General features: G+C 36.6%; 1 protein-coding gene across 1 annotated transcript; it reads left to right on the plus strand.

Annotated features, from left to right (window-relative positions):
- Positions 1-67034: 67034 nt before the first annotated feature.
- On the plus strand, positions 67035-120660 carry NRIP1 (nuclear receptor interacting protein 1). Its single transcript, XM_039480557.2, has 2 exons — positions 67035-67124; positions 113355-120660. The coding sequence occupies exon 2, from the start codon at positions 113682-113684 to the stop codon at positions 117156-117158; it is 3477 nt and encodes a 1158-aa protein (XP_039336491.1). The 5' UTR covers positions 67035-67124; positions 113355-113681; the 3' UTR covers positions 117159-120660.
- The last annotated feature ends 8807 nt before the right edge of the window (positions 120661-129467 follow it).

A 129467-nucleotide genomic window follows, 5' to 3' on the forward strand; every position in this document is an offset into this window, starting at 1 on the left:
AAGCCATATGATGACATCATGAAATTTTAGAAGATACAGCTGACTTCCCATGATATTTTTGCAGTTGAAAATATGTAGCATCTGGTGTTTCGCTTATCATTCTTTGCTGAAGTAGTCGTCATCTTAAGTTTCTTTTTATCATGTAGATATGTTAGGTTTAAAAATAATGTTTAAAAAATTGATAGCACGTTCCATCCCATTTCAAGTACAAAAATTAGTAAAAATTAGTTACTGTTACCAAAACAAATTGTTTATAAGCATGGGAAGTGCCCTGCGTCTTTGCACTCCTAACTACTTTTTACTCTGGATGCACAATTAACCCAGAGAATGATTGTCTCTTATCAAGTATGGGACATTCAGTCATTCCTTCCTGCATGTTTTCGATATTGGAGATAATGCAGAATACAGGTTAAGAGTTATGGCACTGCATGTAGGTTTCTTTGGTTCAAATCCTAGTTTTACCACCTTTAACTAACCATGTAACTTTGAACAAATTATTTATTCTTTCAAGGTCCAGTTTACTTATGCATCAAATAGGAATAAGAGCACTGTTAAATGACACAATATCTGTAAAGCATTTTGCACGATGTCGACATACATAAACCCCAAGTAAATATTATTTATTGTTAGTCACTCATTAAAATATTTATTGAAGCCTACATGTGTGATGGGAACTGTGCTAATCACTGAGAATACTTGACCAAAAGGAGAAAAATAGTCTCTTAGCAATGAACTGATGCGTAAGGATATTCACTTACATTTTGCTTGTTTGATACCAGTCTCCTAGACTCCCTGACCCTCAACTCAGTAGATTCCTGGGAAACTATTTTCCTAGCATCCAGTGCTAGGCATGAGGAAGGATTTATCCAGACAAATAAAATTAAATGGTAAAGTTTAGTAACACCTTTATGACAAAAAAAGAAGGAAAGAAAGAAAGAGAAAGAAACTCCCCAAAACACATAATTGGTGTTACTGTCAAAAATTTAATTCTAGGCGGTGGCAGTGCTGGGGGAAGAGGCATGGGAATGTGTTTTAGCATGTGAGTCTGCTCCTCATGAAAGAGCCAGGGCAATGTCGCTGACTACTCCTCTTGTTTCGTATGTGTCACATCTTTTCTCCTTGCTCAACTCCTGCACTGCTATGGCTGCTGGCAATGTGTCCTCTGCTGTAACCCGTGCTACTCCTGTCATGGGTCAGCACCTCAAATGCCACCTCTACTGACACTGCCTCTTTAGCTGCTCCCAGATTTGTCAAAAGTCCCTGCCTTTGAGGACCTTACAGTTCAACAGGGTAAAGGGCATCTGGAAATGTGATCGTATTCAAGCCTGGATGAAATACTAACAACGTGTAAGAAACGTATTATACAGGTAAAAAAGTTTTATGTAGAGAGTGGTATTTCACCTGACTCTCTAGATAGATAAGAATATTTTTATAGACAAAGAAGAAAAGGAAACCCATCTTGAGCTATGGTAATGGAATAAGAGACTAAGAGGTCATCATTTTGCTCTTCTTTTAATAGTACAAAAACTCAAAACCAATGAAGGGTTGCAACATAATGATCTAGATATATATGGCTTCTGGAAAGGCATTTCAGGTCAGTTCTTCCAAGTATACATGGACAACTAAAGCTTTGGTGTTGTAGGATGCAATACAAAGCTGAAGGTATGACTGTGTGCGTGTGTGTGTGTGTGTGTGTGTGTGTGTGTGTGTGTGTGTTCACTGGTTACTTGCCTAATTGGCTATGAGTAGTAAATGTTACCACAAAACATACTATAATATGTGTGTGGAGTACAGGAGTGTTGTGTGTGTGTGGGGGTGTGTGTCCATTGTATACATGTATTTGCAAACACACACACATACATACATGAAATTTAAAACAGTAATTTAGAAACAAGAACCAATTTGAATTTGAGAACACAGTCTAATTTCTATAAAACGATAGTATGAAGTGATGTTATTTCTATTTTCTACTGATATTACCTGCTGCATTTACTTTGTTTCACATGCCAACAGTATTATATTTCATATGAACTCTCATAGGCTAATCACAAAGCATTTCCACTGTTTTGGTACATTAATTACCAACTCTTTTTTTTGGTGACTTGACTAATATGACTAATCCTCATTCCTCACCTGAGCCTTATGGCCATAGTGCCTTTGATTCAAATGATATACAGAAATAAGACATGATGAAATGAGACAGTTCAGGCTCATGGTATTTAGATATGTCAATGAGAAACCTTTAATGCCATCACAATAACGTTTCTTATCTCTCTTCACCAGAGGAGAGCACAACAGACAGAGCATGAGAAATGCATATGTCCAGGTTTTAACAAAGAGCCCATTACCATATTAGACTTAGCTGTGCTCAGTTAACTCGGAAGCCTCAGAATACAGGCAAATGATCCATTGAGTGCACTTTATTGCCAAATGTTGTCCAAATTAAAGAGATTATTTTAGCAAATGTTTCATTAGTGTTTGACTTAACAGACAAATCACTATTTTCCCTGTGAGCATGTTTTAATCAAAATGGAGAAGGCAACAGATGTTGTTTGATAGTTTTCAAATCTATACTGAAATTCCTCCCACCATCAAATATATTTTAAGTTCTTTTAAAGGTGATATTAAGAATGCTTATGCCCAAATTATATAGCTCAGTTCACTTCAGAGCTTTCTTGCTATTTTATGTCAATTCTCTTTCACATATCTTTCAAACAGGATTAAATTATACATGCTTTAAGCATACAATGCGTGGAAATAATGAGAGTCAGCCTGGCTTCCTGGAAAGATTAATTAAGTGCATCAGCTCTTTCCTGGGTAGAAAGAAGCTGTAAATTTGATTCTTTGATGCAAGATTGAGCTACTCCCCGCAAAATCAGCTGGAAAAAGTTGGTCACAGGTAGTGCTATCCTGAAATTAGAATGTCTTGTTTTAATTACACATTACGTAATTAAAGAAATTTGAAAAAAGTCTAACTGGAAAAATATAACTCCCTTGTCTTACAAAGTGTCCCAAATTTCCAGTCTTCAATTCACTCTGTGTGAATTTTCTAAGGACTCTTCTAAGGAGTCTAACAAAGTAACTTGCCAATTGGATAGCAGGGATTAGTGTATTTGAACCATTAGTATTATCTGTGTACCTGAAAGAGAGCAGACTTCCAGAAGAATGAATAAAATCAAGAGTTCTCATATTTGTTTGAGAAATGTAACACTTGTGGAAAATTTTTTTAATAATGCCTTGAAACGTTGCTATTGTAAACTAAAAATGCCTGTTTTGTGTAAATTCAATAATCATACAAAACAAGATTCTAATATCATCAAATGATAGCAGAAACTAGAACTAAAAAAAGTGATGAAAAAATTTGATTTAGAAGAATATTTGGTAGCTAAACTTTTTCTGCAGATTAAGAAAAGATGACTGTTACTTGATTTAAAAACAGTAAATCTTGAAACAACAATATTTTGGGGGGAATAGTTTGTGAACTGTTGGATTACATTTTTCAATCAGCAAGGATTAGGGACAGGTAGAGAGACTGAGAGTTACAGCGTAGGCTTACGCATATCTAAGAAGTATGATGGGAAATAGCATAAATTGGGGTGCTCGCAGTGACACAGTCAATTAGCACATGGTTCTTATAGGGCAGGAATAGCATGAATTGGTGGAAAGAGGCTTGGATTATGAATAAAATACCCAGGTACTATGAAACATAGTTCCAAATCTACTATTTGTTATCTCTGTGTCATTGGGAGCAGATTACTTAATTTGGGGGACATCCAGTACTTTGTAAAATAAGAACCAATGACTACCTGACTTGTCTTATATTATGATAATGCTAAAGAAACATAAAGTCTGCATTACTACTTTGAAAGTTATCACGTAGTGTCATATCTCTTTAATTCTATGTCATATGCCATTGATTCATCATTTGATATTTTAACAACTCAGAAGTGGGAATGTGTCTTCATGTCACTGTCTGTGGATATCATTTGCTAGTGCATCTACATCAAAACACTTACAATGGAGATCCACAGCTTGGAAAAAAATTTACAGTTATGGTGGTAGAGCACTCTTTTAAGACACGCTGCATCAACACTGCTTGATGGCACAAAAGAGTAAATTGTGTTTTGTTAAAAATAAACGGTGACGATGAAGTCAAAAAGTGATTCTTTTTTTTTTTTAATCATACTTTAGGTTCTGGGGTACGTGTGCAGATCATGCAGGATTGTTGCCTAGATACATACATGGCAATGTGGTTTGCTGCCTCCACCACCCTGTCACCTGCATCTGGCATTTCTCCCCATGTTATCCCTCCTTGACCTCCTCACCCCCTCGCTGTCACTCCCTTGGCCCCCACAACTGACCCCGGTGTGTGATGCTACCCTCCCTGTGTCCATGTGTTCTCATTATTCAACACCTGCCTATGAGTGAGAACATGCAGTGTTTGGTTTTCTGTTTTTGTGTCAGTTTGCTGAGACTGATGGTTCCCAGATTCATCCATGTCCCTACAAAGGACATGAACTCATTGTTTTTTATAGCTGCATAGTATTCCATGGTGTATAAGTGCCACATTTTCCTTGTCCAGTCTATTGTTGATAGGCATTTGGGTTGGTTCCAGGTCTTTGCTATTGTAATGGGACAGGCTCAATGTGAACATATTTAGGAATATATTAAAGAATGTGATTCACTTATATTGTCCTTTTATTTATATAAATGAGTGATAGGGTATTAAAAATCTGTGTGTAAATAAATTTAAAAGGGCCTTTTCAATAACTATAAAATTAGAATTCTATGTCATAAGAAAGCATTGTGCCATTATTTGGTTGGTTACAATCTTCTTTCTTAAGAGTATGTGGGGGCTCACACCTGTAATCCCAGCACTTTGGGAGGCTGAGGCAGGTGAATCATAAGGTCAAGAGATCAAGACCATCCTGACCAACATGGTGAAACCCTGTCTCTACTAAAAATACAAAAATTAACTGGGCGTGGTGACACGTGCCTGTAGTCTCAGCTACTTGGGAGGATGAGGCAGGAGAATCACTTGAACCCGGGAGGCGGAGGTTGTAGTGAGCTAATATTATGTCACTGCACTCCAGTCTGGCAACAGAGCAAGACTCCATTTTTTTTTTTTTTTTTTAAAGAGTACATGAAGCAATTGATGGTGCGTTAGAGTAAAAGGATTTGGTACCTAAATATACAATGTTATTGTGCAGTTGCTGGGCATTGCACTAAAAGTGGGTTAGAAAAAGGGCATATATTGGTACTAAATGTATGTTTGGCACATTTCACCTTTCGTTTAAGGCTGGCCTTGATACCAAAGAAGAGACCATGGAAATGACAATCACCACCACTACTAGAGACACCTGAAAAATTCTGATGTGCATGAAAACTATGTTATTAGAAAAGGATTTTTCAATGCCTATGAAAAGGGAAAGAAAATTTAAAAAAGAAAGGAAAAGAAAACAATTTTATCCCATGGGAAAGAATCTTACTTTAGTTTCAACTGACAAAATACCATTCTAGTGCTATATGTTGACACATTGAGAATCAGCAAAACTTCCTGAGAGTGAAACAGCACCTGTAAAGTATGATTTGATAATAGGATGTTATAGTAAGTGTATAAAAGCTAATCAGTGATGACCATAAGAAAGAAGCTCATTAGTAAATTCATCACTAGTGATCTAGTTCAAAAATCATTACTTGAAGGAAGGAAGGAAGGAACCTTCTCTTCAATCCCCCAAATATGAACCAATGCTTTATTTCCCTGCAGTACTCATCTTTATGCCTTTATTTAAAAATACATTATAGTAAATATTAGCTGTCTCCTTCTGTGGGTGCCTCAAAGTATGTATTCATGATTTGTTTATTTGGCATCAAGAGAACTTAATACACTGTGCCACAGGGTACTTGTAGGCATCAGTAAATAATTAGTGAAAGAATGAATATGTTTAAGGTATTTTGTATATAAGAACCACAAGCATTAATCTGCAAGCAGACAGTTTGTAAATAAGATTAATGATGCTGTTACAATATTACAAGTCTTAATTTATGTGGTATAACATATAATAACTGTACTAGAGTCATTAGTTTATTGATCTACCATGCTCATCTTACCTTGCTAGTTTTACCAGTCCTATTCACAGGCTTGAGAACGTCAATTCTTTGAATTAAGTGAACTTGCCCTCATCTCCACTCAATATAACTGGTTAGACCAGGGCTGGACACCTGCCCATAAAAGAAGTAGTCCATTGGCTGGCCAAAAGCCAATCAGATTTTCTCTTTGGAGAATCAGACCAATAGGGTCTGAATAAATAGAGAAAAAGGGCACATTATTGGTGGAGAGCCAGGATGAAGAGCTATGGTCTCCTGAGGATTGACGGGACAGCACTTCCTAGGCTTTTATGAATTAGAAGTTCTTTTTTTCTCAAATTAATTGGCGTAGGTCTCTCTTACTTACAACCAGAAGTATCTTATCCACTCATCCAAGAGTAAGTACATTTTTTTTTGTATCCCAACAAAATCAATATATGGTATAGCGATTAATAGTGTTAGCCAACTTCCCAACAACTAGAATACAGTGAAATACAGTTAATGCAAAATTTATATTTAATGATCCTTGGGTGAGTTGTTCATTTTACAATCTACAATACTTCCTATGCTTCAGAAACTTGGATTTTGCTCTCTACTGGATATTTGACCTTACCTGCTCCCTTAATTTCAAGCCACTTTTAGCTCCAGCTGATACTTTTCTGTCACCACTGAACAGTTCAGATCCTCAGGCATAATTACCGCCAAACTTCACTGTTCACTTGCTCCACAATTATATTCTACTCCTGTGTCTCCACGAAGGAAGGGCTTGGAACAAAGACGTGCTCCTTACTAGGACAGAGTGTGGAGGTGAGCAGTTATTGATTTATCTGCATACAGAGATATATATCAAACACTTCCGGAATACTATTTGTGGCTTTAAAATAGAAAGGTAGGCCAAACAAACTACAACAGCAATAATGCTGCTATGCCTTAGATATAGTTTGAGTTTGTCCCTATCAAAACTCATGTTGAAATTTGATCTCTAGGCTAGGCAAGGTGGCTCATGCTTACAATCTCAGCATTTTGGGAGGTCAAGGTGGGCAGATTGCTCGAGCACAGGCGTTCGAGACCAGCTTGGGCAATGTAGCAAAACCCTGTTTCTACAAAAAATACAAAATATTAGCTAGGTGTGGTGGTAGGGGTCTGTAGTCTTAGCTACTTGTGGGGCTGAGGTGAGAGGATTGCCTGAGCCCCAGAGGTTGAGGCTTCAGTGAACTGTATTACGCCATTACACTTTAGCCTGGGTGACAAAGTGAGATCCAGAAAGAAAGAACGAGAAAGAGAGAGAAGAGAGAGAAGAGAGAGAGGGGAGAGAGAGAGAGAGAGAGAGAGAGAGAGAGAGAGAGAGAAGAAATAAAGAGAAGAAAGAAAGGAGATAAAGAAAGGATGGAAGGAATAAAGGAAGGAAGGAAGCAAGAAAGGAAAGAAGGAAGGAAGGAAAATAGAAATTCGATCTCAGTGTGGTGGTGCTGGGAAGTGGGGCCTAATAGGAGATGTTTGGCTCATGGCGCAGGTCCCTCTTGGATGTCTTGGTGCCGTATTCTGGTGGCAGTAAATTCTCCTTCTGGCAAGACTGGATTGGTCCTCCTAGGAATGAATTACTCCACAAAAGAGTGCTTTGTTATAAAGGTCAGAAGATCTTCACATGTTTTTGTCTCTTCACACATTTTTTGCTTTACCTTTGACCTCTATCATGTTATGATGCAGCACGAAAGCCCTCTCCAGAAGCCAGGGCTATGCTGTTAAACTTCCCATCCTACAGAACTATGAGGTAAATGAATACCTTTTCTTTATAAATTACCCTGCCTCAGGTATTCTGTTATTGCAACACAAAAAGGACTAATACAAACACTAAAACCAGGCATCCCCAAACTGCGGCCCCCTGAGGCCATTTATCCAGCCCCCCACCGCACTTCAGGAAGGGGCACCTCTTTCTTTTTTTTTTTTTTTTGTTTCTTATTTATTTATTTTTTTATTACTGCATTTTAGGTTTTGGGGTACATGTGAAGAACATGCAAGATTGTTGCATAGGTACACACATGGCAGTGTGGTTTGCTGCCTTCCCTCCCCTCACCTGTATCTGTCATTTCTCCCCATGCTATCTCCTCCCACCTCCCCATCCCCCTGTCCCTCCCCTATTTCCCCCCAACAGACCTTAGTGTGTAGTGCTCCCCTCCCTGTGCCCATGTGTTCTCATTGTTCAACACCCGCCTATGAGTGAGAACATGCGGTGTTTGATTTTCTGCTCTTGTGTCAGTTTGCTGAGAATGATGGTTTCCAGGTTCATCCATGTCCCTACAAAGGACGTGAACTCATCATTTTTGATGGCTGCGTAATATTCCATGGTGTATATGTACCACATTTTCCCTATCCAGTCTATCATCGATGGGCATTTGGGTTGATTCCAGGTCTTTGCTATTGTAAACAGAAGGGCACCTCTTTCATTGGTGGTCAGTGAGAGGAGCACAGTATGTGATGGCCCTCCGATGGTCTGAGGGACAGTGAACTGGCCCCCTGTGTAAAAAGTTTGGGGATGAACTGGCCCCCTGTGTAAAAAGTTTGGGGACGTCCCTTTTTGGGGACCAAAAAGAATCCTACAGAGTAAAGGAAACATAGTTAGTCAATGTCATTCATGCCATTTATTAAGATTTTCCTCAAATTTTAGTATGTCAGTTAAAACATAATGAAGACCCAGAAATAAACATTTGGCCACTGTGCCACATACTGAAGAATGAGACACACTAAATGCTACTCTAATCTCTTCCTAGCATACTTTCCAGGTTATTGGAAAGCTGGATGTGACATTTCTCAGACTCAGGTGAAGCTAAGATTTCACAGGTGACCTGGTCTTCCCTAACCAGATACACCTACATAAGACATGGAAGCTGGATATGAACATTGTAAGGCAGAATCTATAGGGCTGTTTGGCAAGTAAGGTGGTCGGTTGAAGTGTGTGGTTCTTCTGAAGAGTTTCAATGAAGGTTCTAGTACTTAGTCTGTATCTTCATTAGTTCAAAGTGGCAGGTGGTAGGTGAGTGGAATTTCCACGCGGCAGTCCCTTTGTGCAACTGGACATTTCTCCCATGTATAATCCAAGTCTGGTTTCTGGGTCCTCTCAGAAACGTTGTAAACTCTCTTGTTGTTTTAAAAAACCCATTTCTGCCTAAACTAGCAAGAGTGAATTTCATTTTTGCAACAAGGAACCATAGCCAATTGGTCCTGGAAATGGTATGCTGCATGGTACGTGTCACTTACTTAGCAGAAACATTTGGTCAGTGGGTGATGAGGCTCTGTTTTTAATGTGCTAGCAAACTATTTGCTTAAGCTGCCAATAGCTTACCTTGAAAAGCAGATGCTTTGCTGGCTGAGGCTATAATGTTAAGGGAAATAAAAGATAAATTCATACTGTCTGTAGGTGATGGTACAGTTTTGCTATTTTCAGCAAAGTCTTCTGAGTTAGGTGAACTCAGACTAGAACCAAACATTCTGAAAACAAAGGTGGAAGGAAGCAAAGATTTGCTAAGGGAGTTGTTCTCTGCCCACTCTTGGTAACTACCCTGACAGAGAGTCCAGTGATTTGGACCTTGCAGTATTGAAACAGTCATCTAGTCTGCACTTGAAATTGAGGAAGTTTTAAGCTGTGGCCATGAAACTGCCGGCTTAGCAGGAGGTAAGACTTGTGCTTTGTCATAAAGCAGCAGTGATATTGTTAGCAAGAGGTGATAAATTGTATTGCCTCCCCACCTAAGTCTATTATTTCAGATGATCTCAAGGTAGACATTAATTTAAGGGCCAGAGGGATGGGAAGCCTACAGAGCCCAGTAAATAAAAACTGAGAATCTGCAGCCTTGAAAACCATGTCTGGGCAAGAGGTTTAGCTATGATAACCTGTACATGGAATGGAATGGAAACAAATCAAGCCTGCTAAGTGCCTGAAGAAATTAACATCCCAAAGAAACCCCCAATTTGCTCTGCAATAATCTTATTGTTAAACTTTAAAATAATCTCTGTGCTGAAATCTTTCAAAATCCAAGAAATCTCTAAGAAGAACAGCCTCCCCTGTGTCTGCCTCAGATGCATCTGTTGAGGAAAACTGTCAAACAGGAACCTTCCAAAGGGAGATCCAGGAACAGCAGAGGGCAAGGCATGAGAGAGAACATCCAGGAGAAAGAATCAGAGGCTACCAAGTTGGTTAATTCAGGAATTTCCTGTATTGTCAGGGAAAGGAGTCCTGGCTATTCCTGCTTAGTAGGTTTTGATAATTACTATGGAGTGGTGATCAATGTGTGTTCCTCATTCTTCCTTTTCCAAATGGACAGATTTATTGCAATGATCCTGTTCCTTCCTCATGGTTGAAAATGTAAATGTGCTGTGGCTGAAAGCTTGTCTGTTTACCAGCCTTCAAGGAACCTCATCGGGTACTCCTGGGGAGTGCTGCATATCACTCAGAACTCTTAAGCAATAGTTGATGCAGTAACCAGAAGACACTTCAGTCTTGTTCCCTTGAGGGAGGCAGTGAGTCTGTTCAGTCTATGGAAACAAGGACACGCAAGTTGGTTTAGAAAACCAAAGAGGCAGACCCTAGGAAAAATGTGAAGAGCCTGCTGTGGTGGTTTTAAAACCTGTTCACAAATTATTCGCTACTCCTCCCTTCAAGATGGCTTTCCTCTTGCATGTGGAATGAACCTAGTGACTCACTTCTAATTAATAGTGAAGTAACCATGTGTGAATTAGGAGACCGAGTCAGAAAGAACACTCTGGCTTCACTGTCACCCTTTCTTGGACACTTTTGCTCTAGTGGAAGTTCACTGCCACATCATAGGGATACTCAGGCAGTCTGAAGAGAGGCCCACGTGGCAGGGGTCTGAGGCCTCCTGCCAACAATCATGTGAGAGTACCTTCTTGCAGTTCGATCTTCCAGACCCAGGCAAGCCTTCGCATGAGCAGCCCCTGCTAACACCCTGACTGCAGCCACATGAGAGACCCTGTGTCAGAACCATCCAGCTAGGCTGTTCCTGTATTCTTTACCCCCAGAAACTATGAGAAAATAAAAATTTCTTGTTTTAAGCCACTGAATTTTGAAGTGATTCACTACACATCAACAAGGACCAACAATTGAGTGTTCCAATGACTCTACATGCTCACCAACACCTGTTTTCCCCTGTTGTTTCTATTACAGCCATTTCTCTTGAGTGTGAAGTAGCATCACACTGTAGTTTTGATTTGCACTTCCCTGATGGCTAATCCTATGGAGTATCTTTTCACATGCTTAATTTGTATCTTCTTGGAGAAATGTCTATTAAGACACTTTGCTCGTTTTAAAAACTGGGTATTTGTTTTTTATTATTGAGTTTTAAGAGTTTTTTGTATAGTCTAGATGTGAGTCCCTTATCTGATACATGATTTGCAAATACTTTCTCCTATTCTATGGGTCTTTTCATTTTCTCGATGGTATCCACTGAAACACACAAGATTTTAAGTTTGACTTCAGTCCAATATACCTACTTTTTGTTACTCATGCTTTCAGTGTCATAGCTAAGAAGGTTTTGCCTAACAGAGGTCATAAGGATTTACTGCAATATATTCTTCTAAGAGTTTAGCAGTTTAGTTCTTACATTTAGGCCTATGTTTCATTTTGAGTTAATTTTTGTATATGATGTGAAAAAAGGAGTCCAATTTCATTCTTCAGCATGTAGATGTCCCACCACCATTTGTTGAAAAGATGATTCTTTCCACCATTGAATTGCATGAAATCTTGTGTGTGCAAATTCTTTGCGAAAAGATAAATTATACGAGATTTTTATGTTTCTTAAACTAATCTAAAACAGGTCAGTGTCTATGTCTTCTTTTGAGAGTCAATTACATAAATAGTAAGCATACATCATGCTTTCTTCATAGCTTTCTTCCCTTCAGAACCTTGAACAATTTGGAAAAACTCATGCATATTGTACTTTCCTTTAGTCGAAGTCTATCTAAATAAATCTCTAAAAAATAATAGGATCATGTTATTACTGAATTGATTCATAATACGGTCATATGTTTGTGAAATTCCTTAAAGGAAACTTTCATATATGTTTATGACAGGACTGCCTAATGAGAGCTGCAGATGTCATTTCTACATAAAAGGATAGATTTCATGTAGTATTTACTCTCAATCATTTAGACATATTAAACTGACACATCATTAAAACTGACAGGTTTTCCTTGCTTCGTTGGACTCCTTGGCTTTTCTAACCCCTTAACTATACTAGACATTTTCTTGTTTTTGAGAAGGAATGAGATGGTACCAACCACATATGCATTTCCTTAAAGTATCTGCCTTTTTCTTGCACAGATTTGGCTACTTGTACACAATCATTCTCCGACTTTTTAAAAAAGACAGTTTTCAAGATTGATTTTAGTGAAGAAATTGAGTGCCCTGGATTTGCCAGTCTTTGGCACTAAATCCCAACAAAAGCAAAAGGGTCCAATCTCATTAGGGAAATCTGCATAGTAACCTGCAGACAGTGTCTAGGCATGTTCGTGTTAGCTCTTTAGACCTTTCTAGACCTTTCTTGGTACTCAGGGAGCTGCAGCAAATCCTTACTGCAGCTTCAGGTGGGTAACTGCCTCAAGCAAAGGCCATGGGGGGTGGGGAGGGGGTTGTCATCTACAAGTAAATGGGCATAGAAGAATTAAAGAGCAATACCCTGGACAGCTAGGAAGATGCTTGGCAGTAACTGGCATAGAAGAGGTAGTTTCATATTGTAGAGAGATTTTTTTTAAAGCTTAGTCAACCCCAAATCTATAGCATTTTATTTCTGCCATAAAGACAGTTTACATTTACAGTCCGCCACCACAGTTAATAGAGACAGAAGTAGTTGTAACTACAGCATCGTTAATGAGGACACAGTACATAAAATGTAAACTTTGCTGATTCTCTAATTGGTGTAAAAGCCTAAACACAAGAAGGTGGTCTTTATAACCTAGCATAATTCAACACGAATAATCAGCATAAATAAACTCTTAGATTTAACAAGATCTAGATTTTCATCTTAAGAAAATTTTCTTGAACTATATTATTGTTTTTTTTTTTTTAATTGCATTTTAGGTTTTGGGGTACATGTGATGAACATGCAAGATTGTTGCATAGGTACACACATGGCAGTGTGCTTTGCTGCCTTCCGTCCCCTCACCTGTATGGAAACTCATAAAGCTCCAACTCCCTGGGACAGAGACAGACAACAGGTGGATAAACCCACAAAAATGGGAAGAAACCAGCGCAAAAAGGATGAAAACTCCCGAAACCAGAACACCTCTCCTCCTAAAAGGGATCACAACTCCTCACCAGCAAGGGAACCAGACCGGATGGAGAAGGAGGGTGATGAAATGACTGAACTATATTATTAAAGATTTCCTACAATCTGTGGAGCTGCACTACCCAATACGGTAGTTGTTAGCCACATGTGGCTATTGAGCCCTGGATTAAGACTAGTCCAAATGGAGATGTGCTATACATGTAAAAGACACACTGGATTTTGAAGACTGTAAAAGATTTAAAAATATCTAGTTAATAATTTTGTATGTTGTATAGACATTAAAATGGTAATTTTTGATGTATTGGGTTAAAGTGCATTATTATAATTAATTTTACCTGTACCTCTGTACTTTTTTCATGTGGCTACCAGAAAATTTAATATTACATATGTAGCTCACATTTGTGGTTCACTTCATGTTTTTATTGGTCAGTGCTGCTCCAGAGGCTAAGGGACTATAGCTAATAGGGTAACTGCATTGGGGTTCCATTTGTCTGTGATCTATTACATTACACACATTTTCCCTCCTAAGGTGTCATAGTTAGTTCACTCCATGGTGTAAATACTTCTAAATGCATATTTTTGTTTTCTCACACCTGTCTACAGTTAAACAGTCTATGTCTTTTCCTGAGAACTCCTTTTCCCACTTTACCTACTTGGCTAATTCTTTTAACCTTTTAATAGCCAGTGGAAAGATTATTTTCTCTGCTAAATGTTCTCTGAACTCTATTATATCACAGCCAGGATCCCAAGAGAAAGACATATTCTGTCCTCTGGAATATGACAGTATGTTGGCCAATAACTACTGAATGTCTACATGTTTGCTGGGCATGGGATAGGTAGCTGGAAGTCCCCAAATGTGAATGAGAGGGATGTGGACCCTGTGCCTGTACTGCTTGCATTCTGCAGTGGGATACAAATAAGCAAATACCCACTCAAAAAATGGTTTCAAAACATGCTATACAGGAGAGATTTAGAGAACACACCAAAGGCATACCCCTCCAAGACTACATCTTGGTGGCAGATAGGCATACTGAGACTGAACTATAAGCATGTGATCCCACAGGAACCCTGCACGTAAAACAATAATTAGGTGTTTGAGTAATAAACCGAACAGCATGGTTTTCACATTGCAAATGGTTCAAATGAGAATTGACTTCGAAGTACAAATTACCAAATAGGCATTCTTATATTACATATATGCCCTAGTATCCTTGCAATGACTCTGTTAGCTGGGAAATTTAGGTATTGATTTATTTTAAAAAAACAAAGAATGACAACAAAACAAAATAGTTTCCACATAATTAGCATGATAAAGTGAAAATGAATTCCACAAGAGGTGTGCAATTTACTTAACACCCATGCACTATCAAAAGAGTTCAGAATTTCAATGACTGGGTTTTTGTGGGGTTGAGAAAACATAATAATAAGTGAGCAGCTTTGGGAAGTCATCTAACAACATACGGCAGTGGACTTTTTAACACCAGTGTTGGAGGGCTGGAAAATTCTCGGCTTGTTGGGTAACCGCTGTGGTTCAAAACCTGGTTAAGAAGTAGGAAGAATGCATTTAACAGCTACACTTGAGTAGTCCAGATATCTTTCCTAAAGTCTATGCACTAAGGTGTGTTGCACCTTACTCCTTGGTGAGCCCATCAGTCCCTCACCCAGAACCTATTAAGTTTACTTTAGACAGAATTGTGACAAGTGAGGCTATCTGGATTCCCAGTCTGCACTAGAATGGAAGTTACCAATCAGAAGATGAGAAGAATGTTAGTGGCAGCTATGCGGGTAACAGCAAGGACAACAGATTGTCAGTTAGTGAAGGGGGAGAGAGAGAAATTACAAAAGGCAGAGATAATCACTAAGTCATAGCATCCTAGAGTCTTTCAGTGTAGCGACTGATAGCTTTTGTACCTCCTGGGAGCATCCCTAACACCTAGGAAGAATATAGAATAGGAACTTGATGTATTTCCTGAATCCACTACACCCTACTACATAATCACTTTTAATAAAATTGACATTGAGTTGTCAAGAAAATGCTAAATGATGTTCAATAAACTGCTTAAGAGAAACATTTGCAATACAGTATAGAAAAAAATCTTTGTATAATGGTTAAAAACAATTTTCATTAAAAAAGTCTGACCCCCACTAAGGGGCCAGGCTCCAATTATGCTGGTCATCATTGAACTGGAACGGTTTGCTTTGTATCAATTCTGAATAAATGATGCACTAAAGAACAGCAGCCTTTACTAATTTGCCTAAAGCAGATTTTGAACTGTGGTATATGCAAATAATACGCTATTATATGAGGTTTAACTATATAAAATGGCAACAGATTGCATAGTTGAATCACTGGGGTGATGTAAAACAATTGTTTTAATATGCGCCATTTCCGCTAAGCAAAACATCGGGACCATGTGCCCAGCACTGTGCTAGATGCTGAATTTATTAAGCATTAATTTGAAAAATTGCTTTCAGTTTCAAGTCTGTGACAGTATTTTAAAACTCTTATTCATATTTTTAAAGGCTAAGTGAAATTTGAAATACACACTACAGCCATTACATAACAGACATAGAATACAGTTTTATGACTTGGATAGTTTTTGCTTTTTAAGCGCATTAGCAACTCCATTTCCAAATGCTATCAAATTCTTCAGGATATGAAAGCCTACATATAAGAATGCAGTGCCTCATCGGCTCATTTGCCTTATGTAATAAGTGTTTTAACACAGGCATGCCATTTCAGAATTTCGGGTGAGACTAAGCTGTACTTTTAGCTTTTTTGTGTCAAGCAAAAACAATTTCAGCAACAACACTCCTTTCCCTTGGTAAATTTTTTCATGCTTATTACTAAATGTTGGATGCTCAAGTCAAATAGAAACCTAACATCTGGGGAGGTGTTGAGGGGCTGTTAATAGTTCTAGTGAGATGCTTGGTTGGGGAGCGCTGAGGATACAATTTTTAAAACAGCAAATACACGGAGAAGGGGAAATTATGGTTTCGTTTGACTCTCTCCTCCCTCCACTTTCTCGTTTCACCAATCTGTAGCCCCCCCAATTTAGAGGCGGGTTCAGCGAGATTAGGCTGCAGGAAACCGAGAGGCTCCACCGCGCTCCCGCCCCGGCCTCGTGATGTAATTGTCATTTCTTATTCGGAGACTGAACCGCGGCGAGCTGCCGAAGTAGCAGCCCTGCTCCTTTTGCCTTGTCTCCTTGGGTCAGATCCTGCCCGGGGATGATGCAGTTTGGTTGACAGACTCCGCCGGAGACTTCGCAGTGACAAAGCAGCCGAGGATTAACCCTGCTCCTGGGTCCTACGTCTGTCCAGGGAGCTGAGCTGGGCGCTCCTCAGGTCTCCTTCCTAGTTTTCCTCCCGGAGTCGCGCCACATGAGTGCTGCTGGGTGCCTACTACGTGCTGGGCGTGGGGTCAAAGTGACCCAGAGTTCGCGCCCTTGCCCCCCGAGATTTTAAAGCAGGACACACAGATGACAAGGAGGTGGAAATCGGGGGTGGGTGGGTGAGAGGGAGCCCAGGGAGCGCGTGTCGTGGGGTGAAGGGGAGGAGGTAGACGCTTAAGGCGCCAGCACCCAGGCGGGGACCCCGGGGCGTCCCGGCCCCAGGGCTGTGCCCACGCGGGAGCGATCGGCCTGGGTTCCGAGAGCGCTTCCCAGGGTGCCCGGGAGGAGCTGTCCAGGCGCCGGCGGCGGTCGGGGGCGGCTGGACAGAGCAGGGAGCCCGGGGGGCGGCCCCTCTCCCGGGGACGCGGTCCTGTCGCCGCCTCGGGGCCCCGCAGCCCCGTCTGGGCCACACGGAGAGCAGGCGAGGAGGAAAACCACGAACCGGCGGGGGGGCTCCCCGACTCCCGCGAGCGGCCCGGGTCCGCGCGGCTTCCTCCCGACCGGGTGACAATGGGAGGGAGGGGGAGAAAAGGGTTAAGAAACTTGGCTGAAGAGCTGAATGGCGTGGGGCGGCGAGGGGAGGGACTGGGCCGCGGCGGACTCGGCGGCGGAGGGAGGAGCGCGGCTGCGGGCGGGCGGCGAGCGAGGCGCTCAAAGTCAGCCTCGCAGACATTGCAGCAGAGCCCCGAACTCGGGAGGCGGCGGCGGAGGAGGCGGAGGAGGCGCGGCGCGGCGCAGGGACGACCCGGCCCCACGCCCGCCCGCCACTCGCGCGCGCCCGTCCGCCCGTGGCCTCGCGTCCGCCGCTGCGCCGGGAGCGCCGCCGGTCGGAGGGAAGAGCTCGCCGGGGCGCCGGGCCGGGACAGGGCGGCGGGCGCCCTCGCGGACCGAGCCTGACGGAGCCGGAGGCTGGGAGCAGCGGCGGCCTCGGGTGAGTGGCGGCCGCGGCCGGAGCGCTTGGAGGCGCGGGCTCTGGCGCCGCCGGAAACGGCCGGGAGCGCGGCCCGCGGAGGCGCTGGCTGGGCGGGCAGGGCCGCGGGGGGCGTCGGGGCGGCGGGGAGGGCGCGTTTCCGGGGAGATCCTGCCTCCGCGCCCCGGGATCTCGCGGGGGGCCGGGCGGCGGGGCCGGCAAGTTGCGGAGTGGCCCCGGGGCTGCCCGCCCGTCCGTGCCGGGGCCGGGCGAGGGGGCGGCCGCCGCGTGGCCCCCGCGCGGGAGCTCGCGGGCCGGATCGGGGTTGCGCCCGGCTCGCCTGCCCTCTCGGCCCCGAGCCCCGGGCGCCGCTCGCCGCGCCGCTCTCGCTCCTGCTGTCCGGCCGGATCCGGGGCGGCGCCTTTCGCCGGGCGTTCGCGGGATACCGGGCTGGGAAAGTGAATGGGAACCGGGGCCGCTCGCCCGGCCCCCGCCCGACCCCCCGGCCCGCTCTGCCCGCGCTCGCCGTCCTCTCCTGAGGGCGAGGCTCGGACCCGAGGCCTCGGCCATGGTTCTACCCGGAGCCGGCGCCGGCTCCCATGTAGACTGAGCCCCGTGGAAGTCCGGGGAGGCTGCCTTTTCTCCCTTCTTGTGTGTCCACGTTACTACTACTGAATATTGTTTTACGAAGGTTCCCGTGGACGTCTTCTGCACGCCCTCCCAGCCCTTGCAGAGTAGTTTCCCAGTTTTAATCAGGAGTTGGTGTTCAGTCTGAAGGAACAAAGGAATCAACTGTGTCTTAGAGGCGGACAGGCTGGAGTCTGTGACACATGTTGATCTCTGAAGCCTTCCAGGAGTTGCTACCGTTTATCACGTCAGTAATTGGGTTCTGAAAGTAGTTAAAAGAAGAACGGAATGAGAAGCACTTTCGCATTTTAAAAATATTCTTTAATGGCACATTGTACTTTGGGGAAAAAAGAACACGTTTTTAGGTACAAGGATTTTTAAAAACTCAGTTGGTGGAAGTGAGTTAGAGTTTGTCTCTGGTTTTGTAAATTACTGCATGTGGGATTGTGAAGGAAATTGTGTCCTTAGAGGCAGAGAAGCCATCTGTAGGTGTCCACAGTAAAAACGGTTGTCGGGTTATATATGATGAATGCTCTTTCTATTTCTTGGGGGAATTTGTGAAGCAAGGGGCTTCGGTAATTCATTCTTTAAAGTTATGAATTTCATTGAACCTGCTTATTAGTGAATCATAGGTTTAGTAAGTGGGTGGCATTATTCATCAGTTTTCCACCTTTGTTGAAGAGATAGTGAAATAATAGACTTTTTAAACAAATGGTGCTTCATCTGCCTGGCCCCTAAGTATCGGTTGCCGCCTGGAGTATGTTGAAATGTTTTTTAACTTCCAAGTAAGTGAGTTGCTCTGGTTTTGCCCAACAGTTCGGTACCGTCGATAGGGTTTATCTGGTTCAGGGAGCAGTAGCTTTATCAACTATAGTAACTTTACTTTGCCTGGGTATAGTTACTAGAGACAAAGAAGGAGAATCAGTTAGTGGAGCAGATACTGCCCTGCAGGTTATAGGACTGGTTGCTCTAGTCTGTTTCATTCTCTGGTGGAAAAGACCTCTTTCCAAACTTACCCTTAAAAGTGCCCTAGGAGTGTGAGTAAAATATACATAAAAACATAAGAAAAAAAAATGACTGTTTGTTGTTGATTTTATTCATATGAATTAGTTGAAAATCAGATTTAATGCCTGTTTTGCATGGTTTCCAAACTCTGCAGAAAATTTTGTGAATTTTAACACCCTAAAATATTGTTAACTCTGCAGTAATTTGTGAGGAGACCAAAGGCTTTTCTCACTCTTGCAGTTATAAGTGCAAAACATCATGATAAAAAATAACCTATACCACCACCTAGAGTCTGTTTGTTAGTTTATTGCTCATGAAGTTTGCTTAAATTGAGGGGTCTGTTACAGTTCTGATATAGTCGAAAATGATTAAGAAGTGCTGGCTTTCAAAAGGCCATCCAAGAGAACAATTATTTAAGTAATAAACAGCAAGTGCCAGTTTAAATTATTCGTGCCACCGTTAGGATTGAAAATTATGACATATCAAGTTGAGTGGGCTATTCTCCAAGATATTAATTCAAAAGATTTTAAAACGGAGTTCTCAGCTTGTGTGCCAAGGCGTTCTGATTCCTTAACAACTTCTGCGATGTCATCAGAGATTCAAGAAATCTTCCAAATCAGATGCCATTAGAACTTTTTAAAGTCCTAATGAAACACAAGCAAAAATAGAGGAAAGCATTACAAGTACACAAATTCTGGAATTTCAGAAGTTAAGAGAACGCAGCCTATGGCAGAGTTGTGGTTCAGAGATGTGACAAGTAAAATCAATGTGAATTAAAGTGGTAATCTGTTTTGCTGGTAGTCCGTATGTGGTAAAGCAGTCTATTAAATGAGACACCTTAGGGAGGCAGCTTTGTTGCCATGTGGCTTATCACATTGTCCATGGAGGAAGTAATGTTCCTCCTCTAAGTGGTGTAGCCTGAGAGAAAGATGGCCTCCAAGATCTTTAATTAAATACCAGTTGAACAGAAAGAACTAGAGCACTGTATTAATTCTGTCAAACATCACTATTTTAGAACATTGAGGACAACTAAAAATGAATTAACTCATATCTGAAAGCAGAGTTTGATAGAAGGTGACGGATGAGGCAAAATATGCCAATCTAATGGAACAAATAAGATAAGGAGATATGCCATCCTTGACTCTAGAAAGATCAGAGGGAAGAAGATTATTGTTAATTTCACAGATTCTATTGCAGACCAGTGCTAGAAGACAATGCTATAGAAGTAATTTTAAATCAGAGTGGCTTAGGATATATGAGGTTAAAGGAATTCGGCTTTTAATTTTAAAATGTTAAAGAATGTAAGTAACTTAAAATCTCACGTTCTAAGTGTTGTTTGGGAAAAGCAATAATAGTTTGTTGTATCAGGTTAAAAAATAGTTTTGCTCAGAAAAAGTTTAAAATACCTAATTTTTGTCAAGGAAAACATTATTCACTTTAAATTGTGATGGAGGCAGTTTTGCTTTTCACATTTGAGATTGCTTGATACAGTTAGTTTTTAATGTAGGTTAGTAAGAGAAGAGGAGTTCCAGTCTCTCCCCCACCCTTTCTTTCCCTCCCTCCCTTCCATTCTTCCCCTTTTCTAAAATAAACAGCGTCTACATCTTTGGATATTTTCTTCCATGAAAAGTGCATTAGTTGCAGCTTTCCTTCTGGGCTGTGGTTGGGGTGAAGTTTCTTCACTCTTGCACTTTTTCCTTCGGCCCCTTCAAGTGATTGATACACAATCAGAGTCGGCTTTGTTTTGTGTGTTTAATAATGATTTACATGGATGAAGAGTGGGAAGAAGCATTTGCCTTTCTAGCAAAGTCCTGTATACCTGTGTCTTCCAACTGGAGACATATTTTCACTAAAATAATCTTGATTACTATTGAAAAGTCAAAGAAAATTTTCAACAAGATAAGCTTGGGGACTTGCAGGATGTATAAGTTTGAATCTTTGAACTAAATAGTTCAAGTTGCATTTTCTTAAGTTGTAGTTTTTTTCAGGGACTTTCGGGTAGGGGGAATACTACAGCAAGCTCATCCTGTAGTATTTAGATAACACAACAATCAGAGAAATGTAACACCAGTATGGTCACTTAGACTTGAGAAGGTAAAAACGAGGAGTGTCTGATAATGAAACAGGCCATTGGAATGGAACTGAAGATTATGTTGAGAGGCTGGAATGAATAAAAAGTAAATGGAGGAGAGAGATCTAGTTTCTGTATCCTATTTGCATCTGATCCTGAAGCAGGGACATGAATTGCTGTTGGTAATGGATTCTCTATTCTCTTTTATGAGGGCAGCAATATTATATAAATAGTGGTTGTTTGAGGGAAAGGAATGACAAGTTCCCCATTTGTGTGTGTTCACACTTTGTTTTGAATGTCTTTGAGATGTGTCTAAAGTAGAGGATCAAAATTGGGTACCACTGTGGAATCAGGAGTTTCACTTTAGAGGAAAATGAATTAATATTAGATCACTTTTTCTTTAATCTTTTAAGATCTGGAATTTTTCAAAGGGCTTCATCAACAGAGAAAACAGTGTTCTGAGTGCTAAAGTTTGAGTGGTAAACTGGGTAATTCTTTTATAGGATCTCTGATAAAGATAAACAATGTAAATAAGTGCAGAAAGAATGCTTTATTCAAGCACATCACCTGTGATTCGTGGTAGGAGGAAAACTGAGACCGCAGAAACTCCTGAAGTCTTATTAGGGTTTCTTTGCAAACTAGTATATGAATGCCCATCTGTTGTTTTTTCTTGAAATTTAGTGTTCAAGTTGATGGATACTGAATGTGTAGGATTCTGAAGACTGGAGTTAATTTGGAACAGAACTTTCCTTGTTTTACTATGAGTTATGAAATGCAGTTTTAATTTGTTGCAATACAGAAACTGAGATGAGTAGGGATTTATACTAACTTTTGTCACTGTTAACGGTACATACTCTATATCATGAGCCTTGAAATTCAAATTGATCTCTACACTATTTTGTAAATATTACAAATGAAGCATTACAAAATTTGTGGTATTTTAGCTTATCAAAATGCACCTGAAACATAAAAAGTTTTCCTAAAGTTCTTAGAAGAGTAGGAGAGAGTTAAAAATAAATTTGGTATATTTTATCATTATGTTAGGATTTTGTTAAAATTAACACCTTGAATCATGCTAGGGATAAACATTTAGCCTAGAACTTTAAAATACAATGCGAAGCAGATTTAAAGAATTTACAAAGCTGGCAACTCAAAAATAGAGGAAAAAAAACTTGGGGGTTATGAAAAAAGGATCCTCTTAGTATTAAGATTTTTTAAAAAATCTATACACACTTTTAAGATAGATTGTTCTTGAAGATAATGGGGTGAATAATTACCTGCTAAACAAATTATGAGTCATATGATTCTTTTTTTGGTCGAAATAATTTCAAGAACTCCAGCATATGTTGCAACTTCGCCTGGAAAGGTGATTGTGACATACATCCATTCATCCATTCTCCCCTCTCCTTTGCTCCTTCCCTTCCTTCCTTCCACTTTTAATACATAGGTCTGGAGTAGTAAAACAAAAAAAAGAGTTTCGTTAAACTTGATAATAGAATTCTCTGACAGGGTTAATAGTTATGTTTGAAATTCAAAGCTAGCGCAGTTCACTCTCCCCAGAAAATTTTCAACTTCTTACAACTCAGGGAATAAAAGCTCTAAATTAAAACCTATCTTGCTTCTTTAGCTTTGTGTCACTTAGCAAAAATATCTTTAAGGTTGGAAAGAAGAGACCCTATGTGCCTTAAATTCCAAGGCACTGTGTGACTAAGCTCAGAGTTTCAATAAATATTAAACTAGAATCCTGCTGGGAATTTGAGTCATCAGCTTAAACTACTCATGGGACCAAGACAACTCTGGTTGACCTGAAGTTGGTGCTTATTCAGAGCTTTGGTGGACAGGAGCCTCTCACCCTTGGACTTCTAATTAAGAAAATAATTTCTTAGTCACTTGTTAAGTGATAGAGCTACTCCTTGTTTTCAAGCTTGTAATTTGCAATAGGATTGAGCGAAACAGAGAAACTACGTAGTTTGGAGCTTCTGCTGTTAGGAGTCTGCTTTATTTTACTTTTACTTTCTTATGTAGCTATATGAGGGTACTAGGTAAAAGTCTCGTGATACGCTTTAGATCCTTAAGAGAAAAGCTTAGCTGAACTCACATATAGTGACTAAGACGGCTTTCCTTATAGTTACATGTTTTTAATAGTTGAGTTTGCCTATACTCTCCATAACACGTGCACATGTTAAATATGTTACTGCGTTAAAAAAGTATTTTATTAGTAAGATGAGAAATTGTTTATGTACAACCTTGAAATAAGAGTAGTAGTATGATGGTGTGTTTGATAACTAACAGGACACAATGAAAATTTGAGAATTAGAAGTTCAGAATGAAAAAGGGACTTCTCTCTTGAGGAATCTATCTAGAAGTTGAGAGATAGGAAATATTTACCAGATTGTAATGGTTTCTGAAAAGCATGCTTTTTAAGATTTTTAATTCCTGAATTTATGAGTTTATATTATAGTAATCTGTAATAGAGCAATAGATTTATACACTGGAAAAGAAACAAATTAAGGAAAGGAGAGAGTGCACAAGACCATGGAGGACATCAAGAAAATGTGTTTTGAAATATGTGAAACTCTTCAAATGGGAAATAAGAAATATCCTCAAAAGGAATTAATCACAGTTGCAGTTTTTCTCCCAAAGGAGCTATTTGCACAATGGGTCATATAGGCTCAGGTTTGATATTTGAAAAACATATTAAAAATAGTATTCCTGTTTTGTTATTCCACGTTTATTTTTCGAGTTTAGGTTCTGCTACTAAATCAAGATGATACAGATAAAAGGAAAGCCCTTTTATCTCCCCCAGCAGCATCTGTTGAATAAGGGGGTTAGCTTTGATTTCTAAATTCTAAAATTCGATTATATAGCAGTATATGCTGTTGTTGACAGTCAACAGTAAAGATTTCAAGCCTGTGGTTTTAAAAGAAGAATGATTGGGTAGAAACTTGAAATACTAAGAAGTTGTTTAGTTACTTGTCTCTTGCCTTTTCCTGTTTCGTTGGGAGGGGGAGCAGGGAAAGGAAGAGCATTGAATGTTTTGGGGCGGTCGTTTTGTGCCATTGTGCTTGAAGCTTTACACACATTTTTGTCTTGATTTTGTCTTTTAATCCTTTCAATTCCCCTGTGACATATAGGTATCATTTTCCTAGTTTAGAGATAAAGAAACCTAGTCTGAGAAATCCAAGAGTAGTTAACGTGCTTGCGGTCATGTGGCTAATTTCATTGATAATTTCATTTTCTTTAAGAATATGCCATTTTTCGAAGAGAAAACCAGTTGCCATCTGATTTTCAGGAAGCCGTTAAAAAACCTTGCTTTCAATCTGGTAGCCACAAAACTCATGCAGCATTTCCAAGCCTCATAGTCTGGATTCTCCAAGACCAGGCTCACTGGGAAGGAACAGTGTTGCCAGCTGATGATTCTGCAGCAGTTTATGCTGGTTCTTGAAGCACTGATGTGCTGCTGCCTGCGATGCACTGGAGAGAAATGTAGTCACCAAGGGCTGCCACAAAGGCTCTTCCCCCTCCAATGCTAGCTCTTTTGAAGTGTACCACAGAATTACTGCAGTGTTATTTGAGGCAGTGAAAGCAACTATATTTCTTGATAAAATTCATTAAAATAGCTTGCTATGGTCTTATTCTGAGTGTTCCCAAGGCTGATTATGTTTGTCCACTTCAAGGAGTGGTTGTAGCAAATGCAGAACCATGGCTCTTCCTAGTTGAAAAGTTACAACTCTTGACTATTGCACAGTTCTTAGCATGATTTTTCTAAATTACCCTATCTTCACTGACAAGAATTTTGTTGAAGACTATGCTGTGCTGATAAACTGGTCTCTGGAATACAAAGAGGAAATTGACAATACATTTGTGAATTGGAAGGAAGCAGAAGTAAGAGATGAGGAGTAGTTGGCTTCATTTTGGGAGTAGGCTGTGGTCAGGAGGGAGATTTTTGAGCTTTGTGGCACATAGTACATTTTAAAGTACATATCAGGTATGTGCTTTTATTGTTAAGGCCATGAGACATGGAGTTAATGAGTTTCTCCACCTCCTTTTACTTGACTCATTTAAAATTTATGAAATCTTGAACCTGAAAGATTCAAGCTGAGTGGTTCCCTATACCCTGAAAGGTATAGTCACATTGAAACTATGTTGGAGACACAAGGGTGAATAATAAGACTAGTAAACAAAATATTTTCTAGGGTACTTTGGATTGTGAATTGTCAACTCATCTTGGAAAAGCAAGAGATTTGTATAAAAGCTGCAAAGGAAACATTTTGTATCTATCTTTTGTTTAAAGAAAACATCATATTTTGGCCAAATAAGAAAAAAGAGGAATTGTCAAAGTGAACAACAACATGGAGGAAAGAATATCTTTTAAAAAATCAGGTATGAATTTATGTGCCTTTAAAAAATGAATTAAAATACGCTGAATCTATGTGATGCCAAATACAAGGATTGAAAACAGTCTTTTTTTAATTTACCGTCTGATTCCTTCCCAATATCTTGATGGTTGCTATTGTGGCAAAACCCAAGGCAATGCACTGTTAACTCTATTGCTAAAAATCTACTTTTATCTGTCCTGGTAAGACTTGACTGACCTGAGTCAAAGTCACATACTTTTTTTAAACTTTGAATTTCTTTTGCTTGGACTTTCACAAATTGAAGTGATTTCATAGAATTGTTAGATTTTTCAGGTCGGAAGAGAATTTGATAAAAGGTATGACTGCTCTGGATTTAAGCACACTTACCTTGGAGGTACCTCGTCCTCCTTCCATTTATCAAACAAGTTGGTTTATAGATGCGTCTTGCGTATGGAAGAGCACACAGTTAGTGTAGACTGAAAATAAGATAACAATAAAATGCTGCCATTTAGTGCTTATGTGCCATTTTCTTTTCTATTGGGTTTCCTTCTTTCTCTGTTTTTTGTTTCATCTTTACTCTGTCTTTCTTTTTATTTCTTAATATCTCATTCATACTTGTTTTAATTGCCATGGGATGCATGTGATACAATGGGGTAAATGATTACTTATCTTCTGGCAGTTTTTGTTGTGGTTAAGTTAAAATGTCCAAAACAGTTATTATCTGCATTTCACAGAGGAAAGAAATTGAGTCCTTAAGAATTTAAAGAAATTTTGAAAGTCATTCAGCTAGCTGTTGAGTAGACTAGGATAATCAGTCAAATCTTGATTTATTTCACACTTTTTAGTTTATTTTTGTCAAAGCAGTCTCAGAAAGAGGTGTTTGTATACCAGGTGTTAAGGAATAATTAATAACCTTTGATGATGGATCCTGCAGTAAAATCCAAGCTAGCCCCAAGAAGGGATCTATAATAATGAGAATTGGGTCTTGGGACATGGACTGAGAAATGGCTGGCTGCGTCACTTTTGTTCTAGTACATTATTTTCTTCTCATGGTCTTCATGAAACTCTTAGGATCCATTGAATATTCTAGTAGTTGAAATGTAATTTCCAGGCTGAGAATTTTAAAAAAAGAAGAGTACAGTTACGTACATGTTCACGCAGTGGCATTGTTTTACATGTTGCATACGTTTGGAATTCAATTTTAAAATAAACAGGGAAACTTGCTATTTGTAGATAAACAGAGCCAGATACCTTTAGTTGACCAGAACACTCACAGGCCAACTCTACTTTTAATTGCTGAGTAACGTTCTGACACCATTAATGGAGGTGCTTGGGTCTGTTGGTTCAACTGGGAACATATCCCAAAGGTTACACACCCTATTCTTTTATTCTCTTGAGAAAGGTAACAAATAAGATGAGGGGACACTCTATGGACCAGTGGTGATAATGTGCTATGAACCAAGTGCACATTGGTCTATACCCCTAGAAAAGAGAGTGAGAGAGAAGAAACCTGTCTGTAGACCTTTACATGGGCCACACTCTGGCCATGTTCCTGACCTTGGTGAAACAAATTGGAAAGGGATATTCTCCCTCTTGGGACAGTGGGCAAGGGAGTTTGTAGGCTTACTTCTGTCCCCAAGCCTCTAACAAGATCAGATTTTCTTTCACTGTTTTCTGTATGCCCTGATTGTGAAAGTTAAACTTGTGTTATAGCTGTTTTCCTTGGTAGACTGTGAACGCCACGAATAGGAGCTTATTCATCAGTGTACTGTTGGTCTTATAAGTGCTTGGCACACAGAGGGATGTCTATAAGCATTGGTTGAATTGAACTGCACCAGCCCCGACCTTTGGCAAAATTTGGCTCACTTGGTTCAGGGATAGAACCTTTATGTATTTATACATAGCACCTGTTGATTATTATGCATAACTTATGAATAATGGGAGCTCTTGTACATTTTTTTCTTCAGTCTATTTAAATTAGATCTTCTAAAAGAAATAATATTTTTTCCTTAAAAGTTCTCATCTTCTTTCCAGGCATATAAAAAAAAGTGAAACTAACTGTTAGTGACATTATAATTAATTGGTACTTGAAATAATTTGTTTAGTAATGCAACATTTCTTCAGAAATACACAAATTATAATATATTAGAAAACATGTTTAGCAAAACTGTGGGGACAACATTTTTTTTTTAATAAGAAAATGAATCAGAATGTTTCTAAAGCCATCTAGGCAGTTTCTTTAGCTTCATTTCCTGGAGTCAAAAGGACCCACCATCTGGGCACACTTAACTGCATTGGATTTGACGGCCTGGAAAGTAGAAATCTTAACATTTCACATCTAGAGTTAATTTTGGTGTGCAGTAACCTTAAAAGTTAAGAGAGGGTATCAAGAACAATTGATAATTCAGAACTTGGTAAGTTATAGGACTTGAGTAATATGAAGCTCTTTTATATTTTAAAAACTAAAATTTGCTCTCCGCTAGAGGTGAATTACCTATTAGAACACCATTATATTTAACTACATTAATAACTGCTGGTAGGAGACAGAAAATATTTTGAAATGGAGCTCAGAGATTTCTAGATGAGAAATTTATTTTAAAATGCTAATGAAAATATATAAATTACCTGGATATGTATTTATAACATTGATTTTTAACAGATGCTCTTAAAATAACTTTAACCTAGTTCCTTGTTTTGTGAAGACAAAGGGTTTTTATTATTATTATTATTATTTTGGTTTTTTAACAAAGGTAACTTTATGAGTTTGACAGTTATTTCCTTTGGCTCATATTTCTATGTATTCACATGCTTGTAAATCATAGCAAAAGAAGAGCAAGTTAATTCTTGGACTAACGTATGAAGTAAAAGGGCAGAAAAATGAGCACATTTTTACTATTTATGCACTATGTTCTACTGTGTGCTTTCCACTAGTGCTTATCCTGAGTTCCTGAACCACTTTTTTCTTCATTGTTCCTTAGTGTCAGTCAGTATGTTATAGAAATGCATAAATTTCTATATGTTAGTCATGATTGTGAATTTCCCACTGTTTGTTTCCTCAGCAGACACTCAAACTTAATTTCTATTTCATGAACTAAAACTTGTAGCTAAGGTATGATGTCTGATCGAAATTGACATTATTATCCTTTGTGATGAAAAGGGCAGATAAAACTAGAGTTACTGTGGTTGCCCCTGATGCAAGTGTTTGCTGAGCTTTGACTACTCATCCATCCATTTATTTTACATTTTACACACCCATGGGTATTCCTCCCTATAATGCCAAGGAATGCTTTTATTTGAAGGCATCATTCTAATAACACAAACACATTCCCTTTGAATTTTAAACTCTTGTTCTCTTTTTTCCCCCTTTAATAAATTATCTCATTGAAATTATTCATTGTTTTATCAATACTCTAAATGATCTTGCTTTTGCAAAATCATTGTATGTTCTATTTAATGGCATGTTACTTTAAAACTGCAAAGTTCAGAGTGGGTAAAGGCAAAAGATAACAATATTGGTTAATATTGAGAATAGGTTAAAACGGGTCTTTGGGCAGTCAACAAAAGTAATACTAAAATCTGACTTTAAATCTTTTGACAATCTAAAATTATTATACATTTCTTCACACTGATCATAGAAATTCAAATTTTGTTTTGTTGCTAATCCTTAAGTTGTTTCATGTGTCACAAAGAGAATGTTAAAAGTATATATTTTTTTCTAATTGTATAAAGTAAATAGAAGGAAAAAGAACAGCGTACATCACTATGTGGTAAAACTAAAATATCTTTAATGATTGCATGTTAGTTTGGACTACATTTAATTTTATTTTTGAGTGAATTTGAAAGATTTTTTGACTTTATGTTTTGGAATTCTGGTAAATATAAACAGCAATTCATATGCATACAGGTGTAAAAGAGATATATTTTAAAAGATATGATGTGTAAATCTGTCCAGTGAGGATAAGGAGCAAGTTGTAATTGCCTTCTGTAGTTTAAGTCGTTTGCTCTATTGAATACTTTAGTGAAGTATGGGGGAAAAATTGTGTTTGTACATGCTGCCTTGTGAGTGTTATGGGATTTAGTAGTTCTCAATGACCATTGTTACTTTTCAAAAGGAAAAAATTGTAATGAAAGGATAGGATAGGAAGTTTTGCTGTGTGGGTGGGGAAAGGAATCGTTACTTCTCAACTACTGAAGTCACCATTTGTTTTGCTTTAGGCCTCTTTGCATAGCATATTCTAGAGGATGACGAAGGATAATTTGTGGTGAAAATAGTATCCTTAACACACTTCTGGGTGGTTTAACTATTAATCAGAAACATCATGGAGAATAAAGAATTGGAGCTAGGGATGACCTAGGTTTTAGTGAAGCTTTGCCATGGAAAAGCTATGAAATGGGTGAGTCATTCAACGTTTCTTGCTTCAGTATCAGTGTTACTTCCAAAGTGAGGTTTTACTTCCAAATGTATTGAGTATCAGGGTGAACAGAACTTAGGGCTGGGAGGATGTCCCTTATGATTTTTTTAGCTTGGCATTTAATATTTTACAGCAAAGTTTTTAGCTTAACATAATTGAACTTGTACTAGATAGGGTTAATAGGCTAGAACAAAAGGTCAAAGCATAAGGCATTAGGCTTAATTAAGGGAGAGCAGGAGTGGCAGGAGTGTGTGACAGTTAAATGGGTTTCCCACAGACTAATGTCGGTTACAGTGCAACCATGCCTCAACTTAAGTGGGTTATTTTGTGCAAAGGGCAGCAGTGATTAGCAGTTTGACATGCCAGACACTTCTGGCCAATCCCATCTGTTTTAGAGGTTAAAAAAGCACACCTTTATGAGCTGATGGATTGATTTGTGTGCCCGTCTGGTAAAGATTAGAAGTCCAAGGCCAGTGCAGTAAATGTCAGTTATAGAATATTATACTTTCTTGGTTGGCTCATTGTTTTAACCGTCAACTGTTTTATAATGGGGATAACTGCTGTTTATAGAGTTAAATGCAAGATAGGTTGGGGAATAGGTGAGGGAGGAAGAAAAATATTTCCTAGATGAACTTGTGAATTAACATATTCCATAGCAGGTGTTCACATTTTAAATCGAGTGTTTGTGACCTGCTCCTTACAGTTTCAGTCACATTGTTCTTTTCTGAGTGTTACCTGAGCAACACTGCGAGTCCAGGATTCAATTTTGCATACAGAATTGGTAGATTTGTTTATTTAGGTATTTCTCTTTAAAGGTGTAATAATTTTTTACTGACCTCCTGAACAAGGGAAAAGAAAATAAAAATCACACACACACACACACACACACACACACACACGGAGTTCTATGCTCTTTTATGTGGTCAGTCAGGTGCATTAACGAGGAGACACAGGAGAGGCTCAGGAAAACAAAGTTTATTGTACTCGTGAGTTCTCGAAGGCACAGCATTACATTCAGGGCCACATGAGAAAACCTCAGCATTGGTTGAGGGGCCAAAGGGGCAGGAGCTAGGAGAGAGGCCAGGCCGCAGCCATTTCTGGAGTATCTGTGGTTTTAAAAGCAAGGTAGGGCAGGTAACCACGTTTAGGATTAGCTAGTTTGCATAAGCTATGGGTAAATGCTACTGCTACTACTAAGAAGAAGCTATAGGTATATAATAATAATAGCTTTGAATAAGTTATAGGTATACAAGTTCTAAACTATAAGATCTCTAGTTTTTCTGGTGTCTGGTCCTGAAATGATGAAGGCAGAGGAATATTGCCTCCTAGGTGTATGGGCCAGGTAGTGGAGGTATAGCTGTGGATTGGTTAGTTTGCATGTGAAAGTGCTGAGTCCTTTGTCATCTCTAAGAATTGGCTGTCATCTCTTCCCGGCCAGAATGGAGTCAAAACCATCATAATATACATAACATAAGAAACATAAACAATACACACATATATACTTGCTTTGAGGGTAGGATTTACTGTGGTCACGTGAGTTTGAAGTGTGTTTGAACTTAGGCTCTAACCCATTTCTTCATTGAAAGCTGTTACGTGTGATGCCATTGATATAGTTCATTTTTAGTTCTAGATTATAGACCATTTAAAGATACACAAATACTAGGTTGTGGTTATAGAAATTGGCTCCAACATATTCTGAAATGCAGGGAAAGGAAAGATCCCTATCTTATGTGAATGAAATCATCAGATGTTGTTCTCATAGTCAATGAACTTAGGAACATAAAGTATTCATTCAGTCTTTTGGGAAAGGCAGAGAGAGAGTGTTTGAGAAAAACAAATTATCTTTATCAGAATATTCTTCCTGAGGTTTGAGTTCAAATAAATGTAGCCAAGAACATTGGAAACACATTGGAAAGTTCTGATTGGTCTCAGTAGCTTATCCTTGTCAAAGAATGTGAACCGTGAATTGCCTTTTACCTAGTTACACAGATTATATATTTCATGTCTGACTCTGTATTGTTTTTATCGAAAGAAAATCAAAATACGTGAAGAAGATGTGGTCACTGAAAGTTATAATAGTAATGATGATAATAGTAATTAGTATTTTATTAAGTATATGTAAGCATTTATTTTTAAACTAAGCTAATCCTAAGTGAATTGGCTTAACTTATAGAAAGACATTGAGACATTTTATTTCTCATTTACAAAGGACATAGTGACATCATGTATTGGAGTTTATTTAGGCATATGTTAATGAAATACAAATCCATCCTGGTGTTCTTTGTGGAGTAGCGTCACTTGAAATGATTTGGATCTAATATAGATTTGAGTGAAAAAATTTTGCCCTTCTCTGCAGGGAGAGAAGGTGAAGAAGCATAAATTTTACATTATCATTGCTTCTCTTTCATTAAATCATTTGTAAGTTGCAAAAGATTGGCTTGAGTAGTGAAAAGTGCTTGGATAGTAAATTAAATGTAAGGGATTTACCTGATTTAATGAGTGGAAACTGCTTAAATGAATCTCCTGGTGATGTATTAAACCTGAAGCAAATACTTGCCATTCTGCAAATGTGCTAGTATTATAAACATTTAAAAAGTACCCCGAATTTTATTCTTTTGAGTTCCTTCCTTTTTCTACAGTAACTTCAAGTGCCAATAATATATAGTTTGTGTTACAGTTGCATTTTACAAAGCTAATGGGAAATATTTTGTAGAGTTAACTTTATATGTGTGTGTGTTTTGATATACTCTGAGATTTTGGAGAATACACATTATCCCTTTAAACTATGGTAGTTAATTTGTCAATCTATTGTACCTCTTTTCTGTTATTAATGTAGTATTATTGGATTTGAGACATGTAAAGTATGCTCCTGTAAGCAAATTAGTCAAATATATGCTTGTTTAGGTTATAAAAAATAAAAGCAGGAAGTCTTAACATACTTGGCATCCTGTGTTTGTAATTCTTGCCCTAAAACTATAGCTTTGTAACCTGAATATTAGTTGTTAGAAAGTTTACAAGACAATGGAAAAATAATGGCCCTATATTATATTTTGATTCTAAATGCTATTAGGTTATAGAATTGTTCTTTTCCTCTATTTAAGCAGATTATTTTTAAGAAGAAAACCATAATATATGATGAACTTACTCAAATTTATATTTTAATGTTGTTTATATGTTTATATAATGAACATGTATATGTGTGTGTGTGTGTGTGTTTATGTATTTGTGTGACATATTTTAAGTAGAGATGTCTGCACCTGTTGATTACATTAAGCACTTGGTGTCTCCTAATGATGGATGAAAAAGGTGCTGCCACACTGTCTAAGTGGATCATTTCTCCTTGGTACATTGCATATATTCTACATTTTTGTATTCTGTGACCTTGCAGTCAGTGACTTCAGCCCAGAATAGTTTCAAAGTCATGTAAATGAATGCAATTAAGGTATTGCCTATCATCTTACATAGTTCAGATGGAATCTTATTGGATAGAGAGGTTTATTTGCTTTATGAGAAAGGTCAAGGTAAGGTTAAATTTTATTGCATAAAATGATTTGGTAATGTTTTTATTTAGCTCCTAAAAAAGTAGTGTCCTTAATAGGAAATGATAATGCTTTATATTTTCTAATCACCTGGAGGTCTCTTCAGGTTTTGTTTGTTTTTGTCTGATAGTTATAAACTCTATTTTGAGGAGATGCTTTCTGTCGACTTCTAAGATTTTGGGAACATGCTGCCCTTAGTCCTGATTCTAGGTACCTTTGACTTATACACATAGGTGTCATGCACTGTTAATGATGTAGGGTAGCTTTCGTGTTGCTGATGTGTAGGCATACTTCATTTTATTGTGCATAACTTTATTGCTCTTTAAAGATAACTGTTTTTTACAAATGGAAGGTTTGTGGCAGTCCTGAATTGAGCAAGTCTATCAGTACCATTTTCTCAACAGCGCGTTTTCACTTTGCATCTCTCTGGTCACATTTTGATAATTCTCACAATATTTAAAACTTTTTCTTGTTGTTATATATGTCATGGTGATCTGTTATCAGTGATCTTTGATATTACTATTGTGATTGTTTTGGGGTATCATGAATTGTGCCCTTATCAGCCAGTGAAGTGAATTGTTCAATGTGTTCTGACCGCTTTACAGACTGGCTGTTTCCCCATCTCATCTGCCTTTCCTTGGGCTTCTCTGTTCCTTGAGACACAATGATATTGAAATTAGGCCAATTAATAATTCCGTTATAGCTTCTAAATATTCAGCTGCAAGGAAAAGTTATAGGTCTCTTACTTTAAATCAAAAGCTAGAAAAGATTAAGCTTAGTGAGGAAGGCATGTCAAAAGCCAAGCTAGTCTGAAAGCTAGGCCTGTGTGGCAGTTCACCAAGTTGTGAATGTAAAAGGAAAAGTTCTTGAAGGAAATTAAAACTGCCACTCCAGTGAACACATGAATGATAAGAACACAAAGCAGCCTGATACGGTTCAGCTGTGTCCCCACCCAAATCTCATCTTGAATTATAGTTCCCATATTCCCCATATGTCATGGGAGGGACCCAGTGGGAGGTAATTCAATCATGGGAGCAGTTACCCCCATGCTATTCTTGTGATAATGAGTGAGTTCTCATGAGATCTGATGGTTTTATAAGGGGCTTCCCTCCCCACCCCACCCCCGCTCCGCACTTCTCCTTTATGCTACCTTGTGAAGTAGTTCCTTGCTTTCCCCTCACCTTGCGATGATTGTAAGTTTCCCGAGGCCTGCCAACAAGGCAGAACTGTGAGTCAGTTAAACCACTTTTCTTTATAAATTATCCAGTCTCAGGCCTTTCTTCATAGCAGTATGAGAACAGACTAATAGCCTTATTGCTAATACGGAGAATATTTTAGCAGTCTGGATAGAAAATGAAAGCAGCCATAACATTCCCTTAAGCCAAAACCAAATGCCGAGCAGGGCCCTCACTCTCTTTAATTCCACAAAGGCTGAGAGAGATGAAGAAACTATAGAAGAAAAGTTGGAAGCTAGCAGCAGTTTGTTCATGAAGTTTAACGGCAGAAGCTGCCTTATAGCATAAAAGGACAAAGTGAAGCTAATACTGATGTAGAAGCTACAGCAAGTTTTCAGAAGATCTAGGTAAGATAATTGATGAAGATGGCCACATTAAACAGCAGATTTTCAGTGTAAACGAAACAGCCTTCTGTTGGATGAAAATGCCATGTAGGACTTTTATAGCTAGAGAGGAGAAACCAATGCCTGGCCTTAAAACCTCAAAGAACAAACTGACTTTCTTGTTAGGGGTTAAGACAGCTGGTGACTTGAAGTGGAAACCAGTGTTTATTGGCCATTACATAAAATCCTAAACCCTTTAAGATTTTTACTAAATCTCCTCTGTCTATGCTATATAAATGGAAGAAGAAGCCAGGATGACAAAACATCTGTTTACAGCATGGTTTGCTGAATGTTTTAAGCCTCCTCTTGAGACCAACTACTCAAAAAAAATTAAAAAAAAGATTCCTGCCAAAATATTACTGCTGATTGACCACGTACTTGGTCACTCAAGAGCTCTGATGGAGATGTACAAGGAAGTTAATGTTGTATTAGTCATGGCTGCTAAATACAACATCCATTCTGTAGTCTGTGGATTGAGGAGTAATTTGAACTTTCAAGCCATAGTATTGAAAAAATACATCTTGTGAAGCTATAGCTGCTGTAAATAGTGATTCCTCTGATGGATCTGGACAAAGGCAATTGTAAACTTTCTGAAAAGGATTCACCATTCTAGATGCCATTGAGAACATTTGTGATGAATGGGAGGAGGTCAAAATATTAACATCAATAGAAGTTTGAAATGAGTTTCTTCCACCCCTTATGGATTCAAGACATCAGTGGAGGAAGTAACTGCACATGTGGCAATTACAATAAAACTAGAATTAGAAGTGGAGCCTGAAGATGTGACTGAATTGGCACAATCGCATGAGAAAACATGAATGGATGAGGAGTTCCTTCTTATAGATGACCAAAGAAAATGGTTACTTGAGATGGAATCTACTGATGAAGATACAGTGAACATTGTTGAAATAACAACAAAGGATTTAGAGTATCATGTAAACTTAATTGATAAAGCAGTGGCAGTGTTTGAGCGTGGCATGGAATCCTGTGGCATCCACAAAATTACCTTCAACTCCATCATGAAGTGTGATGTGGACATCTGGAAAGACCTGTACACCAACACAGTGCTGTCTGGTGGTACCACCACGTACCCTGGCATCTCCAACAGCATGTAGAAGGGGATCACTGCTCTGGCACCCAGCATGATGAAGATTAAGATCATTGCTCCTCCCGAGCGCTAGTACTTCGTGTGGATCGGCGGCTCCATCCTGGCCTCACTGTCTACCTTCCAGCAGATCTGGATCAGCAAGCATGACTATGACAACTTTTCTGAGCAAGTTACTTTTGTCAAGAAAGGGTGTAACACAACTAAGTCACAGTCCACCTGGAAGCATTTCGGTGGACGATGGAGGGTCCACCGCAGATGCTTCCAGGTGGACTGACTTAGTTGTGTTTCACCCTTTCTTGACAAAACCTAACTTGCTCAGAAAACAAGATGAGATTGGCATGGCTTTGTTTCTTTGTTTTGTTTTCATTGGTTTGACTTAGGATTTAAAAACTGGAATGATGAAGGTGACAGCAGTCAGTTGGAGCGAGCATCCCCCAGAGTTCTACATTGTGGCCGAGGGCGTTGATTGTGCATTGTTCTCTTTTTAAATAGTCATTTCAAATATCATGAAATGCATTGTTACAGGAAGTCCCTTTCCCTCACAGAAGCCACCCCACTTCTCTCTAAGGAGAATGACCCAGTCCTCTCCTGAGTCCTCACAGTGGAGGTAATAGCATTGCTTTCGTGTAAATTACGTAATGCAAAATTTTTTAAAATCTTCAGCTTAATACTTTTTAATTTTGTTTTATTATGCAAGATTAGCCATTGTGGCTACCCCTTTTTTGTCCCCGAACTTGAGATGTAAGAAGGCTTTTAGTCTTCCTGGGAGTGGGTGGGGCAGCCAGGGCTTACCTGTGCACTGACTTGAGACCAGTTGAATAAAAGTGCACACATTAAAAAAAAGAAGAAATCATTACACACACCCCAACCTTCAGCAACCGCAAGCCTGATCAATTAGCAGCCATCTACATGGAGACAAGGTGTCTACCACTGAAGTCTAGAACTCTCTGAAGACTTACATGATTGTTAGCATTTTTAGTAATAAGGTATTTTTATGTTAAGGTATGTACATTGTTTAGACATAATGCTGTGTCACACTTAATAGAGTATAGTACAGTGTAAACGTGACTTTTATATGCAGTAGTAAACAAAAAAAATGTGTTTCTTGCTTTATTTTGATATTCACTTTGTTGTAGTGATCTGGAGTAGAACCCAGGATATCTCTGAGGTGTACCTTTATGTACTTAGAGGACTTGCGTTAGTGCCTGAGTACCATGCTGGTTGGTATAGGATGTCAGACAGCCACACTAGAGTCCCAACTCATCTGGGTAGAAGGGACATCACCACCACCCCCAAGACAGGCTGAATCTCTGGGGCATGGGATTAGGAGAGCATTGAAATAGATAGTGGAGGAGTCTTACTAATGAAGAACCGACAGTGAATGAGTGGATGAGAGTGTGTGTGTGTGTGTGTGTGTGTGTGTGTGTGTGTAGTAACTAAAGGGATGTATTTTTCATTTTAGTTGGTCCATATAAAACTACCATCTTCTCTTTCGTGGTATTATTTTTACTTAAGTCTGGCATATTAATTGATTAAGGCTCTATGATTCATTGATTTCATTTATCAGACATTTGCTGAATATCAGCTGTATGCCCTGCACCATGCTGGGTATTGGGGGCTCAGAGACACAGGGAGAATAACCATAAGCAAGATACAGACGAAGTGACCTACAGGTATAGTGGTGAAGAGCCAACTTGGTTAGGATGTTGGGGAAGTATTATGCTAAGAACTCTGTTACCTTTGTGTGGTTTTAAGGAGACTGAAGGGTCTCTGTTAAAATGAAATGAAAATGAAAAATAGCTACTTCATTTTCGGAGGTTAGAATTCTGGTTTACAGATTTATTTTTAGTCAAAGCTATAATCTTTGAGAATTAATTATAGTTTATAGACTAAGAATTGAGAATTCTAGAAGTGTAAATCAGATATAAGTGTCGTGGCTGATACAAATTGAATGCTGCTATGGTGGTATCAGGGAGTTTGCAAGATACCTTCGTTACCACCAGCTAGCTTCACTCTCTATTGACAATTGATCAAAATAAAGTTTCCTCAGCCACCACAATGTTAAATTGTTTGCTGTATCTCTTACTGGACAAACACTTTGATCCACTCTTTTGTTCCTGAAAGTATGAACTTTTCCACATTGGTGTCGTTCTGTATCTAGTATGGTTCTAATTCTCAGTTTAACATTTTCTATTCCTAGCGATACAGAAAAGAAACATGGTGTTTCAAACTCTGCAATGACTGTTAAATAATTCTAATACTTTTTTCTCCCAGAATCCTTGACTGAATTTCCTCTTTTTCCTTGATCTTAACTTTTCACATCATTGACAATAGGGACAGTATTTACAAGAGTATAAAAACAGATAGTTTGGTAAATAATTCCATAACAAAGTTGTTTCATTATATCTGGTCAACCACTTTGCCCAAAGAAAGCATGAATCATGAAGTATATGAATTTTTTTTAACCTTGCAGTATATCTTTTTTGTTGATTTTTGAGATGATTTTGTTAGTAGTTAAAATTCCATTATAAAACAACGCTTTGAGATAAGGTGCACTTGAAGTAACACTTATTTCTCTTAATTTTCAGGAAGTGTTTGGATTGTGAGCTATTTCAGAACTCTGTTCTCAGGACTCATTATTTTAACATTTGGGAGAAACACAGCCAGAGGTATTGTCTTTTGTCTCATTGCTCCATTTTTTTTTTTTAATGTTATCAAGCCTTTCCAATTATAAAAAAATAAGACTGTCATGCCACATTTTGCTGTTTATGTTTTCTTTAACTTTTAGATATTGATAAACTAGTTTGCCATTTCTCACAAAGGAGATGTTTATATTTCAGTTTTGGTAGATCAGAATTTTGTGTAAGTGAATAAAAAGTCTGGTTTAAAGAAAAACAATTTTACCTAATGTAAACACCAAGGTATTTACATTTTACTTTACTAATATAGAACTACTTTAAAGAATATATTGATTTGAAAATTTCTGTTTAAGGTAGTGTGAAGTATACATGAAATATTCAGGCAAATCTTAAAATTCTTCCTGCCTGTGACAGCTCTACCTTCTAGTGTAGAGATCAGCTGCCATCTGCATTTGCATCAGTCTGTCATCAGGTTCCATGGACAGATTCAGTGAGGCCACCTGGTTCTGCCTCCGAACAACCATTTGCTAAGTTCCCTCTTTGCATTATCATTTGTGAATAGATTGGTATAGCATAATAATTTATCTGCTTGTAGACCCAGAGTGTCAGGCATTCCTTACTAGGAAGGCAGATTACGTTAAAATCATCTGTTGAGAAACTTACTCACTTTGTGCTTTGTCTTTTGTACCTTATCTTAGTCCATTTGGACTACTGTAACCAATAACCATAGATGGGAGGCTTGTAAACCACAGAGGTTTATTTCTCACACTTCTAGAGGCTGGAAAGTCTAAGACCAAGTGCCAACAGATTTGGTGCCTAGTAAGGGCCCGTTCCTCATAGATGGCTGACTTCTCACTGTAACCTCATATCACAGTGGAGGTGGCCAGAAAACTCTTGGGAACTCTTTAAAAGGGTACTAATTCTGTTCATGAGGGCATTACCCTCATGATCTAATCACTCCCCAAAGTCCCCACCTCCAAATTAACCTCACATTGCAAACATGGTTTCAATTTATGAATTTTGGGGAGACACAACATTCAGAACATAGCATACCTCATAGACCCCTTAAGGATATACCAACTAGTTTGACTGATGTCAATGGTGAACATAGCCTTCTTGATCTGTATCCAAGGCATCCTTCTTAATGTTCAACTTTATACCTCCTATGTTTCTTGTGTTTTCCTTCTCAGGCTTTTGCCCGCTGTCTTGCTTGGAATAGAAGCAGATGAAGGAAGGATGCAATAAATTTAATAAAATAGGGTAGTAGTTGTTAAGGTAGTAAGGAATTGGCCATCTTCTTCTATTATAATGTATAGTTAACTTTGTGAGCTGCATATTCATTATTTATATTCATACGAAATAACACAAAACTCAGTTTTTACATATTTTCTTTTTTTTTTTTTTTTGAGATGGAGTTTCACTCTTGTTACCCAGGCTGGAGTGCAATAGCGTGATCTCAGCTCGCTGCAACCCCCGCCTTTTGGGTTCAAGCAATTCTCCTACCTCAGCCTCCCGAGTAGCTGGGACTACAGGCACACGCCACCATGCCCAGCTAATTTTTGTATTTTTAGTAGAGACAGGGTTTCACCTTGTTGACCAGGACGGTCTCGATCTCTTGACCTCATGATCCACCTGCCTTGGCCTCCCATAGTGCTGGGATTGTAGGCGTGAGCCACCGCACCCGGCCCACATATTTTCTTAATCACTGACAAGTGGTGTGAATTTCTATGTTTGTTGAATATAGTCTTTTAATAAGTCTCCCAGCACACTGCGTTGAACTTTAAAATGGTGACTTTGTATTTAGGATTATTCTTTATTGGCAAACTAGCATATTCTTCCTCTTGTCAGTTTTGGGGAAAAGGGAAAAGCAAATAAGAAATTTAAATAAGCAGATTAGGTCTGTGAAAGAACTTGTAAATGAACCCCAAATATTAGTTTAATTTGATGTATACTTTATCAGTAAAATATATGATCAGAAACTCTGGATTTTATGGAATTTAGAGTTACCTTTTCAAATTAAAGAAAAGAATGAGCTTATAAACATTTCATATGAACATTCACACTTAGCTATAAAGGTGAAAGATGTAATTTTAATGCTAATATGAATTATCAATTCATCAAAGTTTATTATATCTCAAAATTAAGGATATGTTTGAATAAAGTTATAGTTATTCTTTCTTACTAAAAAGAAACTGCACAGAAATTGAAAGTTTAGCTGAAGGATTAAATCAACAAATTCTCATGTATATCCAAGATAGGAATTAGTTTCAAGTAATTATTTTGAAAAGAAATCATAATGCATAAGGTCCTTTTGAGAAAAAATTTCTTACTTTTATAAAAAACCTACTAAAGTATAACTTCATGTAATCAAATAGACAGCCTTATTTGCTAGCTTGATTTTTTTTATATATAAGTATAGTCTGAGTAACTAGCACCCTACTTCAGAAGGCTTACTGTATTTGTGTACTTTCTAGTCAATACTACCCTTATCCACCCGAAACTAGTCTTTGGCATCTTTTACTATAGGTTAGTTTTCCCTGCTTTAAACTATGTAAAGTTGGAACCATATCATATGAACTCTTTTGGGTCTGATCTTTTTGGTAACGTTATTTCTGTAAGAGTTGTCCATGTTGTGCGCGTTATTTGTTCCCTTTAAATTATCTTTATTCTATTCTATGATTATACCACTGTTTATCCATTCTACTGTAAATTGACATTTGGTTTTCTTTCCAGTTTGTGGCTACAAATAAGGCTTCTGTGAATGTTTTGTATCTTTTGGTAGAAATAAGCATTCATTTCTCATGAGCATAGTGTAAGCACAGGAGTGGAACTACAGAGTGGTGGGAGGTGCATGTGCTTAACTTTAGAGTAATATGCACTCAGAGTGCTTTTAAGGGTATTTAAGAAATGTCAATCAGTGTGTCTTTTGCTGATGGTAGATTCTATAATTAGATAGACTTATTGTTCTTTGACTTAATGTAAACGCCAAAGTTATTTCTAAGGAGTTATTTAAATTTTTCCATCTATTAAACAATAAGTTACCAACTTTCTGATTCCATTATGATATGTATTTGGCTCACAAAACCTGGATTTGTTCTAACCCTGTTGAAGGAAAATAGGACACAAAACCTTCCTCTATGTACTTATGGTTGTGTGATTCAAATACTGAAAGTGGCTTCTGAAGCAAATCAGACATAACACATATTGAAGGCTTTTTTATTAGTTGAATATTTGGACACCTCTTTGAATATTTAAAGGAATAGATATTTTTGAGTTACAAAACATTTATTTCAGCATTCTTGATAAGTGTTTCTTGTGACCTTTGTGTTTTTATTATTCTAGCAATTAAATTGAAATTATTCATTCTAGCATTTAAGTATTTGAGAAATGTTGTGTTAATCTTTTTCTAGGTCTTTTCTATGGAGCAGTTCTGTTCACTATAAGTATAATGTGAACTGGATTATGTAACTTTAAATTTTAAATGTTAAAGTTTCTAGTAGCTATGGTTAAAAGTAACTGGTCAAATTAAGAATATATTTGATTTAACCCAGTATCTGCAAAATGTTATCCTTTTAATGAATAATCACTATAAAATTATGGGATATTTTACATTTAAACAGAATGTAAGTGTATACTGTATTTTTGTAATCCGGGGTGTGTTTTTACTCACAGCTCTCTGAATTCTGACTAGTCATCTTTCAAGTGCACAGCAGCCACATGTGTCTAGAGGTTGCTATATTAGACAGCACAGCTATAGAGTTACATTTTGGGTGTTTAAAAGACAGTGCTTTAGTCAAGTTCAAGTCTAGTTAAAATTATCGTTAAAAATCCAATAGGAAGATGCCATGTCAAATGCTGAAGTACTATCTTGAAATAAGTTTCAAACAGCCTATTTTTCCTTCTGTTTTGGAATAAATAGTATTTTCTTTGGTTGAACATCAGATAAAACAGTTAGCCAGTGTTTAGGAGGCATGTTGAATGACAGATATGTATCTTTAAACTATAAAATCAAAATCTGTAGCAGCAGATTCATATCTTCCATCTTACTCCAGGTTATATTATACTAGGTAGAATTTTAGGGGAAATGCATTTTTCTTTCTTTTTTTTTTTTTTAAGCATAGCTGGTTTAATACAATGTGATCAATTGCTATACGATATAATGCCACTATATTTAATAAAATGGGCCAGTTTACAAATAGTTTGTATGTGTACATATAGATGTACCTATGACTTTTCATTATTTAGAATAGTTAAAGGTTACCTAAACTTTGAGGGTTACTGTTTCTTCATGTTTATTTTTGCCAAATGTGAAAAATCAAGACTATAAACTATCTTACATGAACGTGGGTTTATTTTTGCCACCAAATTGGTTTTTAAAGCTTCTTGGTGTTCAAAATTGGGAATGTGGATAAGGGACTATTGACCTGTGAAAACAGTCAATATGGAGACTTATTGTGGAGGGAATAGCCCTTTGAGCAATAGATAGCATAATCATACTATACCGCTTGTTTTGGGTCACAGATCTGGGGTACCATAGTTGTTTTATAGCCCTACCCCCAACACATTTTTTATAATACTACCTCCACACTCTTAAATGAAATTGCTCTTCTTTTTGACACTCAATTCTTATTGGCTATTAAGCAAATAAAATTATTCCTGTGCTTAAAAGTCTTCACCTTACCTCGTGTAAAACTAAAGTCCTTGCATTTGCTGAAAAGCCATCTTCTCAGTGAAACCCTCCCTGGTGACCACACAATTCAAACTGGAAACCTCCTCTTTTTCCTCTCTCCTTTATGCTGTTGTCTTTTTCCACAGCAGTGAACACTTTTAAAAATACAGTTTAATTTGTGTTTCTTTTTAAATTGTGGTTTATTGTTTACTTTATAAAATTGAAACTCCCTGAGGGCAAGAATTTCTGTTGTGTTCATTACTGATCAATCTGAAGAAGCGGCCGGGCATGGTGGCTCACACCTATAATTCCAGTACTTTGGGAGGCTGAGGCGGGTAGATCATGAGGTCAAGAGATTGAGACCGTCCTGGTTAATGTGGTGAAACCCCGTCTTTACTGAAAATACAAAAATTGGCTGGGCATGGTGGCGCGCGCCTGTGGTCCCAGCTGCTTGGAAGACTGAGGCAGGATAATTGCTTAAACCCAGGAGTCGAAGGTTTCGGTGAGCCAAGATCGTGCCATTGCTCTCCAGCCTGGGTAGCAAGAGCAAAACTCCATCTCAAAAAAAAAAAAAAAAATCTGAAGAAGCTAGTCTAAGGCTGGGCATCTAGAAGGAGATGTTTATAGACAAATTATTTATTGAATGCATGGAGAAGATATACATTTTCTTTTCACTTCTGAAAATGTGCCTTCATAGGTTTTCTGGAGCAGGGAATATTTAAATTAAATGAAAACAGAAATTGTAAGTTTTAAGCATAATAATACATTTGGATAATTTGAATAATTTGAAAGTAGTTTTTCATCTAACTGACTTACACGTCCCTTTGAAAGGTAATATGTAAATATGAAGCTTTCAGTTTATTATTATGGTCAGGCAATTTTTCTTACATGTATAAATATGTATGTTTTTCCATTTGGATAATAAAATTATGTTGGCAATCAGTTTGAGAAGTATATTAATAAAGGACCAGGCAGAGCTCAAAAGATTTTGGAAAGTAATTTTGCATGGAGAAGTATAGATTGGCTTTCATTTTATGCAGGTGGTTATCTAATTGTAGTTCTTTAAGTTTTATTTTTAGGTCAACTACAATGAATGTTTTTAAAATAGTACAAAAATTTAATTAAAGACATATTAAGTTATGGTATATGGTACCCTAGAATACATTCAAAGAGGATGTTAAAATGCTTATTACATTGTAGGATAAATATGAGATGATAAATGTGATCAAAGTCTTTCCTAAAACTATTAGAAAGTTGTTGCTTTTATATTATACCTTTACATACTTAACATTTGATTGCAGTCAGCCATAATTAGGACTATGTCAATAACCATTTTCACTGGAACAGGAGGAATTATGAGTTTTGGTTCCTTTGTCTTTCCACTCATTTTCCAAACTCAGGCTTTATTACTTTCTGATTATTAGAAAGTTACCGCAGTAACTTTCTATTTGGTCTTTTGCCTTTTAGTTTTTATTACCCAATACATTCTACACAGCAAAGTAAAACTTTCTGAAGAAAGTATTGTTACCCTGAACAAAGACCTTTGCTCACAAGATAAGACAAGTCCTATTTCTGCCTAGTTCCTGCATATCCCAGGATCAAATATTTGGTTTTCCCCTTCCTTAAACATGTTAATTGCACATTTCTTATTCTGCCACATTATTTTTGCTGTCTTCAGCGCAGATGTCCTTTGATCCCTACTAGTTTTCTTTTCCCAAAAGGCCGTCCATCCTGTAATTTGTATGACTGCTCGGACAGAAGGGAACACGTGCTCCTGTCTGCTCTCCCATAGTAGTTGATGAGTGCCATTCACACCACCTTTGTTTTTCATAGCGTTTTATTCATCTCTTCAGCAAAATTGTAAAATTCTAAATGGAGGGGGCTGTATCTTTTATAAATTTGTGATTTACAAAGCACTTAACTTGATGTCTCATACATATAGGGTGAAAAATCAAAGTGTTGATGAAACAGAACTCCAGAGTATGTCCTGATACAGTTTTAAAGCTTTGGAAACAATCAAGCATAAAAATTCATCTTTATTATATAATGCATGTTACTTGCATTTGTGCAACAGTTTTTTCATGTGCTTTGTATGAAGATGAAATGATAGTGTGTGTGTTAGAAATTTACAGGTTGCAAACTGTGATATGAGTAATTATGACAGCACCCAGACTTTATTGTGTTGAATATGTACATTTCTTTGACTTAACTTACTGTGATATATAGAATGCTCTTTTAATGTTCATTATCTGCATAAGCAAAAATCTATTAATGTTAGCTAAATGCAATTTGCTTATCATGTCGCTTATTATTTCCTTAGAGCTTAGTATAGAATTTAGTATAGTAAGTTTCTTTGCTGTTCATCAAGATAGAAAATAAAAATGCATTTGGTGAAAGTAATATCTAGAATGTAGCAATTTCAAAGATAAAAGTTTTGTTAACTTCCCATATATATATATATATATATATTTTTTTTTTTTGAGATGGAGTTTTACTCTTGTTACCCAGGTTGGAGTTCAATAGCGTGATCTCGGCTCACCATAACCTCCGTCTCCTGGGTTCAAGCAATTCTCCTGCCTCAGCCTCCCGAGTAGCTGGGACTACAGGCGCATGCCACCATGCCCACTAATTTTTGTATTTTTAGTAGAGACAGGGTTTCACCATGTTGACCAGGATGGTCTCAATCTCTTGACCTTGTGATCTACCCGCCTCAGCATCCCAAAGTGCTGGGATTACAGGCGTGAGCTACCATGCCCAGCTAACTTCCCAAAATTTATCCTTAGTTTTTCATATTTAATTCACACTGGGACAAAATATATTTTTAAAAGAGAATCATTTTACAGATTTCCCTAAATTTCTTAGAAGTGACCCCAACCTTTTCAAGTGTATTTCTTAAGAGTTTTTTGTTGTTGTTTTTTTTTTTTTTTTTTTTTTTGAGATGGAGTCTCACTCTGTTGCCCAGGCTAGAGTACAGTGGAGCAATACCTGCTCACTGCAACTTTCACCTCCGGATTCAAGCAGTTCTCCTCCGTTAGCCTTCAGAGTAGATGGGATTACAGGTGCACGCCATCATGCCCGGCTAATTTTTTTGTATTTTTAGTAGAGACAGAGTTTCACCATGTTGGCTAGCCTGGTCTTGAACTCCTTACCTCATGATGCACCCACCTCGGCCTCCCAAAGTGCTGGGATTGCAGGCATGAGCCACCATGCCCAGTCTTCTTAGGAGCATTTAAAAAATACTCCTAAATAGCCTGCCTGGCTAGTGGAGATTCTAAATGGGACTGACTTTGGGATGGTGAAATTTTTTTATTTGGTTAGGGGATGATTCTGGTGCTAAGAACAGTATCTAGGAATGAGATAAGTTTCTGACTTTCAGAGATATCCCCATCTCCAAAAACCTCCAATATGTGAAGATTTTGTATATCTGGGTGATGGGTGTAAATTAGTTCACAGAAAGAAATGGTAAAAGTTTAAGGGTGGAAATTCGTTTCTTAGAATCAGCAGCATAAACAAAGATGAATTCTGTCATCACACACAGACCCTGAACATATGGGCTGACTATGGTATTTAAATGCTGAGATGTTGGTGGCACAGTGTAATAGCAGAAACTGAATTTGGGAGGAAGAAATAATGATTATAGTTTCTAAATCTTCCTTACTATGACAAAATACAATGTGCCATTTGGATATCCTTTTGGCAACTAAATAGGTTTGGGAAGTTAACTTTATTTGCCACCCATAGTCTGGTGATCACAGAATGCTATTTTCTTAGCTTTTAAACCTTTTATTAGTGTAACCTCTCTTCATCTTGGTTACTTTAATATAAAATGAGAATTATCATGCAGACTTGATTTTTACAGCAACGTTGTATGAAATGAATAAATGTGAACTGTTTAAAACTGGCTCAGGCATTTAGACTTGTTTCTGATAGGCTTATCACATGAACACTACTTATTACCTTGTAAATTTGTATTTTAAAAGAAAACATTGATTTGAGATAGAAGGATTCCTGTTTTCTCTTGAGAAAAGGCAGAGGTAATTGTTTATCATTTAAAAAAAAATTTTAACCAAAGGGTATATTACTTTTTTAACTCTTTCATAGGCATTAAGAGCAGCTATATCACAGCCACAGTTAAATACAATAGTGTGGGAAATGCTGGCTTTAGAATTCTAAGATTTATATTTGAGCCCTACGTCTTCACATATACTCTTAGCAAATCATTTAATCTGAGCTTCGGTTTTTTGATCTGTAAAATGAGGGTATATCCTACGTCACAAGAATATTATGCAGAATAAATGAGGAAATACATAACGTAAATTGATTATCAGTGTAATGCCATAGAAAGATAATGTGTTATTGACAATATTATTGTTAACTTTAATATATTTTTCAAAAGAAAGAATTTAGGTTTTTGGATGATCACTGTTGTGCTTAATAGTGTGTCCTTCTGAATTAGAACCTTTTCTTCCATACATTTTTGTTTTTATTTTCATTTACTGAGTTTCACAAACCCCAGTTCATGCTTTGGATTCCTTTCAAGTTTGAACCACTCAACATCTGCCACCCACTGACCTACTTCTTCCCGCTTCCTCCAGCTTGCCTCTCCTCATACACACGTGCTTATTATGTTTGCTGGATGATTAACCGTTCATTTCATTTTTGCAAAGATCTAGATCAATACAGGGTTAGGAAAAACAGGTTTTGAATTTGTTTGAACTATAAAGCAAGGTGGTACCTAGGAGTCAATGAATAATATTCATTTCCCCCCACCCCAGGAAAAGAAATTTTCAGGGGAAACAATTAGTAAACTCCCACATGGACTTGCTTTTCCTTTCATAGTAAGGCTGTGATAGGTTTAAACGTGATTTTTGCCTACATATTCAGGTTAAAAAAAGTTTTCAGTATAAAGCATAAGTTGGGAAGTGACTCACCACATATGGAAGTACTTCAAAATGCATGCCCTTAACTACTATTTGAATTTTTATAGGTTTGTAGTTTTGCTGACTGCAAGAAAATAAAAGGCCCAGTGCCAGTACTTACTGGGTCAGGATTTATTTTAAAGTACCAACATTTCCTCAGCTTTTTGATACTTAAAATGTCCTGGAGATTTTCCTGCAAAAAGTTTTAACAGACTTTATTCCACTAAGGAAAGTTCAGAGTGTTTATGCTGTGGTAGTAACAAAAGCAATGTGTTTGGTTAATTTGCAATAGAAATTGCCAGAATCTAGACTACCCTAGAAACATATTTTTATTTGAAGAGTTTAGTGGGGTCCAGCAGGGACTTGTAATTATATTTGTGTCTTTAACACAGCTCTAGGAACAAAAAACTTGATGAATGATTTATAAACAGATGGTTAATTTTTCATGAAATGATCAAGAGACCAGCTGACCAAGGCAATAGGTCTGACACTGTCGAGGATTACTGGGGAGTGGTTGTGAAATGCCTTAGTGTGAAACACACTGACTTGAGTTTGAATCCCAGAGTTACCTGTTAACTGGGCAAGTCACTCAACTTCTCTGAGTCTCATCTGTAAAACTGGATGATATCTAGTGAGATGATGTATCTGTTAGCACTGTTGTCAGTAACAGGTATTTCCCTGTCTGATTAATAAAAGTTAAGCATAATAACTGACAGTAACCCACTAGATAATTGCTTTAAAACTTACGTTCTATGCTGGAAGTCACCATTAGAGTATAGAAGTATATTTGAGGCTACTTAAAATCTTTAATAAACTGCATTTCAGCCAAAATAGTGTTTATAGGTAAAAGGATTGAAGTTGACACAGGCTGTGTGTGGTGGTTTTCAACAAGACCAGATAATCTAGGTGTGAATCCTAACCCTGCCACTTACTTACTATTGTTGACTATGGGCAAATCACCTTACCCCCTTAAGGCTCAGTGTTCTCATCTGTAAAATGGGGATAACTTCATGGAGTTGTTTGAGAATTACTGTATAGGAATGAAACCCTAGCATTTAATGCAGTTCTTGGCAGGTGGTATGCAATACTTTTTAGTTATTTCTATTATTCCTTGGATACCCCTTTAGAAATGGCCTTGACTACTTGTGGGAAATATAGTTCTGAATTTTTTTATGTAATGATTAATGGTTGAATTTGGGGATTAGATACATTTTAATTTTTATTTGAATACTGCTTATCTAGTTAACTTACCTTGAGATAAGGTATTTCAGAGATGATCATTTTAATTTTTCAGCTTTCTCAGTGGCTCATTATTTAAAAGAACCGTATTTCGAATTGAACAGACTAATTTATATTTTTATAAACACATTTTTACATCACACACATTTTTTGGTCATTCTGAGCGTCACACTTTTAATTCCAGTCTTAACTCACCCTTCTGCTGCCTCTTCTGCTTCATTTCCTGAATGTAGAGTGACCCAGAGAAGAAGCCAGGGAGAGTAGAGGAAGCAAGAATTGTATCTGAAACCAGTAGATCTTCATAATCAACCTTACAATGATCAGATATCCTCTCTGGACTAAAGTCCTTAGTTAAATTGATTCAATTACTGCTCTTTGAAGTTTTACCAACAGAATTACTTTTGTGCCTTTGTTTGCTATTGGAGAATATGGTGAGAAGGTTTTGAAGGAAATCCCTACTTTATTCAGTGGCTTCAAATAGTTTTTGTTTCAGAGCAATCATTCATCAAAATAATTTTGCAAAAATGACAGCAATGCAAGTACTGACAAACAATTACTCTGTATTATAGATACTGTGTTAAGTACAGAATTAAGTTTATCCTCTGGTAAAGTTTTAAAAAATAGCTTCTATTTTGCTCCTATTTTGTCTACAGTAAGTTACGTGATAGTACAAAGAGTTTATTAGAATTTCAAAGTTTTTAAGACTTTTTATGAGGAGTCAGTGTGTGGTTTGTTAGGTGGTTGTAGTGAGAATTTGAAGAGTTCTGGTTTTGGGTAGATAGTTCTGGCTTTGTTACTAATGGTTTGACTTTGAGTTAAAAATCAAAACCCTCTGACTCAAAATTAGCTCTTTGGTTCAAACTATCACTGACCTACTTTCTTCCTCCCCCTCCAAACTAGGATTACTTCAGAGATGAATGGGAGCATCTCGTGTATGATGGTGTCCCCCAACTGCCTTCCAGAGTGTATACACATAGAAAGGGAATCTATTTTAACTTAAATCATCATCTCCTGAATTGATTTGACCTTGGGACTTCACGGCCTCCCTCCTTACCACCCAACCTCCTCCCTCTTTTCCTCTCTCTGAATGAGCACCTGTTCTGTAGAACATTGTGAAGTATGTAATCATTGGGGTCATCACGGTACCATTTAACTTATTAAAGCTCTATATTTATTTGTACTGCCTTTGCTTTGGTTATATGTTTATTTTCAGTTCTTAATTAAGAGGAAACACTGTTTATAACATATTATTCCTGTGAGAAAGTATGATTTCCACTGAAATATCTTGTTTCATTTTTGTATGACATGTTCTCTAGGCATGCAGCAGGAAGAAAGGGAAAACACCTGACTTCCATCAGGTAAATGACTGCAACTTAGTATTAGTTTGACTTAGCCCATTGTGGGAAACTGTGTGAGTATTTGAGAAACTTTTCTGTGTTAATAAAAATATTAGTAATAGAAGGCCTTATTAAAAGTATGTCAACAGTAAGGATATATCTTCTCAACTCAACAAAAAATTTGGAGTACTGGCAGTTAATGAATTGTCATAATGATCTTATCAGTGACCTACATGGTATTTTCTGTTTTCTACTCTGCCATCTCGAGTGACTTGTTGATATCAGTCTTCATTGTTGAAAGATGGCCATTTTCTCACATTTCCTTGTCACCTTCATTGGTCATAATTATATCATATACCCATGCCTAAGCCCTGCCTCTTATTATCAGAGTCAAAATTGTTTGTCACAAGTAGCTTTACCTAATTGGGATTCACCTCCTGAGGGAAGAGGGTGAGTTTCTGCAGGCAAATAAGGAAGGGGACAGTGTGTTTTTGAGGAGGTCACTGCAGTGTTTGTCAGAGCTGGTGAGGGTCGCAGTTTTGTTCATCTCTGTAGACTCTCTTGTGAGATCACAAAATACAGACATATTTATTATTAATTTGTTTTACTTTATTAGAGACAGGGTCTCACTCTGTTGCCCAGGCTGGAGTGCAGTGGTGTTATTGGCTCACCAGGGCCTCAAACTCCTGGGCTCAAGTGCTCTCCCGCCTCAGCCTCTTAAAGCACTGGGATTACAGGTGTGAGCTATGCACTCCACCCAGTCAGATTAATTGAGTGCCCACTGTATTTTGGTTATTCTTCTAAGTTTTGGAGGTACAACAGTAAACAAAAGAGAAGGAAAAAATTGCTACCCTCCTGGAGCCTACGTTTTATTGGTAAGATAGACAAATAAGATAAAACAATTCAAACTATGATATCTTATTAAGTTATAAATAAAAAAATGAAGCAAAGAAAGGAGAATGGAGGGTCCTGAGGGCAGGGGAAGGGGAGATATCCAGGAAGTTTTAGATGACATCCAGGGAAAGCCTTACCCAGAGGGTGCCTTGAGTAAGGGCTGAGTCTTTGTGGGAGCTAGTGAGGTAGCCGTCTGCGGAGGAGAGTATTCCAGTCGAATTTCCTGTGGCTGGAGTGGGGTGAGTGAGGGAGAGTCAGAGGAGATGAGGTCAGAGGAGGAAGCCACGAGGTAGTTTTGAGCCGAAGAATGGCCCAATAGAATGTTTCAGCAGAGTCACTTCAGCAGTTGTGTTAAGTAGACCAAAGAGGTGTCAAAAACAAGCAAGGAAACCAGTGAGGAGGCCCTTATAATAATTCAGGAGAGAAGGAGTTGTCTTGAATGGGGTCAGTAAGACGTAGCTGGATTCTGGATTCTGGATTCCAAGGTAAAGCCCACAGAGTTTGCTAACACATTGGATGTGGGTGTGAGAGGAAGAGAGGCATCTTGGATGGCAGCCTGAACAATTGGAATAATGGAGCTGATCTGAAATGAGGAAACAGGGACTCTGTTATTGAGATATTAAACTTGAAATGCTTGGAGACCCCCAAATGGGGATGTCATATAAACACCTGTTTATAACATTTTTCTGACCAATGTATATTCTTAAAAAGAATGATGGTGGGCATTAATAGGAAATGACATTTAAAAGAATATAATTTCAATAATAACAATAAAGAATAGGAAATAGAAAAATTAAATGTTATATGGAGTAGATATTTTCTGTTCTTTTGAACAATGGGTAACACTGGAAGTAATTTTAAAATAGATTATTCAAAGAAACATTTGTACACTGAACATTTATTTAGTGCCCACTTTAGTGTTAAAAATTGCCTATTAAATGTATTTATTTTTCAGTGCCTCATTTTTCAACCCCAAACCTTATAAAATAATATACATTCAAAAAGAAGTATACCACAAGGAATAATGGTGTGGATTTAGTTTTATGTCTGTTTCCTCTGTAACATGAAGCAATGATCCTTCTAAAGGAAATGTGTTATTAAATAGACGATCTTACCCAACTCCAACTTCCTCAGTATTGTGTAGCCTGTAGTTAATGTGCAAGCACATCATTAAAAAGAAATCCAAGCCCACAGAAAGAGTCAATACAGTATATCTTACGTGAGTTTTCAGGATGAATGGCTTCTTGCTCCCTTTCTTTTGAAGAGGAGTTAGTATAGGATGTCTTTTAACCAAAGTATTGTACTCATTTGCATTTAACAAGAATGTAGCACACAGCTAAGATTTTCAATCCATGTGCATTACATAAAATACCAAAAAAGCACCATGTAAAGTACCTTTCACGTGACAGATACTCCAGAAGTATTTGGATAGCAAATTTGATTTAGAACATCATTCACATTTCTAACTTACTTAAAAGATTTTTAAATATTATGCTGCATGCATTGGTTATTGCCTAACAGTGTGTGCTCTACCTGTAATAAAACGTTGAGAAAATTGAATTGTAATTGTTTTTTGAGATAGAAGTACCATATAATGAACATAAAGAGTTATTTATTGTGCAAAGAAACTTTGCTCTTTAAGATGGATTATGTATTTCTCATCAGTTTTGGCTATCATGATGAATATATGATTACTGGCCTATATATGACCAATTAGAGAGAAAAAAAAGCCTGTTTATAGATTTAGAGGGTAAATGCCATTTGTTAAGAACCTGAAGTGTATTGAATTACTTCAGTTTACCTATTCCTCATGTTAAGTAATTTTTGCAAAATGACCCTCTCCCATCAGACATTTTGAAATTTGCAGTAATTAAGTAAGCAAGCATTTATGTTAACTTTGAGACCAAGCAGTGGTAGATATGAATTAGCCTCATTTTTTGATTGACCAAGCTATGTTTTTATCTGCCAGTCAGTTTTCCAATTCTTTTGAGTGTATCTCTTTATATATTCCTTTGGGTTTGTTTGTAACAAGGAGAATAAAGAAAATCTGTTCATGTGTGAAAATTATTAAGATGATGCTTACCTAAACATGATACTTGTCAAAGCTATGATTTGCCACAATATAGCCACTTTCTTTCTATTAGGTAAGTAACACTTGGTGTAAACAAGAATATATTTGAATTATGGGGTACAATATTAAAGTGATCTTCCAAAATCCTACCATCGAGCATAGAATCAGACTTAACTACCACAGCTGCATCCATTGGTGTATTATTCTCCTTGCCCTGGTGCCTTGGGACCACTTTCTTCAGTTTTGTGTTAATCATTTACTGTCTTTTAAATAATACTGGTTTTTACATTAACCTTTAGATAATATGTTACTTTTTGTTTTTGTTTTGTGAAAATGGTAGCATTCTGTATGAAGTCTTTGGATACTTGCTTTTTCATTTTTTTAATTTTAATTTTTGTGGGTACACAGGTGGATAGATAGATAGATAGATGGGGTACAAGAGATGTTTTGATACAGGCATGCAATGTGAAATAAGCACATCATGAAGAATGGGGTGTCTATCCCCTCAAGCATTTGTCCATTGAGTCTCAAACAATCCAGTTACACTGTTTAAGTTATTTAAAATGTACGGGTAATGAAATTTGCTTTTTTAACTCATCATGATTTTTTAAAATTTATTTTTACTGCTGTATATAGGTATAGTTCATTTATTTCCACTCATGGGAAATACACCATTGTGTGAGTTTATTTCTTCTCCTGTTGGTGGACATTTGGGTTGTTGCTGGGTGCTTTGGTTTCCTTGTTTTTGTTTTGTTTTTGATGTATCTATGTTGATATACTTAGATACATATATGTTGATGTACTTACATTCACACACATATGTATAACTATTATAAGCATTGTTGATGTCAATATTCTTTTTATATGTGTTCCAAAGAAGATGTGCAAGATTCTAGGGTATGTACCTAAGAGTAGATGTGTAGAGAAAGCTTAGTTATGTTAAATAATATGAAATTGTTTCCAATGTCATCAGACCAGTTCACATTTCATTAGTAATATATCAGTTCTGTTGAGCTAAATCATTGTCAGATCTAAGAACTGTCAGACTTCTTAACTTTTTCCGAATTAGTAGATACAAAGTGGCATCTTACTATGGTCTTGATTTACTTTTCTGTGATTGCTAATGAGGCTGAAGATCTCCTCGTGATTTTTCATCATTGGTGTATTATTTTATGAAATTCTCATTTATGCTATATGTCCATTATGTAGTGAAAAGTGTTAGTTTATACATTTATATTTTACATATTTTTAGTTCTAAAATAACACATACAAAAAAGTTACACGTACAATATAGTGGAACTTTTTTCCTCTGTTGACTTAATGCCTTATTACCTATGAATAAACAAGTGTGTGTTTCCCAGAAAGAAACAAGACCTTGTTCTGTAAACCAGAACAAAACCAGCAAAATCATTGATCATCACTACTATCTAATTCTCAGAGCTCATTCAAGTTTCCAGGTTGTCTCAATAATGGCCTTTATAGCAAAAGGATTCGGTTTAGAATCACACGTTGCATTTTACTTGTCTCATCCTTTCAGTATCCCTCAGTCTGGAACAGTTCTTCAGTCTTTTACTTTAAGGATGCTGGCATTTTGGAATACCATGTTGACCTGTAATTTTGTAGAATATCTTTACCTTTAGGGTTGTCTTCTGTTTCCTTATGATTAAATTAGATCCATATTATGAATACTGAGCAGGAGTATCACAGAAGTGATGCTGTGTCTCCTTTTTGCATCTTGTTCTGTGGCAGTTTCATTTTGACCCATTACTGTTGATTTTCTTTGGGATTACTTGATTAAGATGGTGTCTGCTAAGTTTATCTACTGTGAAATTACTGGTTTCCCCTCTGTAATTAATAATTATGTTGCATGCAGGTGCTTTGAAACTATGTAAAACCTTTCCTGATTACACTTTTAGTTAATTTGTATCAGTGTGTGCTCATGAGCCTATTTTATTTAGTGAGCTGTAATCCATTACTGTTGTTACTTATTTTGGTGCTCATCTTGTCCCTGATTTAGCCAGTGGGATCCCCTTCAACATCTTTTTGACGTGTCATCCCTTGATCATACTGATACCTCTAATTTCATTCCAATCCTGTAGGCTTCAATTATGTTTCCTTTCCTTTTTGTACCTCCGTCTCTTACAGTGAGAAACCTTACTACCGTGATCCTTAGTGTTACTTCATTTGATCATTCCCCATATATGTAGACAATCTGCCCTTTCTCTTGTCCCTCACTCTGCTTGAGCCTCAAGGGACTTGAGCCTCAAAGTCCCTTCACATGAAAGCCCCTCTCACCTCACATTGATTGCTACATTGCACACCACAGTGCATCTTTTGCACCCTTCTGCTCCAGCTTGGGCATTGAGACCCAGTGCTGGACCACTCCTGTGCAAGGACTTCTCTGTTATCCCGCTCACATCAAACCACCCTTTTCTTAATTTATTGGATGCAAAATGACATCTTACTGTTCTTGATTGCTTTTCTTTTATTGCTGATAAGGTTAGCCATCTTTTCATTTCGCCGTTGGTGTATTCTTTTATGAAATGCTAGTTCATATCTTTTGTCCATTACATACTTAAAACTGTATGTAAAATACCTTTTTGTCTTAATTATTTAAGTTTTAAAATAACAAATATAATAACAAGTACAATACAGATCTAGAGCTTGGGCTCGAATTCCCCATACAACATCATTTCTTCTACTCCACAGTGACACCCACTTCATTCTGCTTGAGCTCTCAGACACCTTTTATTAGGGCTACCCCCTTTGCATTTTGCCCATTTTTAATTAAACTGTTATGGGACACACACACACACACACACACACACACACACACATTCTGGATACTAATTTTTTGTTTGTTTCTTTTTGCTTTTGTTTTGAGACAGAATCTCTCTCTGTCGTCCATGCTGGAGTGCAGTGGCATGATCTCAGCTCACTGCAGCTTCCGCCTCCTGGGTTCAAGCAATTCTCCTGCCTCAGCCTCCCTAGTAGCTGGGATTACAGGTGCCCACCACCACGCTCAGCTAATTTTTTGTGTTTTAGTAGAGACAGGAGTTTCACCATGTTGGCCAGGCTGTTCTCCAACTCCTGACCTCAAGCAATCCATCCACCTCGGCCTCCCAAAATACTGGAATTACAGGTGTGAGCCACTGCACCCAAACCGCAGTTCTTTTGTCAGTGTGTTTTTTGGTGTTGTTCATTTTTCATCTTCTGCTATTTGTTTGTGAATGAAGTTTTAAATTATAATGCATTTGAATTTATGAATCTTATTCTTTACATATAGTTAACCCTTTCTGTGTGTCTTAAGGAAATGTTTCCTACTCTGAGATCATGAAGATATTCTCTTATATTTTGTTTTAAAAATAATAAAGGTGTGCCTTTTCTGTTTAAAACTTTAATCCCTCTGAAGTCGATTGTTCATGTGTTAGACAGCAGGAATCCTCTTTCGCTTCCACAATGGATAACCAGTTGTTTCAGCACTATTGAATGATGTCTCCCATCTCTGGTGATCCAACTTTTGTCAAATATTTTCTTTGGGTGATGGTCTACTTCTCCAGCCACCAATTTGTTTGTCTCTTTTCTAGGAGCACACTAGCTTAATTTTTAGCACTTTATGATAAGTTTTGGTGTCTGGCATGGCAAGTTTCCTACTCTATTCTTTTGGTGGTAGGATGGTTCCTTTTTCATGGGCTTTTGCTACTCCATGTAAATTTTAGAATCAACATATTAAACCTTTTGAATTTTGATAGGCATTGCATTAAAGGCTTTGTTCAATTTGGAAATAGTTTTCATTTTATGATACTGAGTATTTATAATGAACATGGTATGTCATTCCATTTAAACTATTTAGGCTTCATTGTTAATATTGTCCAATATATTTTATTTATATTGACCATGCAGTATTTACAAGTTACTTTTATTCCTAGATATGTTTTGCTGTTGGATAGTTTTTAAATGTTACTTTCTGTTTGTTACTGGTGTACAAAAATACAGTTAATTTTTTTAAAAGGCATTCTTCCATTTAGCTACAAATAATTGAGTATTAACAAATTGTTTTGATAAATGTGACATAACTTCAAAAGCAAACAAGTAAGATTAAATGTCTAAGTTTTTACCCCTAAATTACTTCCGATGTTTTAATAAATACCTGGTGAATAGTCATTATTATGGCATTATTGAGATATAATTTATATACCATAAATTCACCCAAAGTGTTCAGTTCATAGTTTTTATATTCACATAGGTGTGTGACTAAACCACAGTATTTTTTACAGTTTCATGATCTTCAAAAGGAGCCCCACAGCTGTTGGCAGTCACTCTCCATTTCCATCCTTTCCCAACCCAACCCTAGACAACCGCTCATCTTTCTGTCTCGATTAAGTTGCCTATTCGGTACATTCCACAAAAATGGGATCACACATCATTGTTAGTGATGGGCTTCTTTCACTCAGCATAATAAAGTTTGCCTATGTTGTAGCAAGTATGAGCACTTCATTCCTTTTTGTGACTAAATAATATTTCATTATATGCATTTATCACGTTTTATCTACTTGCCAGTTGATGAATATTAGGTTTTCATTTCCCTTCTGTGATTACATATGAATGGAATTTCTGGGTCATGTAGTAACTCTGTGTTGCCTTTTAAGGAACAATCTGTTCTCCTTAGTGGCTAACCACATTTTACATTCCCACCAGTAGTAGATGAAGAAGGTAAATAGTCATCTTAATTCTACTTTTGCATTCTCCAAAGAAGTAATTGTAATACATTAGGTTTATTTTAAAGTATGATTATTATTTTAAGCAATGAGAGTCTAAGTGGTAATGCATTTTAAATCAGAGTCATTTTTTTTCTTCAACTTTTATTTTAAGTTCCGGGGTACCTGTGCAGGATGCACACGTTTTTTACATAGGTAAAATGTGCCATGGTGGTTTACTGCACAGATCAACCCATCAGTTAGGTATTCAGCCCAGCATCCATTAGCTGCTCTTCCTGATGCTCTCCCTCCCCCCGGCCCCTCCCCCCAACAGGCCCCAGTGCATGTTGTTCCCCAGCAGTGTGTCCATGTGTTCTCGTCATTCAGCTCCTACTTATGAGTGAGAACATGCTGTGCTTCGTTTTCTGTTCTGGCGTTAGTTTGCTGAGGATAATGGCTCCATCCATGTCCCTGCAAAGAACATGAACTCGTTCCTTTTTATGGCTGCATGGTATTATGTGGTGTACATGTACCACATTTTCTTTATCGTCTATCATTGATGGGAATTTCGGTTGATTTCATGTCATTTGCTATTGTGAATAGTGCTGCAGTGAACATACATGTGCATGTGTCTTTATAATAGAATGATTTTTATTCCTTTGGGTATATACCAAGTAATGGGATTGCCAGGTCAAATGGTATTTCTACCTCTAGGTCTTTGAGGAGTTGCCACAATGTCTTCCGCAATGGTTGAACTAATTTACACTCCCACCAACAATATAATGCATTCTTTTTTCTTCACAACCTTGCCAGCATCTGTTGTTTTCTGACTCTTTAATAATCACCATTCTGACAGGCATGAGATAGTGTCTCATTATGGTTTTGATTTGCATTTCTCTAATGATCAGTGATGTTGAGCTTTTTGTATATATATTTGCTGGCCGCATGAATATCCTCTTTTTAGAAGTGTCTGTTCATGTCCTTTCCCTACCTTTTTTGTTTGTTTTTTCGCCCACCTTTTAATGGGAATTTTTTTGTTCTTGTAAATTTGTTTAGATTTCTTGTAAACCCTGGATATTAGACCTTTGTCAGGGCATCAGACTCATTTTAAATCAATTTATGATTTTATACATAGTGTATCTTTTTTATTTTTATTTTTCATGGCTTTATTTAGGTATAATTTACATGTATCAAGTAATCCATCCACTGTAAGTGTTCAGTTTGAAAGTTTTCAGTCAGTGTACTCAGATGTTGCAACCATCAGCACGGTCCAGGTTAGGACATTTTCATCTCTCCACAGACTTCCTTCACTCTCATTTTTAATCTCTGCTCCCTTCTCTTGCCCCAGAAGGTGATCTGCTCTCTATATACAATTCAGCTTGAGACATTTCATATATAAATGAAATTATACAATATAGATATCTTTTGTATTTAGCTTCTTTTACTAAGAATTAAGTTTCTGATGTTCATCCTTGGTTCCATGAATAATTAGTTCATTTCCTTTTTTTTTGTTAGTTACCACTTTATGCTTGCCTTTACCGGTTGATGAGTATTTGGTTTGTTTACAGTTTTTGGCTATTATGACTGATGCTGATATCATCATTTGCAGACAGATTTTTTTGTGAGCATATATTTTCATTTCTCTTGGTTAGATATCCCAGTGTGAAATTAGTGGGTCATTGCAAGTGGATGCATACACGTATGTTTAACTTTTTGAAAAACTGCCAAACTGTATTTCAAGTAGCTATGTCATTTTTACATTCTCACCAGGAATGCAGGAGGGTTTCAGTTTCTTCCTGTCCACCCCAACCTTTCATTTTTTTCAATCTTAAAAAGAAAAATTGTAACTATTCTAGTGAGGCGTAATGTGATCTCATTGTAATTTTATTAATATTTCGTGTCTTTAATGGGTAACAATAAGCATCTTCTTGTATGTTTACTAAACATTCATATGTCTTCTTTGGTGAAGTACTTTTAAATCTTTAGTCCATTAAAAAAATTTGCTTAGTTTCTCTTATTGCTGACTTCTAAGGGTTTTAATATATACTATATACTATATCTTGATCAATCACATGATTTGCAAATATTTTCCTCTGTGGCTTGCCTTTCAAATTGATGATGTTCCATTCTTTTAATGGATTGTGGTTTTGTTTTTCTATTTAAGGAATCTTTCTGTAACTTAAGTTCACAGGAGTTTATCCTATTCCTTCTTCTAGAGGTTTTGTTTTAATTTTTACAATTTAGACTATAATCCATTTTGAGTTACTATTTTTGTATGCTGTGAGATACAGGTTTACACTTATTTATCTGTTTATTTTCACGTATGTATATCTAACTGTACCAGCACCATGTATTAAAAAGATGATTCTTTTAATTGCAGTGGCACATTTGTTCAAAATCAAATGACTATGAATGGGAGTTTATTCTGCACTCTATTCTGTTTCATTACCTGCATGTGTATCTTTATGCCAGGACCCACAGTGTTGGTTACCATATAGCTTTATAGTAAGTTTTGAGACTAGATAAGTTTAAATCCTGCAGCTTCATAATTTTTCAAAGTTATTTTACTATTCTTGGTATGTTATACTTTCATATATATTTTAGGACCAATTTCTAGAAAAAAAATATGATGGCATTTAGATAGATCAATGTAGAGCGAATTGACGTCTTAACAGCATTGAATCTTTCAATCAACTGAATCTTTGTTCCAATAGACAAGTCTTTTAGTTTTTCTCAACAGTGTTTTGTAGTTTTGAGTTCACATATTTTGCACTTTTGTTAAATTTGTTTTGTTGTTGTCGTTGTTGAGATGGAGTTTCATTCCTGTTGCCCAGGCTGGAGTGCAATGGCGCGATCATGGCTCACTGCAATCTCCGTCTCCAGGGTTCAAGCAATTCTCCTGTCTCAGCCTCCCAAGTAGCTTGGAATATAGGCATGAACCACCATGACTGGCTAATTTTGTATTTTTAGTAGAGACAGGGTTTCACTATGTGGCCAGGCTGGTCTTGAACTTCTGACCTCAGGTGCTCTACCCACCTCATTCTCCCAAAGCGCTGGGATTATAGGTGTAAGCCACCACACCTGGCCGCTAAATTTATTTCCAAGCTTTTTTCTTTTTGTCACTCTTTTGGCTGAATGGAATTTATATTTGGATGGCTTGTGGCTAGTATATAAGGAGTGCAGCCGGGTGTGGTGGCTCGTATCTGTAATCCCAGCACTTTGGGAAGCTGAGGCATGCTGATCGATTGAGGTCAGGAGTTCAAAACCATCCAGGCCAACATGGTGAAACCCCATCTCTACTACAAAAATACAAAAATTAGCCATGCACAATGGCATTGCCTCTAATCTCAACTACTTGGGAGGCTGAGACAGGAGAATTGCTTGAACCCAGGAGGCATAGATTGCAGTAAGCTGAGATCACGCCACTGCATTCTAGTCTGGGCAACAGAGGGAAGACTCTGTCTAAAGAAAGAAAGAAAGAAAGAGAGAAAAATAGGGGGAGAGGAAGAGAAGGGGAAGAGGGAGGGAGGAGAGGGGAGAGAGAGGCAGTTGATTACAGATTTTGTCGTATACCTTTCTAAAGGTTTAAGTTAATTATTGTGGGTTTCTTGTAGAGTCCTTAGAATTACTGACACACAAGATCATGTTAGCTGCATATAAGTATAATTTAAGCTTCTTTTTCAATCTATATATCTTTATATTTGCTGCACTGAGTAGATATGAGATATCATTGTCTTCTTCAGATCTTCGGTGGGGAAAGCATTCAGTCTTTCACCATTATTATGATATTAGTTGTAGGCAGTCACCTTAGAAAGGAAAGATTGTTTCAACACTGAAACACTTAATGTATATTATTAATAGAATAAAAGACTAAAGCCCACATGATTATCTCAATAGATACAGAGAAATCATTTGACAAAATCCAACACATCAGTGATAAAAGCACACAAACAAAACTCAAAAACTGTGCATCAAGAGGAGGGAATAGCAGCTGTATTATACTACAGTTGTATAGTAATTAATAGTGGAAGACGGATTTTTTTTTCCTTTGTAAAATCTGGGGACAAAGCATTAATGTCTGCCCTCACCATTTCTATTTAACTCTGAACTGGAAGTTCTAGCCATATTTTTTCTCATTGTAATGTTTATGCAATGTATTTTGGAGCATGTGGAAATATTAAGGGAAAATAACCCCAACTCCTGTTCTTATCATGTAGAATTATCACTGTTAACATTGTGTTCTCCTTCCCTTCAGTATGGTGTGTATATATGTGTGTGGGATAACACTAAAAAACAAATTTGAGATCGTATTTTATGCTTTTATCTCTGACCTAATGTCTTACCATTTATTTCCTTGCTCATTACTACCTACTTTGGTCATCTCTCAGTTTCTTGAGGAGGCACGTCCTTTGCATATGCTATTTCTTTTATTGGAAATTCTCTCCACTTTGTTCTTTGTATGACTAGAACCTTCTCAGCTTAAATGTCATTTTCTCAGGGAAGCTTTTCCTTTTTCCTTATCACTTTATGTAAAGTAGCTTCCTCTCTACCTCTTGCTTTGTTTGAAATCTTCAATTTTTTTATTTTTTATTTTCTGTTTCCTTCTTGTCTCTTTCCCATGGGAACTGTGTTTGTCATATTCATACTGTAATTCCAGCACCTAGCATAGTGTCTAGCCTTCTGATACGTTTGGCAATTTGTTCAACTCAGATGAATAGTATCTTGCTTTCTTAGCATTGTATTCTGATAATTTTACCCACATTATTAAATACTCTTTGAAAACATTTGTTTTAATGATTTCATAATATTTCACAGTATAATTATGATATTATTTAAACATCTTCATTAGACATGCTTTTGTTGTGATTCAAAACATATCTGGCATATTCAGTTTCACCGACTTGGACTGAAGGCTAATTTACCCATTTATTAATATAGGAAAACTTTTAAATATTAATGTTAGAGGAATTTATTCTGTGTTATCTTTTGTAGATTTTATTTAAATATTAATTTATCTTTTGTGTGGTTATATATTTGTCTCAAAAGGAGTATAATAATGTTTTAGTAGAGACCAACCATTAACATAAATAATTTGTAGTTTCCTCATCTATAAACTGAAGATAATAATAATCACCTTATAGGGTTTTTTTTTTTAAAAGATGTATCTGTAAAAGGCTTATTGTTATGTCTGAGACGTAGTAATTGCTCAGTAAACCATAGTTATCATTACCTGTTAAGTCTCTTAGTTCTGGGAATGTGACAAAATATCAGATATAAATTGTGGGCTTGGAATACTTTTAACTCCTTACATGGAAAATGTAGGTCCATTAACTTCATATGCTAGTACCAAATATTTTGCATTACCTGAATTCAGACCATTGTAGATAAACAGTAGTAAAGAATAATCAGAATTTATGTTCCAGAGAACTGCCACGGCCCTGTCTTTCCAAAATACTGGGATTTGAATTCTGCCTCAGTTCTTATGAGCTTTGTGACTTGGGGTAACTTAAACTCAGTTTCCTCATCTACAAACTGGAGATAATAATAATCACCTTATAGAGTTTTTTAAAAGATTACATCTCTAAAAGGCTTATGTTTGAGACATAGTAATTGCTCAGTAAACCATAGTTATCATTACCTGTTAAGCCTCTCAGTTCTGGGAGTGTTGGTAAGGGTAAGAGCTATAAGGATTTCTTATGGTGTCATCAACAGATAATGGCCAGCTCATTAATAATGTTTCCCTAAGTTGGGCACAGTGGTACACACCTGTAGTTGCAGCTTCTTGGGAGGCTGAGTTGGGAGAATCAACTAAAAATAATAATAATGTTTCTCTAAAGATATTTTCTTTTATCCTTTTCAGGAGTTGGTATTTTTCTTTATAGAATATGCCAGTTTGTAGGGTTTCTTATCTATATACCTATACCAAAACAAGATTTAGCCCACCAGTTCATATTTTAAAGTCCCAGTAGTAAGTTAGATTCTTTGACATCAATTTGTAGATTACTGTTTGCAGCATTTTAAAATATAGTTATGATCATTTTCTTGTTCCAACTTTAAAGTAAAAGGTTATAATCTTTTGTTAAAAAGGAAAAAAGGTAATTGAAAATTAAACAATTAAATTCTACTAGAATTTCAGTGAGTTAGTAGATAATGTTGACAAGAGGAAGATAGGCTTTCCTTGAGTATTGCTTCAGAGAGTGGGGATTGGAGACTTCAGAAATTCCCAGAGTCCCTGCTGCTTTCTAATAGGAGTACTAATGTAATTGCAAATATGGTTATTGTTAAATTGACCTGTGAATCACTTCTTTCTAGGTAGATATAAAAAGGGCAAGTGATTCTTTCCTACTCTTCCTAGAATTGAGTGAGTCCAAGATCTATAATTTGGGGCATATGACTTAACCAGTCCTGCTCAGTATCTGTTGCTCCTGTATAAAGTGGAATCTCTCTGGTCATTTCACTGAGTTGTGAAAGTCAAATGCAGTCATGTCCATGAAAGCGTTTTGTAACTGGTAAAGCATTACTCACTTAATTATGCTCCCATTCATGTGTCAACCTGGCTCTTTCTCATAGCTACTTGGTAGGGTGTTGCTGGTGGCCATGTGATAGCTCAGAATTACATCTGTAATGTGCATTTCCTCTTAGGAGTTTTATACTTGTATTAGGGAGTGGACAGTTTTGTTTTTTTCCTACTATCATTTAATTTGTGTTGTTTATTAGAAAAGTAATATGTACGTATTTACTGTAGAGAAATTAGAAAATAAATGCCAGCAAAAATAATAATAATTACCTCTAAATGCAGAAATAATGCATTTACTTTTGTTTAAAACAAAAATTCAATTAAGCTGGAATGTTTCCCGTTTTTATCACTTAATGTAGTATATAATTTCATATAATTTAATTTTCTTGTATAATATTTTAATGACTACATAATATTCCATGATGTAATATGCCATAGTTCGTGTAACTATTTCCTGTTTTTTCATTTTGACATTTTATGGCTATGTACAATGCAGTGCACAATATAATAATGTGTATTTTGAACATCCTATGACTAAATATTTATACCTGTCCTCCATGCTTTTTTTAAAATTAGGATAAATCTTACACGTGGAATTGCTGCATCAAGGGACGTATAACATGTTAAGGCATTTAATTTTTGTTACAGTTTTATCGAAGTATAATTGATGAATAATAAACTGTACATATTTAAGATATAGTTTGACAAGTTTTGACATATGCGTACACCTGTGAAACCATCATTACAATTAAGATCATGTTTCTTTGAAGTCTCACCCTTTGGCATCCTTCATCTCCAGGCAGCCCCACTGATCTATTTTCTTTAGTGATAGATGAATGTGCATTTTCTAGAATTTTATCCAAATGGTCACACAAAATATGTTTGTTTTTGATCTGGATTCTTGCACTCAGGGTAATTATTTTGAAATTCATCCATATTTACTTTACATATATTTGTGTGTATTCTGTTTGTGGCTGAGTAGTAAAATTTTATGATATGGATATACTATATAATTCATTCACTCATTGATGGGCATTTCAGTTGTTTCCAGGTTTTGAATATTAAAAATAAATCTGCTTAGGACATTGTTATGTAAATCTTCTTATGGATATAGGGCATTTGATATTTCTTACCATTTTTTTTTTCCTGCAAAGATTACATACTTGGTATTCTGAAACTGAAAAAGTTTCATATAAGGAAAACTATAGCCACTCTTTTTTTTTTTTTTTTTTAAGAAATACACCTTTAGGAGGAATTATCATTTTTGGATGTAAATTAATTAATGTAGCACATCACACTAAGAAATTTGAAATTAACAAAGTTTAATAAACCCATCCTAGCAACCGTAAGCCTTTTTTATTGCTTATTTTGTTGAAGCAGCTACTTTTATCGATTATTATCTGGAAACCAAAGATCTGTTGCTTTCTGTTAATGAACCAGCATTCATGAACAATTGGTATTTTTCTGGCAAATGACTACTTTTGTGTTGAATTTGAACAAGAAAATGAGTGGGATAAGTTGAACTTCATCAAAACATATTCCAGAATGTGGTGTGGAATAGATACCAAACTATCTTTTCCCTCTTATTAAGATGCACACTTGACTGAAGGAGGACGGGGAATCTGAAGACTCCAGATGACATCAAAGCTACTTTTCAACAGCCTTCTCAGTTTCCTTTCTCAGAAAGCAGAGGCTTAAAGCTTGGAGACAGATGGTGAGAATTTTTTTTTCCTGAGTTCTTAAGGCTTAATCATTATGACTTTAATATATTTCAGACAATTATTTCTCAGTTATAAATTAGCTTATAATTCGAAATGTTATGTGCTTCATCTGTGCAAGTTATTTCATCAGGCAGTATGGTGTAAAAAATGAGTAAGATACAATCCTTCCTTTAAGGAACATATATGGAAAGGATAAATGTAAATAAATAAATGTAATCTAATAATAAAAGACATAAATCATATAAAAGAAATGTAGAAAAATATTCTTGAGAATTCAATGTGTATATTACTTCTAGAGAAAGGAATTGGGAAGCTTGAAAGAAGAAATAGCGTTTTTGTTGATAATGCTTACTTTGTTTTTATCAAAAACCAGAGAAAATCGACAGTTAATATAAAGCCTGAAATAGCAATTCCTGATTTCAGATAAAAAGTTAATTACCATTTTGAGGAAAGATAGAAGCATGTTTGATTATTGTGCATTTATTATAGTGCAGGCCAGTGATTACTTTTGGAATTATGTAAAATTCCTCTTACAAAGGAAAGAGCATTACTAGCATTTCTGAGAAATGATAACGTAATTGGATTAAATTAACACAAGTAGGTGGGCAGAGCAACAAAGGAGACAATGAGTGAGTGGTTAATTCTACTTGGATTAACACTGCTGTTTTCTAGTAAAGCTACAACCTAAATGAATTCCTCATGTCTTAAGCTCTTGGACCTTGTGCTGCTGATTTCTGGGCAGTAGGTATCAAAGGGAACTAGGTAAAGGCATAGTGATTGATGATGGTGTTCATAATCATTTGTGAATAGTTCAGTTTCGTCTATCTAACTGAATAACTCTGGTCAGAGAGAGAGAGCAGATACAGCATGCTAAAATTCACCATGTTTTAACTGACCACAGTGTTTCAAAAAGGGAATGGCAACTCTGAGCCAAATTTGCTCTTTACCTGTAGGCATCCACAAAGAACACCCTAACTGCTTTTCCATCACTATTCTGATAATGTTCAGAAAACCTAGTAATGAAGTTATTTTAATCATCTACTTAAATGCTTAGTTTTTCTTGTAATTTCATCAAGAAAATCTTTAAAACATTAATTTTTAAAAGACTGCGTAAAATGACTAATAATTATTTGGCTGCAAGTCACTTTTCATATATTCATATATTCATATATTTTTCACCTCTAAAATTTAAAATCAACTTGGCAATTATTTGTAAATACTAAACCTGTTTTTATTCAGATATAATTAGGTGTTAATCACTGGTTGGTAGTCTGAAATCTGCTTTTATATTTGATGCAACAGTTGATATTGAACCCCATTTTCGAACTTCTAATTTTGTTAAAGTTAACTTTATAGTCATGCATATTACTGTGACCCCCCACAAGATATAATACCTCATAACCAGAATAACGTTCACTTATGAGAGTTAGATAAGTAAATTATAGGTAGCCATCTGGTAAATATGCACAGAACGAGTTTTTCTTAGAAAGTGGTCAAATTTAGATTTTTCTTCCAGATTAAAAAAAAAAGACATTATAATGTACAGTGAACAACTTTGAAAACTAAAAATTCGTAAAAACAAATTATTAGTAGCGATTTTCTGTATTCCTTTCATATATTTAAAAATACTTGTAGATTTTAAAGATGATATGTCAAAAGTGTTTTTTCTAAAATGTGTTAAATAGGTTTTCATTTTGAATGAACAGTCAGTGGGCAAATAAGCTTGGGAGATTTTGTTCGAAAGTATAGAATGTCTTTTCAGTAAGCCTTTCATTAACCAGTGGACTGTGTCTCTAAAAGAAGAATCGGGTATATTTCTGGAGATGAGTATTTGATGAGTTGAGGGTTGTAAACTACTATGTTTTATGAGGTTTTTGCTATAGTTTGTTATACTCTGCAAAACACTCAAGTTACATTTTTAAGTATAGTTATGTTTTTTTGAATGAACGCTCAAAGAGAATGGGGAGAAAAGGGATGTAATTAATTGAGTATTGCAAACTATATAAAGAATGAAGTGTTTAAAAAGGCTTTTAGTGTCTTAGGCCATATTTCCCTTGCTCTTTGTTGGCTTCTTCTTTTGAAAAAGATACAATCATCATATGGAGTAACTATCAAAGTTAATTCATCCTTTATTATGTTTTATAGGACTTCATATACTTTCTCTGCTGTTTAGCTCAGTGTATAATATTTGTTAGGTAATTTTGATAAAAATTGCTGATACAAAAACAGGGACTATCTTGTGTAGAGTCAGCTAAACAACTATAAATCAATTTAGCTTAAACATTTGAATATGCAAATTTTCCTTCCAATGGAATTGTTATTATATGTAATGATTTTCCACTGGAAAGATTTCTGATTTGATTAAAATTTTGATGACTATTTTAGTAGATATCTTGAACTTAAAGCTCATGTCAGACATAGAGTTATCTATATATATATATATTTTTTAAGGCCAGTACTGATGGGTTGGGTTACCAGATTGATAAAGTAGGTGAATTGTATACATGGAATATCTTGCCAACTTCATAAAACACTCCTCAAAGTCATAGTTTTTTGTTTAAGAAATAACTCTTTGTAAAATGTGTTTAAACTTCCACATTAGATTTTTAGTAGGAACATGAAACTGGTAAAACCAAGATCAATTTATAATCTAGGTAAGTTGTCTTAGTTGGAATTAATTGCCGTAAATCAATTTGTATTTCTCACTAGTGTTTTCTTGGCCTTGTGGATAACGTCAGTAAGAAAATCTGTATGCTTGGCTCAAGTGAATCATTGTTAGCTTCCAGCATTGCTTTCATCCACTCTTAATTTCCTTCCTCGCAGCCAACCATGTTAGTTCAGAGTCTTATCGTTTCTCATCTGGAGCTCTTGCGCTGGCAAGCCTCTTTACTAACATCCTTGTCCGAGTTTCTCACAACAACCAGCTCTTCCTAAAACTCCAGCTTACTTGTGTTACTTGTCTGATCAAAAATAATGTAGCAATTGCAATAGCATAATGAACATAGAAAAGTAATAGACCTTCTTTAATCCTAACGTACTGTTACTATGGGAAATAATTAACATATTTTTGGAATTTATTATCTTTAAAGAATTGACTTTTCTTTAAGTGTGTTTTACTTAATATCTTAATTGATATAACTTATGTTGTTTGGGGAGGAGGATCCCTACTAGACTAAGCCTCCATATCAACTCAGATTTTATAAAGTCCCTATATGCTAAGCTCCCATATCAACTTAAATTTTATAAAATTTCTATATTCTGAGCTTCCCATATCAACTCAGGTTTTTTTCCTCTTCCATGAAGGATTTCAAATGAAGTAGTCAAAATAACTTTAAAAGTGTTGATCAAACTGTCAATACACTTTCTCTTCTTACACAGACCCTGGTCTTTTTTCACTGTAACTAACTGATGTGAACCTGATAGTCTCCTTGATTCTCTGCCACATTTGCCCTTCAACAATGTGGTTTGCATATCTGAAAATTGTCCGATTCTAACATCAGAGCTTATGGATTTTATTTAGATAACTAGAATTTCTCCATTCTGGACTAGAGGTATATGAATGTTTCCAAACCTGATTTGCTTCCTTTTTGCTTTATTTTATTTAAAAAAATGTTTCTAGCACAGTCTATGTAAGCTTCTAGCTTGAAGCTTTGTCTCTTGCTATTGCTGCTCCTCCCCGCCTGCCATCTTGGAGCGTGTCCTTCAAGCTAGTGCCTCTCAAAATGTCTGCAGTAAAGACCAATAAATTGTGTGTTTTGATTCTATTTTTTATTTTTTAGTAACTCACTTTTATTATCTTTTTAAAAAGCTACTGTGACAGAAGATTTTTATAAGACTACAAAATCTAAGTCCATATCTTTCATCATTGAATTTAATTATCTATAACTTTTATAGAACATCCATCAAATTATTTTGTCATGTTCTATAACAGTTTGTCATTACCGGCAGTTTTTGTTCTTGGAGGTGGTTAAAGTTTCGGAAACATACTCTGTGCCACTGTGCTTCCTGGACTGGGCCGATGGTCCTCCCACTTTCTAAAGAAGACTGAAGCTTCTTTTCCAGTTGGGAAGGCCTTGATTATCCCTAGAGTCAGTTCATACGCCACCTCTGTAGAGCAACTTCACTAAATATAGTGTTCCCTGCCTTACCACCCAGTTTTCTCCCCAAAATTGTGTCTTTCAGTGCTTTTTCCACTTTGTCCATGCCTTCTCTTAAGTAGTATCTCACTATGTTGTTGATTATGTTTTTCCTGATGAGACTGTGAGCCCACTAAGGGCGGGTATATCACTTTAGTTTTCCTTGTAACTTCAGCTCTTAATAGCATAGCAGCTTTTTTTAATAAATATTTGTCGATTTGTTACTTCTTGTATGGTAAGTTCAGAATAATAGTGACTGCAGAGATGGAAGATTTTTCATATCATCCTTAGTCTACTAATCTTTTTAGAAAGATCCTTCTTTTCTTTCCCCATCTGGGTCTTAGGAACATTCTGCACAGGGAACCATATTTACCTGCCATAACTATCTTGGGAATTCTTGAAATTAGAAAGTAGAAGTTGTGTTTGAAGAAAACCAACATTGCACTTTTTAACTATTACTAGCAACAGTTCTCAAACTTTTTGCTTTCAGGACCCCTTTATATTCTTAAATTATTGAGGACCCAAGAGAGCTTTTGTTTATGAGATTCATATCAACTAATATTTATCATATTAGAAATTTAAACTGAGAAAAAGTTGAAAACAAGAGTTACACAAGGATGCATTCCATGTATGTAGCCTCTGGACAACTCCACTGTATAATTATGAGATAATTATACCAAAAACCAGATAACATTTAGTATTATGAAAGTAGTCTTTACCTCATGTGCCTCCTGAATGAGTCATGGGGAGCCCTGGCATCCTTGGACCACCCTTTGAGAACTGCTATATTATGGAAATTCACTTGTCTAATTGCAAACAGAATCTTTTATATTTTTATTCCAATAATATTGACCTAGCTTTTGTGTTTGTAGATTAATAAGTTTTTTTTTAATAACTGCATGGCATATCATATTACCCACTTTTCTATTAATGTCTAGACCTAGAATGTGCTGGAACCTATTGCCAGTGTTGACTTGGCAGCTGTAAGACAGAGATGCTTACTCAAGGAGAAGTCATTTTATTTGTGGATACTCAGTAAGGTCATTCCTAGTTGTGCCCTGTCAGTAACCCTGGCTTTCAAGTTCTTGTCCTTTTTATGATTTGTGAACCTTCAAATACTTCTCCTATGGTGATTCTCCTAACTCCAGAAGTTTCAGAGGTTTGGTCATTTAAAAAAATAATTTCACAAAATGAAGCTGACATCTTATTTTGCAGGATTGATTAGGCTTCCCCTCAAGTCTTTGCTTCTCTGCTTTGTGTGACCTTCCCCTCCACTTGCCTCAACCTGATCCCTGATGCTGGCGCTCCTTTTCTGAGAGTACAGTCTGCTCTCTGGCAGATATTTACTTGGCCTTGATGACTCCTGTTCTGTTTTATTCCCTACCCTCTTGCCTTGGCTGATACTCTGCTAAATTCTTTCTGAGGTCTTAGCGGGACAGCCAGTCTCTAGAGTATTTGACGACTCTCTTCAAATTACATTGGTACTGGGTCTTCCCGGCGGTTTCTGGGAATGCGTTGTGTACCTTTCAGCTGGATGGGAATACCAAGATGGTTGCTAGTTCCGACACTTGATTTACTGACAGCTTCATATTCTTTTTACTCATAGTCTTTTTATTGTGTGATGATGTCATGCAAGCTGGAATTTTGGGACTTGATATCATTATGAGTGATCATCCAAAACATGAAGCTGATAGAATGTTGGGGTAGTTTTTATTTTTTAATTCTGTGTCCTAAACATAGTTGGCAGTCAATAAATGTTTGCTGAGTTAATTTTTTCTCATTTGTGTTGGATAAAACTCTTAGCTCTAAAAACTACATTATAATTTAAGTCAGACATTTTCTCCCTTATAGCCAAGGGAAACACACCCTCACACTATCTGAAAAGGTACATGTTGCTGTCTTAGTAAGCAAAACCCTTACCTAATACTTATTCAAGATTGATAGTTGAAATGTACAAAATTCAGATTTCAAACAGGATCTGATACTGACTCTTTGAAGCACCTTGATAAGAATTACTACTTTCATGAAACTTTGTAGAAATCATTTTTTAGCAGTGTTTATCAAACCTAGGCTTGAGATACAGTAATTATTTTTTATCATTTTATCTTTAATAAAGTTGCTATAAAATAACACCCTATCTTATAGCACTATTTATGTTAAACAAATTGCCTTCTAAATATTTAAAGCAGCCTTAGTTGTTTTCAGAGCTGTCTTTTTCTTCAACTCTCCTGCCTCTGCCTTATTTTAACCATGGCCATGCACTAACTGATCTACAGTTTCAGTTTCTTCTCCCTGTCAACAACTCCATAGATTCTGTTTTTGTTTTTTAATATGCTTTTCTTAATACCCCTGCTTGTAAGGAAACCCCCCAGATAAAGACCAGCTTCTTGGCATGGCCTTGATTCAAAGTCCTTGGTCCCAGTTGCATTTCCAGCCTAATCTCCAGTTCCATTGGACTACCATGCTTCCTGTGTCACATTCAGCTCTTCCTTGACTTTGAGTGCTATTTCTGGACCCTAGAATGGCTGCCATTCTCTTCTGTTTGGCTAGCCCTTACTCATTTTTTAACCATCACTGACCACCACCTGCACCTGCACATATGAACTAAAAACCTAGTTACATCCTGTCTGTGTTCCTAGAGCACTTTTTACATATTTCAGTCATTGCATTTAGTACAGTATATACTCTCTCTCTCCTTTGGCACAGAGACTAAGGAAGAAAATCAGCGGCGCTGTGCACCCTTGTGTGTTGTCTGCTCACTAGGTATGATTACTCTGCCTTTTTCCCATCCTGTTTAGGAAGGCATAGCTGAATCTAAGTGAATGAAAGTGTGGTTTTTACCCGAGTTATCTTGAATTTATTTAGTCTGTTTTTTTTTTAAGGCAATGATTTGCAACCTCTTACACCTTATTAAATTCTGTACTTACACTAAGTACTCTTTAGAACTAATCATGACATACCTCATATCTGATGATGACAAATCACCCTGTTACAGATGGACACACACTGATTTTAGGATATATTGCATTTTAAGCATTACAGCTGTTTGTTCCACCAAATTATTTATTTCTTGAGAGCTAAGGCTGTTTTATTCATCTTTTTTCTTTTGTTGTTCTAGTGTAATGATTTAAAAACTTGCCTGCTGTAACTACTAAATTAAATTTGGAGAGCATTGCCAGGGAATCAAACACCCTCTACTGGCATTAGTACTTTTTCTTTTGGCCATTGCACTGTTGATGGTAAAACATAAAATGTCGTGGTGATTTTTTTATAACAAGACTGAGATTACTTTACCTTGTCTTACTTGTGTCATTTTCACTATCCGAATGATATTTTTTTTCCCTCTTAAGAATGTATTCATCATATTGGGAATAAGAAATTTGAAACATGCTGTGATGTAATTTTCCTTACCTGTAATTTTAGTACGCTATATGCATTATGCGTGAGTTTGTGACTTAACCAACTAAAACCATATATTTTTAAAAATGAAAATTCTAGAAATAAATGTTGATGGAAATGTTTTTTAGCCTTAACCTATCACTGTGCTACAAATCTAAAAGATACAAATAGAGCTTTAAGTTTTACATTCACTACCCTGAAATATAGTCAAGAAAGAATTCGACCTGAATTCTTTAATAAGCACAATGGAAGGGTTATTTACTTTTGAGAACTAATAGCTGCCCCATTCTCTGTGATTGTCTGCTTACATAATTTGTTATGAAAGAATGCTTCTAGGTAAACCCTCTCTCCAGAATGCTGGTGGTTTGTTCTATTCTGCTTGAGAAGGGTTAAGAAGAGACAACATCCTGTCAAAGACCTTGTTTTTAATTTTGCTTCTCACACTGGCACAGATCCTGCTAAGAGCAGCCCAGATTAGTTCGGAAAAACCTTTGAAGAGATTTAAGATGTCCTTCAGCCAGTTTGAAGGTTTTTGTCTTGCAAATCCAGTACAAGGGCGCCTGCAGGCATCTCGACCCTTGCTGTGCTGCTGATGCAGCTCAAGGTCACAATAACCCGCCCTGTGACATTCAACAACAACAAAAATTATGCGGTGAAACTGCTTCAGCGTTCAGCCAACCAACAACTTCCTTTAGTGAGGAACTGAGGAAAAAGTCTTTTTTACTCCCCTTTTTCTTTTTGGGGGGGCTCTGTGAATTTTTGCGGTAGGAAATAATCCCGGATTTCTGGTGTGTGTGATGACAAGGTCATTTCTTAATTAGAACACATGTAAAGAACAAAGCTAAATGGCTTCAAAACAGCTTTGTAGTTGATGGAGAGGATTTAAATTATTTAAAGAGATAGTCACCCATGTATGATGGAAGCTGAATTCTAAAGGCATTAACTCCTTCATTCCTATCTACTTCATGTCATTGCTTTGAATTCCTCGTATCTGACTTTAGAGAGTTGCATTCTAAACTTAAAAGAAATTATAAATGCCCAGTGTTAAAAGGATGAAATGTAATTTATAAATCAGATTCTCAGATAAACTTTTAATGGAGAAGTTTTCTTCCCATGACATCTGTCTCCTGGACACATTATCAAATGGCTTGACTTAGGAACTAGGAATTACACACTTTTCCCCCTGGCAACTGTGATTTATTTATAATGTGTTGGAGGTGGATGAGTAAAGTGCTTCTTTATTGTCTCACCTTCTCTCTTCTTCACTTTTAGCCATTGGTGATTTAGAAGTCTAGTTGAGCAGTTTACCCCTGCCTCTTAGAAATAACAGCACATAATCATTCAAAAAGTAATCTTAGTTAAAAACGGACTTTTAAGAAAGTTATTTCTGAACGTAATGACATTTTAAGGCACTATGAAACCATGTCCATGAACAGTCAATAGCCATACTGGATCTGCTCCCCTTTGTGAGACTTGTTTCCCCACGTTCCTCCTTCGCTGCCTGCGAATGTTAACTACCAAGTAAATTAGTTGGACAAAGTCCAAGTGCACTGGCTTTCTGTGCTTGAGACTTAATATGTATCACCTCTGCAGGATTGGAGCGGAACAATCTAAGAGAGTAATTTTGTGCTTGATATTTTCTTTATGTATATTATGTATAGAAGCACACATGGCAGTTATTTTTTTTATTCACAAAATGACACTGTATAGAGAAAGTTACCTTCAACTTTATGATATTAGCAAAACCATTTTCTCATAATTTATACTCAGTTGCTTTTTGACTGAAGTAGAATCAGGACAAGTACTTTAAAAGATGGATAGTATTTTAAGTGTGATTATTTAAACTGATATTTGGGATTTTGTGGGCCAGACGCTTAAAAGGATAACACGATGGACAGTGTAAGAACAAGTTTGAATGAACGAGACTTACTAGTCTAAAGGATTTTTTTTCCTTGAGAAACAATTTTTGGGGTCCATGAAATGAAAGGGCATAGATATTAAGATACATATTTTTAGGTATAGGTATTTTAAAGATTTCAAGTTTGCAAAAAGAAAATATTTGGGGCAGGGGGGAAATCTGTATGTGAGGAATGGTTAGTGTGATTCATTGTGTCCTGCCCTTGCCTGGAGTCTGGTGTGCCCTAAATGTCATGTATGACCCAAGCTCACCTGCTAGTAATTTCTAATTTACTGTCCTAATTCATCGATTTGTTATCACTAATTGTTCTTCATTTACTTCTGTGTAGTTTCCAGTACCTAAAGGGTTGAAAGGTTGCTGTAATTGGCACCCGCAGCTGCTCTTTCTTTTGACAGGGGATAATTTTGCAGCCTATGCTTTGTGTGACAGCTGCCTAATTGGGCATTCTCCCCTTGTAGCAAGCCTGCCTCCTCCAGCCTCCCTGCTGACAAATGGTGGTGGATTATAGATGAGGACACGCTGACCCATTCGACCTTGCTGAGACAGCGGGGAGGGGCCTCCTGCTACTTGAGGGAAGCTTTAGGTCATTTAGAGGACAAGGTTATGAGCCAGGTGGAGAAATGACATGATATCACATGACAGTAGCCTGGTGACACGGTCAGTGTGTCAAGGACAAATTCATCAGTATCGAATAAACATTATTACAATACTTTATTGAGTCCCTAGTATTCCTTAATTGTTCCTACTGAATTTTTTTTTTAAGAAGTCGAAAAAGTGTAAAATGAGACACATGTATCTTAGCAGTGTTAAAGCAATTGTATACATGAAAATAGAATTGGCTTAGGATGCCTCCTAATAAGTTTCTTTAGTTATTTAGAGTATTTTGTTCCTAATTATTGCTTAGTTTGCAGCCTCTTAACTATCAGTACTTTTCAATAGTTATTTGAAAATTAAAGCAGGCACGTTAAAATGTGGCAATATGTGTTGTTAAAAAATATTTAACAATTTCTGTCATTCCCCTACTCAGTGATTGACATACCTTTTCATATTTTGAATAAAAGAAAAATAAGCCAAGTGAAAATGTCTAATTGAAAAATACACCAGAACTCTAGATTTACAAGATCAACTATACCACTGTGGTTCCATAATTATGAAGTGTTAAAGGTGCTTTTTAAAATAATTTTAGAGACTTGAAAATATTTTTCAAATAGCTTGGGATTATTCATAATGTAAAAACTTCAAGATAGATGAAAATCTTTTGGATGTCTTATTACTGGTAATGCATATGCTTTTCTTCAGAAAGTAGACTTGAACTATTAAAATATATTTCAAAGTGTAAACTCATTAAGAATCCATGCTGAGTCTATTAACCCTATGTTAATACCTGAAATAATAAATTCATGTAAAAAAAAGTGCAATTAAGAAAAATGCCTAGTTTTAAAAACGGTAAACAGTTGAATACAAAGAGGACTAATCATGGTTCTCATTTCTGGAAAAACAATTGGTAGGCACTGTTTGGATCTAAGCCCTCAGCTCAACAGGAGGTAATTTTATGCCCCTGAGATAAAAAAAAAATGAGGCGTGGTAAAGTGTGATGAATTAGTTCACTGAAGTAGACACATCTGTATTTTCATGGCACGTGTGTATGCGCGCTCGTGTGTGTGTGTGTGTGTGTGTGTGTGTGTGTGTGTGTTTAATTTTGACCATGCTGTGCATGTGTTTAGCTGCTCTCAAACCCTGACTCAAGCTTGGTGGAGGTTTAATCCTGTGCCCTTGTACACGTATACTTGATTAGTAGTTGTGGTTATCTCAGCAGAAGACATACCGCCCTCCTCCTTGTATTGGTCGGGACCCGGGCATTGGGGAGTCAAGGCAAAGGAGAAAGAAAAAAGATTTTACATTAGTATTCTATGAAAGCCTTACTGTCTGCAGAACAAATTGATTGCTCCGGTGTACCTGTGCTTGGCACCACTGCTGTGAAAGAAAGGTAGGGCTGTAATCTGTTTTATTGTATTACATATTGTGACACTCCAGGAATATTTAACATGCACTCTTTCTATGGCACTTGCTATAAGTCTAAGTAAAGAAAAAGGAAATAAATGAATGGAGAGTGTGTGAAAGCAGTGAGCTACAGCTTTGTTTACTTCAGTCCAAGAGAGTTCATTCGAATAAGATAATTTTGCTGCAAGTGTCACTAGGAACAAAACCTGATTGATAATGAAACCCTTATAAAGTGTTCTGAAGCACTAATCTGCTTCCCTGCTTGAAACATGTCAGGCGGAGATGAAATTCAAGCTAATACTGTAAGATTTTAACCATCAGATGGGAGCAGTCATGGAGGTAGTTATGGACATAGTTTAGAAAATTATCTTAAATTATGCTTCAGTACATTATATTCTTATAGGTCCTACATAGCATGGTGCAGAGGATAGGAAAGAGATTTTCATTAAAAAAAGAAAAGAGGGGGCCACTGTACCACTTTAAACTATATTAAGGAAATTAAGAAATGTGTTGTTTACTTTATTCTTTTGCTAGTTTGATTTGCATAAACACTGTACTGTTTGATTCTGTTGTAGACAAGAATATGCACATTTCTTACAGTTTTTTCTTTTAATTCTGTGAATGTTATTCAGTTAGAGACTTGTGCACAATTTGGGATATTTGGAATTACTTAGTATGAAAGGAGTAAATGCTGTAACATTTTATAAAGTGATTGAAATATCTGTGATTGGAGTTAGACCCCTGCGCATTTTTAGGCATTCTTGACATGTGGTCATAGCTGCACTTTTTAAATTGTGTATACATCTGTACTGTGAGGGGAGACAAGGAATTTCTCTTGTCCAAACCTCTTGCCACATGTGAACTGCAGGTGCCCATTTCCCTCCTCTGCCCGCATCCTGGTCCTTCAATTACAGTCAGAACACTTGGTTTAGGAGAGAGAGGAAGCATAATGTCATACTAATACACTGAAGAAATGAAAGTTGTTTTCTATTGTTTACTCTTGTGTTCTTGAAACGAGTGTATAGCTTTACATTTTTTAGATTACATTTCACTTCCATTTAAATGTGTGAATAACTGTTCTGTGTATAGTAATTATATGTCCTGAAGACATTCCAATACAGATCTGTATAATCAGAGGCTATAGAATTTGGTCTAGACTGGCTTGCAGATACTTTTATGGAAAATGAGCAAGTGAAGAAGCATTTTTTAAGTACTTGTCAATAATAAATATATCACTCTCTGATATAAAACGTTCATTAAAATGAATTATTTGAGGTCATATTATCTATAAAGGGGATGTTTTCAAGTAACTTTTAAACTCCCTCACAAAATTAAGACTATTAAATTTATTTTCAATTGGATATAGGCATCAAAATTATTTATACTGTATTTTTATACACCCAGTTTTCTGGGTTTTTCTCTTATTGAAAAAACATATCAGAAAATGTAAAAACTAAACTATAGAACTAAAAATTCAAATATTTCATTTTTCAGAATAAAACATGTTCTTAAACTCTTTTTACTTCTAGTTTTTAATTTTGTAATTACAAATTTTGAAAATTTTAGAATCTTTCACTTTCTCAAAAGAAATACATGGTATATGTATGGTTAATGCTTAGCCAAGTAAGATAGGGAAGTTAAAAGAGGATACCAAGTAGAAAAAAAATGGTATTTTCTTTCTTTTTCTTTCTTATTTATTTATTTATTTATTTAGGTGGAGTGTAAGATTGTTTGAACAGGAAAGGACTATATTTTGTTTACCAAAGTATCCACAATGCTTACCACTGTACCTGGCACATAACAACTGCTTAATAAATATTTGTTGAACACATAAGTAAGGAATACTCAACCACCCTCCCTTCCCACCCACCCCGATACATTCCTTTCTTCTCTCTTGGCTATTTATGGTTTCAGTTTGTGCAGTGCTCATGGTAGTGAATTTTTACATCAGTTGCTCTTCTGAAAGTATTCTAGGTATTGAAGGAACAGGAATTCAGTGTTTTAGAACCAGCCTCTGAATTGTGTTTATGGAATTGTTTCCCAGTCAGAGTAGTTCAAGTGACTGAGTCTTAAAGTGTACTTCTTCCAAATGTGTGCTTAGAGTTCTTCACCTCAAAGTGCCTCTATTCTTTTCCCTCATATGCTGATCTACTGTGTTGCTGAATTTTGTTAAGCTGTGAAATATAATTCTTAGAGTTTCATCATGTCAGTTTTGGTGTGTTATGCGTATTAACTAATATCAACAAATTATTTTAAACATCCTAGAAAATTCCCTATTAGTCAGATATATCTAAGTACACTGAACTATAGAGAAGACAAACATTCGACATGTTATTATTATTAATTTAAGCCATGAAATGGAAGACATTCATGAGAACAACTTTATGTGGATAACACTTCCCAAAGCTCAGTAAATGAGCGTGCAGTATTATTGGGTATCCAGTGTTAGCTAGGCTTGGACTGAAGTTCTTGAGTCGTAGGAACCTTAGGAATTAGTATAAGGAGTTCATTTAGCTGATGAGAACACTAGGCTTTAGGCAGGTTCCTACTTATCCACTGTTATAAACCTGCTTAGGACCTGAGCCAGGGCTGAAACACAAATCTGGCTTTTTAAAAAGTGATTTTTTTTAACATGATATCAATTCTTTGTTCAGTTTTATGCTTCTGAAATAACAATTATATTAGCCAAATTTTATACCTGTAGCCACGGTAAATTATATAACCAAATAGAACATAAATTAAAGCAGACACACACACACACACACACACACACACACACACACACACAAACCCCTGTCGGTTGCCAATTGCTCACTATGGATATAGACTCAGACTTTTATGCAAAGAATGGGTAACAACATATTTAGTATTATAAAGAAACATATTAAAAATTGAGAAGTAAATTTCACTTAAAATTACAGTGGCCAGGCACAGTGGCTCACCCCTGTAACCTCAGCAGTTTGGGAGGCCGAGGTAGGGGGATTACTTGAGCCAAGAAGTTCAAGACCAGTCTAGGCAGCATAGTAAGGCCCTATCTCTACTAAAAATTAAAAAATTAACCAGCTACTTTGGAGGTTGAGGCAGGAGGATTTCTTGAGCCCAAGAAATCTAGGTTGTGGCGAGCTGTGATTGAATCACTGCACTCTAGCCTGGACAACAGAGCAAGAGCTTGCCTCTCTCTCTTTCTGAGAGAGTCCATACTGGAATAAGTTTATGAATACAGGTGAACCTTAAACAATGTGGGGATTAGGAGTGCCAGCCCCTGCACAGTTAAAAAATTTGCATATGACTTTTGACTTCTTCAAAACTTAATAGCTACTGCTGACCAGAAGCCTCAATGATAACATTAAAACAGTTGATCAACATGTATTTTGTATATTATGTGTATTATATGTTGTATTATTATAATAGTTAGCTAGAGGAAAGAAAATGTACGAAGAAAATCACAAGAGAGAGAAAATATATTTACTCATTACTAAGTGGAAATAATCATAATAAAGATTTCATCCTCATCATCTTCACATTAAGTAGGCTAAGAAGTTGGTCTTGCTGTCTCAGGATTGGCAGAGGTGGGAGAAAATCTGCTTATAAGTGGACCTACACAGTTCAAGCCAGTGTTGTTCAAGGGTCAACTGTAGCAGAGTCACAAATACATTATATAGTCTGTTGATATTTGATATCTGTGGTAGTGTTGTCTTTAGTAGAGTAGTCATGGCTTTGCAGAGAAAGGCACCAGCTGATACCCTTGTCATGTGGGGACCACGGAGGGGCACTGCTTGCCTCCTTCAGTGATAATTCAATGCTGACTTACCACAATTCAAGAAATATTCTAATCAGATTATTCATGGTTAGATTAGACTCCTGAGGGTGGAGCTGAGGTTTGCAGATAGGTCCCAGCAGTGCATGTCAGATAATATTCAAGGTAAAGACTGAGAAGGTCCATCCAAAAATCACATGCCTAGTTCAAAGTGCTGACAGACTTAGCTCTAGGTAGGTCAGGCCTTCATCCACATGGGCTGAGATTCATGACTTGGTTTTATTTTCAGTAGAGAAATGAACAGGGAACTAGAGACATGGTCAGAAAGCCAGATTGACCAAACACAAAGATACTAGAGAAACTACTAGATGATAGCAGTGTGGTTTGGAGACATGGCTGTCTCATGCTCAAAATTAAGTTTATAAGCTTACAAGTCATAGGGATGGTGGCCACACTGTTTCTAACCCTTTCCATTTGATTACTGGAAAACAAATCTCCAGGCCTGGTTCTTTAGTTCAACAGTTGGGCAAAGTTTGCAAGCAAATTATTTTACCTCTTTACACCACAGTTTCCCCATCTGCAAAATGGGGATTATTATAGTATCTCCCTCTTTAGGTTATGAGGATTAAATGAGAAGACAAATGTATAATAACCTGGAGTATATACAATTTATGTGTGTGTGTGTGTGTGTGTGTGTGTGTGTGTGTAAATTCAAGGATAATGTAAGTTACATATATAATGATTATTTTTGTGGATTTTTGCATGTCTGTGTGTAAGATGGCCATGTCCTCTACTGACGTATTTTTTTTTTAATTCTGCTGTTAATAACAGATGACTTGAATAGGTAACCTTAATATGGAATCTGTATCCAACCATTTACTTCTATTTTTTACCTATTATTTTATTCTCAGATTTTAACCTAGATAATGGACTGTAACTTTAGTCATATTTTTCCCTCTCCCAAAGTAGATCCTCTTTGTCATGATCAGTTCAGCGATTTTTATTTGTACTGACTTTATTAAAATGTGTATCAAAAACTGCATAATTGTCAGTGATCACCTTTCCACTTAACAGTGTAAAATGTCTGAAGGAGTCATGAATTTCAGTTTAGAATTAACGTAAGTGATTTGGAAAATGAGAGTCAAGAGCAGATAAGGTAAAATTTAATACTGTAATTTGTTTAAATCTTAACTAAACCTTTTATCTTTCTTTATCACTCATAGTTTCCTAGCTTTTTTTTTCTTACTTTAATCACAAAAATTTTTTGGCAATTAAAGATTTTTTTTGTAGATCTTTAGGAGATGGGGGTGATCTGACTTTACAGGTGTGAATGCCAAATGAATAGCAATTAACACAACACTTTTCTCAGGAAGGCAGGACAAGGAGAAATACTCAAAATGCCTTATGATTTGATTTAAGTAAAGTTTTACTTTTTCATTGGATAGTACTTGTAATTTTTGATCTTTGTAAAAGCATCTTACTTGAAAATGAGAAAGATTTTTCAAAGTTATATCTTATAAGCATGTTTATTTGGTTTAGAATTTAAATAAGTATATATATATATATATATATATATATATATATTTTTTTTTTTTCTTGCATGTATCTTATGCCCCCAGTTTCTGAATATAGTAGAAGTGGTCAGAGAGCAACTAAGAGTAATGACATGCATTTATTTAGCAAAAATTCAGTATCTCAGACATGCCCGTGGTGAACAGAATAAAAGTGGTCCTTATCATGGAACAATAGTTATATTCTAGCGGTGGAAGACAGGAGATAAACAAATATTTAAAAAACAAGAAAAGCAAGCAAAATACATGGCAGAATGAGAGAAGTTCTAAGACCACTGTGATTTCCTAGGTGCTCTGCTAGGGAGTACACGGGGAGACTGTTTGCCTAAAGTCATTGGGAAAGGCTTATCTTAGTGGGTGATATTTAAACTGTGTTTGGGGAAGGAGGCAAAGGAGCCAACCATAAGAAAACCAGAAAGAACTTTCTCATAAGAGAGAAACACACGCACAGAAGCCCCAAAGACCAGAGAGCACTGTTAGTATTCTATTATCCAAGGAAGTCTGTGTAGCTAAAGCTGTGCTGTCCAATGAAGAAGCTATAAGCCACAAGCCACATGTGGCTTTTCTGAATGGTGGTAGTCTCTAAGTGTAAAATACACACCAACTTGGAAGAAGAACTTAGTACTACAAAAGGAATGTGAAGTGTCTTAAGAATTTTAAAGTGATTTCATATTGATACCATGGTATGTTGAGTTAAATCAAATATACTCAAATTAATTTTACCTTTTTTCAACTTCAAAAAAGTATGGCTACTAGAAAATTTAAAAGTACATTGATGGCTCCCATTACGTTTCTGTTGTACATCACCTGGCTGGAAAATGATGTGAGATAAGGTTTGCCTGATGTACTGGAGCCAGCTGATGCAGAGTCTTATAAACCATATTAAGGAATTTAGACTTTATTTGTAAATGAAATAGAAAACTATTATGAGTTTTTAGCCAAGAGATTTACCTTTTACAAAGAGCATTGGCTGCAGTGTGGAAAATGTGTTGGAGGAGGGCCAGTTAGGAAGTGAGTACAGTAACACAGACACACACACACACACACACACACACACACACACACACACACACACACACCTTAACAGTTATCACAACAGTTGCCAGACAAATTTATGTTAAAAATAATCTCTTTAATCACCATTGAGTTTCTCAGTCTTGACAGAATTTCCTAGGCTATAGATATAGACAGTGGTTTCGTTTTACATGAGTAAGAATTCTTTTCCTTCCAAATTTATGAAATATTAAAATTCTTACAAAATTAAATGTCTCCTCCCAGAACACTGTAATCTGTGGAAGTTTAACATTACTCTAAAATCACTTACAGCTTTAAAGATATTAAAGTGTTTTGACAAACCTACATTTCATAATATTTGGGAGTTCAAGTAATTGTTGATTTATTGGAAGCTACTGACAATCCCAGATCCCATAGGCCCATATGTACATTTTTCAGAAGGCCTTGGATCCCAAATTTAAGAAACCTCCTAATACAGTCCAGCCTCTAATTCTCTCAGCTATTCTCTGAGGTAGGACTTCTTCTCCCTCTTTTGTAAATGAATAGATTGAGACTTAAAGTAATTAAATGCAAGATGCCAGGGTTAATACTGGTAGCAAATGACTGTCTCTAGGCTAAAACTCAGATCTTTGACATATGTCTCCTGATTTCTGCTTATCTATTTACTTCTTTTATGTAGTATGAATTTGGGTATCTGTCTGCATGAACTTGAGTTACATTTTTCATTTGTTTTATTTGGATTAGAAGCTATATTTGCAATACCATCATTTAATGTGTATGAAATTAGAATAATTATTACTCTTTGGCTTTTATTGTTTGTTACTTACACTACTCAGTGATGGTAAAAGGTTTTGGATTTTTTGTATAGTACTGATTTTTAAAATACAAGGCAGGTGAGTATAGTTTATAGGTTTTTGTTTTTACTTTAGAGGGAAAAATAAAATGTATTTGCTATAGAATAGGTTCACTTGTGACTACTTAGAGGATAGTAGATACAATGTTAAATTTTTTACAACCTTGTTAAATATGTAATATTATCCCCCAAATCTCAGAAATGTTGCTGCTTGAACTTAAGATTCAAAGCCCATTCACCTGATTTTAAGGCTGGTATTCTTAGCTTCAATGTGCTGTCCACTTTTAAGTATATTTGAAACAAAGTGTCTTCACAGAATCCCTGTTGTATATCATTTGCAGTTGACAGCAGTGTTTTTTTTTTCACTGTCAGAAGCAAAGTTCATTTAAAATTCCAATGAAAATGTCTATTTTTTAGAAAAATACGATTTTAGTGAAATTAAAGTTGATCTATATCATATCACTCACAAGGTTGATCCTTTTCAGTAAGCTAATAGTTTTATTTCCTCTAGTTAGAGGAAAATAAGAAAAAAAAAATTAGATAATGCTCAAGAAATCTCTCTGTATAGAGTTAAGATCTTGTGATTTTCCTGTAATCCCAGCACTCTGGGAGGCTGAGGTGGCCAGATCACTTGAGGTCAGGCATTCGAGACCAGCCTGGCCAACATGGCGAAACGCTGTCTCTACTAAAAATGCAAAAATTAGCCAGGTATGGTGGTGCATGCCTGTAATCCCAGCTACTCAAGAGGCTGAGGCAGGAGAATCGCTTGAACTCAGGAGGCGGAGGTTGCAGTGAGTTGAGATTGCGCCACTGCACTCCAGCCTGGGCGATAGAGCAAGACTCAGTCCCCTGCCCCCTCAAAAAAAATGGAATCTCGGAATTTGCCTTTAATGAATAATTTTATAAACAATAGGATAGAGGAGGAATCAACAGACTTAATGTGACTAAGCAGTGTCATATGATTAAAAGTACCAAGTCATAAAATATATAAATATATGATCCAATTGTGGATGTCAGAATCTGTCAGGAATTAGAAATGCCAGATACGTAGTATGTGATATGCAGAAAATTGTTTAAGATACTTGAGTATCAAAACATTTTCAAACTAGTACTACCTACTTTATTTTCCACTATAGTGCATGATTTTTGAAAGGATAGATTTTGCCTAATTAATATAAAATTATATTAAAATAATTATATAAATCATGATCATATCTACTACAGATAAAAGTAACCCAAAGAAGAAAAAAGCTGAATTAACATTCCTTGAGGACCTCCTGTGTTGGATTGGATGTTGTATATACATTGCCATTTTTTCTTTTTTTTTGAGATAGGGTCTTGCTCTGTTGCCCAATCCGGAGTATAATGGCGTGATCTTGTCTTACTGCAGCCTCAACTTCCTGGGATCAAGCAATCCTCCTGCTTTAGCCTCCCAAGAAGCTGGGACCAGAGGTGTACACCACCACGACCAGCTAATTTTTTAATTTTTATTTTTGTAGATACAGGGTCTTGCTGTGTTGCCCAGGCTGATGTTGTCATTTTTAATCTTCACAACTGCTCCATTAAATACAATGTTGTACATATTAAACTGAGGCTCAGACACATTTAACTCTGGGTTATGTAGCAAACCGATGAGCCCCACTGTTACTGTTTAAGGCTCATGATGTCTTTTAGAAATGAATATGGAAGGGATTTTTGTATAAATTAAGATCTTTCAGAAGTGAACGGTGGAAAATCTGACTCTTACATTTAAATTGTTGAGGTTCACAACTTATGGATTGGAGCGGTATTTAGTCCTCTGAGTAACCAATATAGTAAAATAGCTTATAAAGTCAAGTATAGAAAGCTTCTGAGCCCTGATTTTTTTTTTTTTGTCGTTACTAGTGTCAATTTTAGTTGGTTATTTGTGAACATCTTTTATCTCCAGACTCAATACTGATAGCACAAATGTATAACTACATAGCCATGCAAAATTCGAGGATTTCCTTTTGCAATTGTAGAAGTTCCTTTCCGAACAACCTTTTTTTGATATCTAAAGAATATTCACAAATATTTTAAGGTTTAACCATTTTTATCTCTTCTCTTTCATAATTTTGCTGAGATTTGACAAGTATCAGCTATCCAAGGACCATTTTTTTATTATATAGTTAAAAGTAGAGATGCAAGGTAAATTTTTATTTGGTTGTTCTAATATTTAGATTTTAATGTATGTATGTGTATGTCTTAATCTTACCATTTTGTTCTTTCACTTTGCTACGATTCCACTTAACCCTTTTTTTCCTGAACATATGGGACAGCCACTTCTACTTCATAATGTTTATGTTATTGAATAACATATTTGGAAGAAATGTATTGCCAAATTTAGGGACTTTTTAAGCACACTGTAGATGTTTTTTAGCATATTGAAAGAATATTTTTTCTTCCACTGTGTCACTTCCTAGAGTATTCCTACATATACCTATTTTGAGGGGCAGTGAGAGGGAGGATGTCTTACTTGGTAAATCAATTTTTCTAACTATTTTGTAGCAAACCCATCTTTATAGTTATAGTTAGACTTTTTGGGGGCTGAGGGAATAGTTTGAGTTTTTTATTTTAAAAGCTTGAATAGCATTCTTTTATGCAAACAGAACGTAGACACTTCACTGTTTTCATCAATATGTTATAAACCACAAAACTTACTCAGACTAAATTGGTAAGTTACATTGTTTAAGTAATATCCTTCTGTGGTTTATTTCAAATGTAGACTATGCTGGTGTTGGTGGCATGCACCTATAATCCCAGCACTTTGGGAGGACTGGTGTGCGGATCACTTGAGCCCAGGAATTAAAGACCAACCTGGGTAACATTTCAAGACCCCCTCTCTACAAAAATAAAATAAAATAAAAAAGGTAAAATTAGCCAAGCATGTTGGCACGCGACAGTAGTCCCATCTACTCTGGAGACTGAGGTAGGAGGATTGCTTGGGCCCAGGTTTCAAGCTGCAGTGAGTCATGGTCACACCACTGCTCTCCAGCCTGGGCAGCAGAGTGAGACCTGTCTCGAAGCATACAAAACAAAACAAGATTGAGATTCTTTAGGCTGTGTACAATGTTTAGAATAGAGGAGAAAACATTAAGTCAGAGAAACAGGAAAAAGAAAAAAAGCTTAAAGGAAAAGCACCTTTTTAATTCCGGATGAGGTTTCTTGGCCTCTCAAATGTAAATAGACGATATTTTTAGTCATCTTCCAGTTTAATTTTAAAAAGTCTTTTGACAAGTCTTTTTCATATACCTGAGTATTAATAATATTGTGGGGAAAATGAACGGAACAGTGACCTTGTTTCCTTTTATTTCTTTCTTTCTATAGAAGAGTACATTATTTTATTCTATTTACTTTTTGAAAATTTGGTATCATTTATGCAAATAAGTTTATTTCCTTTTTATGGCCATGATGATTTTTAAAACTCAATGGCAAAAATTCTGGAGTGACACTTACAAGTCTTTCTTTTTGTGGGTAATAGGGCAGGTGAAATAAGACATCTTATTCTGTCGAGAGTGGAAGTGCATGCTTCTGCCTGAAAGGAGCGTCAGCCTATAAGATAGAGCAGAGGAAGAAAGGAAGAGTCATTATGTTTAGCTGAATTACAAATGTTCTCAAAAAGGCCTTTAAAATGAGGAGGAAAATAACTAAAACCCAGGAAAATGCAGTAGAATCTCAAAGACGATCTTGTTGAGCCTTCGGTTTTTAAATGAATAGAGTGAGGCACAAAGAGAAAATAATACATAGAAAATTTTTTTCTTTCTTAATTATCTCATAGCCCCAGAGTTCCAAAAGTTGGTTTGCATGGACAGATTGAGAGTAATCCCTAAGATCCCAGGTCCTGTTAATAAGAAGAAGCACGTTACAGGATATACACAAAGAAACTGAGTGAGAAGCAGCTGGAACTACAGCAGTGGAATCTTTGCCTCTTTTTCTTGGCCATCACACCGTGGAATTATTGTTGTTTCTGACTCCTTCCTTTAGGCAATTGTTGTCAAGACATTTTGGGCCAGCACTGTAATCTAGGACCAGGAGCCATCAGAGTTTATTTAAGAAGAATTAGAGACATGTGGAAACCTAATAGTTGACAGCAGCAAATGAAACAAGAGAAGCACGTAGAGCTCTTAGGTACAACTGGCCTTACCTGACCTAGGGTAACCCTTCTTCCCACTCAACTTCACTAATGAACTTTGCAGGCAGTGTTATGGCTGCTTATTATTAGATGCTGTATCCATTTATTATTGTAAATAGGGGCATATTGTGCTAGAAATTATAGAAGTTAGCTGCATCAAGGTCCCCTTATCTAATATTTTGCCATCTAGCCTTCTGAGAAAGAACCATCTGGTCTTTGTTTGCTGGCCAACTTCAACATAACCATCCACCCAGTCTTTGTGTTAGAGTTTCACTTTAGGAATTTATTTTCCATGTCTGTTCACACATATAGCTTGAACAACAGCATCCCTTTTGATTTCATTTCCTCTTGGCTGTTTCTTACTGTTTCCTTCTGGCTCTTACCTTCTTCTAATTAATAGTCATAGTACCTAGATCATGTCTTGGGTAAAGACATTCCCTCTACACTGCCTTTTTGACATTCATTTATTCTCATCCTTACTCAAGGCACTTCAACCTTGCTCAAGGCCCCTCCTCTAGGGCTTAGACAACCCTAGTCTGACCCGAAGTTGGGCATTAGTATTTGCATTGCTTAAAAGTAATCTACCCCATCCCTCCCCAGTACACAGTTCCCAGCGTAAGGAAGATGATGACCTTATGTCAGTATCTGAATGCCAGCAATGTTCATGAGTAAGACAGATAGAAATCTATTCAGACTTTAGAATTAAAAGGTGGAACAAATGAAGGAAGTAAACCATATAAGAGGAGGAGTGGAAGGAAGCAGGAAGAGAGAATTGTTGAGAGGGGAAAAAATACATGTTTATTATCTGGACCAGCTTTCAGGCTAGTGGCACTAGAATCATGACTTGAACCACTTGATGAATGCACATCTGATTCTAGAGTATTAGGAAATACTCTTCAACTTAGTAGTCTAGATTTAATGTCATATTTACAAATTTACAAAGTAGGAGAAGTGGGGAAAATGGGCAAGGAAATTACATACTCTCTTTCTTTTTTTTTTTTTTTCTTGATTACTGTGACCAGTATTTTAGTTTCGTTTTCACGTGAAAAGAGTTTTTGTTTCTTTTTTAGTGGCCCTTGTCTAAGTGAATTGTTCTTTTTCAATATGAAACATCTTTCCTGACATCCACAAATTTCAGGCTGTCCTCCTCCTCACCTACACACATAAATAGACTATATATGTTCATGTATATTCCATAACTTTGGAGTCAGGGAAACTTCTTGGCTAATATGAACATAAAGATGTGTCTACTTTTAATTTCAATAGAATAGAGGGAACATGATAAAACAAATTAAACTGTAAAGTTCTTCAACATCAGTAAGTTTCACACAGCTGCAGGGATAACTTGAGGAAAGGACGTGTTCAGCCAGATGGCCTGTTCTGGCCTCCTTCCCATTCCTGCGAAAGATACGTTATTCACTCCCAGGGTAGCTCAGGGAAAGAGCTGATTATGGAATTAAAACAACCGATGTCCAATTAACCCCTGTTTTGGTCAGCGTTTCCTACACAGTTTGGATAATTGGCATACTTCAGTTTCATCAAGGGAGGCAGTAGGTTTATGGGTTAGTGCAGGCCCCTGGGAATAAGAAATATGAAATTCTGTTGTTTGCTCTGCCCCTACAAACTATAAGTATGACCTTAGACATCTTATTTACCTCTTTGTGCCATTAGCTTTCCCCAATCGAAAATTAGAGCCACATGTTGCTCTTTGACCATACGTGAGGTGAAGGTACCATAGGAAAAGTGAGAAAAAAGAGTGTTTGCAGAGTTTTTCAGGACCATGGATTAAAACGTGCAGTTTGTCTTACGCAATGTCACTGCAGTATCTTAGGGGTGGTGTGATTACATGGAACAGAAGCCCCTCAACACAGCTCAGGTACATGGAGACTTGTTAGAGGCACATTGCAAACTCTTCCTGAGCCCTGTGGTAGGAGTACTCTGCCCCTCCTGAACCTGGAAAGCCATTCATTCAGCACCTCCCTGCTGTCCCTTCCCTCTTCTCGTTTTGCCTTCCTCATCTCTGCTTCTGTGTGCCTACTCCAGTCTTTTTTCTTAGAATACTGACTCCTCCAGGCACTGATCTGAAATGTGGCCTCATGAAGGCCACTCCAAAAGGAAGTTTCTGTCTCCCTCCGAATTCCAGGTGTCAAGAGAGGAAATGATTGGTCCATTTTAGTTAGGTTCCCAGTGTTGATCCATTCTCCTGAGGTGTGTGGACTGGGAACAGGTTCTTTAAGAAAAAAGTTTAGGGAGGGAAGATATTATAGGCATGTTTTATATATGAAATGACTTTTTCCTTTAAGTAAAACTGTCACACAAAATTATAAGTAAAAGAATTAATTACCTAGATTATTAAATTATTTTACAAATCCAAATGCTTTCTCTTTTTTCAGTTTTTCAGGAGATCTATCTATCTATCTATATCTATATAGATATATAGATATAAATAGATATAAAGATATAAATATATATTTATATCTATATATATTTATATGTAGATAGATAGATCTGTAGGCTCCAAGGCTCAGGTTTTTAGCTGTAAAAGAAGAAGAAGAATAGTATCTACTTAATAAAACCATTGTATTAAATAAAAGGTATATGTAAATACTTAGTACAATAACTCAGTTTCTAAGCACTCAATGAATGTTGTTTTATTATTCATCAACAAAGCGCAAGCCCAGAGAACTTTCTCAAAAACAAATTTTTTGACCTACTAGTTTCACCCTATATAGAGAGATATATATTTATGTTTATATATATTTATATATATAATATGTATATCTGTGTTATATATTATAATATTAATATAAATATGTATATAGATAGATTTTTATATCTATGAATAGATATAAAAATCTATATCTATATAGATTTATATAGAGATATAAATAGATATAAATATATAGCTATATATACATAGGGTGAGGCTTTCTCTATGAATAATAAAACAACATTCATTGAGTGCTTAGAAACTGTGAGTTATTAGAGTAAGTGTTTACATATACCTTTTATTTAATACGATGGTTTTATTAGGTAGATAACTATTATTCTTCCTCTTTTACAGCTAAAAACCTGAGCCTTGGAGCAGTTAGGTAAATCGACCAAAGTGACCCACTGCTGAATAGCAGAGTCAGGAATCCAGGGACTGTTCTTTTAACCGCAGTGCTTTGTGGCCTTCCTAATAAAAACAAGAGATTAACACTCTCAGTGACAAGATTTTAGAATAGGAAAAGTAATCCAGAATTCTCAGAGGGCTGCATAAATACTTGCTTTACCAAAAGTTTTCAAATCCACATTTGTTACAGTCTGCGGCAATTGATTATGATAGGAAAGGCTGTGTTCCAGAAGACCTTGACGTGGGTTTGGATCAGACACTTACTGGACAATTAACCAGCCATTTAGTCCTTCTGAGCTTTAGTGCCCTTTTCGGTAGCATATGAATGAGGATAAATAATGTATTAACCAACCCCAGGAGGAGAATCTAAGAAAACTCTATTCTGGTATATCAGTTGGGGAAGGGTGTGTATGGCTTAAAGCACCTATGACAAAGCAGGGCTTTTAAAATGTACAATAGGCTTTGTAGGAATAAACAGTCAGTGACAAGAGCTCCCAGGAGGTTTTATACACCACTTTGGCCAGTCAAGAATTTGTAAAGAATTGCGTCTCTGCAGCACCCACCACAGACTGGCCCCAGGAACATTTGTCTTCCTGTTTGCCCTTTGCTAAGCCTCTGTCAACAATGGGTTTTAACTATCTTATCTTGACCTTAACAAGGTGATAGACCTGGTCAGTAGAACATGGCAGCTGTTTTCTAATGTTTGAAAGATAACTGATGGATTAGCCTTGCTTTCTATGGCCCCAAAAAGACCAAAAATCAGACTAAAACCCAACAGATTATATCTCAGTGAAAGGCAGAATTTCATACTGTTGCAGTTATGCAAGGACTCTTCCTGAGCAACTGCTCTGTGCCTAGGCTTTGTGAGCATGACTACATTTATTCAGCATGGGGGTTTATGAAATAGGTATTAATGCTTTTGCACCTTTAATAATTATAAAACTTTCAAGAGTAGTCAACTTTCCCAAGATCAAACAATTGGTAAATGGAAGAGCCAGAAGAAGTTGAACCCAGAGCCATCTGACTCCAAAAGACCACCTTGGAAGACAGTTTATGGTCACTAGAGGTTTTCAGAAATAAACTAGATAACAAATTGGTTAGCAAATGAGTTATAAGGGGATTAAGCATCAGATAGGATGATTAGTTAGGCAGATGACTTTTCAGCTGTCTCCAGACCTTTGAATTATGATTCTGTCATGTTTGGAGAATTACTTTACATGCCATACTATTATGAAAACAATAGCCAGTGGCAAAATTATTAGAGGAAAATAGATTTCACCTCATAAAAATTAGCTGCTCTTCCAGTTGGATACAAGTTCTTTAAATTTGTGTATCTAGTATTATGAGAGATAGGATATAAGTTTAGTTTTTTTTAAAAGTCGTTAGTACAAATGAATAAAATATATGCCAAACATCTGCCACTTTCTAATTATAGACAAGGAAATTTTGAATTGATGTATAATATATTTAAAACAAATACCTAAACAAATGCCTAAATAAAAGTTTCTTACTATGTATTTTAGAACACTGAGTTTCTAAATCTTATCCATTCACAACAAAGTGAGATCTTTTCTGGACCCATATGACTTTTTAGTTTTCTCAGACCTGAGAAATGTTATGAAGCTTTAATACTATGCCACAAGGCAAGAGTGGACCTGAAGCTCTTTGAAAGAGTTTGAAGGAGTAATTTTTCATGATTTTATATTTCTACTAATGGCAACATGCTAACATGGTAAGAAGTTGAAAGCCATGGCAATGACATACTATGGAGTTATCTGGTATCAGTGTTTAAGACATACTTGGGTAATGGTGGTTTTTGTTGGATCGGGTTTTAGGTTTTCAGATTTAAATTCTTTAAAAGGGAATTTCACTACTTTTACATTTTCTAATTCGTCACTTTATGATAAGATACTGTTTTTATTAAGCCAAACTCATTGGACGTTCATACTTGAAGCTCTTCAACAAATACAGATTCAAATTAAAAAGATCATTCCACGAATAACTTTGACCATTTGATTTAATCTTTATCACACATTTAAAGGGCTCAAGTTCTTTGGCAGACAATTATTATCTGCTTCAGCAATTGATTTTTAAAATGGGTACAGAGAAGTAGTTTCTTAATTGTGGTTGACACTGTTTTAAAAAAAATAAAAGCCTTTGTTGCATAAAGGCTTACTTTGCCCATTTCTTTGTAACTATTTTTTTAGAACAAATGTCTGGTTATAGGGACTAAATCTTTTGATGTGATACTTCAATTCTTAATATATCTCCATCAAAAGAAAATTTAACTAAGTAGTATTTTAATGTTAACTGGGTTTTCATCTTTCTATAGGGGAGGTAATTTGAAAAGGAAAAATGATAAAAAGCTTGATGGAACTGGTATTTTGTGCATATACTCACTCTTGGTATAACTTAAATTCGTACCAGAGCTTACTAACTTTCACTTGGGGAACAGCAACTAAAGGAAACCAAATTAGTATGATCAGTTCTTTATAAACAAGTGATAAAATAAAGATCATCTTACACAAACTTTAAAATGCTCTAAAAATATGTGTATTTTTAAAATGCTTCGCCAGGCATGGTGGCTGTTGCCCATAATTCCAGCACTTTGCGGGGTCAGAGTGGGTAGATCACTTGAGGTCAGGAGTTCAAAACCAGCCTGGGCAAGATAGTGAAACCCTGTCTCTACTAAAAATATAAAAATTAGCTGGGCATGGTGGCACAGGCCTGTAATCTCAGCCACTTGGAAGGCTGAGGCAGGAGAATTGCTGGAACCCAGGGGGCAGAGGTTATAGTGAGCTGAGATGGCACCATTACACTCCAGCCTGGGTGGCAGAGGGAGACTCTGTCTCAAATAAAAAACTTAAATCTTGTGGGTTTTTTTCTACCGCAATATTAGTCACACATGTTTTCTAAACCCACAGAACTCTTATGTAGAATAAAATAGTTTATTACTCTTTAATTTTCTGTCTTTTGTGTTAATTTATATTAATGGGAAAAAGATATCTTGGATCTGAAACTATCTTTTCTTGTTCTTCTTTTTTTGAGGTGGAGTTTCCCTTTATTGCCCAGGCTGGAGTGCAGTGCTGCAATCTTGGCTCACTGCAACCTTCACCTCCTAGGTTCAAGCAATTCTCCTGCCTCAGCCTCCTGAATAGCTGGAATTAGTGGCGTGCACCACCACACCCAGCTAATTTTTGTATTTTCAGTAGGACAGGGTTTTCACCATATTGGTCAGGCTGGTCTAGAACTCCTGACCTCATTACCCATCCGCCTTGACCTCCCAAAATACTGGGATTACAGGCATGAGCCACCGTGCCTAATCATCTGAAACAATGATTTTAAATAACGTTGTCATATCATTTTAACTCTTCTGATCCCATATAATTATGACAGCCACTCCTCATTTTGCAGCCCGAGGCTCCAAAAGGTTTACTTGCTGTTTACAGCATGTTCTACTAGGAATGCTACATCTGCTAGGCACTAAGATATAAAGATGAAAGAGACCTAATTCTTGCCCATAAAGAGTTTACACTCTCACAGAGAGCCAGGCCTAAACAAACCAAAATACAAGGATATCTCAGAGGTATTGCAGGTTCAGTTCCAGACACTGCAGTGAAGCGAGTATCTCAGGAAAGCAAGCAGTTTTGGTTTTTCACTCCATATAGAAGCTATGTTTACACTATAATCGTCTGTTAAGTGTGCCATAGCATGATGTCTAAAAATAATGTGTATCCCTTAATTTAAAAATACCTTATTGCTAAAAATATGCTAACGATCCTCTGAACCTTCAGGGAGCTGTAATCTTTCTTCTGGTAGAGGCCTTGCCTCCATATTGATGGCTGCCGACTGATCAGGCTGTTGGTTGCTGAAGGTTGGGGTCTCTGTAATGATTTCTTAAAATAAGACAACAACGAAGTTTGCCACGTCGACTTATGTCCTTTCGTGGAATATTTGTAGCGTATGTTGCTGTTTGATAGCATTTTACCCACAGGAGACCTTCTTTCAAAAAGGGAGTCCATCCTCTCAAACCTGCCACTGCTTTATCGACTGAGTTTACATTTACGTAATACTCTAAATCCTTTGTTGTTTCTCAGCAGTGTTCATAGCATCTTTACAGGAGCAGATTCCATCTCAAGAAACTGCTTTCTTTGCTCATCTGAAAGAAGCAACTCCTTAGGCTGGGTGTGGTGGCTCATGCCTGTAATGCCAATACTTTGGGACTCTGATGTGGGATGATCACTTGAACTCAGGAGTTAAAAAAAGAAAAAAGCAGCAACTCTTTATACATTTATGTTTTATCATGAGATTAAATAAATTTACCCACATCTTTAGGCTCACTTCTAATTCTTTTCCTTTTCCTACCACATCTGCAGTTGCTTCCTCCACTGAGGTCTTTAACTCCTCAGAGTCAACCATGAGGTTGCAGATGTTGATACTTGACCTCCCCTCATGAATCATGAATCTCTTAATGACATCTAGAATGGTAAATCCTTTTCAGAAGCTTTTCAGTTGACTCTGCCCAGATCCAGTCAGAGGAATCACTTTTGATGACAGCTATAGCCTTAGAAAATGTGTTTTCCAATAAAATATGAAGTCAAAATTACCTCTTTATCTATGAGTTGTAGAATTGCTGTTAGCAGGTTAATAAAAACATTAATCTCATTGTACAACTGCATCAGAGTTCTTAGTGTACCAGGTATATAGCCAGTGAGCAGTAATACTTTGAAAAGAATCTTTGTTTTTGTGCAGTAGGTCCCAACAGTGGGCTTAAAATATTCCACGAATCACGGTGTCAAGAGTTATGCTTTCCTCCAGGCTTTGTTGTTTTACTTATATAGCAAAGGCAGGGTATATTTATCATCATTTTTAAGGGATTTGGGATTTTTGGAATAGTATATGAGCATTAGCTCTAACCTGAAGTTCCAGCTTCGTTAGTCCATATTAAAAGAGTCATCTTTCCTTTGAAGCTTTGAAGCCAGGCATTGACCTCTCTCTAGCCATGAAATTTCTAGATGGCATCTTCTTTCAATTTAAGGCTCTTTTGTCTCCATTGAAAATCTGTTGTTTAGTGTAACCACCTTCATCATTTGTCTTAGCTGGAGCATCTAGATAACTTACTTAGCTTTTATGTCAGCATTTGATGCTTCCCTTTGTACTGTGTTTTATAGTTTTTTCCCTTAAATCTTAACTACCTCAGCTGCTTCATCACTTATCTCAGCCTTCATAGAATTGAAGAGAGTTAAGGCCTTCCTCCGGATTAGGCTTTGGTTTAAAAAAATGTTATAGCTGGTTTGATCTTAAATCCAGACCACTAAAACTTTCTGTACATCAGCAATTAAGGCTGTTTTGTTTTCTTATCATTCGTGTGTTCACTGGAGTGGCATTTTTAATTTCCTACAAGAATTGTTTTTTTTTTTTCTTGCATTAGCTATTTGGTTAACTGGTGTGAGAGGCTGAGCTTTTGGCCTGTCTTGGCTTCCACATGCCATCCTCACTAAGTAAGCTTAATCATTTCTAGCTTTTGATTTAAAGTGTGAGACATGCAAAACACACAGAGGCCATTGTAGGGTTATTAATTGGTCTGATTTCAATACTGTTGTGTCTCAGGAAATTAAAAAGGACTGAGGAGAGGAGAGAGATGGGAACAGCCAAGTGGTGGAGCAGTCAGAGCACACATATTTATTAAGTATGTGTCGAAGTATGTGTCATATGGGCGTAGTTCATGGCACCCCAAAACAATTACAATAGTAACACCAAAAATCACGCATCACCATAACAGATACAATAATAATAAAAAAGCTGGAAATACTATGAGAATTACCTAAATGAGACATAGAGTTACAAAGTGGGCATGTGCTGTTGGAAAAAATGATACTGATAGACTTGCTCGACAGGATTGCCACAAATTCTCAGATTGTAAAAAAAAAAAAAGAAAAAAAAAACACAATAACTGCAAAGTACAATGAAGCAAAACACAATAAGATGACCTATGACTGTACAGTTCTGTAAGCAAGATGACTGAAACATCTCATGAGTGCTGTGGGGTTACAGAGAGGAACAACTGCCCTCAGGCTGTGGAGTTCAGTGAAGGCTGCCTAAAGAGAGGATGAGATGTCAGCTGAGACTTACAGAATGAAAGAGATGTCCTGGTTGTTTAGCTGGACTGTAACTAAATGGGGCTTATTACAGGATTCTGTGTGCATTTTTAAGTCTGATGTATTTTTCCTCAAAAGACGAGGATGATAGGGATGATGTGGGGGGAAGGGCACTAGGAGAAGCTTCTTTACCCTTCTTACCACCCTGTTTCTCTCCTGCTATCATTATTTAACCTCATATTTAATGACAAGAATTTAAATATAGAAGAAATTATATATTTTATATAAATACTATAATTGAAAGCAAAGTGAAGGACAAAACACAAAGCAAAATATAAGCAATGGGAAATTCTGATGTAAAGATTTAAGTAATTCAAGAGTTGAATGAACTAGTACCGGGTGCCATGGCTCATGCCTGTAATCTCAGCACTTTGGGAGGCCAAGGCAGGAGGGTCGCTTGAACCCAGGAGTTTGAGACCAGCCTGGGCAACATGGTAACACCCCGTTCCTGCAAAAAATCAAAAATTTTTCAGGTATGGTTGTGTTTGGTCCCAGCTGCTCAGGAGGCTGAGGTAGGAGGATCATTTGAGCCTGGGGAGGCAGAGGTTGCAGTGAGCCAAGATCTCACCACTGCACTTCAGCCTGGGAGACAGAGCAAGACTCTATCTCAAAAAAAAAAAAAAAAAAAAAGTCAAATAAACTACTAAATAGTGAAGAGATCAATATAGTATATATGTGCCATTCCACACATCATCATTCTATCTCAAGACAAAAAGAAAAAGAAAAATGAGAGATTTTCATTGCAGATTTTGGTTTTCAGTGTTCAAATGATTTAATTTTATTAAATGAAGCTCATAGTAGGAAATAAGTAGTTGTTTTTAATGATCTTTATTGTTAAGAGAAAAGCTGTTCTGAAATATTTTTGATCCAACAATTGAAATCAGAAAAGCCCTGAGCCATATTCCCTAGACCACTGCTCTGCCTCTGTGCCCTTGGCACACTAGAGTCGTCTTCTAAAGCCTCCTTACTCTCCCCAACCTTGGTCTGTATCTGACTTTGAGTGGCAGGTGCCACGGCAAGGAGCTTGTGTCTCTATCCCTGCTACACAAACTGAACGTGCCCTAAACCTGGATAACAGCAGAACTAGGTCTCAGATTAGCATTTACTGGCTATCGTTCCTGAGATGACTACTTTAAACACTTGGTTATACAAATAGATGGGCAAATAAGAGATCAGGGGAAAGCACCCACTGCAATGTCTTCAATAAATATAAAACCATGTAAAGTAAGTAGCCTGCTGATGTGCTAGCAGCTTCATATCCCGAGTTGACAGGCAAACGTTAATGTTACCTGTGAAAATTTAAAGACATAGAACTTCTCCAGGTATGTCGTGCATGTGGTATTTTTTGTTTTGGTTCCTTAATTCTGTAGGATGGGACCTAGTCAGGTTTATTAACCCCTCTTTACAGGTATCACCACCATGTCTGTGTGTTTGTGGATGGTGTCTATAGTGATGTTTCTCTTCCACATTCTGACAGGAATCTTCTTTCTAGATATCTTTGTGTTATAGGCCTGTAATGACGAGAGTCATGTCATATATGTCATTTCAGTAGTATTTAGTTTGATAATTTGACATAATTTTTCTTTTTTTACTTTGTTTTTGAAAAACTAGCATATCTTTCTAAGTTAGTACATTTTGGGTTATTTTCATTCAAAAGTATTTATCAAAAATATGGAAAACCAGTAATTGAGAAAATTTACATGTTACATATACGTAATTTGCAAATTGTATAAAGCTACAGTAGGTGGTACTTGATTTAACAAGGAAGGCTTTTATAGTATAAATTTACCCCAACAGCTTTATGTACCCTTAAAAATGATTTCTTGACCAGAATGCTTCAGTAGGAATATTGATCACCTAACTCTTGGTTTCACAACTGTAACTTAAAATAAATTTAGTATCTTGTTTAAACAGTTAAAAGGCACAATTTTGTTAGGTAATTGCACTAATCATGTAATTATATATATATATATATATATATATATATATATATATATATATACACACACATATATAATTTTATATATATGTATTTTGTATATTTATAATATATAAAATTACATGATTAGTACAATTATCTAACAATTGGTCCAACAATTGAAATCAGAAAAGCTCTGAGCATGTGTGTGTGTGTGTGTGTGTGTGTGTGTGTGTGTGTGTATCTGTGTATCTGTTACCCAGGCTGGAGTGTGGTGGTGTGGTCTCAGTTCACTGTAACCTCCATCTCCTGAGTTCAAGCGATTCTTGTGCCTCAGCCCCCTGAGTAGCTGGAATTACAGACATGTGCACCGCATCTGGCTATTTTGGGATTTTTAATTGTGATGGGGTTTCACTATTTTGGTGGTTTCACCAGCAGGCTGGTCTCAAAACTCCTGACCTCTGGTGATCCTCCTGCCTCGGCCTCCCCACATGTTAGGATTATAGGCATGAGCCACCATGCCCGGCCTGCACCAATATATTTAATAATCCATTCCTTTAAGAATCTTAAGAATCACTTTTTTTTTTTTTTTTTTTTTTTTTTTTTTTTGGCCATTGTTGATAACCAAAGTTTCTTTTGATCCCTGTGATTTGAAAATTGTTATGGAAGGCTATTGGATACATTATGAAACTTTTCTTATTGAAACAGTACTTAGAAGTTAAATCTGTGTTTTTGGGAACAAGTGACCCAAGATATTGCAGAACATACTTTCAGTTTCAGATCGGGCAAAAGCTTGGAATTCTGAGAGGGCATTATCCATTCAAGGAACTGCCTGTTAAGTTAATTTTAAAATTGTCACATGGCAATGATCAGTCATAACAAGCAAACAAATAAAAATGCAAGTGTGTGTACAAATGCACACAAACACATAAAAATTCACAATTCTGTAACACACATACTGATTTCTTCTCTTTTTCTTGGTCCAGTGCAATATATTTAATAGAACATACTTTATAAAGAAGTGCATGAAGATCTTGACTTCAAAAATGGGGAACATTTTTAAAACAGAGTGTACCCTGTGAGAAAGTGCAGAAGTGTCTAAGTGTACTAAAAACCCTGGGAGCTTTGATCAAAAGCGAGCGGTTACATCAGTTCTGTTGGTGATCTTTCTCACTGATCTGTGACCCTGACCTTGTGCTTGTGTCTGTATATCAAATCTATTTTAGGGGTGGGAAAACCATAGTTGAGTTTAATAGGATTGATGCTGCCATCTCAAAGGATATCCCTGTATATACACTGTAAACCCTCAAGCAATTCCAGAAGAAGAAAGATCCATTTTCCGTTACATTTCTTATTTTGATAGAGATTGGAAAATATTATGCTCCTGAAAAAACTAATAGGAAGCATCAGTTACTCCAAAGAGTATTGAGAAAGGTTAGGAGAAGCAAACACTCTGTTAATTTTATATGTACACTTTTTCCTTATACTTACATGCTGCCACAATAATTTGTTAATGATTATTTTGTGTTCATTGAAACTATTATTTCTTTGATAACAGTAGAAGGTAGTGAATAGATATTAGTACTAATGATAAACTGGGATGTGCTATCTGTCATATAATAGTCATTTTCTGGAGCTTTAAAAATTGTAGTTAAAATTAACTTTATTTAACAATTTTTCAGTTTCAATGTTTTCAAGACTGCAGCACAGCATCAAGAGGTGTATTGTATTTTTGAAGTAGAAATTGTTTGACAGTTTATCTCTTTCTCTAGTTCCTTTGACTGTCTAGCTCTTTGATTTTTAACTTATAATCTCCAACTTTTTCATCTTAATTTTGTTTAAAATTAAATGTTTTTAAAGATTATAAAGGCAATGTGAGATGAATAGCAAATTTATTGAATCCGATTTATATATATAAGCCTTCTGAGGATAATCCAGAACAAAGAAGCTCTTCTTTATTTTACTGTATAAATTATGGGATATTTCTTTCTGTCACCAGAACAGTTATTTCATCTGTCTCTTTTATTTGTGTCATCAAAAATCCTAAATCTTTGCTATTATCCTGCATTTTTATTCAGTATATAGCCACTCTGAGATAAGCAAAAGTTCCAGTTTGAATGTAAGCTCATATTTAGCTTTTAAGTAAACATCTGTTTGCAATTCTGTGACCCTACAGAAGGTTGTGAACGTAGATAACTTTTGGGGGATTAGGTGGGTGGGGTGTGTGGCTATTTCAAAATTCTTTCTTTCCCCTAGATTGTATTTAAAAGACTATAATTGGTCAGGGCTATTTCCATAACTTTATGATGGTGTATCATCTTTCTTGTTAAAATGTTTGTCATTTTTTATCAACTATAATTTGGCAAATTACTTGGAATAATAGGAATAAAATTTTAAATTTAGAGAGGTCCTCAGATGCATGTGTCCTTGCGGTAAATGCTTTAATCAAGCAGGAGTGTCGCCAAACGAGTCTTTTTTAAATTGGAAATGTGAATGACACTATTTTACTCCTATGGAAGCAGCTGATGAGCGAGTTAAATCTGATGGACCTAGAAGTTAGGAGCAAATTTGGCCTAGGGCAAAAAAATGTAAGTCCTTCAGGTTGCAGTGGAGAGCAGTCTGGGCAGCTGTTTTCCCCACCAGTGTCTCTGGCTTCCATGCCACCTGTCTCTGAGGAGTATCTGCACCTAAAAATGGGAACCCCCAGGAGAGGGCAAGAAATCCCTCAGTTCTCATTTCAGATGTTGAGGCCCTCAGTTGAGCAAAATGTATTTAGATAATTATTTTTGGCACCTGTTAAATTGTACAACCATACATAAATCTTTTGATAAAGATACTACTTCAAAGAAAGTTATGATATTCAGATTCCCTCAAAAGACATATATTAATTTTGATTCTTTTTTCAAGCAATTAGAAATACATTTTAAGAAATGAAACTCAAGTATATTCTTTTATTGTCTTATTATTTCCTGCAGTGAAATGTCAGCACTTGAATGTTTCTTCTATTCCTTTTTACATGTTTTTTTTCTGACAACATTTTAGCTTTTAGTTTATAATAGAGGATTCACTGTTGTCTTATTAAACTTCAGGACCCTTATCTAAAATGTTACTTTTCCTTTCTTTTTCTGTGAAATTAAGTGTTGGGTTTTACGTATTTCAACTTTTGATTAGCCCTTGGTTTGGGAAGCTAATTTTATCCCTTCAGACAAGATGTCTGGAGTTACATCTCTTTGGTAAATTGTTTTTGGCTTACTGTTTCTCATTCAGCTTTTAAATCTTCCTTTCAAACAAAGTCCAACTTTGGAGAACATCAGTAATTCTGTGAATATGTGGATCTGTATATATATTTTTTAATAAAAGAGCCAGTAAGACTTTGGAATCTTAGTATGTATTTAGATATTTTTCTTCTAATATTTAATGAAACATATTAATGTCTTTCTTACCATTTATATAAAAATACCCCTGAAATTATCCACAGTGGAATGTGGACAATATTATTGTCCAATAGGAGTTATTCTTGAATGGCATAATTAAATAGCCCTTTGATTAATTACACATTTTGAGGAACCAGGCAAACCCAAGTGTCCTAATGGTCAAAGCTACATTGTAGAAATTCCTTTAAATTCAGTACTCAAATAGGTGTTACTTGATATGGCAGAACAAAGTTGGGGGGATCTCATGGAAACAGTTGGAAGTCATGAGGTAGTCCTTAGACATAATTTAAATGGCATACCAAGTGAACTCATAGACATTTAATCATTTACATGTGTTTTTAATGGAGTATTTAATTGCAAGTAAGATACTGAATCCTTAAAAACAGCCAGAGAGAGACCGTTGTCATTATTTGTCTATTCCCAACTAAAAGTAGTCCCACATGTAAGAATTCTACTAGATGCATCCTTCTTCATCTATCTAAGTAAAATCTTACAACTTGGACTTTATCATTTTAAATTGTGTAAAAGTTCAGCAAAGTTTCCCTTTGTTTAATAAACTATTTCCAAATAGAAAATGTAAAACATATTGCAATAAAAATAGTTTAACCACTTTAGAGAATCAATATAGCACTCATTTATGAACTGTTAGTATGCACATTATTTACTACTGTCTTTTATTTTAAAAGTGCTAAAAAATAAAGTTACCTATCAACCTAATTCTGTACTTTTCAGATACTTATACAAAAAGAGAATGTAGCTCTTTTTAAAGTATACTCTCTATTTCAAGCATTTTATTAGATAGTTCATTAAACTAGTTTGTGTTGACACTTGGATCTTTCCCCAAATCATTCTATGCATATGGTCAAAATTCCATGAAGTTTTTTCATGGTTTAGTTTGATTTTATTACTTTTTAAAATAATTATTTTTCACCATAATAATTTTTTCTACCACATGATATAGACCAGTAAAATCTTAACTTTATAAACTAAAAGATTTTTATGCTTATAAACAATTTAAAATTAATAAAAGGAAGATTCTGATTATAATTTTAACATTGTTAAATAGTTGGACATGAATTTTATTAAATTGCCGTGAAATTCATTAACCTTTGGTATACTATCAGGGTTCTTTGGACTCAGTTTTAGTTTTCAAAGACTTTTAAAAAATATATATTTTTAAATGGTTGGAAGGATGATATTACATTTTTAAAAAGTTTTAATGAATGTGTTCTTAATAGACTCAAACATAGTATTTTGCTATTACCATATGTGTCCATTCAACCTTTTAGAAGTCAAAAGTACATTATGGAATCTTAGTGATCTTATTTTTTCTCCATCTTTAAGCATTTTGCCATTTTGGCAATTCATCATTTATTCCTAACTGTGCTTAAAAAAAAAAAAAGGCTAAAATAATGAAAAGTAAAGTAATCGACATGCCCAGAAGGATAGTGTGATACTAAAGTAAGTCATCACTGTTATACCATCATTCTGTCTTCTTTTCTTACTTCTCCTTTTTTTTTTTTTTTTAAGAAATAGTGTCTTGTTCTGTTTGTTACACAGGCTACAGTTCGGTACACAGCAACACAATCATAGCTCACTGAAGCCTCAAACTCCTGGGCTCAGGTGATCCTCCCATTCCAGCCTTCCAGAATGCTAGGATTACAGGCTATCCACTATACCCAGCCCAATCTTTAGTTTTCTTAGAGCCCATTATACTATATTATCTTTCAAGAATGTAAAAAAATAAAATAAAAATACAAAATCTGGAGACATTATAGTCTTTTCCTTTTAAGTTTTTATTAAAAATAATTGATGATTGAGAATTATCTATAATGTCAAAGAGAAGGAAGCTGACATATGAAGATACTTCACTTAGATAAACCAGAAGATGAATGGAAAGAAATTGATGGTAATGCTTTACACATGAATGATTATGGTGCTATTGATTATATAAGCAATATTGCTCACTATTGTTTTCAGATACATACATCCTAGATGGATTTCTTTCCTTCTCTCCTTTCCTTACTTCCTCCCTTTCCTCACTTTTCTTCTTTACTTCCTCCCTTCCTCTCTTTCCTTTTCTTTCCCTTTCTTTCTTTCTTCCTTTCATCCTTCCTTTATTTTCTCTTCCTTCTTTCCACAGGGTCTTGCTCTGTCACACAGGCTGGAATGCACTGATGCTATCATGGCTCACTGCAGCCTTGACTTTCCCAGACCCAGGTGATCCTCCCACCTCAGCCTCTCAAGTAGCTTGGACCACAGGCTCATAGCATGACACACAATTTATTTTAATCTTTTTGTAAAGATGGGGGGTGGTCTCCCCATGTTGCCCAGGCTGGTCTCAAACTCCTGGGCTCAAGTGATCATCCTGCCTCAGCCTCTAGAAGTCCTGAAATTACATGCATCAGCCACTCTGTCCAGCCTCTAGATGAATTTTCTCAAACTCAGGAATAGATGAGTGAACAATGTCATTCAAAAGTAGAGTTCTCAGGACAAAAAGTAAGTGTAGTATTCTCATCCAGTTAGTTACTCAGTAGGAAAGACCTTATTGCTCAGTATTCAACACTCAGTGTTTTGTGGCATAAACTTCTATGGCTCTGTTTTGCTCAAATGGTGTGTGACAGTATTCTTTAATCTTTTGTGATTTTTGGAACACCAAAATTTATTTAAAACTGTTCATAAGTGGACAAATACTTAACATAGGTGTTTGATAAAGGATATTGAAAAGAAAGATGATATAGAAATGAAGTCATTCATTGGATTTATCATTGTTATTGCTCTTAATCTAAAAATGAAATATATTGGGCAATTATGAAGCAGAAATTTCTGTCATATTTTCAACATCATTATGAGCTATTGACGTTATCAAAAATAAAACATTTTGAATTCTGTAAGTAAAAAAAGAAAACCAAAGAATCCTTTTAAACACACGATTGAAATCTGGAATCAGTATTTATAAATATTTCCAGGTTCATCCATGACAGTTGTTGAGCACCTTGCCCTTTTCAGATACATACTCCTTTATTCTTATTGTGTAAATTTTTCATGAATTAAAACTTAAAATGTCTGTTGAACCGAGATGATAAATGATGATGACTATTTTTCTTGGTATACTGAGGGTTAAAATGAATTAGTTAAAATTGTAAAGAGCCAGTTGTGGTGCTTCATACCTGTAATCCCAGCGCTTTGAGAGGCCAAGGTGGGAGGATCACTTGAGGCTAAGGGTTCAAGATGAGCCTGGGTAACATAGTGAAACTTCCATCTCCACCAAAAAGAAGAAGAAGAAGGTGTACATGATGGTGCATACCTGTAGTCCCAGCTGCTTGGGAGACTGAGGTGGGAAAATCACACCAGTCTAGGAGATTGAGGCTGCAGTGAGCTGTGATCTCACCACTTCACTCCAGCCTGGGAGTGGAACAAGACCCAAGACATTGTCTCAAAAAAAAAAAAAAAAAAATATATATATATATATATATATATATATATATATAGACACACACACACATAGACAAGCTCATTTTCACTTTAGAAGATAATATTAAAATCAAAATTTAGCACTTTTTGGTATCCCAAATGTTATACTAAATTTTTTGTTAAAATTAACCATTTTTTTCTAAAAATTTTATGGACGCTTTATGGCAACTCTATAAAAATAACAGCCAAGTCGAAACAAACATCACTCAGTTAGCTTTTATTTTATTACTGTGTAGGTTTTGCTTTTTTCTCTTTGTATATATGCATTTTTTGTGTTCATGAAAGAAATCTTTCTTATCTTGACTGTCATATCTATCAACCTAATGTTTAAAAACAGGCTCGTAATATAATCTATTTAGTTTCTAAACTGTTTTTCCTTCTGAAACCTCATGAGAGTTGCAGAATTTATGACGCCCTTATTTGTATTTAGTATTTTTTCCTGTTTTTTCTTTTTCTGTCCCTTTAGTGTTTTGACTTTCTTTGGTTCTTCTCATCCAACATAAGCCAAGTTATAGAAAAGTTCTCTTTTCTGTACTTAAAAGTTATTTAACAAGCATATACCATACAAGTAAAGTCTCTCCCTTACTATGATGAAAATGTTTAAGATTTTTCAATAGACACATGCACAAGCTCTAATGAAATCGCTGTCGAAATTAGGAAAAAAGCCAGTGGATTCAATATTTTATAAACCAATCCAGTTTCAAAAGATACATTAATTGCAATTTTCTAAAGCAGGAGTTTTCAACCTCCAGGCCAAGCCTGTTAGTAACTGGGCCACAAAGCGGGCAGTGAGCAATGAGCCAGCAAGCATTACTGCCTGAGCTCCGCCTCCTGTCACTTCAGTGGCAGCATTAGATTCTCCCAGAAGCGTGAACCCTATTGTGAACTGCACATGCGAGGGATCTAAGTTGCCAACTCTATGAGAATCTAATGCCTGATGATCTGAGGTGCAACAGTTTCATCTTGAAACCACCTCCACCCCATTAGTCCATGGAAAAACTATCTTCCATGAAACCAGTCCCTGGTGCCAAAAAAGTTGGGGACTGCTACTCTGAAGAAACCTAATTATTAAATATGTGTTGAAATTTCAGTATTTGTAACTAAATATACTCAAGTATACACCTGGAAACATTCTTAAGTTATATTTATATAAAACCAGGTGAGTGACCTATGTGTTGGTATTTCACAAATAAGGTGGCTGTCTTTCACAAAAAGAAAATGATTTAAGCTAATATTAAGTAACTTTAAGTAACGTCTATTTATTAGGTAGTGGTCATATTTTACCTTATATCCTAAATCCATAGGTCCCAACAAACTGTACTATTTCCAAGTATCCTGCCTCATTTCCTTTTTTCCCTGTATTTCTCAATTACATTCTGTACTATAGAAATGAAAAGGTATGCCTTGTGAAAAGTGAGAAGGATTGTTAGTGATTTCTCCCTTTCTAGTTGTTTAAGAGATAGGAAAGGAAGATATCCAAAGAATTTTGACTCACTGTGCTCCCTAAAGAGCTTTCGATAGAAGGAGCTAAGTGCATTCTGGCCATAAGGGGTGTAAGAATCCTGCTTTCCTAGGAAAGGCACTTCATTTTCTGTTAGAACAGTGGCAGGTGTTGCTGCTGTGTCACCTGAGGCAGCCTCTCCAAATGACCACAATCTTTGATTTACAGATTTATCTTATTTGAAAAACAGGCCTCCATGAGAAGATCCTTTTTCTCCACTGTTTCATGTAATTGGTATGTTTTATAGGATTTTTTTTTCAAAAAAAAAGAAAAATAACCACCTTGACTTAGAATATTTGGAAGCAATTATTCATCTTCCCAAGTGTGTTTCTGGCCCACTTGTCCGGAAGAAAGCATGACAGCTTAGTGCATACACATAGTGATTCTTATGCATACTATGGTAACCACATTTTCTAAACTAAAAATGTTTGTTTTATAATTTTCATTGGAAAATCTTGAAACAATCTTTAGAATATTTTTCAAGTCACATTTAATTTTTTAATGCCTTGTACTTAGTAATGTAACAGTCATGCGAAAATGTGAAAAGAAATAGCATGAGGAGAAGAAAATTCTATTATTAGAGGTATTCTGGAAACGTGGAGGTGGATGTTCACCCTGCCTGGTTCTCTAGATGTTGCCTATCACATCCCCCTTTTAAAATGAACATAATTCACCAGTCCTAAGACAGATCTCAAAGCAGATTGGGAGTTCGGTAAGAATTTGTTTTATTGATTTAAATGAAATAAACAATTGAATATTTAGAATGATCTTTGCCTCGTCATTTCATTAAGTGATGAACTTACAGTGTGTGATTTCAAATTTGTGATGTGAATTATTTTAGTTTCTCAACTATCTATAGTTTTGGAGAGTGAGAGAATGTGTGCATTTGAATGTCAAAATCCCTTCCTTCCTACTGGGAATTTGGTCTTTTAATAACTTGAATGTATCCCAAGATTCAGGTATATATTGACTGTGTTGCACTGTACTAATCATCATTAGCACAGTCCTTAGACCCAAGGAGCTTAATAAAATTATTTGTATATGTTATTTGTTATTGAAGTTAATTCTTTTCATATTTAAGAAATTATTATTTTCAACCTGAGAAAGCTGATTGACAAAAAAAGAAATGATTATTAAAAGATGATCATTCTTGGGAAGGTTGGAGAGGGTAACATGGGGAGAAATGCCAAATATAGGTGACGGGGGGATGGAAGCAGCAAACTACCTTGCCATATACGTACCTATGCAACAATCCTGCATGGTCTGCACATGTACCAGAGAACCTAAAGTAAAAAAAAAAAGTAATCAAATTTTTTAAAAAGATGATTATTCTTAATATCTATCATCTACTTTCTCTGCTAAGATAGGAAATAAATGGTAGACAGGTAAATAAATTGTAAAATATAGTGTTAGAGCCCTTCTACAAAGAAACTGTGGTAATTCCTTTTTAAATCAACTTCCAAATCTGCTTTGTAAATTCAGAAATGTGTAAATTTAATCTTTTTAAAGCAGTGAATAATACTTTGCAACTTATGCACAGTAAAAAGCAGAATAGAAATAACAGAAGTTAATATGAACTTAAAGATGCTCCTTATTTCATTCTTATGGTTCAGTGAAGTGTATTTTAAGGCTATTTACAATGAAGTAAACATACTTCAATGAAGTATATTCTACAAACCAGTTTTCAAATGACTGATATGATTTTTGCTTTCTGGAGTTCACTCAAGAACAAAAAGGTTGGCAGTGGTATGGATAGAAATACAGTGGATTTGCATATCCCATTAAATGGTTGTTAAATGCCTTCACTAGTTGAGAATTAATTGTATATTAACAGTTTTTTTGAGGGGGTGGGGATGGAATGTCGCTCTGTTAACCAGGCTGGGGTGCAGTGGCTCGATATAAGCTCCCTGCAACTTCTGCCTGCCGGGTTCAAGCAATTCTCCTGCCTCAGCCTCCTGAGCATCTGGGACTGCAGGCATGCACCACCATGCCTGGCTAATTTTTGTATTTTTAGTAGAGATGGGGTTTCACCATATTGGTCAGGCTGGTCTTGAACTGACCTCAGGTGATTCACCCTCCTCAGCCTCCGAAAGTGCTGGGATTACAGGTGTGAGCCACCCTTCCTGGCCATATTAACAGTTTTTTAAGAGAATTAGAAAACTGTGTTTCCTCAACTCTAAGATGTCATCAGTTGTAAATCATGTTTTATACTACTAAGAAAAATAAGCCTCTAATTAAGCAACATGCCATCAATTGTAAGATATATACTTATAGGGGAAAAAAGGTAGTGTTTAGCTGGGATACTTCCCTACCCTCTGAAAAACAAGTCAGGGTTTTATTAGTAAAGGAAAATGGGAGAATGGATATTTGGTGGCAATTATCATCGTCGTTTCATTTCCGTATCATTATAAGCCTCTTAAAATGTCCATCTTAAGTACATTATGGTAAATCTTTTTAAAATAGTGGCATTGAGATCTCAAGAAACTCTCTTCTCATTATACTCTTCATACAATTGAAATTTATTTAATTGTTGCTGCCTCCTTTCTATAGCTTTTTCTTTGGGTATTGTTTTTATCGTTTCAATCAGTTTAACAATTTGATGCAATCAGATAATTCTTTCCTAAAGTTTGACTTAGAGGTAAGCATTTTACCCAAAAAGCAACACGGTAGTCTTTACATTAGAATTTATCTTTTCAATTCCAGAGGGACCAAGGTATTTGTTGGTAGAACTGAAGAGATATAATAACCAGAACAAAATGTTCTGGCATCTTGAAAAACAATTTTCATGGAATTTATTCCAGCTTTTTTTCCAAAGGTGTAATGGCCTCTTTCCTTAAGATAGTTTTGACACTTCTCTATCAAGTTTTCAGAAATGTAATGAGTTCTTGCTTCTTCTGTTGTATGTGTGTTAGTGAGAGGGAATTGTTTGGTATCTTCTTAGATAATATCATTGGAATAGTTTTCAAACTGTGACTAAAATGTCTTTGGCATTTTCCATTTTATGCCCTCCCTGTCTTCTGTATCTGTAAGGAATGGACCTGACATTAAGACTTTTCCATAGAGCACATGAGTAAGGATTATATAACAAACTATATGAAACCCTTGATAGCCCTGAACAAGCATCTAAAGAGCACCTAAAGAATCATTCTCCTCTGTCTTTAACAAGTCATGGTAAAAACTATGGGTAGGTAAGTTTAGGACTGTATTTAAATGTTTATAAATATGATTAAGATTGTCACACTTTGAACAGGCTCACAAAATAATCTTCAACTTGTTAGTACTTTGATTTTTTTTGAAAACAGAAATTCTAAAAATTACTTACGGGATGTCTGGTGTTTGGGGGATGATGTCAGAAGTGAATCTGTTCTGTTGGCCTCAACCCCACATCAGACTCATCGGAGTCTGCATCTCTTCTCCTTTTTCTGTACATCTATTTTGTTTCTTCCTAAGTGCCCAGTAATGTAAGGAAGCAACTTCTAGCTCCCCTATAGAGCTACAAAGCTGTAAAGGAGACTTAACATTCACATTACTTTGCAGAAAGGTGCTTTTGAAAATTCAGAGACTTGGCAGGCTTTGGAAGACGTTTATATAACATTAAAGTATGCTCTCTTTTCTAAATGATTTGATCATTTTAACAGTATGGATTAACCCACAGGATTTCTAGTAGAAATTTTCATTTGAATAGAATGGCAATAAAACAAATTACCAAAGTGATTATAATGATATATATACACTTACAAATGCTATATTATTTTGCTTGTAGGTATCATAACATGATTCTAGTTCTTCACCTCCTTAACTATTCTTATTTTTATTTTTTTTAGAATACTGATATTTGCATTTAATGGGGAATAAAAGATGAAGAAGGAAAAAGAATATATTCACTAAGGATTATATCTGCTTACTGCTACAGACCTATGTTTTAAGGAATTCTCCTCCTTCTTGCTTAGAAGTTCATCAGCTCTTTGGTCAGACTGCATTTATCTTGTCATTGCCAGAAGAAATCCTCATCAGAATGTAAGAGTATGTCTGTCTCTCAGTGCTATGGAAGGTGATAAACTGATACTCAGTTATTAAAGTTACATCTCACCGCAGAAAACCATTCTTCAAAGTGAATAGAAACCAAGCCCTTGTGAACACTTCTATTGAACATGACTCATGGAGAAGAGCTTGGCTCTGATGTGCACCAGGATTCTATTGTTTTAACTTACCTAGAAGGATTACTAATGCATCAGGCAGCAGGGGGATCAGGTCCTGCCGTCGACAAAAAGTCTGCTGGGCATAATGAAGAGGATCAGAACTTTAACATTTCTGGCAGTGCATTTCCCACCTGTCAAAGTAATTGTCCAGTTCTCAATACACATACATATCAGGGATCTGGCATGCTGCATCTCAAAAAAGCCAGACTGTTGCAGTCTTCGGAGGACTGGAATGCAGCAAAGCGGAAGAGGCTGTCTGATTCTATCGTAAATTTAAACGTAAAGAAGGAAGCTTTGCTGGCTGGCATGGTTGACAATGTGCCTAAAGGCAAACAGGATAGCACATTACTGGCCTCTTTGCTTCAGTCATTCAGCTCTAGGCTGCAGACTGTTGCTCTGTCACAACAAATTAGGCAGAGCCTCAAGGAGCAAGGATATGCCCTCAGTCATGATTCTTTAAAAGTGGAGAAGGATTTAAGGTGCTATGGTGTTGCATCAAGTCACTTAAAAACTTTGTTGAAGAAAAGTAAAGTTAAAGATCAAAAGCCTGACACGAATCTTCCTGATGTGACTACAAACCTCATCAGAGATAGGTTTGCAGAGTCTCCTCATCATGTTGGACAAAGTGGAACAAAGGTCATGAGTGAACCACTGTCATGTGCCGCAAGATTACAGGCTGTTGCAAGCATGGTGGAAAAAAGGGCTAGTCCCGCCACCTCACCTAAACCTAGTGTGGCTTGCAGCCAACTGGCATTACTTCTTTCAAGTGAAGCCCATTTGCAGCAGTATTCTCGAGAACATGCTTTAAAAACACAAAATGCAAATCAAGCAGCAAGTGAAAGACTTGCTGCTATGGCCAGATTGCAAGAAAATGGCCAGAAGGATGGTGGCAGTTTCCAGCTCTCAAAAGGAATGTCAAGCCATCTTAATGGTCAGGCAAGAACATCATCAAGCAAACTGATGGCTAGCAAAAGTAATGCTGCAACATTTCAGAATCCAATGGGTATCATTCCTTCTTCCCCTAAAAATGCAGGTTATAAGAACTCACTAGAAAGAAACAGTGTAAAGCAAGCTCCTAACAATAGTTTGCTTTTACATCTTCTTAAAAGCCAGACTATACCTAAGCCAATGAATGGACACAGTCACAGTGAGAGAGGAAGCATTTTTGAGGAAAGTAGTACGCCTACAACTATTGATGAATATTCCGATAACAATCCTAGTTTTACAGATGACAGCAGTGGGGATGAAAGTTCTTATTCCAACTGTGTTCCCATAGACTTGTCTTGCAAACACCGAGTTGAAAAATCAGAATCTGACCAACCTGTTTCTTTGGATAACTTTACTCAGTCCTTGCTGAACACTTGGGATCCAAAAGTCCCAGATGTAGATATCAAAGAAGATCAAGATACCTCAAGGAATTCTAAGCTAAACTCACATCAGAAGGTAACACTTCTTCAATTGCTACTTGGCCATAAGAATGAAGAAAATGTAGAAAAAAGCGCCAGCCCTCAGGGAGTACACAATGATGTGACCAAGTTCAATACACAAAATTATTCAAGGACTTCTGTGATAGAAAGCCCCAGTACAAATCGGACTACTCCAGTGAGCACTCCACCATTACTTACATCAACCAAAGCAGAGTCTCCTATCAATCTCTCTCAACACTCTCTGGTTATCAAATGGAATTCCCCACCATATGCCTGCAGTGCTCAGTCTGAAAAGCTAACAAATACTGCATCTAACCACTCAGTGGACTTTACAAAAAGCAAAGAGCCGCCAGGAGAGAAGCCAGCCCACAGTGAAGGTGCACAAAACTCTGCAACTTTTAGTGCCAGTAAGCTGTTACAGAATTTAGCACAATGTGGAATGCAGTCTTCCGTGTCAGTGGAAGAGCAGAGATCTAGCAAACAGCTGTTAACTGTAAACACAGACAAACCGATGGGTATGATTGATAGATTAAATAGCCCTTTGCTCTCAAGTAAAACAAATGTGGTTGAAGAAAATAAAGCATTTACTAGTCAACCAACAGTTCCAGAACCAGGACTTTCTGGTTCTGAAATAGAAAATCTGCTTGAAAGACGTACTGTCCTCCAGTTGCTCCTGGGAAACCCCAACAAAGGTAAGAGTGAAAAGAAAGAGAAAACTCCCTTAAGAGATGAAAATACTCAGGAACACTCAGAGAGAGCTTTAAGTGAACAAATATTGATGGTGAAAATAAAGTCTGAGCCTTGTGATGACTTACAAATTCCTCATACAAATGTGCACTTGAGCCATGATACTAAGAGTGTGCCATTCTTGGGTATGGCTCCTGCTTTGCAAAGAAGCGCACCTGCCTTACCAGTGTCCGAGGACTTTAAATCGGAGCCTGTTTCACCTCAGGATTTTTCTTTCTCAAAGAATGGTCTGTTAAGTCGATTGCTAAGACAAAATCAAGATAGTTACCTGGCCGATGATTCAGACAAGAGTCACAGAAATAATGAAATGGCACTTCTAGAATCAAGGAATCTTTGCATGGTCCCTAAGAAAAGGAAGCTTTATACTGAGCCATTAGAAAACCCATTTAAAAAGATGAAAAACAACACTGTTGATGCTGCAAACAATCACAGTGCCCCAGAAGTACTGTATGGGTCCTTGCTTAACCAGGAAGAGCTGAAATTGAGCAGAAATGATCTTGAATTTAAATATCCTGCTGGTCACAGCTCAGCCAGCGAAAGTGAACAAAGGAGTTGGGCCAGAGAGAGCAAAAGCTTCAATGTTCTGAAACAGCTGCTTCTCTCAGAAAACTGTGTGCGAGATCTGTCCCCGCACAGAAGTAACTCTGTCACCGACAGTAAAAAGAAAGGACACAAAAATAATGTGACCAACAGCAAACCTGAATTTAGCATTTCTTCTTTAAATGGACTGATGTACGGTTCCACTCGGCCCAACAGTTGCATGGATAACAGGACATTTTCATACCCAGGAGTAGTAAGAACTCCTGTGAGTCCTACTTTCCCTGAGCACTTGGGCTGTGCAGGGTCTAGACCAGAATCTGGGCTTTTGAATGGATGTTCCATGCCCAGTGAGAAAGGACCCATTAAGTGGGTTATCACTGATGTGGAGAAGAATGAGTATGAAAAAGATTCTCCAAGACTGACCAAAACCAACCCAATACTATATTACATGCTCCAGAAAGGAGGCAATTCTGTTACCAGTCGAGAAACACAAGACAAGGACATTTGGAGGGAGCCTTCATCTGCTGAAAGTGTCTCACAGGTCACAATCAAAGAAGAGTTACTTCCTACTGCAGAAACGAAAGCTTCTTTCTTTAATTTAAGAAGCCCTTACAATAGCCATATGGGAAATAATGCTTCTCGCCCACACAGCGCGAATGGAGAAGTTTATGGACTTCTGGGAAACGTGCTAACAATAAAAAAAGAATCAGAATAAAATGTACCTGCCATCCAGTTTTGGATCTTTTTAAACTAATGAGTATGAACTTGAGATCTGTATAAATAAGAGCATGATTTGAGAAAAGCATGGTATAATTGAAACTTTTTCATTTTGAAAAGTATTGGTTACTGGTGATGTTTAAATATGCATACTAACTTTTGCTTAACATTAGATGTCATGAGGAAACTACTGAACTAGCAATTGGTTGTTTAACACTTCTGTATGCATCAGGTAACAACTGTGAGTAGCCTATGAATGAAATTCTTTTATAAACATAAATAATAGGCATAAATTAAAATGTAAAATTCCATTCATAGTGGATTAATGCATTTTGCTGCCTTTATTAGGGTACTTTATTTTGCTTTTCAGAAGTCAGCCTACATAACACATTTTTTTAAAGTCCAAACTGTTAAACAAGTCTTTAAAGGATAATTATCCAATTAAAAAAAAAAAACTAGTGCTGATTCACAGCTTATTATCCAATTCAAAAGTAAATTAGAAAAATATATGATTACATTTTTCACTTTTGCTAAAAAAAAAAAAAAAAGTGTTTATTTTTATCTCTTGGAAGAGCTTTTCTGGTTCCCAATGTCTCTGTCCCACCCTGGTCCTTTTCAATATATATTTCTTTAAACCTTGTACTACTTAATAAAAATTGATTACAATTGAGGGAAGTTTGATAGATCCTTTAAAAAAGGCAGATTTCCATTTTTTGTATTCTAACTACTTTACTAAAACTCCTCCTTTTACAGAATTAGAAAAGTTAACATTTATCTCTAGGTGGTTTCCTGAATAGTTCAATATTTAAGAAATTGTTTTTAACAGAAGCAAAAATGGCTTTTCTTTGGACAGTTTTCACCATCTCTTGTAAAAGTTAATTCTCACCATTCCAGTGGTACCTGCAAGTCTTATGACCAGGATTCCTTAAAGCTGAACTCAGACCACTTGCATTAGAACCATCTGGAGCACTTGTTTTAAAATGCAGATTCATAGGCAGCATCTCAGATCTACAGAACAAGAATCTCTGCTAAGTGGACCTGGAATCTTCCATCTGCATCTTAACATGCTCCCTAGGTGTGTCTTCTGCACCTTGATGTTTGAGAGCCTTGGCTGATAACTTTCCTCAGAACATGAGACTGTAAAACAAAAACAAAAAAACTATCTGATGCCTCTATTTTCCCCAATACAGTGACACATCAGCTCAAAATCTGCAATATTGTAGTTCATATATTACCGTTATGTCTTTGGAAATCGGATTCAGAACACTTTTTATGACAAAAAAAAAATGGGTGGAGGGGACAACTTTCATATCTGGCTCAACATCTCAGGAAAATCTGTGATTATTTATGTGTTCTAATGAGTAACATCTACTTAGCCTTAGGGATGGAAAAACAGGGCCACTTACCAAACTCAGGTGATTCCAGGATGGTTTGGAAACTTCTCCTGAATACATCCTTAACCTTTATTAAAACCATTGTCCTAAGAACAATGCTTACAAAGGTTACAACATTTAGTTCAAACCCAACAAAGGCACTAAACTCAGAATGACTAAACAAAAAGTACAAAGGGCACATATTCATGACAGAATTGTACACAATCACTCCATTGGACGTATTATTTTAAAATAGTGATGAAAAATAAATGTTGATACTGTCTTAGAAGAACTTAATGTATTATTGAAGCCACATGGGCTTTAAAGTTTGAAACAAGTCTCTTTTTATGTTCAGTTTGTACAATTCACAATTCATTCACCAGATATTTTATTTTTAATTGTGAACCAGGTTAGCAAATGACCTCTCAAAAATTATTCTATAATCACTATTAGTTAGAAGGAAATTGATTTAAAATTGTTCTACTTGAAGTGGTTTCTAAGATTTTTATATTAAAATTGGGTGTGATTTCCTATTATGATCTAAAACCCTAAATGGTTATTTTTCCTCAGAATGATTTGTAAATAGCTACTGGAAATATACAGTAATAAGAGTGAGTATTATGCAACATCATGGAGAAGTGAAGGAGGCATAGGCTTATTCTGACATAAAATTTCACTGGCCAGTTGAATACATTCTACTCCATGTCCATAGTGTGACAATCTTACTGTCAAACACTATATAAATAAGCTTTTAAGCAAGTCATTTTTCTTGATCATTGTGAAAAGGCTGGAGCCTTAGAGGTATGTCAGAAAAATATGTTGGTATTCTCCCTTGGGTAGGGGAAACTGGCCTTTTTACAAGAGAGTGAAATTTAGGTCAGAGAAAAGACCATTAAGGGCCAGCATTGCTATTTTTTCTTGTTGTGAATTTTGTTTTGTTTTTTTTTGGTTGGTTGGTTGGTTGTTTTCATTGTTGTTAACAATTAAAGGAATGAGAATATGTAATACTTAAGTAAATATGACCACAAAGAATGCTGTTCTGATTTACTAGAGAATGTCCCCAATGTGAATTTAGGGTGATTTAAAGAACAGTGAGAAAGGGCATACATCCACAGATTCACTTTGTTTATGCATATGTAGATAAAAGGATGCACATATACACATTTTCAAGGACTATTTTAGATATCTAGACAATTTCTTCTAATAAAGTCGTTTGTGAAAGGGTACTACAGCTCTCATTGACATCAGTAAGGTAGCATTCATTACCTGTTTATTCTCTGCTGCATCTTACAGAAGAGTAAACTGGTGAGAGTATATATTTTATATATATATATATATATATATATATAATATGTATATATATATATTGACTTGTTACATGAAGATGTTAAAATCAGTTTTTAAAGGTGATGTAAATAGTGATTTCCTTAATGAAAAATACATATTTTGTATTGTTCTAATGCAACAGAAAAGCCTTTTAATCTCTTTGGTTCCTGTATATTCCATGTATAAGTGTAAATATAATCAGACAGGTTTAAAAGTTGTGCATGTATGTATACAGTTGCAAGTCTGGACAAATGTATAGAATAAACCTTTTATTTAAGTTGTGATTACCTGCTGCATGAAAAGTGCATGGGGGACCCTGTGCATCTGTGCATTTGGCAAAATGTCTTAACAAATCAGATCAGATGTTCATCCCTACATGACAGTATTCCATTTCTGGACATGACGTCTGTGGTTTAAGCTTTGTGAAAGAATGTGCTTTGAATCCAAGGGTCTTAAACAATTTTTTTAAATCAAGTCAACCACTTTTAAACATAAAGAATTCACGCAACACTTTCATGAATTTTTTAATCCCATTACAAACATTATTCCAAGAGTATCCTGGTATTAGCAATACTGGAATACAGGCACATTACCATTCATAGTAAGAATTCTGGTGTTTACACAGCCAAGTTTGATGCGATCTGCTCAATAATATAATGTCATTTTTATTAGAAATTTAATTCTTCATGTGATGTCATGAAACTGTACATACTGCAGTGTGAATTTTTTTGTTTTGTTTTTTAATCTTTTAGTGTTTACTTCCTGCAGTGAATTTGAATAAACGAGGAAAAAAATGCATTGTCTCTGGTTTGAAATGACTGTTATTTTGTGGGCTTTGTCTGGTTTTTGAATTGCTATGAATACAACGGTGATGTTCAGAGATGTTTTGCCCTTCTCAGAAAAATAAAGGGGACAAAAAAGAAGGTGGCTAGCAAGTTAGTGCACTAAAAAACGTAATTAGGGAATAACTCAAAATGACAATCAGCCTTTAGCCTCTCTCCCATGTTTCAGTGTGTAACTAGTTAATTACTGTGAATTTTTAAACTAGAATATAATTTGTGCGATATTCAAATTTAATATTGACTATATGTATATATTTCTAATACACACTTCGTTTTAAGATTTTATCATAAGGCTTTTATCTAGTTTTTGATGGGTGTTGTATTTAAAATAAAAGAAAAAAGGAGTTTAATGCTTTTCCAAAAACGAACATGTATGTACATGCGTGTACATATTTAAATACATGCTATATATGTATAGGTAATGAGTACTTGTATTTAAATATATACTATATATGTATAGGTAATGAGTAATTGGTAAGCAGCCTACATACGTAATAAGTATTGTACCAGTGGAGTCCAAGAAAAAAATTCCCTTGTATCCTTGTAAATTTATGGCTTAGGAATTTTTATTTTCACAAATAATGGTAATTTATGAGAAAGACATTTTCCCAAAGAGGAGCTCTGTTTCCTGGGACCCAGATAGGTCTATTGTAATCCATGCAGCTTCTCTATTAATAAGTTTATAAATATCTAAAAATGTTCAAGTAGTAGGAATACTTCCTGCTGTTCTACATTATTAAAATGCTGAAAAGTTGCATCTTGCTGTTTGTATAGATGCTGACATCAGAATGAGACATGCACAACCATGTCTGCTTTATTTATTTATATGATGAAAAAGCATGACAAGTGCATCAAGTAGTGAATTGTCCAGGAGAGATTTTTATGAAGAGAAGCACCAGTTAGCTCTTCTTGATTATAAAATAGTGTCTGCGACTTTAATATGGATTCTCTAAAAATGAATTCCAATTAAAATCCCTCATACCATTTAAGGTTCTGTTTTAAGCTTGCTAGTGTGGAAAATCAGCAACAAAAGTGATTTTGAAATTTATTTTCCTACCACTAGTATCACTAAACTATGACCTGTTTGACTATAGGAAATAATTGATCATTATTAAGCATACTGGTAATGTTTTTGTTTATTCCATAAAGCTTGTATCTAATACTACCTCACCTTATAAGGGTTGGTAGAGGAAGCTATTGGCATCATTTAGCATTCATTTAATGCTCCCAAAGCCCTATAAGTGATTGGTACAACAATATTTACAACATTTTTCGGATTCTGTCTTCATAAATAAGTTGAAAACTCCCACTCTAAAAAACAAAATTTACGTACTTGAGTTGGAAGCAGAATAATAGGATATAAAGTGCCGTGAATTCCAGTTCTGTGGAGGTGCTACTGCACTTTTGGTGTCTTCTTATAAGTGTCTAAAAGTATATAAACCTTTCAATCAATAAACCAAATTTTGAAATAGTACACCTTTGCAGTCAGAAGAGAATTTTGAGACACTCAAAATCTTTTTGAGACACTCAAAAAGATTTTTGAGAGTCTCAAAATTCTTACAGCCTTCGTCTTGACACAGAGTCCCAGACAACCTTCTGTTCTCCCTCTGCTGCCTTTACCAAACTTAATTGGTATGTGTTCCAAACCTCAAGAAAAGCTGCAGTCCTTTGGAATATTCATTTTCCTCACTTTGGCTGATAAACATTCACCCTCTTGAGATCACATCTGGAAAAGAAATGACCTTACATTTTATAGTTGTCGTAGCCTGCATTTTTGGAAAGCTACGTGAATAATGCCACACAGTAGAGCCACAGTGCAGCTACAGCACATTGTCTTAGAGCATATTGTCCCTTAGCTAATTGATATAATAATCCAAGGATAGAACCATGGAGTAATTCTCTTATAATTGGAAAAGTACAATTTTCTCTAAAGGCGGAAGGGTTGCCTCTGGCAAACATTAATAGCTAATCTTTCCACAAGCAGGCTTCAAGACCTTAAAAGACTTTCAGCACCAAGTTAGATGTACCAGCTAGCCTCGTTACATTTTGCATTGTGCGTTGCCCTTTTGCCTCTCTGCCCGTGTCTTGTGAGTTTTGTTATGTTCTTGTTTTATTCACAGTAGCATCTTTGAATATATACAGATGCTTAGGTAAAACTTTTGAGAACACTGGGAGAGATCCTGTTTCTCTCTCCTTCAGAATTTTGCAGTCACTTTCAAAAGCCATAGTTGTAATGCAAAGCTTAGCCGCTTCCCCAACTTCTAAATCATGGCTTTCTCCTTTTAATTATGTTTCTTTGGGGGGGAAAATTATCCATTGAAAAAGCATTTAGAGTGCTGATACCCGAATGTGGATAAAAATAAGGGCTCAATCCAGTTTGTGGGAGAGAGTAAATTAAAGTACAAGAATAAAGCCAGTGGGGCAAATGCCGTAACACACACTGATCAATAAACTTTACATCTCTAGCGAAGGCCTTTCTCTCCCTTTTCCCTAATTATTTTCCTATGACAAATAAATACCTTTTCTCACAAGGCCATGCCTTTTGGTTTGCTACCTACTTTCACATCCCTGACCCCACTTCAACGTAGAAAGTGTTTCTTTAAAGTTGCAGTGGCCTTTCCCTATGTCCATCAAAATCTGGGCTTTTATCCATAGGGCTCTTTGCTCTCTTCCTGCTTTTCTAAGGGCAGTTGACAAATGTAGGGGTAAAAAAATTCTTCCATTTCCCACCCCCAACAACATCCATAAAGAGATTTTTATCTCCTAAGTGGAGTAAAAAATGGGGACTTAACACATGCCTAAACTCGGGGTAGTCTGGATTAATTTAGGGCTTCATGGGCTCAAGCATGATCACCTGCTCTTACCCACATCTTCAACTCCGTAATCGAATCTACTATCTCATTTTTTATAGTTCTCTGTTAATAAAGATAATGATGATAATCTTTCCAAAGTGACCAGCAGGGATGGGCCTTTAGATCCCTTTGGAACTGCTTGCATCCCAGAAAATTTTGTGCCCTTACTACTAAAGTCAGGTTTACCTGCCAAAGAATAGATAACCCTCCGAAGGGGAGATTTCCTGCTTGTAGTTCACTCTGGAAATGCCTGTTCTGGGGAGACTGAGATGCCTAAGGGTGAAGTTCTGGTCCACTTTGACTATTATGGATGATATATACCAAGAATGTAACAATCAAAGATCACTCAGAAAATAGGGAGGCCTGAGTCAGAAATGGCAACTCCTACTACTTGCATTTCTGGCCTGGGCAAACCACTGACCCATTTTTCTCTTTGGTTTTCAAAACCCAGTGTCTCCTAGTTCTCTTCTTAATGCTAATTTCATCTGGTCTCATAACAGATTCCTTTTCCCATAACTGTCCATGTTCCACCTTACAACTGTCTCTTCTTTCATTATATCTTCAGCAGAAACAGCCATCCCTATGACTACAAACACCCCATACTTTTTTCCAAGTTTCTTCTAATTGTCTAGTTGTCCTCTGTTTCCTACCACTCATGGATATCCAGCTTGTCAATCTATTAATATCTAAACTTCACCATGCCCCAATCTTGAATTCAGTATACAGTCATTCTCTCCCATTTGTTCTTCTATACCTTTGTAGGAAATGTGCTTATTTATAAAAATATTTGTCCCCAGCGGACTCTTCTTATGGTAGCCACTATTATTTTATAGACTTTCCTAATACGTAGCTTACAACTGATAACTTTTGTCTTAACCCATAGCTTTCTCATGCCTCGCCTCAGTTATTGCTCTAGCTCTGCTTAGCCTGCCTGCCTCCCCTTCCCAGTTGTAATAGCCACCATTACTAGAGCAGTCATTCTGAAATACAAATCTTCTGTTAAATCTGCTTAAAATCCTCTGGTGACTTTATTGCTTATGAAATTGCACACTCACATGTCTATAGGGGTCTGGGGGAGTATTAAAGTATGTAAGGCTTTTGGTGGAATAGCTTAGGAAGGGGTGAATCTACGTTAAATGGAGGAGCTAAAGCTATTCTAATTCAAATATTTTTTAAAAAAGAAAAATTCATGTGTTAGCCAAACAAAAGTGACAAAACTACCAGTGTCCAGTGTGAGTTCATGGGGTTAATTCTGCGTCCTCCAAGCTCCTTTGACTTCTGGCTCTGCTGCATTTTCACCTTTTCAACTCGTTCTCCCACCCTCTAACACCATTTTGCACATCATCAGCAATCACTCCATGTTCAAACATTCCCCAATAAGAACTCACTATTTCCTGAGCGTTCCTGCTTTCTTGGCATCAGTGCATTCAGTCACGTAACATTCTCTGCCTAAAATACCTCCTTCCTTTGCTCATTCCAAACCTGGTAAACTCCTATTCACCTCTACAATCTAACACATTTACTTCCTCAAAGAAGCCCTCCCTCCCTAATTCACTATTGTAGGACAGACTGTGTTTCTCAGCCCTTTGCAATGCTAAAGGTTTATTGCACTTATTACAATGGTTAACAACATATGTAACTTTGTATTCCTTCTAAAGGCAAGAAAGTGTATCTTCTTAATCTTACATTCAGTGAGTGCCTAGTACATATCTTTTTTTCTTTTTCTTTCTTTCTTTCTTTTTTTTTTCTTTTTTTGAGACAGTGTTGCTTTGTCCCCCAGGCTTGAGTGCAGTCGTGATTTCTGGGCTCACTGCAACCTCCACCTCCTGAGTTCAAGCACTTCTGCCTCAGCCTCCCTAGTAGCTGGGATTGCAAGCATGCTCCACCATGCCCAGCTCTGACCTCAAGTGATCTGCCCACCTCGGCTTCCCAAAATGCTAGAATTACAGGCGTGAGCCACCTGGTACATGTCTTGATACATAGCAGTTACAAAATAAGTGTATACCAAATGAGAGAATGAATGAAAGGCGATTTCAAACAAAAAAATGATAGGCTCTCTTCCCTGTCTGGAATGAAACTGAGTAATGTATAAGGTAGGGATACAACCACTTCCCTAAGGCAAGTCTCAGCCTCCCTAGCCACCTCTAGCCTAGGGCTCATGGTCTATCTGGGCCAGGTCAGACATTCTCCCTTCTGCCTTCTCAAATCTCCTGCAGAAATATGATCTCTACTCAGAAAGTCCTGATAAGAAAAACTGGTTCTTGAAAGGGGAATGGGAACTGTGCAGATTTTTCCAGTAAAAACCTAATTACCTACTGAACCAAACTTCCTCCAAGTAATAGCAAGAGCAAGCACAGAAACTGAACATAGTACTGCAGTAGGCCTGGGATCAGAATTCATGGTCTGTACTGAAAATTAGCTAATGAATATATCATGTTCCATAAGACTGCATTCTCCTGAACTATCCAGAATCATTCATAGCAGAGAATATACTCTCCTGCTGAGTATGGTACAACTAATTCCTTGATGATAAGACCCTCACCAGCATAAAAGCTGGAGTTAGCATTAGGCTATTTCAGATCCCCAAGGAAATCTGGGTCCCTGGAGGTGTGGAAATGCAGGAAACAGGAGTCGCATATCAACTTGGCACATAGCATGAGTTTCCATCATTAGAAGGCTTGGAAAACCACCAGGTTTTCAGTGATTCAGCAGGTGCTTAATAAAGGTGTATTAAATTGATATGAAAGCAGAAGCTTATCTCTTTTATATCTGTGGAGCTGTGCTGATCATTATGATTTCCTTTTATTCAGATACCAGAAATTAATGTAATCAACATTTTATTTTTTTGGACTATTGCATTTTATTTGGCCCCTCAAAAACCTCATTTCCTATTCCTACCCCACCCCAAAAAGAGAAAGTAGGATCTGAATTGAAATCACTCTTGTTATATTCTAGATCATTCCAGATGGCTCTGAACAATGTAAATATAGAACACATTCAGGATGAGGAGATCTGTTTACGGTGGGGATGAAATAGTCCCTCTTCCCTTGCCAAGAAAGACTGAGAAAGAGGACCCATTATGATCTCTATCCAATATGAGGCCCTACTTCAAATAGGGGCCTCATATATTTCCCAAATAAAGGGGGCATTTTTCAAGTGGGTATCTCTGGACTTAGAAAGACCATGGAGACAGCTGGATGTGTTCAGCAGGAGGACAGAGAAGTTCGAAGCACAATGTCCCCAGCTTTGCTAAGGAAAGGGGGATCTTCAAGCTGTTCTCTTCCTATAAGCTCCTTTCTAGCTTGAACAAACCAACAAGGCTTCTAACCTAACTATATAGAGGATAATCACACTTTTTTACTCTCATGGAAGATAAGAAGTTTCTTGTGAGTCTGCATATTTAAAATCAGTATTTTTTACCAGCATCTTTTCCTCCTTGGGTAAGGCTGTAGACAGGTAGAATTGGGATATGAAACTATGGACTACAGAGAGATAAGAGCCCTTATCAACCACATTCTGCAACACCCCTTCTCCCCCCGCCAAACCAAACAGCAACCTAACATATACCATCAAAGCAGCATGCTTACGTACCCAAATGGCCTTAGCAGTTAGAAAAAATATTTATGTTCTTTTGTTCTTATGGCCTGCTGCATCCCCTGTGCAAAATTTCTGAGCCACTGCTTGAGAGCTGGGGACAGAGATAGTCGTTTGCTTCTCTCAAAATGACACACTTCTTTGGAGGCAGGGAGCTGGGTAGGGACAGTTGCCTGTGGTCCTTTCAGCTTGTTTTCCCAGTGGGGAACCTCTACCCTATGAGCGATAAGGGGTTAAGGTAATGACACTCAAGTATTCTTGGCCTGCCATACCTAGAGTGGAGGCAAGAGAAGGTGGGTAGAGGAAGAGAGCCCCTGATTTTCAAAGAAATTTGCCTGGAATTTAGCCTCTGTAACATGGAGGTTCACAGGGATGAGAAATTCCTGCCAATCCTGAGGAGATACTGTCATCCTTAACTAGAGGCTGAGGAGCGAGACCCTCATCTCCCTGGCCACACCCAGCTTTAGTGAAACTTCATCACATTAAATCGTGAGAGGGAGTAGGAGCAGGCCATGTCTCTAGTGCCAGGGACTCTTATTTTTCTTACTAAGATTTAAGAAATGTTCTTGATTACTGTTTCTTCATTTGCCATATGGCCTTAGGAAAACAGAGGGTTTTGTTTTATTTCTTTTTTTTGGAGACAGAGTCTAACTCTGTTGCCCAGACTGCAGTACAGTGTTGTGATCTTGGCTCACTGCAGCCTCCATCTCCCAGGTTTAAGCAATTCTCATGCCTCAGCCTCCCAAGTAGCTGGGATTACAGGCTGCACCACCACATCTGGCTAATTTTTGTATTTTAGTAGAGATGGTGTTTTGCCATGATAGCCAGGCTGGTCTTGAACTCCCGGCCTCAAGCAATCTGCTGCCCTTGGCCTCCCAAAGTGTTGGGATTATAGGCATGAGCCACAATGCCCAGTCTGGCTTTCTTTCTTTGTCTTTCTTTCTTTCTTTCTTTTTTCTTTCTTTCTTTCTTTTTCTTTCTTTCTTTCTTTTTTCTTTTTTCTTTCTTTCTTCTTCTTTCTCTTTTTCTTTCTCTCTCTCTTTCCTTCCTTCCTTCCTGCCTTCCTTCCTCCCCTCCTTCCTTCCCTCCTTCCTTCCTTCCTTCCTTCTTTCAATAATTTTTACCAGTTAAATTGCTGCACTAGAGCGGCGTTTGCAGAGCTCCTCACACACTGCCAACCCCCTTTGCACTTCGACGGGTTTTGAAAGGTCCACTTTGCCATTACAAAAGTGAGTCTCTCCTACTTATCTTTTTCTGATTACCAAATAAATGTACACTGGAAGTAACATTCCTCCAGGGTAACTTGCTTCAGCAATGTTTTGATGCAGTATTATTTCTGTTCATAGGATGGCACTTATCTGGCCAGGAAGACAAAATCTCTTGCAATTACTTTTCAAGACTGTTCTTTCTCCCTTTTATTAATCACAGTTTACCTAAATCTTTTAGGCTCTTCTCTCCGAGAAGTTCATTTTTTTTTTCTTGTCCTCTTCTGGATAATATCCAAATGTATGACCGTTTGTGTCCATCAAGTATTCCACAATTAAACCCACAAGACCAACCCTCAATTCAACAACTTGCCACCACTTACCTATTCACTTTGTAATGATGTAAACATCTTTTTGGTATTTTGTTAAGTTAAAGTATCCTTTATTGGCTTTTTTTAGCTGAATTTTTTAGCAGTTTGAGGTTTACAGAAAAACTAAACAGAAATTGCAAAGACTTTCTGTATATCCCCTCTTCCATCTCTTCTGGTTTCCCTCAAATTAAGATCTTGATTAGTGTGATATACTTACAACAACGGATGAACCAATACTGATACCTTGTTATTAACTAATATCCGTCGTTTACATTGGGGTACACTCTTTGAATTATATGTTCTATTGGGTTTTGACAAATGCATAATGACATGTACCCACTGTTACAGCCTAATACAGAACAGTTTCACTGCCCTAAAACTCCCCTGCCAGTCACCCACCCCTACTCTCATCTCTATGATGAGCCCTTGACAACTGCTGATTGCTGTCACCAGTTTTGCCTTTTCCAATTCTGTCACTTAGTTGACATCATACAGTATGTAGCCTTTTCAGAGTGATACTTTTATTTAGTAATGTGCATTTAAGGTTTCTTCCTTTTTGTTGCTTGATATCTCACTTCTTTTCATCACTGAATAATATTCCATTGCACGGGATATACCACAGTTTGATTATCCTTTCACTTATTAAAAGATGCCTTGGTTGTTTCAAAAATTTGACAATTATGAATGATGCTGCTATTCGTGTTTAGGGCTTTGTGTCAAGTTAAGTTTTCCTTCACTTGTTGT

This window comes from Saimiri boliviensis, chromosome 18 (genome assembly GCF_048565385.1).
Source record: "Saimiri boliviensis isolate mSaiBol1 chromosome 18, mSaiBol1.pri, whole genome shotgun sequence".
In the NCBI taxonomy this organism is placed as follows: domain Eukaryota; kingdom Metazoa; phylum Chordata; class Mammalia; order Primates; family Cebidae; genus Saimiri; species Saimiri boliviensis.

What these genes read in the sequence shown, in the direction of transcription:
- NRIP1 (XM_039480557.2), top strand. Translation starts at nt 113,682, where the DNA reads ATGACTCATGGAGAAGAGCTTGGCTCTGATGTGCACCAGGATTCTATT.